Source organism: Zootoca vivipara, chromosome 16 (assembly GCF_965207765.1).
Source record: "Zootoca vivipara chromosome 16, rZooViv2.hap1.1, whole genome shotgun sequence".
Classification (NCBI taxonomy): domain Eukaryota; kingdom Metazoa; phylum Chordata; class Lepidosauria; order Squamata; family Lacertidae; genus Zootoca; species Zootoca vivipara.
In genome coordinates, this window is record NC_142599.1 from 33,876,619 (window position 1) to 34,005,276 (window position 128,658).

Consider the following 128,658-nt stretch of genomic DNA (forward strand, 5'->3'; position numbering starts at 1 on the left):
AATTCCAGGAGGTTGGATAGTTACAATGGAATGGTCTTGGAGTGGGGTGCACATTTTTATTCCTATTTCTTTCTTATTATTACTTAGTCCAAAAAATAAATAAACATACAGTACCTTCAAATAGAGGACTATCCTCTGTAAAGGACATACAACACATACATATAAGAACATGAGCCAATGGTCCATCTAGAATCATAGATTTGTAGCGTTGGAAGGGACACCAAGGGTCATCTAGTCCAACCCCCTGCAATGCAGGAATATCAGCTAAACATCCAGTCTAGCATCCTGTTCTCAGAGCTGGCCACCCAGATGCTTGTGGGAAACCCTCGCCCATCCCTCAGCTTCCAGCAACTGTTAATCAGAAGCATATCTGCCTCCAACGGCAGAGGCAGAACATCGCCATCATGGCTAGTAAGCAATACTAGACCTGTCCTCCATGAATTTGTCTGATCCTCTTTTAAAGCCACCCACATTGTTGGCCGTTCTGCAGGTGCGAGTTCCACAGGTTTAACAGGGCACTTCCTTTTATCTGTCCTGAATCGTCCAGCGATCTCTTCATTGGATGTCCCCAAGTTATAGGGTCATGAGAGAGAGAAAACAGTTTTCTCAATCCACTTTCTCGATGGCATGCATAATTTCATAAATTGCTTTCGTGTCACCTCTCACCTTTTCTCTCTAAACGAGAGCCAGTGTGGTGTAGTGGTTAAGAGCGGCAGACTCGTAATCTGGTGAACCGGGTTTGCGTCTCCGCTCCTCCACATGCAGCTGCTGGGTGACCTTGGGCTAGTCACACTTCTCTGAAGTCTCTAAGCCCCACTCACCTCACAGAGTGTTTGTTGTGGGGGAGGAAGGGAAAGGAGAATGTTAGCCGCTTTGAGACTCCTTCGGGTAGTGATAATAAAGTGGGATATCAAATCCAAACTCTTCTTCTTCTTCTTCTAAACTCCAAATGCTGCAATCTTTCCTCATAAAAAGTTGATTAATCTCAATGATCATTTTGCTGCCCTTTTCTGAACTGTAAAATACCCATCTAATTGTTGTAACCTGCCCAGGGACCTTAGGCTGAAGGGCAGGGAAGAAGAAGAAGAAGAAGAAGAAGAAGAAGAAGAAGAAGAAGAAGAAGAAGAAGAAGAAGAAGAAGAAGAAGAAGAAGAAGAAGAAGAAGAAGAAGAGGAAGAAGAAGAAGGAGAAGGAGAAGGAGAAGGAGAAGAAGAAGAAGAAGAAGAAGAAGAAGAAGAAGAAGAAGAAGAAGAAGAAGAAGAAGAAGAAGAAGAAGAAGAAGACAGGGCCTGAGTGGATATTTTTGTGGGGAGGGGATGTTTTTGCAAACTTCATCTTTCCTTAGTCTAAGCATACAGAAACCTCCCCAATTACTCCCTTTTGGAAATATTTGTGTTGGCACTCACCACCACCCGATGTCACTTATAGAAGGAACAAAGGAAATTTACACACACACACCATAAATCTATTCCATTTTCAAAGTCATTCAAAAGACACAAAACCGTGATTGAAACAGAAGGAACAAAAATATGCACCAGCCACTTTACACAGCTGTTGTTTGAGCCAGAGCGAAAGGTGAGGGAGCAAGCAGGTTGTGGGAGGGGCCTTAGCTCAGTGGGCGGAGCATCAGACATAGGTGAACCAATGATACGATTCAGATGTCTACACTTTTATTTAAATCAGCCCTTTATTAAGAATGATGAGGGCTATAATATTTTTTTTGGTGGGGGGTAAGCGCCATAACTCAGTGGGTAGCACATCTGCTTTGCTGGCTGGAGGTCCCAGATGCAATCCTTGGTGTCTCCAGATGGGACTGGGAGTCACTGCAGACACAACTAAGCTGAGTAGACCAGTTGTCTTAGTTGACAGGCAGCATCTGACATTCCTATTTAAACCAGCCCTTCATTTAGACTTGGTTAGAGTGAGGCGCTGATAACGCCAAGCTTTCAGGTTCAATCCCTGTATGGGACAGCTGCATATTCCTGCATTGCAGGGGGTTGGACTAGATGATTATTAGGGTCCCTCCCAACTCTAAGGCTCTATGACTGACGAAGACTAGATCCTTGCTTTGCTTTGAGGGAGAGTGTATTGACTCAGCAGCTTCTCATGCAAAAGAGCCCTAGGTTCCTTCCCCAGCATCTCCATGCGGGGCTGGGAAAAAATCCCCCGCCTGAAACCCTGGAGAGCTGCTGCCAGTTAGTGTGGACAGGACTGAGCCAGGGGGACCAATGTTTTGACTGAGTATAAAGCCACTTCTTAGGGGAGGGCCAGGAGGCTCTTAGAACTGGGCCCCAGCCAGTGCGCAGACCCATTCCCAAACACCCAGCTGGGCCAATCTCTCTCCAACCGCAGAATCTTGTTGCAGAGCTCAGATTTCTTTCTTTTCCGGCTTCGATATTTTCCAAAGACCATTCCGAGACAGACGGGTCTGTTGGTTTTCCAAGTAACCCTTCACTAACGGGCCATTTCGAGTCGGCACCCTGCAGTTCCTTCGGGAAGTGTCCAATGCAGATCTTTGCATGCCGGCCGGAGGCAACTTTTGCATTTCATGCAAAGTGCAAAACGCCTCACTCCCGAGAGTTTGGAGGCGAAGGGAACCCCGCTGCTCCTTCTGCATTTGATGTCGTTGTCTAACGGGATGTGAAATTAAAAGCAATATTTCTTAAACGAACCCGTCCCGCTGCCTAGGGCAAGCAGGACGCGGGCAGAGAGGTGTAAAGCGTATGGCACCAACCGTCATTCTTGCTTCAGAAATAGCATTAATGTGCTCCATTTGGTGGCTAACGCCCAGGAACCTTTAAGTGTACCATCTAAGCGCACTTTTCACAAACTGCACAGTTGGTGCCCTGTGCCATTTTACTCTTTGGTAGGCCAGCTATCAAGCAGGTTTACTGCCTTTCGTCTTCAGGGGGCTTTCCGCATCCTGCTGCCCAAATGGTTTAACCTCCAGTGTTACACAACAGTCCCCCCTTTTAATAATCTAATTAAATAATCGTCCTCCAACAGCCAGCAGTCTGTGGCTACAGAGCAGGCTCAGGGGGCCGCATCTGAGACTTTTTCACTTTAGAGAAGAGTAAGAGGTATATAAAGGGATGCAGGTGGCGCTGTGGGTTAAACCACAGAGCCTAGGGCTTCCTGATCAGAAGGTCGGAGGTTCGAATCCCTGCAAGGGGGTAAGCTCCCATTGCTTGGTCCCAGCTCCTGCCAACCTAGCAGTTCAAAAGCACATTAAAGTGCAAGTAGATAAATTGGTACCGCTCTGGCGGGAAGGTAAACGGCATTTCTGTGTGCTGCTCTGGTTCACCAGAAGCGGCTTACTCATGCTGGCCACATGACCTGGAAGCTGTATGCTGGCTCCCTCGGCCAATAACGCGAGATGAGTGCCGCAACCCCAGAGTCGGTCACGACTGGACCTAATGGTCAGGGGTCCCTTTACCTTTACCTTTTTAAGAGGTATATAAAAATATCCATAGCACAGAGGGGAGTTTTTCCTCCCTTGTTAACATTCAAACTGGTGGGCATCCAATGAAGGTGAATGTTGGAAGAGGAAAGAAAGTACTTCTTCACATTGCACATTGTTAAACTGTGGAACTCAGTCCCACAGGAGGCAATGATGGCCAACAAATTGGGTGGCTTTAAAAGAGGAATGGGCAAATTCATGGAGGAGAGGGTTATGTGATTGGCTGCTAGCTGCTATGGCTATGCTCTTTTTCCACAGCTGGGGACAGCAATGCTTCTGCTTTTGTGCGCAAGGGGGTTTCCTATAAAAGGCATCTGGCTGGCCACTGTGAGACCAGGATGCTGGACTAGATGGACCAGTGGCCTGATCTAGCAGGTCTATTCTGTTCTTAGTCCTCACTGGTCTGGTTTTGAGCTTCCTTCATCTCTCCTAGTCCCCTCCACCCCCACTTTTGGTACTGTACTTCTGCTAAATACGGGTGCTCCCTGCATTTGGTTGGTATGTTTTTTTGGCTTCCCCTCCATTCGCAGCCCCAACACTGGAAACAGAGAGAGAATCTTAATTCATAGAGCCTGGTTTTTAGAGAGGGGCGACAGCTCAGTAGTGCACCCACTTTGCACCCAAAAGGTCTCAGGTTCAATTCCTCCCATCTCCGGTTATAATGACCGGGAGACTATGGAAGATACCGCTGTCTGCCTTGGGGGGCTTCTGCCAGTCGTAACTGGTGGTACTGGGCTTGATGGGCAAACAATCTGACATGGAGTGAGGCAGCTTTACAGAGCAAGCCTAAAGGCAAGTCCCAAGGAGGTTACAATTCGGAGAGGGAGGAACAGGTAAATAGCAGTGATGGCTAGGCCCCATTGGGGCTGGGAAGGTAGGGAGCCCAACAGTAGGTGGCGCCAGAGCCAATGAGAGGCCAGGCCAACAGATTCTAGATTTGCCCCTGAGGGAGCTGAGCCTCTTGGTCAGAGAAGAGCAGGCATCCCCAAACTGCGGCCCTCCAGATGTTTTGGCCTACAACTCCCATGATCCCTAGCTAACAGGACCAGTGGTCAGGGATGATGGGAATTGTAGTCCAAAACATCTGGAGGGCCGAAGTTTGGGGATGCCTGGAGAAGAGCCTTTTGCAAACACTGCTTTTTGTGTTAATGGATGAAAAATGCATCAAGATTGATACTCATTTTATTCCTGGCCTGAATCTTCCAACCTTCCAAGCTTCATAGGATGACCTCATGTCCTAGCAAGAGGAGACGGCGAAAAACTTATCCCATCCACTTTCTCTCCTCCCTCTAAGGTGGGAATACATACTCTCCAACATTTCTCCAATGGAAATAGGGACGTCCTGTTCCATCATCATCATTTTATTATTTATACTCTGCCCATCTGACTGGGTTGTCCCAGCCACTCTGGGCAGCTTCCAACAGATATAAGAACATAATAAAACCAACACAAAGCTGCCTTCAGATGTCTTCTAAAGGTTGCATAGTTACTTGTCTCCTTGTCTCGGGGAGTCACATAACTCCATACACTCCAAATGCGAACAGGGGACAGAGAAAGGGCAGAACTCCTCAATACCTTCTTTGCCTCAGGCTTCTCCAAAAAAGAAAACAATGCCCAACCTGAAGAATATGGAGCAGATGATTCAGCAGGGGAAACACAGCCCAGAATAAGTAAGGAGGTAATACAAGAATACTTGGCTAATTTAGATGTATTCAAGTCTCCAGGGCCAGATGAACTACATCCAAGAGTATTAAAAGAACTGGCAGAGGTGATTTCAGAACCACTGGCAATAATCTTTGAGAATTCCTGGAGAACAGGCGAAGTCCCAGCAGACTGGAGGAGGGCAAATGTTGTCCCTATTTTCAAAAAAGGGGAAAAGGGAGGACCCAAACAATTACCGCCCAGTCAGCCTGATTCTAGAGAATATCATTAAGCAAATGGTCTGTGAGCACCTAGAAAGGAACGCTGTGATCACTAAAAGTCAGCATGGGTTTCTGAAAAATAAGTCATGTCAGACTAATCAGATCTCATTTTTTGACAGAATTTCAAGCCTGGTAGATGAAGGGAATGCAGTGGATTTAGCCTATCTTGATTTCAGCAAGGCCTTTGACAAGGTGCCCCATGATATTCTTGTAAAGAAGCTGGTAAAATGCAGGCTAGACAACGCTACCATTCAGTGGATTTGTAACTGGCTGACTGACCGAACCCAGAGGGTGCTAATCAATGGCTCATCTTCATCCTGGAGAGAAGTGACTAGTGGGGTGCCACAGGGTTCTGTCTTGGGCCCGGTCTTATTCAACATCTTCATCAATGACTTGGATGATGGGCTTGAGGGCATCCTGATCAAGTTTGCAGATGACACTAAATTGGGAGGGGTGGCTAATACCCCAGAGGACAGAATCACACTTCAGAATGACCTTAACAGATTAGACAACTGGGCCAAAGCAAACAAGATGAATTTTAACAAGGAGAAATGTAAAGTACTACACTTGGGCAAAATAAAATAAAATGAAAGGCACAAATACAGGATGGGAGACACCTGGCTTGAGAGCAGTACATGTGAAAAGGATCTAGGAGTCCTGGTAGACCACAAACTTGACATGAGTCAACAGTGTGATGCAGCAGCTAAAAAAGCCAATGCAATTCTGGGCTGCATCAATAGGAGTATAGCGTCTAGATCAAGGGAAGTAATAGTACCACTGTATTCTGCTCTGGTCAGACCTCACCTGGAGTACTGTGTCTAGTTCTGGGCACCACAGTTCAAGAAGGATACTGACAAGCTGGAACGTGTCCAGAAGTGGGCAACCAAAATGGTCAAAGGCCTGGAAACGATGCCTTATGAGGAACGGCTTAGGGAGCTGGGTATGTTTAGCCTGGAGAAGAGAAGGTTAAGGGGTGATATGATAGCCATATTCAAATATATAAAAGGATGTCATATAGAGGAGGGAGAACGGTTGTTTTCTGCTGCTCCAGAGAAGCGGACACGGAGCAATGGATTCAAACTACAAGAAATAAGATTCCACCTAAACATTAGAAAGAACTTCCTGACAGTAAGAGCTGTTCGACAGTGGAATTTGCTGCCAAGAAGTGTGGTGGAGTCTCCTTCTTTGGAGGTCTTTAAGCAGAGGCTTGACAGCCATATGTCAAGAATGCTTTGATGGTGTTTCCTGCTTGGCAGGGGGTTGGACTGGATGGCCCTTGTGGTCTCTTCCAACTCTATGATTCTATGATTTCTCTGATGAAAATGGTGTTGTAAGCAAAAGCAGGACATTCGTGGATCAAATCAGAAACCAGAATGGCTTCTGTAAATCTGGGACTGTCCCTGGAAAATAGGGACACTTGGAGAGTGGGAATAAGGAAACCAGTGGCCTTTCCAGTTTTTCTACCATCCTTCATTGTCATCCATGCTGGCAGGCTGGCTGGGGTTGCTGGGAGTTGCGAGTGCAACAATATCTGGAGGGCTATATCCATCCCTGTTAAGGGTGTGTCATCTTAAGGCAGGGGTTTTCAACCTGTGTGCCGTGACACCCTGGGTTGCCCTGAATGATGGTTAGGGGTGCCGTGGGCAACACTGGCCTCTGTCCCTCTTTCCTTCCCTCCCTCCTCTGATGCCCCTGACCATTAGGTCCATGATGGACCCCTGACCATTAGGTCCAGTCGTGACCGACTCTGGGGTTGTGATTGGCTGAGGGAGCCGGCGGACAGCTTCCAGGTCATGTGGCCAGCATAACAAAGCTGCTTCTGGCGAACCAGAACAGCACACAGAAACACCGTTTACCTTCCCGCTGGAGCGGTACCTATTTATCTACTTGCACTTTGACGTGCTTTCGAACTGCTAGGTTGGCAGGAGCTGGGACCGAGCAACAGGAGCTCACCCTGTCACAGGGATTCGAACCGCCGACCTTCTGATCAGTACGCCCTAGGCTCTGTGATTTAACCCAGAGTGCCACCTGTGTCCCTTTATTATGGGTCTACTCTGTGTAAAACTTAGTTGAATACCACCCCATGATTTCAAATACTGGTGTGGTTCAAATGTGGCATTCTCAGCATCATCATTTTTCTTTTTAAAATGCTTCTTTTTCAGAGAAGAGGCCATCCTTGTTGCCCAAGCAGCACAGCTGAACCACTACCAACAAAATAACAGGGGCTTCACACACAATTAGCTGCACATGGGCAAACCTAGACAGCATCTTAAAAAGCAGAGACATCACCTTGCCTACAAAGGTCCGTATAGTTAAAGCTATGGTTTTCCCAGTAGTGATGTATGGAAGTGAGAGCTGGACCATAAAGAAGGCTGATCGCCGAAGAATTGATGCTTTTGAATTATGGTGCTGGAGGAGACTCTTGAGAGTCCCATGGACTGCAAGAAGATCAAATCTATCCATTCTTAAGGAAATCAGCCCTGAGGGCTCACTGGAAGGACAGATCCTGAAGCTGAGGCTCCAATACTTTAGCCACCTCATGAGAAGAGAAGAATCCTTGGAAAAGACCCTGATGTTGGGAAAGATGGAGGGCACAAGGAGAAGGGGACGGCAGGGGACGAGATGGTTGGACAGTGTTCTCGAAGCTACGAACATGAGTTTGACCAAACTGCGGGAGGCAGTGGAAGACAGGAGTGCCTGGTGTGCTCTGGTCCATGGGGTCACGAAGAGTCGGACACGACTAAGCGACTAAACAAACAACAACATGCCCATGTGCGTGAAACCCCTGTTTTTTGTTGGTGGTGGTTCAACTGCAGCGTTTTGCTTCCAGAAAAGAGAGAAACGGCCACCATGTGGTACCCTGTCCATCTCTGATATGGAGTATCAGAGGTTGGATGGCCATCTATCATGTATGATCTCACTGATATTCCTGCATTGCAGGGGGTTGGACTAGATGACCTTGGGGTCCGAACGCTAGAATTCTATGGAAGTCATCCAGATTGGTGGCCATTTCTCTCTTTCCTGGAAGCAAAATTCATATACACCAGGCATAGGCAAACTCGGCCTTCCAGATGTTTGGGGACTACAATTCCCATCATCCCTGGCCACTGGCCCTGTTAGCTAGGGATGATGGGAGGTGTAGCCCCAAATCATATGGAGGGCCGAGTTTGCCTATTGCCATGTCCCTATTCACTCCGGGGATCAACTCTCATTTCACTGTATGTTATATGTCGCTATATGCGGCTTTATTCAGTCAGATCTGTCTGCACTGACCGGCAGCAGCTTTCCAGGGTTTCATATAGGAATCTATCCCAGCCTTACGTGGAGATGCTGCCACGGAATGAACCTGGGACTTATGTAAATCAGATGACCTACCCCTAAACTACGGTCACATCCTCCTACTACCGTAGGCTCCCAGGAGGCCTCCAGTTGGTCATTTGGGGAACAGAATGTTGGACTAGACGGAACCACAGAGCTGGAAGGGTACACGATGGTCATCTAGTCCAGCCCCCTGCAATGCAACAATCTTTTGCCCACCGTTGGTCTCAAACTACCGGCTGAGCCATAGCTGCCAAGTTCTCCCTTTTTTTAAGGGAAATTCCCTTATGCTGAATAGGCTTCCTCATGAGAAAAGGGAAAACTTGGCAGCTATGGGCTGAGCTATCCCAAACCCGGCCTGATCCAGCAAGGCTCTTGTTATGTACGCGAACAAACATACATAGATTAAAAAGAGGCATATTTATTTGGTTTGGAGTTGTTTTACTCCATCCTTCTGCGTGCTCTCAGGAGGGATAGAACTGACTGGCAGATAGACAGACAGGAATAGATTAGATCAGGGAAGGGAAGATAATAGTTCAGATGGAGAGAGCGAAGACAGACACACGTCGGCGGGTGAAAATCCCACCGGCAAAGCTTCACCTGTTGATCTTCCCACCTGCCTCACACGCCCCTCACACGACCGAGCCCTGTCGCGGACTCCTGCCTGGACTCGCGTGGCCGATCAGCCTCGCGCGGCGATCCCGAGGGGGCCAAACGCGCAGCCTAGCCGTACGCCCAGTCGAGGGCGAAGGCGCGGCGGACTCCAATTCCCGTGGTGCCGCGGGGCGCGCACAGGCGCACTGGCCGCCTGTGCCTTTGGGGAGGGGGCGGCGGGCGGGGGAGGGGTGATGTCAGCCCGGCGGCTGCTCTCGGGCAGCCAATGAGCGGCCTCCGACGGCAGGTGGGCTTGGCTGGCGGCGCGCGCGAGAGGCAGCGCTCGCTGGCTGTCCATTCAAGCCCCGCTCGCGGCTCGGCTGCAGCAGCTGGCGCTGGCAGCTCTGGGCCGTCGTTTCTCCGCCGCCGCCGCCTCGCCACCCCGCCCCGCAGGCTGGGCATCCGAGGGGGCCGCTTGGATGCCCCTGCCCTGGGGGAGGCAGCGCGCTGAGCCCGGGCAGGGGCAAGCCAGGGCCGGGAGATGGAGCCGTCGGGGCCCTTCCACGACTCCGGCGTGGGCGATCTGGACGCCGACGAGTCGCGCCCGCCTTGCCCGCCCTCGGGGGACGAGCCGCGCCCGTCCGCCGCGCCCCCCAGCTTGGCTCCAGCGGCGGCGGCGGCGACGGCGGCGGCGGCGGCGGGTCCCCTGCGGGCTCCTCCCCCGGTGGCCGCCCTCCGCCCTTCCTCCCGCCAAGGGAGCCAGCCCAATGTAAGCGGCGAGCACTGGGCGGCCCCGGGCCACTCGCCCAGCTCCAGCGGCGGCGGCGGCGCGGGCACGGGCGGCAAGCACCGGCAGGCCAGCCCGCTGGCGCACCGGCGGGACAGCAACCCCTTCACCGAGATCGCCATGAGCTCGTGCAAGTACAGCGGCGGCGTCATGAAACCGCTCAGCCGCCTCAGCGCCTCCCGTCGGAACCTGCTGGACGCCGAGGCCGCCGCCGAAGCGCAGCCGCTGCAACTTCTGGGCACCGGGGCTCACCCGCCGGAGATCGTCATCTCCCGGGAGGACAACCACTCCCCGCAAGGGCTGCACCCAAACACGGCCGGGATGTCGGGGACCGGCGGAGCCCCCCACAAGCACCCGCCCGTCGGGGGCCCCTCCTTCGCCAAAGCGCCAAAGCGCAAGAACCAAAACATCGGCTACCGCCTGGGCCACCGGCGCGCCCTCTTCGAGAAGCGGAAAAGGCTCAGCGATTACGCGCTCATCTTCGGCATGTTCGGCATCGTCGTGATGGTCATCGAGACAGAGCTGTCGTGGGGCTTGTACTCCAAGGTAGGCGCACCCCCTCCCCCCAGCCTCGGAAGGCGTGTGTGTGGTTTGATGGGGGGGTGTCCTGGAAGGCGGCTTCCAACCTCTCCAAAAAGCGCGCACCAGCGCTTTCCAAACCAAGAAGGCAATTTCTGAATCGCGACGTGTGACTTTGTTGGGGAGGGAGGGTGGGAGGAAAAAGGGGAACCACGTCTAAAAACTGGTGAGGGTATCTAGCATCTTTTGGGTCGGTGGGAGGTGGCGTTAACATATCTGAATCGTAGAGAGGGTGGGATGGAAAACTGCTCCCCCTCTCCTGCCAATAGCAACCGAAGTTGCGCGCATGAATGTGCTCCCCATGGTAACGTTAGCGCCAATTGAAGTTTGCCTGGGTTTTCCCCTCCCTCCATTCACAGTTGCGGTTGATTCTTTTTTTTGGGGGGGGGGCGGCGGAAGGGATGGCATGCTTAGGCGAGAGGGAACACTCTCTGGTGGCTTCTTCCGCCCAAATTGCTCCCTTACCTCCCCAGAAAGAAGGTTTGATGGACCCCCCAACCCCTTATCCAGTAAGAGAGGGATACAGGTGGTATAGAGAAGTGGGGGGAGGGGAGAGGCGGTAGATAGAGGAAGAGAGAGAAGGGCGGGGTCACAGTGCTTTTTTTCCTGCTGTGTAATCCTAACCGTGCCTATTCGAAATTAAATCCCATTAAACCCGGCGGGGCTTACTCGCATGTAAATGGGATCGGGCATGCAGGCTGGAGTGCATTTTCCTCACCTAGCCAGCTTCCATCTGTAATCGCTATTGGAAGATGCTTGGGGGTGAGGAGCAGGAAAAAATGGTCAGTGGGTTTCTGCTCACAGCATTCTCTTATTTTTCACCCACCCCACTTGACTCTTTGGCATGCACACCCTACCGCTGTCTCCATAGGAGAATATTCCTGGATGGGGTGGCGACATTGGTGGCTGCCGTTTAAGGTTTGTAGTACATCATAGCGGAGGGGTGATGGGTTGCATTTTGAGAGCTCCCCCACCCCCTGACTAGGAGCCAAGGTTGTCCTCCATGTTCCCCCTCTTTCCTCAATCGGGGTTTTCTATGGGGTAATCCGGCTGTTGATTTCTGTAGGGAGTTAGTGGGGGTTGCAGCTGCTTTTCAGCTTGCAATCATGTGATTTTGACTAGTGTGTGTGTGTGTGAGAGAGAGAGGGAGGAAGATGATGGACAGGAAACCCCTTAATCATTTGAGACATGAGGCACCCCCTTTCTGGGCCCTGATGCTGCTGGGTTTGTGCCCCCCCCATTTGAAATGCACAGTGGCTCTTCTTCCCTCCTCGCTGCTGCTGCTGCTGCTGTAGCTCAGCGGCAGAGCATCTGCTTTTGCATCAGAAGGTACCTGGTTCGATCCCCAATGGCATCTCCAGGTAGGGAGGTCCCCATCCTGCAATGCTGGAGAGCTGCTGCCGGCCTGTGTAGACAATATTGAGATCGGTGGTTCGAATTCAGGCAGCTCCCCATGTTCCCTTTGCATTTGTTTCCTTTTTGCTGGCCCTTTTTAATAAAAAAGCACCTAAGAAAAGCCTGGCTGGATCCGGCCAAAGGCCATCTAACATGTTGCTCTCAGTATAGGGCACCACCTTTTCCTCCACTAGATTTATGCAGGAATTAAAGGGCTTTGGGGCTGAAATAACTCCTCAGACCCTTGTTTAGGGGTCCCTCTAACCTGACATTCGAGCTTCATGGGTACCAGAACTGTGGGAGGCAGAATTAAGGGTGTTGCTCTGGCTCAGTATCTGCTGTGAGATTTTATTGCTTGGTAGCTGCCTTCCCCTTGGGGTCTATCGGCTCCCTATCTGAGCCCAGTTAGCCTTGTGCTGCAATGTGGCATGGAGTTCCAGAGGTGAACTCTGTGCCTAAAATTCCCCTGTTTCAGCTCATTGATTGTGGAGATGGGGAAACTCAAAGCACTAGATGTTGCCGGACTCCCGATGGATTGGTCATGAGTGATGGGAGCGGAATTCCGCCACAGGTTTTCCATCCATTGTTAAAGGAGTGGTGCTGGAGGAACGAATGTTTAAAGAATGACGGTCCTCAGTTGCGTGGACAGCTGGATACTGCTACCAATAATTGACATAAAACGTGTTTTTTTTTATCGCTAATTTAATTTACAAATAATTTCCCAGCGGGCGTCCCAAAGAGTTTTGAAATATCTTGAAAGCATATATCAAACAGCTGCATGTGTTTAAAAACAGTCAAAATATTAGCATATTTTAAAGGCAATCTTAATTTTATATATAACACCCATCTTAAAACAGTAAGAACAATCGCTCATATGTCATATAGATACAAGTGAGCTTAGCCTGTCAGACTCAGGCCTGGGAGAGCAGGGTTCGAATCCGCACCCAGCCGTGTAGCTCAGTGGGTGACCTTGGGCCAATCGCTTACTCTCAGCCTAGTCTACCTCCCAGGGTTGTTCTGAGGATAAAATGGGGTGGAGGAGGGGAACAACATAAGCCGCCTTGGGCTCCTTGGGAGGAAAGGTGGGATACAGATGTAATTCATAATAATAATAATAATAATAAATTATAATATTCATGCATATGATCCTTTGGGAGGCCGGGATGTGTTCTGAATCCTCGCTGCCCATTAATGTAATTGGGTCATTCCCCAAGTTCCGATATTAGGGGGAAAGGGCAAAATATTTTTCTACCCACCCCCTTGATACCACACCCATTTTCATAAGTCCCTGTTATGCACCCCCCCAAAAAAATCAGTCACCTTATTTCCTAACCTGAGGGTGATGAATCCAGTGGACCTTTCCAATATTGCTGGCTTCTGACTCCCATCTCTGGGAGGGCAGAAAGTGGCTGCGGTGCTTTAGCTGGTGAGCATCTGACCAGCAGGGTTGATGGGCAGGGCTTGAGCTACATGGGTGCGCAGGGAGGCTGCAACTCTCCAGGTGTTGGTGGACTCCAACTCCCAGCAGCCCTAGCATGGCCACGGCAAGGAATGATCATGGGAGGTGTAGTCCAACCAATAATCTGCAGGGCTAAAGACTCTCATCCGTGGCCTCTTACTTTGTAAGGGAAGGGGCTGAAATTGTATGTGTTTTTAGGCGCAGGTGGACCGATTCACCTGCCCCAGATCCTATTCATTCTGAATTTCATTTAGATTCCCCCCCCACTCTATTGCCTTTCCATCAAGAGTAGGGCAGATAAGGGGAAGGTGCCCTTTAAGATTCTGACACCTGAGGAATCTGCATTTGCACGGCTATTGCTACCCCTTTGTGCCGCGGGACATTTAAGCTCAGAATCATAGAGGAATCATAATATTGTAGAATTGCAAGGGAGCAACAGGGTCATCTAGCCCAACCCCCTGCAATGCAGGAGGATTTTGCTGAATGTGGGGCTCAAACCCACAACCCTGAGATTTAAGAGTCTCATGCTCTACTGACTGAGCTGTCCAGCAGCTAGGGCATGGGTAGGCAACCTAAGGCCTGGGAGCCGGATCTGGCCCAATCACCTTCTCAATCCAGCCCAGCGTGTTTTTACATGAGTAGAATGTGTGCTTTTATTTAAAATGCATCTCTGTGTTATTTGTGGGGCATAGGAATTCATTCATTCCCCCCCCCCAAATATAGTCTGGCCCCCCACAAGGTCTGAGGGACAGTGGAGTGCCCCCCCCTGCTGAAAAGGTTTGCTGGCCCCTGAACTAGGGGCTTGCAAACTCCTTGGAGCTGAACTCAGCACTGGGGGAACTGAGGGTGGTGTGGCGGTTAGAGCGCCAGACTCGGACTGGTAGAGATGTGGGTTCAAATCCCCACCCAGCCAAATGATGCTCATGGGGGATGGGGATCTGTGCCAATAACAATCTCTTGGCCTAACCTACCTTGCAGGGTTGTTGTGAAGGTAAAGGGGTGGGGAGTGGGGTGTGCGTAGCAGAGCGGAAGGCAGCCCGTCCAACAGTGGGTGGAGCCAGAGCCAATGGGAGGCTGAGCCATCCCCTGATTGGTTGTAGTTAAAAAGGCAGGTAGGTGGGGCTGGTTGAGGACAGGCTGAGGCTGGCGAGGCAGTGCCTCATTTGCCAGAATGAATCTGTCTCAACCTTGGGCTAATTGCTCTTGCTTGCCTACCTCGCAGGGTGGTTGTTGGGTGGCAATAAAATATGGCAGGTGGGGACCGGTTGCTCTTTCTGCACATAACCTTCCCTTACAGAGATGTGGCAATAAGATGCAGGGCCGGGGGAAGCAAGGGCACCAGTTTTGAGCTCTTTGGAGGAAGAGGTGGAGAGAAATGCAAGGAATAAAACAAACAAATAAACCTTCCTGGCTGGGTGTGAGACGGTTTGTCAGCTTTGTGGCTGCTGTGCACATGTGCAAGATGCTTTCTCCTCCCTTAATTAATCTGCTTGTTCCTGTACTGAATCCTAGCCTAGGGAAGGAGCAAGCACACCACGTAGGACTTGCAAAATTGTGGGCGAGATTGCGAATCCTTTTTTTTTTTTTAAATTTTAAAAACCTTTATTGAATATTAAAATTACAAAAGAAAATACCAAGACAAGAAAGCAAATGAAAAATTAACAACCAAAGAATACAAAGAAATACATGAAACAAATACAGGTTATTCAACAATTCAAAAATCGAAACCTTATTAAATAAACTTCCAAGTCTCAGTATCCCCGGACTGATTCTTTACAATCCTATACCAAAAATCCAAAACTATGAAGAAATTGGGGAAAAAAAACGGATAAACAGAAAAGAGGAAACGAGACATACAAGGTAAGTCAATAGGGGGGGAAGGGACAGAAATGAAAAGGGGTGGGAAGGGAGGGAAGAAATAGAAAAGGATAGACGAAAGGTAAGTAAGGCTAAAAGGGATAGTTAAGAGAGGTAGCTGAAATTCCGACTTCCAAACACTTATAGTCGGTTCCCTTACATAATTAAGTTCTACCAGGCTACTCCTTATCTTGACCTTAGAATACATTTATTTCCTTTCCATTTCCTTATTTCTTATTATCTTGTGCTTCTTAGTCTAAACATATCACCATCTTAGTGCTTATCTGTTGTTTATAGAAGTGATCCTCCACATATTTCCATTCTTCTTTAATTTTTTGTTTTGGTATTCCTCTAATCAAGGCGGTTAATTTTGCTAGGGTCATGTATTCGGCTAATTTTATATACCACTCCTGAATTGTTGGGATCTTATCTCCTTTCCAATTTTGGGCAATCAGCTGCCGCGCAGGCATAAAGTAATATATTCTTCCTATCCTTCGGTATGTCCCCAGGTATTATGCTCAACAGCAGGATCTCAGGCTTTTTTTCAAAGGTAAATTTGAGCATTTTTTTCAGTTCTTCATATAGAGATTGCGAATCCTGAAGGTGAGCATGTGGCCCCCTGGACCTCTCTGCCTGGCTCTCCACGCCACAACTTTCGCTGGTTCTGCATTGCACCCTGATTATTTTCACCTGTGTCCTTGGACTCCCGATTGTGGCCGCCTGGATTCCCCACCCCTTCCTTAAGCTCTCTGCCTCGATGCCCTATCTGCATTATGGCTATAATAACAGTCATACTGCCCTGCCTTGCAGGGTTGTTGTGAGGATTCTGTGGAGTGATACATAAATGAGGGTTAGGGAAAACTGTGATCCCTCCCCCCCCCCCCCGCCGCCATTGATTGCATTTATATCCCAGCATTTTCTCCAAGGAGCTCAGGGCAGTATACATGGCTCTCTTCATCTCCTGTGAGGTAGGTTAGACTAAGAGGGAGCGACTGGCCCAAGGCCACCCCATGATCTTCTTGGTCAGGTGGGGATTTGAACCTTGGTCACCCAGGCTCTAGTACAGGCATCCCCAAACTGCGGCCCTCCAGATGTTTTGGCCTACAACTCCCATGATCCCTAGGTAACAGGACCAGTGGTCAGGGATGATGGGGATTGTAGTCCAAAACATCTGGAGGGCCGGAGTTTGGGGATGCCTGCTCTAGTCCAACACTCGAACTACCACACTATTAAGGCCCTCCCAGATGCTGCAGGTCTCATAATCCCTGATCATTTATTTAAAATGATCAGGCTGGGGGCTGATGGGGGTTGGAGTTCAGGAGACATCGCTGCACCCTTCTGTGAGTGCATTTAATATGTGGTCCCTGATTGGTTGGGACATGTGTTTAGGATGCTGCCGAAGCCCTCCAGGTGTTGCTGGACTACAACACCCACCACCCCTGTGCTATCTGGGGGCTGCTGGGGGCTGGAGTCCAACCGCCTCCCCCCCCCAGGGCACTGGGTCCCCCCCCCTTAATCCCTGGGATGAATGCTAAGCTATTCTCCCTTGCCCTGATTGCTTCTGATTTCGACACCGCCTTCCCCGCTCTCCTGCCAGGCTCACTTGGGTACCTGCGTGTCTGCATTTAGAAGGCTGGGGGAAGGAGTGAAGTTCTCTGCAGGGAAGGGAACGTTGGCATGGGAACTCTTTACAGGGCCTGAGAAGCCTGGCGGGGAGGCAGGGCTGCTCTTTGGGGACTTGCCAAGGAAAATCACACACCCTCACACTCTTCTCTACCCCCCCCACCCCCCCAAAACAAAACAAAACCCCGCAAAGAATGTGTGACGCTGGCACATTGCCACTTTTGGGGTTGGTGTGAACTGGAGCCTGCCCCTTGTTGCAACACAATAGCAGGTCCCAAGGTTAGGCTGGGGGAAGCGATTCTTTGCTTTCTTCTCATGCCAGTTGGTAGCTAAATATATCCCTTGCCTTCTCTCCCCCCCCCCTTTGATTCTGCATTCACTCTTTTCCCAGCTCTGAGGAAGAGCAGCACTTGGTATCTATCTATCTATCTATCTATCTATCTATCTATCTATCTATCTATCTATCTATCTATATATATATATATTAAGGAGGTGATGGAGATCAAGCCAGCTAGGCAGTGTGAGCTCCCAGCCCCAAATCCCTGCTTCCTTGTGAGTTGAACTACTTTGTGCGGGGTAATCTGCGCATCCTCAGGGGCACCCTTGTTTTATGCAGATCTTTCCCTTCTTATTTTGCTTTTTTATTAAAACCCCCCCCCAGTTGAATTTTAATAGCAGCTTTCAGGGAAAGGAAATGAAATGAAAATAAAAGGAATTAGAACAATTAAGTTGCCAGAGTCCAGGGTCTGGAAACCAAGCCTTATGAGGAACGGTTGAAGGAGCTGGGTATGTTTTAGCCTGGAAAAGAGGAGATTGAGAGAAGATAGGATAGCCATCTTCAAATATCTCAAGGGCTGTCACGTGGAAGATGGAACAATATTGTTTTCTCCTGCTCTGGAGGGTAGGACCTGAACAAATGGATTCAGGTTACAAGAAAGGAGATTCCGACTAAACATCTTTCAGGAGGTTGTGGATCGTTGCATTAGCTGAGACTCCTTCATTTCAGGGGGTTGGACTATATGCCTCTTGGAACCCCTTCCAACTCTATAATTCCATGATTATTTACTGAGCTGACCATTCCCTTTGTTACTTAGAAAAGCATTAATCAGTGCATTTTTGTTTCGTTTTTATCAACGTATTTGTTAATCTTTAAAAACTTCATACAGAGGAAATTATGTAGTACCTGGATATTGCTCCAAATAGATGAAAATAGTCAGACCTCCCAGAAACGCATCTGCTTGCTTGTTTAGATGCTCAAGTTTGTCATCTGAATCAAAGCTACTACACACCAGATTTTATCAAATTGTCCTGCCACGGTTGGAGGGTTACTTTCCTTGGGGCCTGCAGGCTCTGTCTGTGAGGTTCTGGATATTCAAAATGAAACTGCAGAGATGCAACAGTCAGAGCTAGGTTTCCTCCTTCCCTTTCCCAAATCGACTTTTATTCTCTCTCCCCTGCTGATGTGTAAATAAATCTTGCCAGCCCAAGGTCTACTTGGAGCGTAGCTGTTGTGCCTGTTATGAGTTTGAGCTGAAATCTAGGAACTGTGAAATTTTTAGGAGGGGTGATGGGACAAGTGAGATCCTGGAAGGAAAAACTGAAGCACTCCTGAAAGCTGTCATCCTCACTTTGTTTTTGTTTTTTTACCTGGGAGTAAATCCCATTGAGCACAGTGGGACTTCCTTCTAAGTAGACTTGAAGACTGCACGGTTAATCTTGTTTGTTCAGTGAGAGAGGCCGTAGGCACTGTGTGAAATTTCTCAAATGAATTCGATAGAGCTTAAAGATCATAAAATTTAGAATCATAAAATTGTGGAGTTGGAAGGGGCCCCAAGAGCCATCTAGTCCAACCCCCTGCAATGCAGGAATCTCAGCTATAGCGTCCAGGACAACCAACCTCTGCTTAAAAACCTCCAAGGAAGGAGAGTCCACAACCTCCCGGGAGAAACCGTTCCACATCAAACACCTCTTATAGCCAGAAAGTTATTTCTGGTGTTCAGTCAGAATCTTCTTTCTAGTAACTTGAAGCCATTGGTTCGAGTCTTACCCTCTAGAGCAGTCTTGCTCTTCCATGTGGCGACCCTGTGGATACTTGAAGATGGCTCTCAGATTTCCTCAGTCTCCTCTTTTCCAGGCTAAACATACCCAGCTCCTTCAGCCGTTCCTCATAAGGCTTGGTTTCCAGACCCTAGATCAGGCATCCCCAAACTGCGGCCCTCCAGATGTTTGGGCCTACAACTCCCATGATCCCTAGCTAACAGGACCAGTGGTTGGGGAAGATGGGAATTGTAGTCCAAAACATCTGGAGGGCCAAAGTTTGGGGATGCCTGCCCTAGATCATCTTGGTTGCCCTTCTCTGCACACGTTCCAGCTTGTCATCAAGGCCACATTCACAACATACACCATAGTCCCAAGCAATTCTGGGAGTTGTAGTTTGTCAAGGGTGCTGAGAGTTGTTAGGAGGTTCCCCCCCTGTTCCCCTTAGAACTACAGTTCCCAGAGTGGTTTAACAATCGATTCTTCTTCCCAGGGAACTCTGGGAATTGTAACAAAAATAAGAACACATTATTGTTATGTTGAGTGTGTCTGGTGCTAGACAGAGTCCAAGAGGACAGGGCCCTGCCCCTATGAGCTTACAGTCTTGCAGATTTGACCACAGGTGAAACAATAGAAGAAGACTAGATGCCTAGGTAAACAAGGAAGTGATATGCAATGGTTAAACTCAGTTAACAGGCACATTTTGAATTTTGAGAGAGCACTGAGGGCACCTGTCACAAAATACAGTAGCTGCTTTTAGGGGAATGGACACGGCCTAACGCAGGCAACCCCAAACTGCAGCCCTCCAGATGTTATGGCCTACAACTCCCATGATCCCTAGCTAACTGGACCAGTGGTCGGGGAAGATGGGAATTGTAGTCCAAAACATCTGGAGGGCCGAAGTTTGGGGATGCCTGGCCTAACGCAAAATGGCTGCAGCATGACACAAAATTAGAGAGACAGCCACCCTGTGCAACTGTATTCTTACCACAGGAAATCAGTTATTTCCTGCTGATTCTGATTGTGGTGATTACACAATATTGATTTTTTTTACACACACAAACTGATGCTGTTGCTGTCTAACAGTTACAGGGGGCAGCATTCCTCAGTACTAGGAAAAATATGCAAGGTGGTCACAGTCACTCTCATTTTTGCAGAATTCGCTTAGGAAGTCCCTGCACATTTCCTTGTATTTATTAAGGGTGCTGAGAGTTGTTGGGGACTCATATTCCCCCTCACAGCGCTGCAATTCCCCGACTGGTTTAACAATTGATTCCTCTTCACGGGGAACGGTGGGAATTGTAGCTCTGTGAGGGGAATGTTGGCCTCCTCTGAAGAACTCTCAGCACCTTTAACGAACAACACTTCCCAGAATCCTTTGGGGGGAAGCCATGACTGTGATACCATAGTGCAGGCATAGGCAAACTCGGCCCTCCAGATGTTTTGGGACTGCAACTCCCATCATCCCTGATCACTGGTCTTGTTAGCTAGGGATGATGGGAGTTGTCGTCCCAAAACATCTGGAGGGCCGAATTTGCCTATGCATGCCATAGTGCAGGGGTTCCCAAACTAAGGTATGGGGGCAGGATGCGGCCCGCGCGAGCCAATTGTGCGGCCCTCGACAACCCCCGCCGCCTGCTCTTATCGGAGCGTCGCGGTGCGGTTGCCCATCTCCGGGTTGGCGCGGCGCCAGAAATAGCTTGTGCGTACGCGCAGGCCGGAGGGCGGGGGAGCACGCTCCCATACGAACAGGGCAGTCTCAAGCAGGTCGGGCGCCCTGGCGCTGAGGGGCGGAGATCGCTCCGGCACCCTCGCAGGACGCAGCATGGTTTCCGTGCGGCTTTGCCATGCAGCGCCACCGGGAGTCTACCTAGAGCCGGCCCTGCATACCAGCGTGCACAATCCATTTCTGGTGCCGCGCCGACCCGGAAGTGCACCGCAAATGATGTCTGCACATGCGCAGAAGCCATTTCCGGCGCTACGCCATGCAATGGGTGCCGGAGGAAGCGGCCCGAAGCCAGGTAAGTTTGGGGACCCCTGCCATAGTGCTTTAAACGAGGGTGTGAATATGGCTTAACAGAGGCAATTTTAAGTATAGGACCCAGCCAAACAGATGTGGTGGTAATAATGGTCACATACACCTTCCATTCAAAGCAATGAGAGGCTGAAACCAGTCATGGCTTTCCCCAAGGAATTATGGGAACTGTAGTTTGTTAAGGGTGCTGGGTGTAGTTTGTTAAGGCCCCTTCCCCTCGCAGAGCTACAGTTTCCAGAGTGGTTTAAGGAACAGTCCCTTCTCCTCTGGGAATTATAGCTCCGTGAGGGGAAGTGGGGTCTTCTAACCACCCTTAACAAATGTCATTTCCCAGAATCCTTTGCATGGGAAGCCGTGGCTGTTCAAAGCGGTATGATGTTGGTTCACATGCAGACTGCAGATGGGACCAATCTCTTTCTGCCCTGCCAGGGCAGAGGTCGTGGGGGGCAGCACCCACCGCTGAGGGGAGAGCTTGGCAGCTTTCTCCTCTCGATTCCATGCCGTTTGGCTAAAAGGAGAGGGTGGCACGCTGCTCCCCTTGCTTCCCGCTTTTTGCGGCGGAGCTGGAGATTCCTGGGAGCTATAAATAATGCTCCGCAACCGCGCCTTCCCACCCCACCCCACCCCAAAAGCACCAGTTCCTTCCCCCTGCTCTTCCCCGGCCAATCCTATTGTGTTCAGGAAATTGGAGCTGAGTTGGCAAGGGGCACCCTTTGCGTGGGCGGGTGGGGAAGAGGGGAACTAACAGCTGTGAGCAGAGGCGGGCAGAGAATTCCCTTCCACCAGGGCTGGGCTCGGGTGGCGCCTTGCCATCAGTGCCCCTGCAGGGATGCCAATCAGCTTGCCTTTATCCTTAGAAATCTGCTTCTTTGAAATGGGCAACATTTTGTGCTGAAACCTTTGCCAGTTCCTCCCTCTCGCTGCTCTGCTTTGAGCCCCCATGGTCTCCCAACTGGGGTGTGCCTTTTTATTTTGTTTAGGAACAGAGTTTTTATTTCTGGAGGGGGGCTGAATGCAGAGGAGCGGCTTCAAGCTGTTTATTTATTGCATGTATATCCCATCTTTTCTCCCGTACAGAGCTCAAGGTGACTTACATGACTCTCCCCCTCCTCTGTTAATCCCCATAACAACTCTGTGAGGTAGGATAGGCCAAGAGGCCCTGACCCTAGTGAGCTTCATGGCTGAGTGGGGATTTGAACCCTGGTGTCCCAGGTTGTTGTCTGTCACCCTAACCAGTGCACCACACTGCCTGTTGTTACATTTCTATCCCACTTTCCTACAGGGACCTCCAGGCAGCATACAGGTGAAACTCGGAAAGTTAGAATATCGTCGAAAAGTGCATTTATTTCAGTAATGCAACTTATTATTATTTATTTTTCTTTTAATTTTTACAAATGCTTTCTTTTGGAAATTCCGCAGTAATAAAACAAATAGTTACAATAATACAAAAATAAAGATCACTATTACATTTCATTAATTACATTCAATTTATAATTGACCCGCCTAACGACAAATAATGACAATTACAGCAAATAAAGGCTTGACATATCTTGCTTTGCATGTCATGAATTTATCTCATATATTGGTTTCACCTTTTAAGTTGCGTTACTGAAATAAATGCACTTTTCGGCGATATTCTTATTTTCCGAGTTTCACCTGTACATGGTTCTCTCTCCCTCTCCATTTTAAACTCACAACAACCCTGGAAGGTTGGATAGGCTGAGAGATTGTGGCTATTTTGTTGCCTTAGAACCGGGCCCTTGGGATCCAGGGAATTATGGGAATTGTAGTCCAGCAACATTTAAAGTAATCCAGGTGAAAATAGATTTTACGCAAAACAACAACGACCCCAAACCTCCATAGTTACATGTGAGTGGTGGTATTTTCATGGGGTTGTTATCTTCCTCTTGCTTGAGTGAAAGGCCTGAAACTAGACATAAAACAAAAAAACGGGGAGGGGGAAAAGGTTAAACCTGTTTCCCTCACATCCTCAGGTGTGGAATAATGGCAAGGGGAGAGACTAGTTCACCCCAACAGCCTTGTGAGGTAGGCCCAAGAGATGGCGACCGGCCCAAGCTGACTTTGTGAGCTTTGTGGCTGAGTGTGGGTTTGCCTGTGTCCCTTTACTATCCCAGACTAACACTCTTGAACCACTAGGCCACATGGTTAGAGTGCTGGGGTAGGACTTGGGAGACGCCAGTTTGAATCCCAGCTCAGTCACGAGTAAGGCACTTGGCTGGAGTTGAATGGATGTGGCTAGATTCCCAACTCCTATCAAACCACAGCAGCCGTGGCCAATGGTCTGATTGCTCATGTTTAGTTGATTTGATCCAGGTAGCGTTTAAAAAAGAGAGTATCAAATTTTTTTCCGATCTCTCTCTCTCGTCTCTGCCATCTTCAAATACATAGCTTTCGACCACTTGCGACCAAGTGAAGATGCCTGGGCGCCTGACATCTCTGCCATTTTGAGGCGCGTGCCTGGGGATCATTGGATCTGGACTGTTTTCACATACAGTACTAACACCCCGATCATGTAAAATTATATCAATTATATTTTATCTGCACAATTGGAATGAATTTCTGGGACCAAAATGCTATTTCTGTGCAGCCTGAGCACAAGCAGTCGCCATTAAGAAAAAGAGGTTGGAATAGGCCTATATATATATATATATATATATATATATATATATATATATATATATATATATATGGACTGTCTCTGGATCAAGCGACTTTTCTTCTTTTAAGTTCTCAAAGCTCTTAACCTAGCTCAGGGTTGACATTGAGCTAGCCAGATGTTTAACTGAGAATCAATCACAGTCAGTCATTCATCTGAAAAATAAGACTTTAGAGCCGCCGTGGCCCCATATGGCAACTAGACGTTATGTTTTGGCGACTTCAGCCTTCGTTTTAGGGAGCCATTTGGCCCCTAGCTTACATATCTGAGTTCCTAACGCTGGCAGGCTTCATGGATTAGAGAAAAGGAGAAAGGATGGAGGTGTGGATAGGGGAGTTTCCCATAAAGCGGAATGTTGGAAGGTTCAGGGCAGGCGAAAGCAACTACACTTCTCAGTACATGGTTAAAATTTTGAATTAGCTGGGCAAAATCATGGTGGGCACAGCTGTGTTCTGCCTCCACTGTTGGAATCGCTAGTGCACCTGAATACAAGTGGCTGGGAATCGCAGGTGGGGGGGGAGTTGCTGGTGCGCTCAGGCCTTGCTTGTGGGCTCCCCACCCCCGGTGTGTGTGTGTGTGTATGTGTGTGTGTGTGTGTGTTTGGCCGGCCACTGTGAGAACAGGAGGCTGGACTTGATTGGGCTGTTGGCTTGATGCAGCAGGCTGCTGTTATGTTCAGTGGGGATTGGCTATGTTCTAGATTGCAGCCTGTGGATTTTGGGAGGAAAGCAGTTGTGGGGTGGGCAGGTGCGTGTGGGGTAACGGCCGCCATTTGCTCTTTCCCCGAGCGATTTGCAAGTGGCTAATTTCAGGTCGCTTCGATCCATCCAGAGACACTAATTGGGTTTTGCGCTCGGCTCGGATGAGAAATATCTAAAGCCTCGAGAGGGTCAGGGCAGGAGTGTGTGCTCCTTGCGGAAGGTACTAAGCATAATGAGGCTTTAATGCCTTTTTTGGTAAATGAAGGGGCTCTTTCCAACGGAGGGCTAACTCCTCTGTTCCTCAACAAGGGAGACAGAAATCGATGGACAGTAATGGAGAGGATCAGAAGGAAATCGTTCTGAGAAATAACTTTGGGTTCTCCGCTGCCTGGAGGGCCTCTCCTTTAAGCTCTCCTAGAAATTGCCAACAGTCCTTTGCTCTGTGGGGCTCCTGTGCCTTTCTTAACAGCTGCAAAAATCCACCGGGCATGTTTTACCTCTCCCCATCATCAGCCCTGTTGGATTTCTGCAGGAGGAAGGGAGATAACACAGGTTCACCAACGCTTTCTAAGACCCCCCCCACTGCCCAGTGGGTCGGGAAACAGCTGATTAAGCAATAAAGAGGGGTGTGGGTGTGGGGTGCATTGTGATCCCCACTTTCTTAGTCACACCCACTGCCAACATGAGGACCCTGCAGGATTTTGCTCTGAGCGGATGTGGCCCCCCAGAAAAGCTAGCTGCCTTTGTCTGAAACGTTTTCTTCCCACTTAGCGGAGCTCTCAGCTCTCTTCCCCTTTGACAGGGAGCTGCTTTTCGATGAATAAAAATAATAAACGGGGTGCTCCTGAGCACATGCCGAGTGCAGCCCTCATAAATGCATCTCACGGCAAGTAGAGCAGCAGCAGCAGCAGCAGCGAAATGCTGCTAGATGCTTATTCTGCTTTTGCACCCTGAAAAAGAATAAATCTTTATTTCTTTTTCAGTAAAATGAAAGAAGCCGGAGGGAGTGAGGGCAGGGAGAACGGAACACAACAGCCAATACAAGCACGGTGGAGAAATGGAAAGGACACAGTTATTACCCAAGTAATATCCTAAACTAATGAGTGTGTGTGCACAGGAAAGTGTACTGGGGCCACCAAGGACGCAATTACCATTAAAAAACAAAAATCAGTGAGGGATGTGTGCTCAGTAAATGAGGGCATGGATGAGAATGGTGATTATTTTCGTTCCAAGCTTTATTTTGCCCTCCAGAAACAGCAGGCAAGGGGGTTTACATCCTTTATGGACACTGCGTCCCTTGCAGAAGCAACTGATGGAACAAAATGCTTGTTAAGAAATCGAAATGCCTTTGCACTTCTTTGTGGCTTATTCTTTTTGGAGGGGGGAGATAAGGAGACACGACTGGATCGCTTTTATTTGACATTAAAGGACCCAAGGATGGGGAAGCGTGTAAAGCCCCACCCCACCCCCCGGGCCCGCTGCTGTTTCAGAATCATTCAAAATCATCTCCCCAGTTCAAGATGTCCTTAGTTGCTGAGAAATGAGGCTGCAATCCTCACCCCACTTACCGGGGAGTAAGCCCCATTGAATTCAGTAGAACTCCCTTCTGTGTAGATGTGGTTAGGTCTCTGGTGCAAGTTAATAAATAGTCCACATGGGATGAAGGAGCGTCTCCACCCCCATCGGTCAGCCCGGACACGGAGGTCCTCCTCCGAGGGTCTTCTGCTGGTTCCTTCCCTGCGAGAAGTGAGGTTACAGGAAACCAAGCAGAGGGCCTTCTCGGTGGTGGCGCCCGCCCTGTGGAACGCCCTCCCATCAGATGTCAAGGAAATAAACAACTATGTTTAGGGAAGTTTTTAATGTTTGATGTTTTGTCGTGTTTTTAATATTCTGTGGGGAGCCGCCCAGAGTGGCTGGGGAAACCCAGCCAGATGGGTGGGGTATTATTAATAATAATAATAAATAATAATAATAATAAAATGATCCATGGGGTCTCTTCCAACTCTATAGTTCTATGATTCTTTTTTTAAAGTGGTATGATACTGCTTTATATGTATGGTGCAGATAGCGGCCGCAGTTAATGTTGATTTCAATGAAGGTACCATGAGTTGGACTAGCATAGGTTGCAACCCTATTACAGTATTATGGCTACTATCCATGACCCTAAAATACCCTTCTGCCTCACACCCCCTGTGGGCCTGCTCTGCAGGGTTATTGTGTGTGTTGCTTTAATCTTTACAGCTAACCTCTCCCTTCCTTCTTGGTTTGACAGGGCTCCATGTTCTCTCTGGCTCTCAAATGCCTTATCAGCCTTTCCACCATCATCTTGCTGGGACTCATCATTGCCTATCACACCCGAGAAGTTCAGGTAATGCCCCTGCGGTCCTATGAGTTGATGTTAGATTGTAAAAGGTAAAGGGACCCCTGACCATTAGGTCCAGTCGTGACCGACTCTGGGGTTGCGCGCTCATCTCGCATTATTGGCCGAGGGAGCCGGCGTATAGCTTCCGGGTCATGTGGCCAGCATGATAAAGCCGCTTCTGGCAAACCAGAGCAGCACATGGAAACACCGTTTACCTTCCCGCTGTAGCAGTACCTATTTATCTACTTGCATTTTGACATGCTTTCGAACTGCTAGGTTGGCAGGAGCTGGGACCAAGCAACGGGAGCTCACCCCGTCACAGGGATTCGAACCGCCGACCTTCTGGTCAGCAAGCCCAAGGCTCAGTGGTTTAACCACAGCGCCACCTGGGTCCCATATGATGTTAGATTGAGGTCTCTATTATTATTATTATTATTATTATTATTATTATTATTATTATTATTATTATTTAGTATTGCCAATTGCTTGAAGTTAAAGGTTTCAGCGGAACAGCAGTCTTCTCCGGCTGGCAGTGCCTGATGGGATTTGTAGTCCAAAAACACCCAGAGGGCACCCGTGCTGGAGATGACTTTTTTGTGTATTTATTCATTTTTAATTTAACACAGTTTATTTATATACTGTTTTTTTTACCTTCAAGGGACCCCGAATGCAAGGAATGGCATATTAAAACGAAATACACACACAGCAGGGTGTGATAAAAGTGGCATAAGTCAAGCTCTTCTTAAGGACTAGAAACCCCGAATGCAAGGAATGGCATATTAAAACGAAATATACACACAGCAGGGTGTGATAAAAGTGGCATAAGTCAAGCTCTTCTTAAGGACTAGAAACCCCGAGTAGACTTTTGAAACCCCAAACAAGTCTATTAATATTTCTTCTTTATGCTTCAGTGAAGAGTTTCATTCGGGCTTTTCTGTACGCCACCTTGGAATCTTTGAGGAATGGCAGCTCAAAGATTTGAAGCTGCAAAAACTGTGGTCTTTTAGGGGTTGTCTGTGAATATTGGCCATTCTGGTTGGGGCGGATGAGAGTCGGGGACAGCAACATTGGGAGGGTCGCTGCCCACCCTTGCTTTAAATGAAGAGTTTTGTGGGTGCAACTTGAAGTAACCCCAAGGCATAGAAGGAAGGGGACTGGAATGAGGCCTGACAACATGGACCAGCCCGAAGGGGCAATTCTTATTTATTAAATTTATATACCGCCCTATACCCGCAGGTCTCAGGGCGGGCAATAAGTGTGGGGAGGGAGTTTGTCTTTGGGGTTTAGGCTTTGCTTTGCAGCTCCCCCTCTCGCCCCTTTGACGCCATCCTGCCAGTAAAACCAGATCCCTCCCTGCCTCTCCCTCAAAATTTGGGGTTTCTTTAGAGCAGGGGTCAGCAACCTTTTTCAGCCATGGGCCGGTCCACTGTCCCTCAGACCATGTGGTGGGCCGGACTATATTTTGGGGGGGAAAATGAACAAATTCCTATGCCCCACAAACAACCCAGAGATGCAGTTTAAATAAAAGCACACATTCTACTCATGTAAAAACACACTGATTCCTGAACCGTCCGCGGGCCGCATCCGGCCCCCGGGCCTTAAGTTGCCTATCCCTGCCTTAGAGAGCTGATTTTCGCATCTGTGCTAGTAAAAAAATATGTGTGGATGTGTTTGGGGAGGGCGCTTCCCCTTTCTCCTCTTCCCCAAAATGCTTTGTGATCAGTAGGAAATGTTCCATGGACCCAAATGGCTTGAGATCCCATCTTTTTTTGGGTGGGTGGGTGGGGGTAGCCCAATGGGTGACAGCTAGGCCTCCTCGTTGCCACTGTCTGGCTGTGGGTTGCCAAGGTTACCAGAGCAATTGACACTGCTGCCTTGCATTTTTGTTTTTGCTCATTGCATCTTCTCCTGCCCCCTTCTAGCAGCCTTAAATCTGGTGTCAGAATCAGGCTCTGGGTTTATTTGGTTTTTTTTAGTGGGGTGGTGGTATGGGCATTAAACTAAACCCACAACCTTTCATGCCAGCCTCATCTTTCCCATGAGGCATCTCCTCCTCCTCCTCCTTTTTTAAAAAAAGTTAGACACCACATGTGTAGATTAGGTCTTGCCTCTGAACATGTGCAGAGTGCCTCTCAAACGTTGCAGAAACCAAGTGGGCGAGAGGCATGGAAGTGGGTTGGGAGGGTTCCAACTTCAGCGCGTGGCGATACCTGACGTTTTTATGTATATACGAAGATAATTGGGTGGAAGAGGGGATTTTATTATTAATTACAGTGGTACCTCTACTTACGAATTTAATGCGTTCCGAACACACATTTGTAAGTTGAAAAAATTTGTAAGTCGAATCCCATAGGAATGCATTGGGAGAAAATATTCGTAAGTAGAAGCAACCCTATCTAAAAATTCGTAAGTAGAAAAAATCCTATCTCAGCCACATCCAAGATGGCGGACGGAGCTCCATTCGTAAGTAGAAACATTCGTAAGTAGAGTTATTCGTAAGTAGAGGTACCACTGTATTAGATTTCTTCCCTGGCCTTCACTGTTAGTAAGGCGACATCAGTAGACACCTTCAGACGGGCTCATTGACAGCACTGATCACCGAGCCCCTCTTTGAAAAGGAACATTCAGGAGCTCTCTTGAACCTTCCCAATGCTCCGTTGGAACGGTGCCTTCTCTTTTCTTTTTTGCAGAAAACAGTCTCACAGGCCAAATTAGGAGCCGTGTTGGGCTTACTAAGATCTGTAGGCTGAATGTTCCCTACCCCTTTCCTATTCCAGCCATGACTTGACTCTGGCTCATTTACATCTCCCCCCCCCCCCCCAGCTGCTGTTATTTAAAAGCAATGAAAGAGGACCCGGGGAACAATTTACACTGTTTTTTCTTTCATTCTGTATTCTGTTTGGCCTTGGCTTAGAAAACCCACTCCATTCCCCTCCACAAACGAGTCTACCCAGTGGTCCCCTCTGAATCCACCCTTGCTGGGGTCACCCTGACCCCATTGCTCATCTCCTCCTTCCCCACAGATTTTATTAGCACTGCAGCGTGCCAGGAAAGCAATGGGAGAAGGAATTACTCCTTCAGCTGTGTGTGTTTTCCTTGCTTGTTAAATGGGAACCGCTGCCAGATGGAACTGATTCTCGGTCTGAAGCATTCATGAGGGTCTTTGGGTCCAGGCTTGGTGTTTGTTGGGTGTAGGCAACTGGCATTTTTGAAGTCACACTCCCCATCGCAACCCCCACCTCACAGAGACTTCCCCTATTGCAAATTGCATTTGTCTCTGTGCATTTCAATCTTATTTTGTTGATTTATAGCAGGCACAGGCAAACCCAGCCCTCCAGATGCTTTGAGACTACAATTCCCATCATCCCTGACCACTGGTCCTGTTAGCTGGGATGATGGGAGTTGTAGTCCCAAAACATCTGGAGGGCTGAGTTTTCCTATGCCTGATTTATAGGCTTGCCAGACTCAATAGAGGACAGGACTGCTGTGCCTTGAATTGCCCTGCTCTCTTTTGAGTCTGGAAACCTTAAAGAGAAACCAGCGGTCACCCTTTGCTTGGAAATTAAACAAAGGGTCTGCTGGTTTCTCTTTAAGGTTTCCATTCTCAAAATAGAGCAGTGCAATTAAAGGCACAGAAGTCCTGTCCTCTATTGAGTCTGGCAATCCTACTGATTTATAGCATTTTCACCCCACCCTTTAGCCAAAAAGGCACTCCAAAAGGGGTGAAGTTTGTCCCTGTGCCTCCAGATATCAAGCACGAAGTTGGGGGTGATCTCCAGAACCCCCCACCCCTTTTCCCAGCTCTAGGCTTGGGGCCGGGGAGGTAGTTTTGGGGGACTGATCCTGTAATGTAACTGTCTCTCTGAACCACTGCAAGTGGACCCAAAGCAACTGGGGAAATCGGCTGCATTGTGATGTCATGGTAAACTGTGGTTTGTCATTTTGGGATTGAACCAAGCTTCTAATGGGCTTCTGATGCCCCGCCCCCTTTTCACCTCCATTTTTGAACAGTTTAACCAAAGTTTAGGGTGTGGGTGCAATCTTAACTGTGGTTTGTTTGGAACAAGCTGACTTTGTAAACTGTGGTTTGAAGTTGGCTTGTTTCAGACAAACCACAGTTTTTTCGGGTAACAAGGCACACTGTAGTTAATCAAAACTGGAGGAGGAAACCTTGAAACTTTTCCTGGTCAGACTAGCAGTGAGGTGGGGAATAGAAAGAGCATAAGCCCAGGGTGGAAATTGGGTTTGCTCCCATTTTGATAAAACCATGGTTTGTTGTGATGTCCAAAGGCAACTGCCCTCCAACAGAATTGTGGCCCTCTGTTTCTGTACTTATGCAATTGCTTAAGTAGGCATTCAACAAATGTAGCAACTCAGAATGCTGCTGCTCTTTACGAAGAGAAGCTTCAGATTTTGAGTTTCTGCCCGTCAGACACTAAAAATAAATTGTGTTTGAGAGATTTTGTTTGTGATGAGCCTGCACACTTGCCTACGTCTTTCGGGCTTCTCGGAGCTAATGATATTTTGTCCACTGAACTCCTTTTTGCTGTTGTCATTGCTGAGTTTTCTGTGTGCTTGTCTTGCTGAGTGTTTTATTTTTAGAATGCATTTTTACATAAGCCAACGAATCTGGGAAAGGTAGCATAGAAAGTTTTAAATAAATTAAGCACACCCACCCAACCCAAATTTGTATATCTAGTAAAAGCTGCCTTGATAAATAAAATAGATCCAAATTTGCATGTGCCCATTGGCATACATTATTTTACTTCTCTCGTGGCTCTCGCTTCTGAAATTTCAACTTTCGGCCCATGTATTTTTAAAACACCTATCTTGAGGTCTAGAACCATACTTTTAAGAAAAAGAAAGAAAGAAATTGGATATTTCTGGATGTGGAGTTACTCACCTGGTATAAAGCCTGCATTCTGCAATTATGGGGTCTCCAGAACCATCACCTCTCTAAGATTTTGGATTTCATCCTTCCCTAATCTGGGACCAGCCCACCCCCATAAGGCAGGGGGAGGCAACTGGAGGCAGGATCTGCAGGATGTTCCCTCGCCCCCTTCTTTCCTGGTGCCATTTTTCTGGGTGCTTGTCTTGCTGATTGTTCAAATATATGAAAGGATGTCATATGGAGGAGGGAGAAAGGTTGTTTTCTGCTGCTCCAGAGAAGCGGACACGGAGCAATGGATTCAAACTTCAAGAAAGAAGATTCCACCTAAACATTAGGAAGAACTTCCTGACAGTAAGAGCTGTTCGGCAGTGGAATTTGCTGCCAAGGAGTGTGGTGGAGTCTCCTTCTTTGGAGGTCTTTAAGCAGAGGCTTGACAGGCATATGTCAGGAATGCTTTGATGGTGTTTCCTGCTTGGCAGGGGGTTGGACTGGATGGCCCTTGTGGTCTCTTCCAACTCTATGATTCTATGATTTTGGAGTCTGCCTCAGGTGCCAAAATGTCTTGGCATGGCGCTGGGTTCTCCTGTTGGCCGTTCCCCAGCTGTGACAGTGGCTGTGTTCTACCTGCATGACCGCAGGCAGCAATGCTTCTGAATGGATACCAGTTGCTCTTGTGCCCTTCAAAACCTGTTTTTCCAATAAGAGTATGCTGGCTGCTGTTTCAGTGTTGGCCACCAGCTCTCCCTCGGGGCTAGACTGGTGCCTGTTAACGGATTGCAGCTCTTTAGAGGGTCGTGTTCTGTTTGGGAGTGGGCTGTTCCTATCAATTTGGAGCGAGTCTGCTCCCTCGCTTCAGTTGTTTGTAAATGTGTCGCTGGGGGGAATTGGGGGCACATTTGTCCGTTGTCAGGCAGCTGTCAGCGGTCCTAAGACCTAATGAAGAAGTGGAAGGCTGTAGGGGTGGGAGTGCAGAGTTAACCCTCGATGTCATGGACTGGCTGGGTGCAGAGGAGAGGTGGGAGGCACCAGCATAGCTGTCAAGTTCTCCCTTTTTTAAAGGGAAATTCCCTTATGCTGAATAGGCTTCCTCGCGAGAAAAGGGAGAACTTGACAGCTATGGGCACCAGCCGGGGAACCCCCAAGGGAAGAAGGCTTAGAGCTTGGGGGTGGGTGGTGGGACGACGAGAGGTGGCCAGAGGGAGAAGACTGGGAGGAGGTGGTGTCCGAAGCTGAAGAGGTAACAGGGTTTAGTGAGCTGGGAGAGTCTGTGGCAGAGAGAAGTCCAGAAACAGAAGCAGTAGCAGGAGGGAGGCCAAGAAAGCGTCTGGCTGGCAAGCGTCTGGCTGGCAAAGAAACAAGGGTGTCCCCCTCCTGCTGTGACCAGCTTCCTCTCCCACTCTCTTCCAGGACCAGGAGAGGTATGAAGTGGGAGGAGCAAAGGCAGGTGTGCTGGCATAGTCTCAGATTGCTTGTGAAGGATTGAGGCAGCTGTGGGAAGCCTCCACAACTGCCTCGTAGGGGCAAGACCTACTGAGAAGTTGCTGTGCTCATTAGGCCTGGCCCTCCTGAGCAGACCTTCTTTCTTCTAATAAAGAGTTGTCTTCACTTACTCCATGTGGCTTATTGCTGGCTCGCTTCTGACACTTAGGGTGGTCTTTCTCTCTCTACAGTGGTACCTTGGTTTTCGAACAGCTTAGTTCTCCAACATCTTGGATCCCGAACGCAGCAAACCCAGAAGTGACCGTTCCTGTTTGCAAACTTTTTTTCGGAAGCTGAACCTGCTCCGTTTTCAGTACAGTGGTACCTCTACTTACGAATTTAATGCGTTTCGAACGCACATTCGTAAGTCGAAAAAAAATGTAAGTCGAATCCCATAGGAATGCATTGGGATAAAAAAATTCATAAGTCGAAGCAACCCTATCTAAAAATTCGTAAGTACAAAAAATCCTATCTAAACCGCACCCAAGATGGCGGACGGAGCTCCGTTCGTAAGTAGAAACATTCGTAAGTAGAGTTATTTGTAAGTAGAGGTACCACTGTATTCCACATCCAATTAGAGTGTTCCTCTTCCTGTTTGAGTGTTGCATTTCTGATTTGAGTCCCCCACTTCAGATTAGATATTTGGAGCTTATATTTGGTAATTTTGTTTTTGTTTTCGCGTTTTGTTTGGCTTTTTCGGTTAATTTGTTTTTGTGACTGTGTAGAACCCAGTTCAGCTACTGATAGATTGATTGCGTGACTGTGGAAATGGATAAAAGCTGCAAAGCCAAGAGAACCATTAACAGAACAACAATAGAAGTAGTAAAACGCATGTTAAATTTCAGTTTTAGGGCTTGCTTTTGAAGTCTGGAACAGATCGATCCATTTTGCATTACTTTCTATGGGAAAGCGCTCCTTGGTTTTGGAACGCTTTGGTTTTGGAACAGATTTCCAGAACGGATTAATACCATAGCTCTGCATACAGAAAGTCTCAGTGGGGCAGCCCCCAGTCCCCTCAGCTTAAAGGATTTGGAAATTAGGGGTGGGGAGCCTCCACCCTGGGGCCAAATACAGACCGTGAGACCTCCCTGTCTGACCCTCAGGACTCTACCTGCGTTAGTTGCTCCGCCCACTTTTTGCCTCTGGCCCCACCCACTACTGTCATATGCCTCTCTGTTCCCGGAAGGCTGCCCAGGAGGGAATGCCGCCCTCATGCTCAAAAGGGTGTGTCATACAATCGTAGCATGGGGACAGCTTTGTTTAGCACTGCTGTTAATGGGGCTGCCTTGATTATTGAATGAGCTGTCAGAGCGACTCATAAAACAATGTTCCTTTGATGGACCCCCGTGGGCGATTTACCTGCAGGGATGGAAGTCGGATGTGCTCTAGGCGTGGGTGGCGAGGTATAAGAAACAGCAGTTTTGGAATAACATGCACCAAAATTCATTAAATCTGTCAAAAGAGCAGTTTCCTGCAAGGCACCCAAACCCTCATATAATGTGAAGGAGATAAATCATTAGTTTTATCATTCACGAAAGTGATAAAATTTCCAAAATTATACCATATTTTTTCTGTGTATAAGACTAGGTTTTTTCCCTTGAAAAAATATAAAAAATTAGGGGGCGTCTTATACTCTGGGCCATCACCCCCCATTTTCTTAGATCTGATTCCCCCAAAATAGGGGGGCGTCTTATGCATGGGGGCTTCTTATAGATGGCAAAATATGGTCTATATTGCTTGTCCCCTGATTACTTTCAGTTATGTCAGTTTTCCTTGAAGTTGTGTAGGAGACTTTAAATCCCTGGAACAGCTCAGTCGGTAAGAGCATGAGACTCTTAATCGCAGGGTCAGGGGTTCGAGCCTGATGTTGGGCAAAAAAGATTCCTGCATGGCCCGGGGTTGGACTAGATGACCCTTGGGGGTCCCTTCCAACTCTACGTTTCTGCGAGTGGTTCGGAGGGTGTACGACACAGCTGCATCTAGCAGAGCCTGGTGTGGACAGGAGCCTATGATCCAGCCTGAGGCTGGGGTGGCTTGCACGCTATTGCACAGATGGCCTCCTGCTGCTGCTGTGACAATACACAGCCGCTCCCAGCTGCCCTTTCACCTTGAGTACACAGAGAGAAATCAGCTTCGTGTAACTAAGCATGAACCCGGCAGCTGCGGAGGGTGCTAATCCCACCTACTCGCCCTGCGCGAAACATCTGCTTTCTTCCGCTCTGCAAGGCTGAGCTTCCCTTCCCGGTTTTTCTCAGGCCCCCGAAACCCAAGACACGGCTTGGCTTGGTGTTTTTGATACTGGTGGGAGCCAGGAAAAAGGAGGAGAATTCGCCTTGTTGGCAATTCCCCCCCTTTTAAGAAAAAGACGCCCAGAGATTGCAGCGCAGAATGCTATGCTGCCAGAGGGATGCATTTCAGAAGAAGAGCCCAGAACAGGGGTCAGAAAACGTTTTCAGCAGGGGGCCGGTCCACTGACCCTCAGACCTTGTGGGGGTCGGACTATATTTTTAATTTGCCTACCCATGGCCCAGAAGGATCAGGTCAAACTTTGACCGTCAAAGGCCCATCTTGTCAAGCATCCTGTTCTCCCAGTGGCCAACTTAATGCCTCAACAGGAAGCCCACAAGCAGGACCCGGGTTCGGGAGCTGCTCACCCCTACTGTGGGATTCAGAAACATTACTGCCTCTGACTGTGGAGGGAGAACATAGGGAGATCCTGGCCCTTGTGGTTAGCAGGCATGAATAGCCTTCTCTGCGTATTTGCCTCATTCCCTTTTAAAGCCGTCCAAATTGGTGGCCATCCCTGCCTCTTGTGGCTGGGAGTTCCAAAGTTCAACTATGCCTTGTGTGAAGAACTTCCTTTCATCTGTCCTGAATCTTCCAATGTTCATTGGATGCTCCCATGTTGTACGGTTATGAGAGAGGGAGAAATACTTTCCTCCATCCCCTTCCTCGACGCCATGCATATTTACAGGTGAAACTCGGAAAATTAGAATATCGTCGAAAAGTGCATATATTTCAGTAACGCAACTTATTTTTTATTTTTCTTTTAATTTTTACAAATGTTTTCTTCTGGAATTCCACAGTAATAAAACAAATAGTTACAATAATACAAAAATAAACATCGCTATTACATTTCATTAATTCCATTCCATTTATAATTGACCCGCCTAACGACAAATAATTACAATCACAACAAATAAAGGCTTGACATATCTTGCTTTGCATGTCATGCATCTATCTCATATATTGGTTTCACCTTTTAAGTTGCATTACTGAAATAAATGCACTTTCCGGCGATATTCTAATTTTCCGAGTTTCACCTGTACATAAATTGCTTTTGTGTCGCCTCTCGCTCAAATTTTCTCTCTAAAAAACTAAGCAATTCCAGGTGCTGCAATCTTTCCTTGGAGGGGAGTTGTTTCATCCCCTTGATCATTTTCTTGTCCTTTTTCTGAGCTATATAATATCCATATAATTGTTGTAATCTGCCCTGGGACATCAACAAGAACACCAACATCATCATCATCGACAACAACAATGGACAAGATCCGAGTGCAACAGCAACTCTAACTTCAGTTCCTCGGACAGTGGAGAGAGAAAATAGTCTCTTCTTCCATGAACTCATGTAATCTTCTGCTAAAGCTATCCAAGTTGTTCGCCATTATTTATCTTGCAGGGGTGAATTCCAGAGTGAATTCTGAATGGAGCCTCCCCTTTCAGAGGCAGTCTACCTCTGAATAGTGGATGCTGGGGGAAGAACTGTGGGCACTCAGAGGACATACAAAGATAAGAAGAGCCCTTTTAGATCAGGCTGGGGGTCAGAGACTAATGCAAAATGGCTACCCTCCCACCGAAAGAGCAGGAAAGAGAAAGAAACGTAAAGTGGTTGGGGGGAATTAATCTATTCATTTTGTTGTTGTTCATAAATGAACATGTTTGAAACCCTTTCTTCTTTTCTCAACACTGTTCCATCTTGGTTGTTATATCACCTGTCACTGGTGTGCTGCTGCTGCAGGTTAGAAAACATTTTTTCCTCCCTGAACCCAGGAATCATTTTGAATTACTGCAGCCAGCCACAATATGCATAGCCACAAATGAAAAGGCATAACTCAATGCTGCCTGGCAATTTTTTTTTAACCATCTTTATGGAATAGAAAGGAATACAAGGAAAATAAACAGCAAAACCACCAGAGCACTAAGCAGGAGGATCCTGGCTCGATTCCCCATAATTGTGCCAGAAGAGACTTAACCTGTTGAATTTCTGCCTGCTATATAGCACAAGAGCCCCATTTCCCCCGCAGTGCCAACCAAAGCCTCAGTTGTCATCCTGTACCTGCTTACCTGGGAGCACAAAGAGACTTCTGAGTAGACATGCCAGACCTTTGTAACACCACGTTTCTTAAAACAGTGCCTGGTGTTTAGCTCCTGCACAGAAAGAGCCTCTTTGTAAAGTTTTCACATTTCTTTTTGGTGAGCGAGGGGGATTTTTAAATAAAAAAATCATTTTACTACCTTTATTGTATAGTAGTATTTTCAGAAAGTAACTTCCTATTTCTATGGATTTACCTGATTCCAGATGACCCCCCCCCCTTACTGGAAAATGCTTCCTGGTTGCTAGGGAGAAAGGAGGGGCAAACAAGGACTAGTAAATAAGACAGAAGCAGGAAATGGGAAACCTAAGAGGAGGGGAAAGCAGCAGCTCTTTAGGATCCCCCAAAATTCTATTGCTCGGTCTCCAAACAGTCTCAAGGCAGTTCACAACATAAAATGGGAAGGGAGGGGTTGAACCCATGCTCCCCAGAGGAATGTTGGGATATAAATCAAGTAAATACATGGTTAGACCAGTATTTCACAAACTTGGGTTCCAAGCTGTTTTTGGACTACAACTCCCATCATCCCTAGCTAGCAAGACCAGTGGTCAGGGATGATGGGAATTGTAGTCTGAAAAAACAGCTGGAGACCCAAGTTTGGGAAGCACTGGGTTAGACGCTTGGAAGTTGGAAGAGCCTCTCGTTGAACTGGTGTAGATCACTTGAGCTTCTGTCTGCTGTAGTTAATGTGTGAACACTGGTGTGTGTGTGTGTGTGTGTGTGTGTGTGTTTTAATGTGTTTTTACGGCCATTGCACCAATGCTCTGTGCTATCTATCCAAAAAGGAACCTGCTTTGTAGACTGGTCCAGGCTTTGGTGGATGGTGTGGAGGTTGCCGAAATGCAGGTGGAATTTCTCCCCAGGGGCTCCTCCCTGCTTGGCTCCAGGTGATGCAGATGTTATTGATGTGTCTCAGGTAAAGGTCAAGCCTCTGGGGGAGAGGAGGCAAGAGAGCTTTGTTCCAATTCAGACATGTGATTGCATTCTGGCACTCTGCAAAAATGCCCATGGCGTAGCGATGCCGCTCGTGTTCCCGAACCTGAAATTATTGGTATAGAAAGTTGGTGGAGGAAATATGGGAAGGCCGGGAGGGGGGATGAATGGCTGTGTATTTACAAGTCAGCAACAAAATGTTGCCGCATTCTGTTCAGCAGCTCTGTTCCTCCTCTCTCTGGTTTTCCATTCTTGACCTCCCCAACATTTAGCATTCTGTGCTCATTGGTTTTCCCCCCTCCCCCGCAAACGATTTTTCCCACCTCCAGATCTTTTTATTGTTGCAGAATGGGTATAGCTCAGTGGTAGAGGATCTGCCTTGCATACAGAAGGCCCCAGGTTCAATCCCCAGCATCTCCAGGGACGTCTGGGAATGCCCCCTGCCTGAAATGATGAAGAACCTCTGCCTGTCAGTGTAGACAACACTAAGCTAGGTGGGTCAAGGGTCTGTGTCATTATAAGGCAGCTTCCTATGTATGAACTGTGCTGCTACCTTTTAAGATGTGTTAGTTTGCACTAGGGAAGTTTCTGGTGACAGATGTCCACTGCGAGAAGCAATTTCATCTTGGCTTCTTTGCCAACTTCTATGAATCCTGCTCAGACAGTTACTTTTATCTGTCTTCAAGGGCTGGGCTGGGAGGTTGTGTGTTTCCAGACTCTGGGCTTTGCACAAAGCCAAGGATTGGCTTTGGAAAGGAGGTGAGTCCTTAAAAGTCTGCAAGGTTGCCTAACCCCCTCTATGCTTGCTGGACCTCTCCAAACTGCAGAACTGGTGTTGTTGTTGTATGTAGCTGTTGATTAAATTTGTATACCGACAAGTCTCAGGGCAGTTCACAATGTAAAATAACAATACAAAATCGCAAAATACATAACAATACAAAGTTACCTCGTTGTTAGGTTGAGCTTAATCTCACCAAAGTTCAGTAGAATTAAATACAGCCTTTTGGGATTGAAAGGTATTTGATAGAACCAAAAAGGTTGTTTATATTGCAAAACAATGTGAATAACCATACTCCCAACTTCAGACACTATATCTTCTCCAAAGTCCCGTTTTGCTCGTGCAAGGAATGTGTTCCATGTTTGTAAGCAGTTGATCTTTCAGTGTGGCTACACCTGCACTTTGGAACTCCCTGCCTATTGACACCAGGCTGTACTCTTTCTGGCACCTACTAAAAGCGTTTTTTTAAAAAAGCAAAAGCCTATCCAGACGTGTAGAGCATGGAGATACAGGTTTTCATCTGCTCATTGTTGACTTTTAAAAAGGGTTTTCAACTGTTGTTTTTAAATGTTTACTGATAATTTCATTGTACAGCACTGATTGTAAACCACTTTGGGGTTGTTGTTGTTTTTTTTTTAAAAAAACCACACACAATCAAGTGGCATATTAATTTTATGAAATGAATGAATAAAAGTCAAGTGGGTTGTTTGGTGACTGGGTTCGTTTGAGAGAGGGTGGGGTTAGTCTGGGTTGAGTTTTGGCTCCCAGCAGAAGGGGGGGGGCACACATAGGAGCCCTGGGCCTCAGTCAGAGTATGCAGGATTTAATTGGGGCCAAAGCTGAAAATTGAAGTTAAACCTCGGAACTGTTTGTTGTTAGCGCTGCATGTAAAGTGTGTGGGATCGGGACCCTCTCCTCCCACCCAATTGATTTAGTATAAACATTAAGAACATCGAAAGAGCCCTGCTGGATCAGGTGTTAGGCAAAATATTCCTGTGTTGCAGAGGGTTGGACTAGATGACCCTCGTGGTCCCTTCCGACTCTACGATTCTATGATATTTCCTTGATAATCTCAGGCCAAAGGCCCGCCTAGTTCAGCATCCTCTTCTCCCAGTGGCCAAGCAGATGCTCCTGTGCGAAGCCCACAAACAGGACCCGAGTGCGATAGTGTTCTCTCTACTTGTCATTTTCAGTAACTGCTACTTAGCGGTATATATTTCTGGGGTGAGCTGTCCCTGGCAATGAGTGGCGGATTCTGGAGTTAACACCTGCCTGAGTTAAAGCTCCTTAATAGGCAAGGGAATCCTCGCTATGGTATGCACGATGGCACTCTCCCCCCTCCCTCCCCCCCTTTCACTCTTTCATTAATTAGCATTTCACTCTGGGCAATTCCAAATGGGTTTCCTCTCTGAATTGCAATGCAATCCTACCACAGCCCCAAGAGAGACTTAAAAAACGGAGTGTTTGTGGTTGGGAAAGCCAGGCAGTTGAGCTTCTGGCATGGAGTGTGGTGTGTATTTATTTATGCTGCTTGTTTTTATTTATGCAACGAGAGGGGGGGGGGAGGTTGCTGATGTGGGCATGAGGGTGCCCAATTGTCCTTGATTTGATTGGCTTCCATTATGCTGCATTCGGTAGTCCCTCCTCTGTATTATCTATCTATCTATCTATCTATCTATCTATCTATCTATCTATCTATCTATCTTTCTATCGATTGTCTTCCCCCCTTAATCAGATTTTCAAAAAAAAACCCCATACAATATAAAACCAAACTAATCTAAACAAATATGAAGTGGGGACAGGGCCGTCTTAAGAATGTCGGGCGCCCGGGCACCGTGGCGCGGAGATCGCTCTGGCGCCCCCGCCCTGCCCCGTTTCTAGCCGTGGCTGGTGGGCGGGCGCAGCCCCCCTGGCAGCCCCGCGCCACCCAGCCTCCCCCTAGAGCCGGCCCTGAGTGGGGAGGGGAGGGGAGGAGTAATACAAAGTCCTTTTTCACAGATCAATCTTAACTTGACCCACACAGAGAAAGGTGAATATATACATTACCCCCCCCCCCAAATGTTATCATACCGGTAGTTAAGCAGACCTTAACCTAATACGGTATTAATCGCTGAATTTGTCCGTGGAAAGTCTACGCTTGTCCGCAACTTGTTCATGTGTAGTGAGTTTGTACATACCTTCAATCCATTTGTTAAAGGGAGCTGCTTTTTTTTATTTTCCCTGTTCATCAATACCTATCTTTATCCCTGTGACATCTCCAGCAGCTAGATGTCTTAGATAATCTTTTCATAAACAAGCGTAAAGGAGTCCAGAAAGTTCTCAATATTTTTGTTGTTGTACGAGTCTGAATTTGAGGTCCTTGTTTAGTTTGAGCCAGTAGCGGCTGGTGGGGTGGAAGGCAGGGAGCCTAAGCAGCTCACAGCTCAGGAAGAAAGCCTTAGCGACCCTTGAGAGAGGGCCTAGAGCTCTACCTGGCCTTCCTGGAAGGCAACTTTTAACCTAACCAGAAAATATGTATGTGCATTATAGTTCAGCGTTTGCTCCAGACACTTTAAAAGCACTGTGATGCTCCTGTAAACAAGCTGCCTTTCGTTACGCTTGCAGAGAGCTGTTAGAAAAGCCCCGTTCCTCTCCCAGAACTACATTTCCCAGAGTTCTCTGTGAAGAGGGACTAATTGTTAAACCACTGTGGAAGTGATAGCTCTGTGATGGGGGCTATTGGGGCCTCCTGACAACTTTCGGCACCCTTAACAGCCATGGCTGCCCCCAGAGAATTCTGGGAGTTGGCGTTCATTCAGGTTAGGAGAGCCCTAATTCCCAGAAAAAGCGATGAAAAAAGAGAAAAGCGATGATATAGCCTCTCTGATGACTGTAGCTCTAGGAGAGGAACGGGGGGGGGGTGTTTCCTAAACATTTCTCAGCACCCTTAAACTACAGCTCCCAGAATCCTTTGGGGGAAGCCATGAGTGTTTAAAGAGGTATCATAGTGCTTTAAATGAATGTTGTGGATGTGTCCTTCCACTCTGCTCCTCCCTCCCCCTTTCTTCCCCTGCTGCCAACTTAGCATCAGGGAAGACTAATTAGGTACCTCTGGATTTAGGATGGGATTGCCATGGCAACCCGGTGGCAACGCTCACGTGTTATTGGGTGGGGTAGGAGAGAGCCCGTCTCCGAGAAATAGTTCTGTTGTTGTTTGGGCTAGAGGGAAGACGGATGTAAAGAGAAATCAACGGCATTCCCCCCCCCTCTGTGGGTTTCTGTGTGTATGTAATGGAGCCCCAGGCAGGAAGGGCCGAGTTGGTGGCTGGCGGTTGGCCCAAGGCCCCTGGCTCCCTTTAAATAGACTACAGCTGCCTTTCAGATAGGCAGGCATGAAAACTTTCCAAGCGGGGAGCCCAGACGCGCCTCTTGGTCACGATCGGGGCTGGATGATGGCGGAGGGTGGGAAATAATAGTCTGCGTTTCTCACACACAGTCCCATTACTACACCTGCAGGAAATCTTGACACTTCCCCCCCCCTTCCCCAATGGGGAATATTTCCTACAGGTGTATTAGCATGATGATTTGTGAGAAATGCAGGTTGTAAATAAGCATTGGTTTCCTATAACACACAATGGAAGATCTTCACCTTATCGGCCAGCGGGCATCCTCCCTGCTCTGTGGGGACAAAGGTTGCCTAAGAGCCCACTTGAATCGAGCCGCCTCCGCCTCTGGACCTGCATCCTGTTTTTCGCACTGGTCCCCTGGCCTGATGTCTCCAGGAAGTAGAGACTATTGAGCTGAAGAAGAAGGGGGCAGAGGCCGGAGAGAGAACTGTGAGTTTGGAAAGGGTGTCTTTCCTTTCCATCTTCTTCAGTATCCGCTAGGAAACACACCAAACTTTGGTACTTGGAACTGGGTGTGGGCTGTGCTGAATGGCCTGCTGAATGGGACACAGCTATGGGCAGTCTTGAAGATGCTCCAAACCTTGGGCCTGCCTACAAAAAGCAAGCCTAGAGTGAGAGACAGTGACGTCAGCCCTCCTTCTCTCTGTGAGACTTCTGTAGGGGGGGGGGGACTATGAGTGACAGCCAGGAGGTTGAGAGGGAAGGTGCGTCCAAAGTCGTCAACTGAATATTGGTTTATTTGTTGTTGTTGTTTAGTCGTATCCGACTCTTTGTGACCCCATGGACCAGAGCACGCCAGGCACTCCTGTCTTCCACTGCCTCCCGCAGTTTGGTCAGACTCATGTTCGTAGCTTCGAGAACACTGTCCAACCAGCTCGTCCTCTGTCGTCCCCATCTCCCTGTGCCCTCCATCTTTCCCAACATCAGGGTCTTTTCCAGGGAGTCTTCTCTTCTCATGAGGTGACCAAAGTATTGGAGCCTCAGCTTCAGGATCTGTCCTCCCAGGGAGCACTCAGGGCTGATTTCCTTCAGAATAGATAGGTTTGATCTTATTGCAGTCCATGGGACTCTCAAGAGTCTCCTCCAGCACCATAAGTGTTATTAGTAATTTTGTAGTAATGTAACATTTTTATAAGCTAACTATTTTTAATACTTGTTGTTTCAGTTGTCTGTTGTTGCTTGGTACATTGCTTAGATTTACACACACACACACACACAAAGTGCTTTTTTCTGGGGGTACACGGGGGTATGCATGCCCCTAAACATTTTGTGAATCTAAGTTTGGCCTCATTGAGGGGCAGTATTTCAATATGAGTAGGAAATGAGAGTACTCCTAAACATTTTTTAAGAAAAAAGCAGTGTGTGTATGTGTATGTACATGTATATGTATATGTGGCAGTATAGAAATGGTGTAAATAACAATAACAATAACAATAATTGGTATCTGAAGAAGTGTGCATGCACACGAAAGCTCATACCTATGACAAACTTAGTTGGTCTCTAAGGTGCTACTGGAAGGATTTTTTAAATTTTGTTTTGACTCCGTCAGACCAACACGGCTACCTACCTGTAACTAATAACAATAATTATTCAGTAAGTTAAGGTCACTTATGCTTGACCCCAGTGCTTTTTTTCTTAAAAAATGTTTAGGGGTACTCTCATTTTGACTCAAGAAAATCACCATTTTATAGTTCAAATCGGGAGAAATAAACACAGCAAATGGACAAAAGTACAAAGATTCACAAAATGTTTAGGCGAGAATGCTTACCTCTGCGTTCCCCTGAGAAAAAAAGCACTGCTTGAACCTATCCAATCACAAAAGGAAGGAATTGGCACATCTTGAGGGAATCCCCCCGAAGAACCAAAAAAGAAAAAAGAGATGAAAAAAACATTTCGAGAAATAAAATCCTAAACTCAGCGAGGATTCATCATGCTCAATGTCCATTCAATGTTAAGCATCTGCTGGGGAGAAACTGGGGCAGGACGGAATGGAGTATCGTGGAGGGGGGCACGGTTGGGTGACTGGCAGACATCCTTTTACAGGAATTCCCCACACTGCGACGACATTCTGCTGCCAGCCCTGCCCACCCATCTCTTCTAACCCTTGCCGTTTTCTCCCTTCCCTCCCCGCCCTGCCAGCTCTTCGTGATCGACAATGGTGCCGACGACTGGCGGATCGCCATGACCTACGAACGTATCCTCTACATCAGCCTGGAGATGCTGGTGTGCGCCATTCACCCCATCCCCGGGGAGTACAAGTTTTTTTGGACGGCCCGGCTGGCCTTCTCGTACACGCCTTCGCGGGCGGAGGCGGACGTGGACATAATCCTCTCCATCCCCATGTTCCTGCGTCTCTACTTGATCGCCCGGGTCATGCTCTTGCACAGCAAACTCTTCACGGACGCTTCGTCCCGCAGCATCGGGGCCCTCAACAAGATCAACTTCAACACCCGCTTTGTTATGAAGACCCTCATGACCATCTGCCCCGGGACTGTCCTCCTGGTCTTCAGCATCTCCTTGTGGATCATTGCTGCCTGGACGGTGCGTGTGTGTGAGAGGTGAGCTCGCGAGTCGCGCACAGATATGTAGGGGAGGTGCCTCAGGGAGGTGCCTCGTGTGTGTCCGGCTGGGGGCTGATGGGAGTTGGGATCCAGGAATATTCGATGAACTACAACTCCCATCATCCCTGTCTGTTGGCTATGCTGTCTGGGGCTAATGGGAGTTGGGATCCAGGAATATTCATTTAACTACAACTCCCATCATCCCTGTCTATTGGCTGTGCCGTCTGGGGCTGATGGGAGTTGGGACTCTGATTATACCTGACTCTTCTCAGTGCTGGCTGACATTTGTGTTTATCCAGATTTAGCCCCTCTTCTCCGACAACCACTCATGGCCCATCGGTTCCCTAGCCCCAATTGGGTAGCGTTCATTGGTCAGACCTTCCTGTCACAAAACCTCTGCCACAAAGAGAGGTGGCATTGCCCGGCGACAGATGACTCAGGACGAGTCTGCCTCCGATTGGCAGGAGAGGCCTCTGGCGAGCGGAGCACGAGGCAGGCGACCTCCGCCTGCTGCCCTCAGCCCATTTCCGTTTTGACAGGGGACTGTGTTTCTGCTCTTTTCACCCGTCCCCTAAAAACCTCCCCCACCCACCCACCAAAAAAAAGACCTGTTGCCACAGGCAAAAGTTAACCTTCAGTTGAAGAAGACAAAAAAGAAAACACCCCTAAGATGCGAGATCGTGTGTGCCAGTCTCCGAACCGTTTGCGATGCTGGGTGCCAGGGAAGAGTCACCACTGGTGGGCATTCCTGCGAAAATAATAATTAAGGGAAAGGACTGACTAAGCCTTGCCCCCACCCCAAACGCCCACGACCTCATTACTGCCTGGCAAGTGATGGGAGCGGCTTAGAGGGTGGAATATACCCCTGTTGCCAGGCTCTCTAGCAGCCAAGCTCCCTGGGAAGTGGACGGGGAAGGGAGAGAAGAATGAAAGACTCGGCAAGCGGCGGATCTTTGCCAAGGTGGGGGAGGTTGGCAGGATGCCAGTGGGTGCCCTGCAGAACGCCAGATGCCAACAATTCTCTAGCTGCCAGCTTCTTTTTCTCCCCCTTCGCCTTCCACACTGAGTAATGCTAATTCCACCCTAATTCCACGTGTGTGCGTTTAAGAAGAAGAAGAAAGATTCATTCTCCACATCTATCTATCTGTCTATCTTATCTATCTAATCTGTATCCTGCCTCTCTCTTCATTTAATCTCCATGACAACCCTTTGAGGTAGGTTAGGCTGCGAGGACACAGAGACTGTCCTAAAGTAACACCCAGTGAACTTTGTGGATGAAATGAAGGTTTGAACCCTGGTCTCCCAGGTCCTAGTCAGGTTGGATAGCTCAGCTGGTTTGATCATGGTGCTGATAACATCAAGGTTGCAGGTTCAATCCCCATAGGAGACAGCTGCATATTCCTGCATTGCAGGGGGTTGGATGAGATGATTCTTAGGGTCCCTTCCAACTCTATCCTGACTCCCCAGTGGATAATGTCTACCTGTGCTGTAAGAGGCAGTGGTATGCTGGGCATTGCAGGTGAGGAGGGTGTTGTGCTCAGGTCCTGCTTGCAGGCTTTCCAAGAGGCAACTGGTTCGCCACTGGGAGAACTGAATGCTGGGACTAGATGGGCCATTGGCCTGATCCAGCAGAGCCGATCTAGGTTCTTATGAAGCCCTTTAAGGGTCAACACCAACACAACAGTCATTTCGCAGATGCAATTCATGGGCACATGTTGTTGTTGTTGTTGCTGTTGGGACGTCCATTTAGGCTTCATTCCTGATGGTGAACAAACAGCAATCTTTAATCAGGACTACACCTGGTAGGGGGATGCGGGTGGTGCTGTGGGTTAAACCACAGAGCCTAGGGCTTGCCGATCAGAAGGTCGGCGGTTTGACGGGGTGAGCTCCCGTTGCTCGGTCCCAGCTCTTGCTAACCTCGCAGTTCGAAAGCACGTCAAAGTGCAAGTAGATAAATAGGTACCGCTCCAGCAGGAAGGTACATGCCGTTTCCGTGTGCTGCTCTGGTTCGCCAGAAGCGGCTTAGTCATGCTGGCCACATGACCCGGAAACTGTACACCGGCTCCCTCGGCCAATAACGCGAGATGAGCGCCGCAACCCCAGAGTCAGTCATGACTGACCTAATGGTCAGGGGTCCCTTTACCTTTCCCTTCACACCTGGTAGGAAGCAGATGCTCCACCACTGAGCTGCATCCCTTCCGAGGAACATCTGCCTTCTTCTTAGTCCACCCAACTCAATATTGTCCACACTGACTGGCAGCGTCTCTCCAGGGTTTCAGGCAGGGACACTTCCCAGCCCTACCTGATGATTGATTCTGGGACCTTCCGCGTGCAAGGCAGATGTACCACAGGTAGAGATGCAGGGAAAGGGTCAAGTTAAACACAGACACCCCTTTCTGCCTCTGTTTCTCTGCTTGCAAGGGGTCGATCTGTTCAGTGGTAGGGGAGGGGTGGTGTTTAACTTGACCCTCATCTCTTCCTCTTTGCAAAGGGGTGTGAGGACAGCCTAGCTCCAGGAGGCTAGCATGCAGAAGCCTTCCTCTTTTTCCTTCGAAAGGAACCCCCAACCACTCGACACGCACCGAACGCAGTGCTTGGGAGCTGGGTGGAGAGAAACCATTTGTTGGGGGCCGACAGTGAGAAAGTGTGCGTGAGAATATACATGCGCACGCCAAGGGTCCAGATGTTTTCACCGAAAGCAGGAACAGCTCACATGAGAGCAACAACTGGCCTCCAACCAGACACCCCCCAAATAACCCCCCCCCCAAAAGGGACAGAACAGAAATTTGGCTGCTGGTGCCAAGTGCAGATATCATCTGCTCTCCGTGGACATCCAGCCTTGTTTCTTTCCTTGGTTGTCCTCCCCTCTTCCTCCCCACACCCAGCAAGAGGGAGGAGTAGCGAGGGAGGGAGTTTCTTTCCATGGCTGTGGTACCCCAAATTAAATGAATCTGCTAAGTGCTGCTAAACAGGGCAAGGCTGGCTCAGTTGAGGAGGCCTCTGTTCCGATTGTCACTGTCTGTTGTTCTGTGTTTAAAAAAAGGAAAGCAGAGGGGTGGAGGGCATAGAAAACAATTGGGGAAGGGGTTAAGGTAAACACCACTCGGATGGGTTGGGTGGGGAGAAAGGGTTAAGTCAACCACTACCCAAAGAGGTGTATGTGAGGGAAGGGGGTTAAGTCAGGGTTCAGCAAACTTTTTCAGCAGGGGGCCGGTCCACTGTCCCTCAGACCTTGTGGGGGGCGGACGGCGGACTATATTTTGAAAAGAAAAAAAGGAACGAATTCCTATGCCCCACAAATAACCCAGAGATGCATTTTTAATAAAAGGACCACATTCTACTCATGTAAAAACACGCTGATTCCCGGACCGTCCGCAGGCTGGATTTAGAAAGGGCCAGATCCTTTAGTTTGCCTACCCATGGGTTAAGTTAACCACCACTCGAACAGGTGAGGGAGGAGGGAGAGGGTTTAGTTAGCCACCCCCCCCCCTTCCTGCATGCGGTTTTTCCTCTACTAAAAATACCCTTCCGCTGTGCTATGGCATTATTCAGCAGATACAGAGCTGGGAACCAGCACCCCTTGCTTGGAATAAATGTGCAGTTAGAGAGAGAGAGAGAGAGAGATATGCACACACACACTCTCACACTTTCTTTCTCTCTCACACACATGGAGCCTTGGTGTTCACAAACAGCCTTGTACAGGAGTTGCATGGGGAAGAATCGGGGGGGGGGGGCAGATAGAACGCACATGGGGTGCAGGCGGGACTCCCTGGCAACCAGGGAAGAGAGCCAGGAGAAGCCACCTGCCTGGCAGAGTAGCTTTAATTTAGAAAATGAGAAATGAGCACGGTTGCAGCGGAAAGGAAGCGGGGACAAAAAGGCATGTGCTGATCGGTTTTTAAAAAACCCGTCCTGCTCAAGGGATCTCTCTTTTGAGTTGCTGGAGGCGACTGTGCACTGGCCGGTACTCTGGCACCACATTTCCTTATGCCCCCCCCTCCAGGCATGTACACCCCCCCTGTTCATTGCCCCACCCACCCACTCGCTAGAGGAAGAATCATGGCTCAGCAGCAGACGGTCTTCTTTTCTTGCAGAAGGTCCCAGCTTCAATCCCCAATGGCCTCTCCAGGTAGGGCTAGGAAACCCTGCTTGCAACCCCGGGGAGCTGCTGCCAGTCAGTGCGGAGCATGCTGAGCTGGATGGACCACTCCTCCGACACAGTGTATTGCGTGACTGTAGCTCAGCGGTAGAGCGTCAGTTGGTTGCAGGTCCAGCATCTCTAGGTAGGGCTGGGAATGCCCTTCGTCTGAAACTTTGGAGAGCTCCTGCTGGTCAGTGTAGAACAGGCATAGGCAACCTTGGCTCTCCAGATGTTTTGGAACTACAACTCCCATGATCCCTAGCTAACAGGGCCAGTGGTCAGGGATCATGGGAGTTGTAGTTCCAAAACATCTGGAGAGCCAAGGTTGCCTATGCCTGGTGTAGAGAGAGTATGGAGCTGAATGGACTCAGTATAAAGCATCTTCCGGTTCTCTTTAAAATCAGGTGTTTGTGCAAAAACATGAGGACTGGTATCTTTATAGGGAAGGGGCTTGTGAATAGGGTGCACTGGGGGGGGGGGAAAGTGGCTTGGATCCTGACCAGCTTTCTGGTTGCCCCTCATTTTTAAAGGGTAGAAAGGCAGTGGGTGCTGCAACAAAATGTTTCACCAGGAAATGTTCCTGCCCAGGGTCCCAGCCACTTATCGCTGCCATTTTATTCTCTTCTCTTTTCCCTATGAATCCATCAGTTTTCTGTGCTTGTTGGGCATGCTCAGTCCTCACTGGTTTGCTTTGGGGGGCGGGCCTTCTTGTAGAATTCCTTCCAATTTCATTTTTGTACTGTTGCAAAATTTGGGGTTTCCCTCAAACCGCTGCTGTTTCTCTTGTACCTAGTGCTGTTTTGGCTACATGAGGCTACAGCTGGCGGAATGAATTTGCTTATTAATATATAGCAGCGGGGGTGGGGTGGGACCTTTTCCAAAGCCCGAGGGCTGCATTCCCCCCTTTTTAAAAAAATGGATTTTCAATTTTTCTATTTACAAATCATACTTTACTGTCCACCCCCATCGTTCTGCCCAGACACTGAGGTCCAGTGCCGAGGGCCTTCTGCTGGTTCCCCCACTGCGAGAAGCCAAGTTACAGGGAACCAGGCAGAGGGCCTCCTTGGTAGTGGCATCCGCCCTGTGGAATGCCCTCCCACCAGATGTCAAAGAGAAAAACAACTACTGTACCAGACTTTTAGAAGACATCTGAAGGCAGCTCTGTTTAGGGAAGCTTTTAATGTTTAATAGATTATTGCATTTTAATGTTCTGTTCTGTTGGAAGCCGCCCAGAGTGGCTGGGGAAACTCAGCCAGATGGGCGGGGCATAAATAATATTTTTTTTATTTATTATTATTATTATTTCTATTTGTAATAGATCCACTATTGCTGCATATCCATATATTAATCCACCCTACTTTCCCCCTTCTTTGTATTTGTTGTTCAGAGGATTATCCCTATTTGTCATTTCGCTTTAGCATCAACTCCCCAAAAGTTTCCCCATTCGCCCTTCATTGGTTTCCCACCCTGATTCCTTATTTTGGCTGTCATGCTCGCGAGTTCGGCGTCTTCTGTCAATTTATACCGCCATTGTTCTTTTGTTGATTTTCCCTTTTCCTTTCCAACTTTTAGCAGGCACTATTCTGGCCGCTGCTGTAGCATAAAGAAATAAATTGAGTACCCTCGAGGGGAGCTCATCACCAATTATCGCTAATAGAAAGGTTTCTGGTTTCTTTGGAAATGCATTTTTTAAAATAATAATAAAAAGCTCACCATCTTTGGGGGCATAGTATTTGCCACCAACTATGTATGAAAGATCCCTCAATCTCTTCACATTTCCAACACAGTTTGGACCCTCTCTTGTAAATTTTAACCAATTGACTGGGCGTCAGGTACCAACCTATAGAGCATTTTTTGTATGCTTTCCTTTCTCAGATAGCAGGCTGAAAAGTTTATGGTTTTGTTCCAGAGCTTTTCCCAGGCTATGATTTCGATGTTATGCCCGGTACCTGTAGCCCAGTGTACCATTGTGACAGAAGGCCACATTCCCATCTGGTCAACATTCTGGGGGCCACATCCCACTGACGGTCAGGACCAGGGCAAAAATGGGGGGTTCAATGAATATAAATAAAACAAGAATAGATTGTAGCCAGCGCCAGTCACAACAGTTTTATAATCTCCACACCCACCCACCCGCCTTTGAAGTCATATCTGTGATCTATTTCCCAGCTTTGTGAAGGGCTCGCGAGTGTCTCTTGAGGATGTGCAGAGCACACAGCTGAGCAGCCACACGAGACCTCCTTGTGTCTGTGCTTGGTTACATTCCCATGCACACTTGAAACCAAGAATGGCTTCCCTGCGGGATCAGAATATTTGAGAGAGAGGGTGGTTGTATCCTGTGCTAGCCCTCCTCAGAGTTAGACCCATTGAAATGAACAAGCAAACTGAGGCCCTTGTGTCTCCTTGTGTGTAGGATTACACCCCCGGGCCTCTTTCAGATGGGGAGGCAAGCAATCCTTCCTTCTCTGCTTCTACAGATGCTGTGGGTTGGTTTGAAATGGATAAAGGGAGTTTATTTGACGCATGGGCGCCACCTGCTGAGTCCTAGCTTCTTTCCTCTGCTTAGCCAGAGTCTATCAGCCACAGAGGATTGCTTTTGGAGAGGGGGGCACACTGCTTTCGGAAGGGACTCCTTGTAAGCTTGTTGGGTTTTAAGCCGGGAGAGCACTTCTGATGCCAGGCGGGGCTGTGACTTGAAAAGCGAGCTGTACAGAAACAGCAAGCTCCTGAGCATGCGCAGGGTGCTAACGAAACTGCTACCCCACCCCACCCCTTAGAGCTGGGGTGCTTGGATTTCCATGTTTTTCCAGGTGTAGAATGTTGTTCTCATAGGGCGTCTGCTTGTATGCATGCCTTTGATTACCAGGTGTAGGGAGAAGAGCTGGTGTGCTCAGGTCCTGTTGGGGCATCTGATCGCTTATTGTGGGGTCAGGATGCTGCGGTAGACAGATCCCTTTATTTAGCCTTTTCTTACCATAGAGAATACAGCTACCGGTGATGCAGCAGCTAAAAAAGGATCTGCAATGCAATTCTGGGCTGCATCAATAGGAGTATAGCATCTAGATCAAGGGAAGTAATAGTACCACTGTATTCTGCTCTGGTCAGACCTCACCTGGAGTACTGTGTCCAGTTCTGGGCACCACAGTTCAAGAAGGATACTGACAAGCTGGAACGTGTCCAGAAGAGGGCAACCAAAATGGTCAAAGGCCTGGAAACGATGCCTTATGAGGAACGGCTTAGGGAGCTGGGTATGTTTAGCCTGGAGAAGAGAAGGTCAAGGGGTGATATGATAGCCATGTTCAAATATATAAAAGGTTGTCATATGGAGGAGGGTGAAAGGTTGTTTTCTGCTGCTCCAGAGAAGCGGACACGGAGCAATGGATTCAAGCTACAAGAAAGAAGATTCCACCTAAACATTAGGAAGAACTTCCTGACAGTAAGAGCTGTTCGACAGTGGAATTTGTTGCCAAGGAGTGTGGTGGAGTCTCCTTCTTTGGAGGTCTTTAAGCAGAGGCTTGACAGGCATATGTCAGGAATGCTTTGATGGTCTTTCCTGCTTGGCAGGGGGTTGGACTGGATGGCCTTTGTGGTCTCTTCCAACTCTATGATTCTATGACTATTAGCTGTGATGATTCAGTAGTGCTTCAGGAGAGGAGAGCTCTCTTGCGCTCAGGTTCTGCTTCCATTGGGTTGGCTGCTGTTAGGATAGGATGCAGGACTAGGTGGGCCGTTGGCCAGATCCAGCAGAACCCTTCATGGGCCCTTCTGCAAACACTCTTACAATTGAGCTACTTCTCTTCCCTTCCAGCGCCATTGGAGAGTGAACCTGGGGCCTTCTGCCCTGCAGGTGCCCTGCCACCAAGTTGTGGTGCTTTCCTTAAATATACCAGCAAGACTGCGGTTCTCATGGTTCTGAAGAAAGGGGTGCTTTAAATAGGGATTTGAATAGCTGCCTCGTAGCAAATTGCCCCATCTAGTTCAATGCAATCTACACTGACTGGCAGTGGCTCTCCAGGGTTTCAAACGGGTCTCTCTCCCAGCCTTGCCTGGAAGGATGCTATCGGGGATTGAACCCGGGACCTTCCGCATGCAAATGAGATGCTCTGCCACTGACCCGTTGAACTCCGCTGCTGTCAGAAGTCTTTTTAACTGGAGATGTGGGGAATTGAAGCCGAATAATGCCATGTGCTGGGGATCACCACCAGGGAGAGAGCTGCCATTGCCCTCTGGTCCTGCTGCCGGCCTTCCTGGAAGACTAAATAAATTGGAGTCCTTGAAGAGTTGGGAAAATCAAATGAAAAGATTCCAAGAGCTCTGGGCAGGTAGTAGATTAATTTTTAGAAAGTTTTAAATTGAGAATAATAAGACAAATTCCAGTAGCAATCCAGTTTTTAGAAATCCAGGACAAGGCCCTGTTTTGGTTTATTCTTCATCAGCTCTAGTTTCATAGTTTCAGGGTCAAAGCGTACCATTCATGATGGATTGCTACTGGAATTTGTCTTATTATTCTCAACTTTAAACTTTCTAAAAATTAATCTACTACCTGGCCAGAGCTCTTGGAATCTTTTCATTTGGCCTTCTTGGAAAAGAGGCATCTGCTTGACCGCTGGGAGAAGAGACTGCTGGCCTAGATTAGGCATCCTCAAACTGCGGCCCTCCAGATGTTTTGGCCTACAACTCCCATGATCCCTAGCTAACAGGACCAGTGGTCGGGGAAGATGGGAACTGTAGTCCAAAACATCTGGAGGGCCGAAGTTTGGGGATGCCTGAGCTAGATGGACCTTTAGCCTGATCCAGCAGCCAGGCCCTTATTGCATCCTTGGGCCGTGAAGCCTTACTCCAGCATCAAAGGCTTGTGTCAGTTTTTCTGCCTTCTTGACAAAGGAAATGCAGGCTTTTCTCATTACAGTACTGGGAGCTGTTCTCCTCCTCCTCCTCCTCCTCCTCCATGTAAACCTCTGTTTGTTTGCTTGCTTGCACACACCTGCCTGCCTCTAATTCCCTTAAGGAACACAGTCAGAGATCTGCAATATTCCTGTCTGTCTTCTTCGGAGAGGAGACGTTTCCTCTATCTTATAATGAGTGGTGGGCTCTTGTGCTTTGCCAGTGTGTTCCACATGGCCCATAATAGCAACCTTTTCCCTAGCGAGTCTTCTCACCCTGACCTTGTTGCTTGCCTCGCCATCTCCCAGTGCTGGGAATCACAGCAAAGTTTTATTTTTAAAACCCTTTTTTAAAGGCTTGGATAAGTCATCCACATCACATTAGGGTGGATGCGGCTTTCTGACTTGTCAGGTCCTGTTCTGTTTTAATAATGTGAAAACTTAAATCGCTGAGCTAAGAACATCAGAAGCTGCCCTGTTGGAGGGAGCTTCCTAAGACCCTGTTTTAATCAGCCCTTGGTTCGGAACCATGAGGACTAGAATCTTACTGTCATATTTAAGGAAAGGGACACACAGTGACCTCAGCCTAAACATGAGTGGCACCTCCCAGGAGTGGCACCCCACAAGCCCATGAGCAAACCCAGAAAAACTAAAGATTCCTACAGGCTACTGAAAAATGCTAAAAGGCGGAGGCTTATATGATATATGGGGGAGAACCCAGGTGACACCAGCCACAGGTACTAGTCTGGCCGCCATGGTCCGGACTAGGTAGGATCCTGCTCGCAGCAGGCCTGATCCCCTTGGTCAGAACAACAAATACCAGCAACGTTAAGATCACAGGCCATGCTCCAGTAGAAGCTACCCTCAAACTAGGAAAGGAAATACAAACCAGCCCATCATGGTCCTTCAGAAACCCCATACTGACCACAGACCAAACAACAAGAGCCAGTCTCTTGAAGACCCTCCAAAACGACTTTAAAAAACACACGATGTGGACAGCGTAACCACCCACCTGCTCTGGGATGCAACAAAAGCAGTTTCCTGGGGAGCTTGTATATATATAAAAAGGAAAGGGACACTGCTTGGTGTCTCCCTTGCAGTGTCCTGGGTTCAAGTCCTAATGACATTTCCAGCTATGGTTGGACAGCCTTGCAAAGCCCTGTCTAGTGCAGCATCCTGTTCTCACAGTGGCCAACTGGATTCCTTCAGGAAGCCAAAAGGCAGAGCATAAAGGAAAGACCCTTTGTCTCACTGTTATTCCTAAGAATATAATTAGAGCCCCACTGGACCAGGCCAGTGGCCCATCTATTCCGGCATCCTCTTCTCACAGTGACCAGCCAGATGCATCTTGGGGAGCCTATAATGAGGACCTGAGAGTAACAGCAGCTCTCCCTGCTTGTGATTCCCAGCAACGGATAATTCAGAGGCACGCTGCCTCCAACAGGGGAGGCAGCACACGACTTTCTGGTTCCTCTCACCCCTTTTTGCATGAGCCTTGTCATAAGTCATTTCTGACCTTTCGATTCCCTTCCCTATTTAGCTCCGACCTTTAACATGGGACCTCGTTTGTCGCTGTGTGCACAGTTGATCATCAGCTAACGTTTTATTTGCAGGAGGGATCACTTTGAAGTCGGGTGATGGGCAAATTCTCCCTCCCTCCCTGTAGGATAGCTGGCAAATTCCCATTGCCAAACCAGCCACCCCTTAACTGCCAAAGACCTGTGCGTAGAGGTCTTTAGCATAAAGCAAATGTTCAAGCAACAAAGATGTTCAACACAGCTCTCTGGGGTGGGAGTTCCACAATTTAGTGCTGTTGACATGAGTCACCTTAAGCTGGGGCAAGAGTCCTGACGTCCTAGTCAAAGGCGTTAGCTTTATTCATCCTGATGCAGAGCTCTGTGTAACTTCAAACCTTGTGTATTCTAAGAGTTCTGTGTAACATGGAAGATGACTTAAAAAACAAACAAATACTACCCCCCACCCTTCAACCTGGACAAAGTCCTAGACTTAATCTGAAAACACTGAGAGATTTTCAAGTGTTCTTTAATCCTTCAAATTCCCAGGGTTGAGCCTTAGCTTAGTTAGTAAATGGGGGTCTGAGCTTTTGGTTGAATTGCCCCTGCCCAAACTTCATACACTTTCTGCAAAATAGAATTCGAGGGAAGGCAAGTGTTTCAGGCGAACATCGGATGGGCCTGTTTGTCTCTGTATAAGTACACCATATTTCACTTTTATGCTCCCATACTTCATGAGCCTCTTCGCATCCAGGAGATGTTGGGAATTAGATTTCCTCTCCCCACCCCCACCCCTTCTCCTTCTTTGGGAAGAAGAAAAAAAAATTGCATGCCAAAACCCCCATAATTCTGAGAGTGATGGGTTGAGAAACTTGGACCCAACTGATCACTCAGAAACCAAGCCAAAATAACCCCATCTGGCTTTTGCCTGTTTTACGATCTGGTAGAGAGGCTGCGAAAGAGGAGGGTGGGGGATCCTGTTGCTGACAGCTGGGCCCACTGTCCTCCTCCAAAATCAAGACGAATCCCATCTTTAAGATGAGAATGTCCAGTGTCCGGCCGTGGCACCAGGGTATTGATAGGGGTGGGCGTGTGGGGCCCCCCTTTCTTTTCCTGCCTGGTTCAAGTGCTTCTAGGTAGGTAATGATTTCCTCTGTGTGTGTGTGTTGAATTAGAGCGGGAAGGAGTGGGGAACTCAAGGCATTTGGGCTGAATGTGGCCCTCCAGACCTCTCTGCCTGGCCCTTGGAATTCTCTCCAGAGGCCACCCCCCACCCCAGTGTTTTCTTCCTTGGTTGCCAAAATGTGCCTTTCTAACCAATCACCTTCCCGGTTGCAATTTTAACCTGTTGGTTCTCTAATCCTGCCTTCTGGAGCATTGGAGTACAAGTCTATTGTTTCTCCTGCATGCATTGTAACAGGATGCATTGCAAATGATTTTCGGCAGTGCTTTCTTGTAAAAAATAAAAATGTTTAGGGGTACTCTCATTTTGACTCAAGAAAATCACCAGTTTATAGTTCAAATCAGGAAAAATAAATACAGCAAATGGACAAAAGTACAAAAAGCCACAGAATTTTTAGGGGTATGCGTACCCCTACGTCCGTGTCGTCCCCCCCCAAAGGAATTTTTGCTATCTTCCAATGGAATAAGAGTGAACAGGGTTGCAGCATTAGTATTTTGGCCAAACCCCTTTTCCTGGCCACACCCACTCTCTGGCCTTGCTCTGCACTGTTTTTGCCAGGCAGGCATTTGTCCTTGAACTCTGATCACGGCCAGATGAAGGATAGAGAGACACTAAAGCATGTGCAGAAACCAGCCAACGGCCCTGATTGGTTTGCAAGGAGATCAGGCAATGTTGTACAAATAAACGGATAGCTCAGTTAGTAGAGCACAAGACTCTTAATCTCAGGGTTGTGGGTTCGAGCTTCACATTGGGGAAAATATTCCTGCATTCCAGGGGGTTGGACTAGATGACCCTCGTGCTCCCCTCCAGCTCTAGAATCCTATGACTTTCTGCTTTTTCACTGTATCTCCTCCCCTCCATGACTTTCCTTATTGTAATTTGTCCAGTTTCTTTTTTGTGTGTATGTGGGGAGGGGGGGGGGTGTAGAGCAGGTTTGTTGTGCAAGACTTTCCCCATCGACTATAATTGCTCACCCTGTCTTTTCCAGTCCAAGATTGGAGCCCACCACCCCAAAAAGGAATAACCTGGTTAAAGATGTAAGGACATAAGAAGAGTTCTGCTGGATCAGGCCCTCTGAGCACAAGAGCCCTCTCCCCCTCTGCCGTTTCCAGCAGCTGATAATTCAGGAAAAAATTGCTGCTTCTGACTGTGGAGGCAGAGCGTAGCCATGGTGGTTAGCAGCCATCGAGAGCCTTATTCCCCTCCATGAGTTTGCCCAATCCTCTTTAAAACCCACCCCTTTGGGGGCTTAGTTTCAATCCCGCTGCAAGGCAAAGCCGGCTTCTCAGCTGCCTGTCCAAGGGTGCTTGTGCAAATGTGAGCGTTAAAGAGTGTTGGCGGCATTGGCAGCCCGGCGCCTAGGTTGGCCCGACAGCAGTTTTGCTGTCCTCACGGGTCATCATCACCTGTCGGACTCTGAAGCCCGTCTTCAACTCAGCTCCCTCCCACTGCTTTCCTGCTCAGACACTTCCAGACGGTGGAGGCCAGTCTGTTAGGGCAAACTCTCCACCAACACCTGCCTACGTTTTTATACTTAAAACCAGTCCAATGGGTTGCACTTGACCTCCTTAGTTGCTGCGTTGCACTTAAAGCAGGGAGAAGGAGGAGAATGGGGGACAAAGCTGGAGTTGGCCCTGGCGCCCCCTGCTGTTGGTCTCCTTGCCTTGCCTTCTGCCCTACCAGCCCCGACAGGCACTGGTCACAATTGCCTCTAGCTTAGGCATCCCCAAACTGCGGCCCTCCAGATGTTTTGGCCTACAACTCCCATGATCCCTAGCTAACAGGACCAGTGGTCGGGGAAGATTGGAATTGTAGTCCAAAACATCTGGAGGGCTGAAGTTTGGGGATGCCTGCTCTCAGGGCCGTCTTAAGCATGTCGGGCACCCTGGCGCCGTGGTGCGATGATCACTCCGGCGCGCCCCCCCGCCCTGTTTGTCACTGCGGCGGGTGGGCGCAGCCGCGCGACGCCACCCTGGCGGTCCTGCTCCCTGCGCCACCCGGGCTTGCCTTAGAGCCGGCCCTGCCTGCTCTAGCTCTTCACTGCAGTAGCAAAGCACGGAAGGCTCTGATCCTTCGGTGAAACTTCCTTGAACAAGCCCTGTAAGGAAAAGCTGCAGGATATCAGTATATTCCGTTCCAGAGAAGAGAGGTGCCACATCAGTGTGGTGTGTAGTGGTTAGAGTGCTGGACCCAGGACCCAAGAGATGCATGTTCAAATCCCCACTCAGCCATAGTGCAAATTGCAAATTGCCTCGAGGCAGTGATTCATAAATAGGGGATTCATGAACTGTTTTTGGCCTACAACTCCCATCACCCCTAGCTAGCGAGGCCAGGGGTCAGGGATGATGGGAATTGTAGTCTGAAAATAACAGTAGGGGACCCAAGTTTGGGAAACCCTGATCTAAATCTGTATCTTTGGGGGGGGTATAAAAGTTGGGATATAGATTTACAGTGGTACCTTGGTTCTCAAATGCCTTCGTACTCAAACACTGCAAACCCGGAAGTAAGTGTTCCAGTTTGCAAACTTTTTTTGGAAGCCAAACATGCTCCGTTTTGGGTGTTACGCTTCCGATTTGAGTACCACACTTCCATTTTGCGTGTTACGCTGAGGTTTGTTTGTTTTCACTATTTATTTTGCATTTTTGTTTTTGTGGCTCTTTTGTTTTTATGGCTGTGTGGAACCCAGTTCAGCTACTGATTGATGGATTGTGTGACTGCAGTACATTGTTTATTGCTTTCAATTTATGGGTCAATGGTCTCGTTAGATAGTAAAATTCATGCTAAATTGCTGTTTTAGGGGTTGTTTTTAAAAGTATGGAACAAATTAATCCATTTTGCATTACTTTCTATGGGAAAGCATGCCTTGGTTTTGGAATGCTTTGGTTTTGGAACAGATTTCCAGAACGGATTAAGTTTGAGAACCAAGGTACTACTGTAGTTAAAAATAAAACGATTGAACGCACCACTCTTCAGAAAATAAGCACACCCCCTCCCTTTTAGTGCAGTCAGACACAAAGTGTGCCATTTGGGGTGGGGAACAGTGGATATGCACCACCACAAGAACATTTAGGCAGTTCCCAGATTCTTGGCAGGGGCATTTCTGAGGACGTGGGTTTCTTTGATTCACAGAAATGTCCTTTTCCAGCTGCACATTTTCTTGCTGCCCCAGAATGGTACGTTTGATGTTTGGTTGGCGTTGTAGGAAACAAAAAGTCCTGGGCTGCTTCCTCTTGAGAATATTTTGAGAACGCAGTACCCGTTTTTCAGTTTGAAATGTTTTATTGTCCCCGTCTAACATGCAGCGATACTTTTTGCACAATGGCAAGAGTTGATTACGGCTCCAGGATGTCGCTCTGCACAAATCTGAAACTGTCTCACCATTCCTGTTCATTCTCACCACAGATATATTTTATTTTATTTTATTTTATTTAAAAAACCCTCTGAACGGGTTTACATAAAATGTAATAATACAGATTCAAATTGCCAATGAAAGCCAGAAGCTAAAAGCTGATGGTTGCATTCAGTGCTAATCCTAGACACATTGGAAGTTAATAGACATGGTTAACTTAGATTCATTCATTTTGATGGGTTTACTCTGAGTAGGGCTACCATTGGCTACAATCCAAGTTGGCCTTATTCCCCCCCACACACACCTCCAATTATAATTAAAATTGGATAAAAATATATAAAAATGCACATCAGCTTTACATAGCTGGGCAGGCTTGCCTAAGCAAAAAAATGTGGTTTTTTGCAGGCACCGAAAACTAAAGCGAAGGCACCAGCCTAATCTCAATGGGCAGGTTGTTCCAGAGAATAAGAGATTGATTCTGTACACGCTAAACAATTATACGACACCTGAAGGCAACCCTGTATCTGGAAGATTTTAATGCCTGTGATGTTTTGCTGTGTTCTGTTATATTCTGTTGGGTGCCGCCCAGAGTGGCTGGGGCAACCCAGTCAGATGGGCAGGGTACAAGATGATAATAATAATAATAATAATAATAATAATAATAATAATAATAATAATTCTCTTTCTCTTCTCTCTTTGGCGATCACTTGTAGCCGAGTAAGATTGTCTTCCATAAACACGGTTTTAACAGTGGGTCCATAAGTGACTGTGGAGGCCAGTTCTGGATCCACACTTCCTTCCACAGTGGGGACATTGGTTTCCAGGCGGGAGTTGATCACGGTGTGGATTTGCCAAGCGTGCCTTCCTCTTAGCACGTTTCTCCCTTGCGTCCTGAGATCGAGTTTCTTCAAAGCCCATGACACCTTTGGTAAAGGCTGTTCTCCAACTGGAGCGCTCGCAGGCCAGGGTTTCCCACTTGTCAGTGTTTATGCTACACTTTTTAAGATTTGCCTTGAGACAGTTTTTAAACCTCTTTTGTTGACCACCAGCATTATGCTTTCCATTTTTAAGTTCGGAATAGAGTAGTTGCTTTGGAAGACAATCATCAGGCATCCGCATAACATGACCAGTCCAACGAAGTTGATGTTGAAGAATCATTGCTTCAACACTGGTGATCTTTGCTTCTTCCAGTACACTGATATTAGTTTGCCTGTCTTCCCAAGTGATAATAATAATACACCAGGGATAGCTTCTCTGTTTGGCCCATGGGACTCTCTGTAGGCCCCACCCCTTCTCCCCAAGCCACCCCTTTCCCTGCCCCTGTTTTGACTCCTCCTTGAGTGTTTCTGCATCTTTGAACTCTGATATAATGCCTCTTGCTTCCCTGGATGTAGTATAGCGAGAATTGTGTGTAGAAACCAGCCTACTGTAGGAAGGTGAAGTTTGCATTTCTTGCTCCGCCCACTTTTGCTGCTGGCCCCTCCCCTGCTGCCACATGGCCCCTAGAAGATTGCCCCAAAGGCAATGTGGCCCTTGGCCTGAAAAAGGTTATTTATGTGTGGAGCTTAGGCTCCTATACTTTGGCCACCTCATGAGAAGAGAAGACTCCCTGGAAAAGACCCTGATGTTGGGAAAGATTGAAGGCACTAGGAGAAGGGGACGACAGAGGACGAGATGGTTGGACAGTGTCCTCGAAGCTACGAACATGAGTCTGACCAAACTGCGGGAGGCAGTGGAAAACAGGAATGCCTGGTGTGCTCTGGTCCATGGGGTCATGAAGAGTCGGACACGACTGAACAACAATAACTACTACTGCGGCCCGTGTTTTGTTAGCCCAAAAAAATGGAAAACGAGCGAGGTCCCAACTAAAGAAGAATGGCAACTTAAGTTGACAGAATATGCACAGCTTGCAGATTTAACATATAGAATTAGAGAACAAGAAGAACATACATTTAGAGAAGATTGGGAAACGTTTATTGAATATCTGGGGGCGGGGAAATTGTGCACACCCGAAAATGTTGGCAGCATTAACCGTGTTTCTCATATTTTAAGGCATACCTACAAAATAAGCCATGGCAGGGTTTCCAAGGGTTGGTGAAATATAAGGCATACCCCGAAAATAAGCCGTACCGGGTTGTGGTGGGAGGAAAAGGAAGATGCTGCTGCCACGAAGAGGAGCCACGAAGCCTCCAACACGAGGCAGCCGCTTCTCAGGGCTGCCTCAGACGGACGCCCCGCCACGTTCCCCCGCCACCGCGTCTTGCCTGCCTCCCTCGGCAGTGAACAGAACTTCGGAGACCTCTGAAGTTGCGTTCAGTGCCGGGGGAGGCAGGCAAGACGTGGCGACAGGGAAAAGTCTTCCCCCGCCGCTGCGTCTTGCTGCGAAAAGCCGGCACTGAACGCAACTTCGGAGGTCTCCGAAGTTCTGTTCAGTGCCGAGGGAGGCAGGCAAGATGCGGTGGCGGGGGAACGTCTTCCCCGCCGCCGCTTGTCGCCGGCATGGGGCTTGGCAGCGGTGGGGGAAAGGAGCAGGATCGTTCCTTCGCCTTTCCCCCACCCCGCCCGACAGAGCCGGATCCGACGAAGCTTCTTGCTGTACCATACGTAATAAAAATAAGACATCCCCTGAAAATAAGCCATGCTGTGTTTTTTTGAGGAAAAATAAATATAAGACGGTGTCTTATAATATGAGAAACACAGAAGATAAATTCAGAAGTGTAAATGAGGTTTGATGGGTGCAATAATGGAATACTATATTGAATGGTTTCGTTTTTGAAAAATATGCAGGAATCTATGATATGCAAAACGAACAATGGAAGGAGAAGAAGGGAAGTCGTTGATATTTTAAGGATGTTAAAATGAGTATTTTAAACTGTGTACAGTGGTACCTTGACATCCGAACAACTCGACTTCCGAAGGTTTCGACTTCTGAAGTCGACAAACCCGGAAGTCTTTTCGCCACTGGCGCATGCGCAGAAGCGCAAAATTGCGCTTTGCGCATGCGCAAAATGAGCGCTTCGACAACTGAAGACTTCGACTTATGAAGAGCTCCGCGGAATGGATCGCCTTCGTAAGTCAAGGTACCACTGTAACAGAAAATTTAATGCAAAATAAAAAAATTCCTTCAGTAGCACCTTAAAGACCAACTAAGTTTATATTTTGGTATGAGCTTTCGTGTGCATGCACACTTCTTCAGATACCTGAAGTGTGCATGCACACGAAAGCTCATACCAAAATATAAACTTAGTTGGTCTTTAAGGTGCTACTGAAGGAATTTTTTTATTTTGCTTCGACTCAGACCAACACGGCTACCTACCTGTAACTAGAAAATTTAATGAACATTTTATTTTTTAAAAAAAGTTCCTTAACTGTGCCTGTATTTCCTCGGCAGGTACCATGACCAGCAGGACGTTACCAGCAACTTCCTGGGTGCCATGTGGCTCATCTCCATCACGTTCCTGTCCATCGGCTACGGCGACATGGTTCCACACACATACTGCGGCAAAGGCGTCTGCTTGCTCACAGGCATTATGGTAAGAGCGAACCTCGTGGAGGAAGTCCTGGGGGAAGATTAAACATTCTGTGTCTCGTCTGAAGTGCTGTTTCAGGGCTGGCAGCCTCCCGATGCTGTTGGACTCCAACTCCCATCAGCCCCAGCAGGCACTGGCCAATCCTTTCGTTCCCCTCGGAGAGCTACAATTCCTAGAGTGGTTTAACAATTGGTCCCCTCTTCCCATGGAACTCTGGGAACTGTAGTTCTAGTAGGGGGAATAGGGCATCTCCTAACTGCTCGCAGCTCCCTTAACAAACTACAGCTCCCAGAATCCTTTGGGGGAAGCCACAACTTTTAGAAAGTAGCGCTTTAATAATAAGAATTGTTTTATTATTTGTACCCCACCCATCTGATTGAGTTGCCCCAGCCACTCTGGGCAACTTCCAGCATATACAAAAACACTTCTTTTTAAACATAAGGTGTGGCCTAGCGGCATGGCAGAGAGGGTGGGGGAGAGCAGGGAGAGAGGAGCATGACGGGGAAGGTTGCGCCCAAAATTTGGTGGGTTTTTAAATTTAAAATCTGTCCCCCAAGACAAGACACTTCCTTCCATGTTGACTGCACTTAGGGGTGGGGGCTTAAACTGAAAATATTCCCCTTGGGACTCTCCGCTGCTCTCCATTCATCGTCCTTGTGTGTAGTCACAATCCTTGTGGTTCCTTTTAATATTTTAATATATTTATTAAAGTTCTATTCCTCCCAAAGGATCCCAGGGCAGCAAACCACAAAAGCAGCACCATTAAAAGTAATTTCTAAAATAATAATAATAATAATAATAATAATAATAATAATAATATTTAAACCGTCTAGAAAGAACCTCTTAAAAACGTGGTTGTTCTCGCTTGCCATGGCGCAAAGATGCGAAGAAGGAGTTATGCGGTCCTAGGCTGCTACCAGGGACCCAGGTGGCGCTGTGGTTAAACCACTGAGCCTAGGGCTTGCTGATCAGAAGGTCGGCGGTTCAAATCCCTGTGACGGGGTGAGCTCCCGTTGCTCGGTCCCAGCTCCTGCCAACCTAGCAGTTCGAAAGCACGTCAAAAGGCAAGTAGATAAATAGGAACCACTACAGTGGGAAGGTAAACGGCGTTTCCATGTGCTGCTCTGGTTTGCCAGAAGCAGCTTTGTCATGCTGGCCACATGACCTGGAAGCTGTACGCCGGCTCCCTCAGCCAATAATGTGAGATGAGCGCGCAACCCCAGAGTCGGTCACGACTGGACCTAATGGTCAGGGGTCCCTTTACCTAGGCTTCTACCATACCATACTTTTAAAGCATTTTAATACCACTTTAGCAATCGTGGGAGAAGTGAGGAACCTCACATAAGGTGGAGCCAGGGCCCCAAAGTCAACTAAAATTGCAGTTTTATTCCCATCCTCCTCCTGCCTGCTGAGATCTGCACAACGGCACTATACATTTATACCACTTTAAACAGTCATGGTTTCCCTCAGAGTATCCTGGAAACTATAGTTTGTTACAGGTACCAAGAGCTGTTGACCCACCCCAACCCCAATTTCCCTCATGGAACTACAGTTCGCAAAGGTCCCTAGAGAAAGGTTGTTAAGCCGCTCTGAGAATTTTAGCTCCATGAGAGGAATACACCCTTGGCATACTACAGTTCCCAGGATTCCCCCCCCCCCCAGGGGAAGCCATAGCTACTAAAGTGTTATGATACTGCTTTAAATATACAGCGTGGATGTATGGCTTGGAGATCTCTGTAAGGAAGGGAAGGAAAACATTCCGGAATCCTTCAGGACTCCCTCATGTCAGGGATGATAGGAGCTGTAGTCAAAACTTGTTACAGGCACTGAGGGTTGTTCTTCCCCTCGCAGAGCTATAGTTTCCAGAGAGGTTTAACAGCCATTCACTCTGGGGAATTGTAACTCTACGAGAGGAACAGGCGTATCTGAACAACTCTCAGCGCCTGCAGCAAACCAGTTTCCCAGGGTTCTTTGGGGGAAGCCAAGGCAATTTGAAATGGGATTGCATAGGACAGGTGGGGCCTAAGGCTAAGGAGGAAGAGGTTGATGGTTGTTGCGGCCCTCTGGGCTGCTTGTAAATATGAGGCTCAGGACTGCAATTACCTCAAGGACTGCCTCACTCCATATGAACCTACCTGGCCCCTGAGATCATCTTCTGAGACCCTTCTTTGCGTGCCTCCTCCATGTGAGGAGGGTGGCAACACGCGAACGGGGCCTTTCCTACAGTGGCTCCCTGTTTGCGAAATGCTCTCCCCAGGGAGGTTTGGCTGGCACCTCCATTATACGCCTTTAGGCCCCAGGCAAAAACATTCCCCTTTAACCAGACCTTGGGCTGATTGACATCCAGCACCCTTTTAAAAATGCTTTGGGGAGGGGGCATTATTGCCCTGTTCTTGTTTCTATTTTTATTATCTACCTTGTGTTTTCCGGTTGTGATTTTATGTGGTGAACCGCCCTAGGACCTGTGGGCATTGTGCGATATACATAATTAATTAATTAATTAATTAATTAATAAAGGTAAAGGTAAAGGGACCCCTGACCATTAGGTCCAGTCGTGACCGACTCTGGGGTTGCGCGCTCATCTCGCATTATGGGCCGAGGGAGCCGGCGTATAGCTTCCAGGTCATGTGGCCAGCATGGCAAAGCCACTTCTGGCAAACCAGAGCAGCACATGGAAACGCCGTTTACCTTCCCGCTGTAGCGGTTCCTATTTATCTACTTGTATTTTGATGTGCTTTCAAACTGCTAGGTTGGCAGGAGCTGGGACCGAGCAACAGGAGCTCACCCCGTCACAGGGATCCGAACCACCGACCTTCTGATCAGCAAGCCCTAGGCTCAGTGGTTTAACCACAGTGCCACCTGTGGTTAAACATTAATAAATGCAGGCAAGTGGGGTCTGCCTGGCAGCAGCCTCCACCGCTTGCCGCTGTGTGTGGAAACGAGGGTGCTGAATGAAGATGGCCGTTCTCACCTGAACTGGCAGAGCCTCTTTGGTAAGCTCTGCTGGTTAGGAATGGAACCTCCATGTCCAGTGGCAGTCTGCCTCTAAATACCCAGCTGCTACCAGCTGTAGAGGATAAAGCACAGGAAGGGCTGTTGCCCCCGCGCCCTGCGGGGTGTGATTTCTCAAGAGCATCTGGCCCACGACTGTGGGAAACAGGATATTGGGCTGCTGGACGCTTCTTTACTTGTCCCATCCAGCAAGTCTCTTCCTGAGCACGTTCTGCCGTGGTTCCAACCTCTCCAGAGTTGTCCCAGATGTCTTCCGGAGCCAGCTGTGGAGCGTTCTCGCCTGCCCGCCCCCAGCCCACTCCATTAATCCAAGCTACTTACAGACAGCGCCATTTCTTGTTTGTTTATCTCTCTTTTAATTAATGAGCTAGATTGGGCTGCCCTAGCCCACCCAGGGGAAATATGCAGCGGCGGCAGCAAGTTCTCCCTCTCCCCTTTCGAATGTTGCTGAAGGTTTGCAACTGGGTGGAGATATTCCTTTGCCAGATTAATTTCTCGGAAGCCGGATCCACGGCCTGGTGAGAATCCCAGAGCTTTATGAGTCAACGAGCGACGGCCCGAAACTTGTGCGCATGCAAACGGCTTCGGGAAAGGAGCACAGGCTCTGCGGCAATATCCAGCTTTCCGAAAGGCATGGCTTTAATTTAAAAACCATGCCTCTAGGCCTCATGGTGGTCTTGAATTGCCTGCTTTGGATACCATTCCTCTAGGTGTCTACCAGGAACTGAGGATCAACTCGTAACATACATTTAAAGCGCAGTGTTACATGGCTTCTCCCAAAGGAGGAGCAGTTGCTTGTTAAGGGTGCTGAGAGAAGACCCCCGTGCGCCCCCCCCCCCACAGAGCTACAACTCCCAGAGTGAGCTGTAAAGAGGGTTTGATGATTAAACCCCTCACTGTAGCTCTGTGGAGGAAACAGGGCTCTCCATATAACTCTTAGCCCAGGGATCCCCAAACTTCGGCCCTCCAGATGTTTTGGACTACAATTCCCATCATCCCTGACCACTGGTCCTGTTAGCTAGGGATCATGGGAGTTGTAGGCCAAAACATCTGGAGGGCCGCAGTTTGGGGATGCCTGTCTTAGCCCCTTTAACAAACCAAAGCTCTTCTTTAGGGGAAACCGTGGCTGTTTAAAGTGGTATCGTGAGGTGTTAAATGAACGGTGTAAATTAGGCCTAAATCCTGTGGAGTTCAGCGGGTCTTACTCCCAGGTCAGTAGAGGATTGCAGCCTATATGTATCTCAGAAAAGGCAGCTGAATAAAGATTTCCAAGCTGTTGCTGGGTTGCTTGAAAACTATTTTTCCCTTGCTGGAAAAGGTTTGGAAAAGGCCAACCAGAATCTTACAACATTTGGGTGCTGACACGATAGAGGTTTCTAAAAGTAAGCACGCCATGGAGAAAAAAATGCATGGAGAGAAGCTTCTCTCTTTCATGACACTTGGAGCTATCCGATGTTGCTGAATGTTGGAAGATTGGGGACGGATTAAAAGAAGGCACTTCTCCACACAGCACATAGTTACTCTGTGGACCTCTCTCCCGCAAGGTGTATTGACGGCCGCCAGCTTAGGTAGCTTCAAGAGAGGATTAGACAAAATTTGTGGAGGGAAAGGTTATCGGTGGCTACCAGCCGCAGTGGCTATTTTCTGCTTCCACTGTCATAGTCTGCATTGTTGGGAATCGGAGGTGGCGAGAATTGCTGTTGCTCTTGGGGTCCTGCTTGGCCTTTGGGACATCTGTTTGGCCACTGTGAGAACAGGATGTGCTAGGTCGGATGGGCTGTTGGCCTGATCCAGGAGTCGGGCTCTCTTCTTAAGAGCAAAACCCAGGAAAACGATTTGTGCAAATGGGTAAGCACTGGCCTTTCCCCTCCTTTTGCAAGGAAATGTTCCTGTTTATTTATTTCACTATTCAGAAGCCTGCCACCGCGATGTTTAAGAACACCATTTCACCGACTCCCCAGAGGTCAGTTCTCTGGGATGTGCCGCGGTGCCTTGACAATTCTTCGCCATCAATCAACCGTCAATAAATAAATACCACGTGCTTTATTTGGAAGGGCTTGGCCAGCCTAGAACCTTTCCTTCTGCCCTGACCTCTTTTCTTCTTTGTCTTGGGAGCTCTCTTTTTTTTAAAGACTCATCATTAATCTGAGACTAGGGAGGTTTCTACACAATTTATCAGTGCTCTGGCACGGCAGCCTTCAAGGATCATCTCCATTGCAGCTGGAGAGGGTTCATTAATTCAAGCGACACCCAAATAATCCTGGTGTGACCTCTTGATGCATGTTGGGATGGATTCTGGGAAGACATACACACACACACACCGGCTTCTTTAAAGTTTCCAGGGTTCAACCTGGCTTCCTTTTGAACTTTAGCAGAGCTGGGGAACAATTTGCAGCCTGGGGGGGGCACATTCACTTCTATGAGCTGGTGAGGGTCTTTGGCAGAGTTGCCAACTTGAATAAAGCAAAGTATTGAGATGTGTGTGTTTTGTTAACACTTTTCACAGTACAATAAAAGACAACCTAGTCTACATAAAAAATAAGAGGAAGAAATTAAATGAAAAGAAACAGAAGAGACAGAAGAACGCAAGGTCCTCTCTCACAAATATTTCTTAAACTTTGCCCCATACAGAAAAAGGTGCGTATCCCCAACTCTCACCTGGGAGCATCTCTCTCTTCTCCCACCGCTCACCCTGAGAGATCTCGCAGGGGGTTGGACTCGATGACCCTTTGGATAAACTCTCCTATGATTCTGTGGACCCAACAGTTGGAGCCCAGTGGTGCCGGGTAGACCAAGTGTCTTTCAGCTTTGGGTTCCCCAGCCAGCTTAGCCCGATGATGATGGATGATGGGTATTGCGGTCCAGCAATGTGTGCTTGGATCCTGCACGCTTGCGGGTTTCCTGGTTGGCCGCCGTGAGAACAGGATGCTAGGTTAGGCGGGCCATCGCCCTGACCCAGCAGCGCTTTTACGTTCTTAACATCCGGGGACCCAAGATGAGGAATGACGCCGTAAATACTGCGCTAGATGTCTCTGGTTTCAGTATAAGAGGACTTTCTACGTTCCTGAGAGGAGCAATTGGTGGGCCATCTCACTGAACCAGTGGGTCCCTCCCTCTCTGATCTAGCTCTTTCTGACTGATGGCTGCCTCTTGCTACTTTCTGACCCGTACTAAGCAGAGGTGAGAGACAAAACATTTGCTTCTCTTCCTCCTGCCCCGCTGGAAACCTTGGAAGCTCAATTCCACCCCACCTCAAGACCTGCCGTTTTGTTCTCTGAGGTTCCCATCCCTCTGAGCTTGGCACCTTGCTCTTGTTTATTGTCACTAACCCTCCTTTGAACAGCCACCGCTGGAAAGGGTTGATCAGCCGTGTGCTTTTCCTGGGGGCACATAATCGGGATCTCTTAACGCAGATCGATTTTCCCTTAGTGCTGGTTAACAGCCCTGTTGTCCGCAGCCATGTAGGTTTATATGTGTGTGTGTGTGCGCGCACACACGCTTTTAACTCAAAGGAGTGGCCTTTACTGAGTCAGCTCAGCTGTTTCTCTCTCTCACACACACAGCCTTTTTTTCTTCCTCTCCGTGATCCATTTACTGGTGATTCCAGGGATTGAACCTGCAGCCCTTCTGTATGCAAGGCGGTCGCTTTGTCAGTGAGCTACAGCTCCTCCCCAGGATCGCCAGTCTCTTTCCAGTCCTCATCTGCACATGGAGCAGAATGATGAAATGGATTGAACCACTTTAGACTGCAAGGGAAGAGGAAATGTTAACCCCCTTTTTTCCTTTTCCTTTTTTAAAAATAATTTTTATTAAATTTTCCAAATAAGCGAAAAATAAAAATATTTTTTTTTACATTCCATCTTATATTCCCCTCTCATTTCAATTTCGCTCTGCCGAGCTGTGACTTCCCTCCCTCCCTTCATTCGGCTTTCTTGTTCCCTCTTATCTCGCAGTTACTTTATACAAGCATAAATAAATTAAGTTCGTAGGATTTATTTCAGTCCTGCAAGTGTCTTTAAACTTCTACAGTTATTCTCTATATAGTCAATAAATTTACTCAATTCCCCTTGGAACTTTGTCTCTCCCTGGTTTCGGATCCCACAGGTCAACTTTGCTAATTCTGCATAGTCAAACATTTTCGTTCGCCACTCCTCAATTGTTGGTATCTCATGTAATTTCCATTTTGGAGCTAATAATGTCCTCGCTGCGGTTGTAGCATCCCGCCTTTTTTTCTTAAAAAAAAAAGATGCTCTCTTGCCTTTAAAAAGCTCCCTACAAATAGTGAGCCAGCATACATGTCCTCGCTCAGGCATAGACAAACTCCGGCCCTCCTGATGTTTGGGACTACAATTCCCATCATCCCTAGCTAACAGGACCACTGGTCAGGGATGATGGGAATTGTAGCCCCCAAACATCTGGAGGGGCGGAGTTTGCCTTTGCCTGTCCTAGCTATTCCCCCCCCCCTACTTGTAAGGCTTTTAAAACAACAGCAACCTAACAACATTTATTAAGTTTTACTTATGTACACAAAAAGCAAATCATGGAATAATTTTATAGAAAGGAAATGATAAATACTATAACCAGCAACATTAACTCATGGTTCTCGGGCTTAATGCAATAAGGTATATTATTTATATACAGTGATTTCTTCTATGGCTAGAGCAGATTTCTGCTTTTCCTTCTCCTTCTATATTTGCTGGGTATCCCATGTGGCTAGGAACCACATGCACAACAAAATTTCCAATTACCGTACATTGCAGGAATATATGGAGTTTTTAAATCTGGAAGAGCACTCTGAAGTGGTGCAGTCTGAAATGGTGCCATTCGTTTTATTTACTTGTTCTGCTACATATGTTGATGGAGAATGACGGCCGACCAACAGTGATATCAGCTGATTGGCATATAGGCCAATTACTGTTACATTGCTTCAAATTTCAAGCTGAAATCTGCTTCCCCGCTATTTTCAGTCATTGGTTCCAATCCTGCCCAGCTAAGTTCTACTCAAAGTAGAACTATTGATTTATTAAAAACAACAACACCTAAAGTTAGTCATGCCCATTAATTTCAAGAGGTCTATTCTGAGAATGCAATAGATACAAAAACCAAAGAGGCACACATTTTAAACATGCAGTTTAAAAAGTAATGGGCACACCACATTAATGTGGGTATGTGTGCGCAAACACACACACGAGTACACAGTACACCTCATGAACACAGACACACCCAGCTGTCAGGCTTGAAATGAGCTATTGTTAAGTCAAATTTTGTGTGTGTGTGTGAGAGAGAGAGAGAATGAATGAATGAATGAATGAATGAATGAATGAATTTTCCTGCAGGTTGCAGCTGGGGAGAGATGGGTTAACCTTTCCAGGAAGATCACAAGCCTCTTGTCCTGCAGTTAGGCTGGGGGGCGGGGGGGGGGAGCCTTCTATTGGAGCTGATGTGAAAGCTTTTTTAAAACCTAATTGCATCGGGAGGGAAAGGAAGCCCTCCAGGGGCTGCATTTGGCCTGCAGGTTACCAGTTCCTCATACCTACCTCTTTATTTTTTTGTTCTTAGAAGAAAGCCGAGTTTTTTCCAAGACGCCAGATTGTTGCACTCTACACCATATTCCGCTCTTACACGGTAACACTTGTGGGATTGTGCGGAACACAGCCAGGGATAAGCAGGAGCAAGGCAGGGCAGTAATGGAGACACAGCCGAGCGGCACATTGGCTGCTTGGAGAGCTCAAGCTGAGCTAGAGAGGAAATCCCCCCAGACCTGGCAAGAGTGACCTTACTGTGCCAGTCATCCAGAAAATGAGTCTTTTAGCACCTGAGGCTTCTTCCCTGCCATGGCTGGCAGATCTCAGAGCACAGAGGTATTAAAAAACAACAAGGAAATCTCCTGCTAAGTAGGATCCTGCTGGTTCAGGGCCGAGTGGGCAGGAGGGAGGGAGGGAGGGGATAACTGCAGAGTTCCTCCAGAGCGGCAGGGCTCTGCTTAATATTTAAAACCAGGGCTCGGTTGGCAAGTTACTTTTTATGTGAATGCTTAAATGAAGAATGATAAATCTTAGGAGTGCATTTCTGGGAGTAATGAGTGGGTCTCACGAGCTCGTCCTTTAGTAGGGGTGGCCAAGTTTGTCATTTTGTTTTCTCTCTGTTCCCCATTTCCACAAGCCTTTTTGGTGTGTGTGTATCGGCTTGCATTTTGGGGTGTATTTCTTCAAATCCCCATGACCTGTTGTCCACATTTTTGCAAGCGCTTTCCCAGCGGTGGTGTAGCAGTCAGACCAGAGTTTCCCAAACTTTTGGGGGCCGTCACACTCCCCCCCTTCATGTCATATACTCACCCCTACCGTGTAAAAAAAAAAAACATTCGGAATTATTCAGAATTAAAAAGCATTATTCCAAGCAACGTTCAAAATTCGCTGGGTGCAAGGTGCATTCCGCACATGGCTATCGGCCTTTTGCAACCTAGTGAAGATTCCCAAGTGCCAGGATGGCCTCTGAAGTCTCCACCATCTGAAGGTGTATGTCTGGGGATTCTTGGATCTTGACTGCAGAAATTCCACCAGTTATATTTTATCTGCACAATCTGAATGAATTTCAGGAACCAAAAAGGCGTACTGAAGAATACGACTTTTGATCCGTCTGGCCCCAAAATGGCAACTAGGCATTCCATTTCGGCGACTGTAACCTTGGTTTAAGGAGCCGTTCGGCACCTAGCTTTATAGATCTCAATTTCTAACACTGGTTCTGAGTTGCTGTGGAGCAGGCTTCTGAAATCTTTGGCGCTTGGCAGAGAATCTCTCCCGCAGATTCCAATTAGCCGATGATGCACCATTGAACATTCTTTTCACGGATATGTGTATTTTTGGCTGGAGAATTGCATTTCAAAATTCAGGGCAGCTTCTCAGAGGATAAGTGTGTTTCGGTTCATGCGTTGGTTTCGAGGAGGACACCGCTGGTAGGTTTGCAAGGTGAATTAATCCCCCCACTTTACAGAGAGCTGGGATAGCTTTCACATCCTTGCTGAGTGTGCAGCTGGTAGCAAACCCAGGTATGCTTCCTGTAGGGAGTGTTGGGATGCAACTGGGCTTGTATTAATGCTAATGGGATTTGCCTTGGAAGGAAGGTGATAGAGAGGATAACCTCCCAACTTCCTAGACTGTGTTTCTGACCTAACCTGTGCTGGCCTTCCTTCTGCTTGTTGGACGGATGCTCTCGGGGTTGCTGAGCTCACTTCCTCCCTCTCAGCACCACCTTGGGAGAGAAGACCCTCCATCCTTTGTTTCTCCCTCCTGCAGATATCAACGAGCAAGCCTGGTTCTTTGCATCTCCAACTGGCAGCATTTGATAACTTTTAAGTTGAGAGAAAAGGTGAAGGCGACATGATAGAAGTTTATAAAATTATGCATGGCATGAGAACTCTGGAGGACTCATGGACATCCAACAGTGGAAGCAGAGCGGAGTCACCATGGCTAGTAGACTTTGTTGGGGCCACCAATGTTTCTGAATACCAGTTTCTGGAAACCACCAGAGAGGAGAGAGCTCTTGTGCTCGGGTCCTGCTTGTGGGTTCCTCACAGGCATCTGATTGGCCACAGTGAGAACAGGATGCTGGACTAGAGAGGCCATTGGCTTGATCTAGCACAGGCATCCCCAAACTGTGGTCCTCCAGATGTTTTGGCCTACAACTCCCATGATCCCTAGATAACAGGACCAGTGGTCAGGGAAGATGGGAATTGTAGTCTAAAACATCTGGAGGGCCGAAGTTTGGGGATGCCTGATCTAGCAGGTCCTTATTCTCTCTCTTTTATATATATATAATTTTTTATTGAATTTTATATAAAAAAAATTGACAAAACATCCATCTTACATATAATATATATAAAGACCACTTGGTCATCTTGTCCCGAGACTTCCCTCCTCCTCAACTAATGGTTTTCCTAATTATGCTCTGATATTGCGTTTTGTTATTCTGATTACCCTTAAACCCAAATCTTAAATACAACATTTAAACATCATATTGATAATAATTGATATCTCTAACCTTACAGAACTTCTTGTGGCCCTACTAAGGATGTCAGTTGTTTACAATTGTCTCTCAAATACATTTTAAATTTATTCCAGTCTTTCAAAAAGCCCTGGTCCTGCTGGTTCCGAATCTTCGCGGTTAGTTTCCCCAACTCGGCACAGTCCATTAACTTCATCTGCCACTCTTATTTTGTTGGGATCTCTTCCTGTAGCAGGTCCTTATTCTCTTCCTCCCTTGGATAGAACTAGAATCTTTTCTATCAAGCCTGTGTTTCCTTTAGCAAGCTTAGCTTTCTCATTTTCATACTCAGAAGTCTCAGTGGGGCTGCATATCACAGGGAACTGAAGTCTATTGTGCAACAGCATGTGTGAAGGTCACGTACTTAACAGCTCTTGGACCACATCAGTCTACCCACACATGGCAGTGGCCATCTACAACTCACTGCTGAGTCTCCTGGCAATAGAAGAGATGCCTTTTTTTTTAAAGCGCCCCCCTGGCCCTGGGTTCAGACTCCAACATCATCCTTGACCAATGGCATTGCTGGATAGGACTGGTGGGAGTTGGAAGTCCCACAATATCTGGACGGCCCCAGGTTTTTTTGAGGGCTTCTCCGGTATCACTCAAAAGCAGCAGGCTCACCATTTTCCACATCGTTTGGGTTTTTGGGTTTCTTTCTTTTGCCGCAATAGGATTTTGCCTTAAAAGAGCGGCCTTTTTTTAAAAAAAAAACACCTTTGCATATTCAGGGAGGGAGAGTGGTGTGAATGTGTGTGTGTTTGGAGATAACAAAATCCCTAAACCCCACAAGGCCAGGGCTTATGGGAATGCTTCAGAATTGAGATCGGACCAGGCTTGTTAATTAAAGACTGAGATGGGCTTACTGGAGTGTCTATTCTCCAGGGTGGTGGCAGCGTGGGGGGAAGCAGAGAGAGAGGGGGGGGGGGCAAAAATAGATGTGTGGTTCTGTCAAGTTCGACATGCGTTCATATGCCGAACACCTGCTGTGGACATGCACAGAGACACACGCCATGACACCTAAAAAACACCGCTTCTACCTAAACTGTTTGGAGGACTGACAGCTGCCTGCGTTTAGCAGAGGAAGCGACTCCTCTGCCCACCGTCCCTCTGCCAGATGCGCCGTTCTGCAACCCCAGCAGGTCCTGATTGGGATGTAATCACTCGGATAAAGAGAAAAGACACAGCCCAGCTGTCATTCTTCTGGGCTGGCAAGGGGGGGAAGGCGGGTGGCGGGCAGGGAGGCACATGCTACAATCTCTCCCCCCCCTCCCCGGCCTCTGTTTTGTAACCCGTCGCCCGGAGCTTAAGAACCACTTCACTCTTTACAAGGCAATTTGCGTTTCTGGCAGCTTTGGTGCTCCCTCCCCCTTGACCAGTGGGCCCAAGGGTGAAGGGGAGGGGTCAGGGAGCCTTTGAGGGGCTGAGGGCCTCATTCTCTTCTGGCCCACCTTCTGGGGGCTTCTGGATAATAGCAGGCAAAAGGAGGCAGAGCAAAATGCACGCACGGTTTCACCTTTGCACAACAGTGTTCACTCACACATTCTCTCCATTCTTGCCAAGGGAAGCAAGGTCCACAAACAGAGCTCAAGGGCAACTTCCAGCCAGGCAGGAACACTCAAGGAGGGTGAGAAAAGCAGGGCTGGTCTGGGGAGAGACTGGAGGGCCGGATGGGGAGGCCTGGAGGCCACATTCAGACCCCAGGTCTGAAGTCCCCCACCCCACCCCGTGTTGGTGGCTGTGATAAGCTTATGGCGGCAAAGGGTGTTGGAGCCTGTGGTCCTCCCAATGTTGTTGGACCACAACTCCCATCATCACTGACCATTGACCCTACTGGCTGGGGGCTGATGGGGGGGTTGGAGTCCTAAGCACTTCTGGAATGCCCTTGATCAGGGAAGGCTGCCTTAGGTTGTCAGCCTGCAGTCTAGCCCAACTGTTTTGGTTTACAGCTCCTAGGTGCTTATTGTTGCTTGTAACAATACCAGTAATAGGCATTTGTCCTTAATGTTCTCATTAAGAAGCAAATTCATAAAAAAAAGAACCCAGTTCTTTTAAGGCAATTTCTTGCTTAATGGAGCTCGTGGGTGAACAGCAGGCACTGCTGTCCATTTTTGGAGCAAGTGGCAGCGGGTGGAGGGGGCAGGCAGGATCTGTTTCAGCACCATGGATAGTGGCTCAGATGCAGGTCTTTAGGGCAGAGGCTGTTGCATGGATAGGCAACCTAAGGCCCCGGGGCCGGATCCGGCCCAATCACCTTCTCAATCCAGGCCGCGGACAGTCCGGGAATCAGCGTGTTTTTACATGAGTAGAATGTGTCCTTTTATTTAAAATGCATCTCTGGGTTATTTGTGGGGCATAGGAATTCGTTGATTTTTTTTTTTCGAATATAGTCCAGTCCCCCACAAGGTCTGAGGGACAGTGGACTGGCTCTCTGCTGAAAAAGTTTGCTGACCCCTGGGCTGTTGTATATCCGTGTCTTTTTCTCCTCACCAAGTGACTTTGGGGGGTCTTGGAGTTGAGGTCCCAGGACAACTGTGAGTGGCATATTCCATCTGACACCCGCCCTTGATCATTCACCTCCCAAATGGTGGGGCTGGAGGGAACCAGGACATTGCAGCTGCCTTGGATACTGATGACAATAATAATATCAACAACAACAACAACAACAACAACAACAACAACAACAACAACTGTACTGTGCCCATCTGACTGGGTTACTGCAGCCACTCTGGGCAGCTTCTAACAGAATATAAAAGAACACACAATACATAAAAAAACTTTCCAATATAGGGCTGCCGTCAGATTTCTATGGAAGGTTGTATAATAGTTTCTGTCTTTGATATCTGACGGGAGGGCATTTCACATGGCAGGCGCCCTGTGCTGTCTATTATTACGCTTTGTATTATGTTATTATTATGCTTCGTCAAATGTATTCTTAATGTTGTACACTGCCCTGGGATCTTTTGATAAAGGGGGATATATCAATCAAATCAATCAATCAATCAATCAATCAATCGGGGCTGAATGATCTTTTATGTCTGTGATGGGTGGGGACAGAGAGGCGAGAGAGGGCAGAGATAGGTTTGTTTCTACATGTCCGTTCCCCTCTATCCTCCACTCAAGACAAGCCAGAGGCAGTATCAGAGTTTAAGGACATGTCCAAGCAAGAGAAAACACTCAAGGAGGGTGCAGAGCAAGGCCAGCAGGAGTGTGTGGCCTTGGGGATAGAGGTGGGGTTGAGGAAGGGGCTGTGGCCTAGGGAGAGTTTCGAGGGCTAGATTTAGAGCAAGGGTCCCCAAACTAAGGCCCGGGGGCCGGATGTGGCCCAATCACCTTCTAAATCTGGCCCGCGGAAGGTCCAGGAATCAGCATGTTTTTACATGAGTAGAATGTGTCCTTTTATTTAAAATGCATCTCTGGGTTATTTGTGGGGCCTGCCTGGTGTTTTTACATGAGTAGAATGTGTGTTTTTTATTTAAAATGCATCTCTGGGTTATTTGTGGGGCATAGGAATTCGTTCATATTTTTTTTTCCAACATATAGTCCGGCCCCCCACAAGGTCTGAGGGACAGTGGACCGGCCCCCTGCCGAAAAAGTTGGCTGACCCCTGATTTAGAGGGTCACCTTGGTCCCCCTGGCCTGAGGTTCCTCACTATACAAAATGGTTGAGAGTGTCAGCCAGAAACAAAAGCATGGGCCAGAAAACAGAAATACTAATGGCAGTAGCCGCAAGGGCAAGGATTTCTGTCCTTGGGGGAATTCAAAATAGCAGCCATGGGGATTTCAAGCAGGCTGTGGCAGCAGTGCAAAGAGGAAGGCGAGTTAATTATTAGGGTTGGATTCCTGGCTAACTCTCAGTGTTGTGTTTTGTTTTTGGTTCTCCCCTTCACCTGCCAGGGGGCTGGATGCACAGCCCTGGTAGTGGCTGTCGTGGCACGGAAGCTGGAGCTCACCAAAGCCGAGAAGCACGTCCACAACTTCATGATGGACACGCAGCTCACCAAGCGGGTAAGCGGCCTGCGAGCGGGTGGCAGGAGACCCTCCTGCAAGTGGTTCAGTGGCTGAGCACCTGCCTTGCATGCGCAAGGTCCCAGGTTCAGGCCCCAGCATCTCCAGGTCAGGCCAGGGATGCCTCTTGCCTGAAACCCCGGAGAGCTGCTGTCGGTCAGTGTAGACAATATTGAGCTGGGTGGACAGTGATCCCAGGTTCACTTCCGAAAAAGCTGGTATTCAGGGGTAGACTGCCTCTGATGCTGGAGGTTCATAAGAAATCACGGCTAATAGCTGCCAATAGACATACCCTCCACAAAGTTGTCCAGTCTGGGATTTGAGTTCCTGATATTACAGCAATGTTAATTGGCAACGGAACGGGTCCACTGTAGACATTAAAATATTCTGATTTCGTTCATCCTTATGCTTGGATTTGGCATCCCTTGAACCAGGGGTAGGCAACCTAAGGCCCAGGGGCCGGATGCGGCCCAATTGCCTTCTACATCTGGCTCGCGGACGGTCCAGGAATCAGCGTGTTTTTACATGAGTAGAATGTGTCCTTTTATTTAAAGTGCATCTCTTATTTGTGGGGCATAGGAATTAGTTCATTAAAAAAAAATCTATAGTCCAGCCCACCACATAGTCTGAGGGATGGTGGACTGGCCCACTGATGGAAAAGGTTGCTGACCCCTGCCTTGAACGGACAAGGCTGCATCAGAACCTTCTTTTTTTAGGCTGTTGCTTTTGCCTAGCAACTTCCTCGCACTCCCCCTCTGGTCCTCCGGGGCCACCTCTCCCCGCCCTCCTTCCGCCAGATTCATTATCTAAATTGCTTTCCTTCGCTGGCTTGTGGAAGGCTTTTTTTAGATGAGGCGGAGAACAGGAGCTCTTCGTCCCTAGGGGCAGGTTTTGCAAGATCCCTGAGCTGCCTGAGGTTGGAGTCCGGAGAAATGTCAGAGGTATTCTCTTTGAAGGGGAGTGAGGAAAAGAGGAGCATGGCCTGAATAAAGAGGCTGAAAGGCTTGTTCGGAGCAGGCGGGGGCTGTGTGCGTGTCCATCAGGGGAGCACAAGAGCAAATTAATGATTCGAGAAGCTGTTTCTTCAGAGGCCGCGTATCATGACAACTTCCCCAACACTTCCAGGCCTGCGTGAAGCTCTCCCGGATCTCGTGCACGTCAGACAAGTGGAGGGAGAGAGAGGTTTATCTGACAAGGCAGCATCAAGGTGTTAATAAGGGGGTTTTTTTCCTCCAGATGTCTGCCACATACTCTGCCAATGTATTTTATTTATGTACTAGTGTAATTCAGCCTGTTGAATAAACGGGCGCTAGAACATCCCGGGGTTCGGAGAAGCGCTTGCGCAGTGCTTCTCCGAACCCTGGGACCTGTCCTTGTTGTCAGCGGCAGGGGGACAGGTATGAAGGAGGAGAAAGCAGCCCTTTCTCCTCCTTCCTTCCTCTCCCCCAGCCGCCGACAGGAAGGAGACATCCCAGGGTTCGGAGAAGGGACCTGTCCTTGCTGGACGCACACACGCACGCTCTCCCCCCCCCCCCCACCGCTAACGCTCAGTCCGGCTGGGAGCAGCGGTTGGCGGCCGCAGGGAAACAGTAGGTGGGGGGGTGGGGAGAGTGTGTGTGTGTGTGTGTGTGTGTGTGTGTGTGCAGTCTCTGCATCCAATCCCTGTGTCCGTGGGGCACATGCGCAGTAGCACGGACACAGGGACACAGGGAATCTGGACGCAGAGACACTTGCATTTTATTATATAGGATTTGTTTCTTCTGGGTTTTTTTTTTTATCAGATCAGTTCCCAGAGCAGGATACATTTTTCAAAGTATTCAACATTTGGTGGGCAAAGGGGTGTCATCAAGCAACTCATTTTCCTTGGCGGTAATCCTTCTGGGGCTGCATGATGATTGTGGGTAGGGCCAAAGTCGGATATGCAAAATTACGTTTTCCTTAATGCAAAATTAGTGTTTCCTTACTCTTTATTTTTGAGTGATGTTTATTGAAAATACCATTCTGAAGGAAATCAGCCCGGAGTGCTCACTGGAAGGACAGATCCTGAAGCTGAGGCTCCAATTCTTTGGCCGCCTCATGAGAAGAGAAGACTCCCTGGAAAAAGACCCTGATGTTGGGAAAGATTGAGGGCACAAGGAGAAGGGGACGACAGAGGATGAGATGGTTGGACAGTGTTCTCGAAGCTACGAACATGAGTTTGACCAAACTGCGGGAGGCAGTGGAAGACAGGAGTGCCTGGCGTGCTCTGGTCCATGGGGTCACGAAGAGTCGGACACGACTAAACGACTAAACAACAACAATTGAAAATACAGTTCTTTCAATTTTCTTCTGAGGAAACTGTTAATCGCAGTGAAACGAGGTTGTACCCGGCATCTCGTTAAGGCTTTGATTATTTTCGTTAATTATTTCTATATCAGTCGTTACTATTAGTTTTCTGATATCCTTAGCTCCTTAAATATTTTTATTTTATCCGATTACCTCTTGTTTCGGAGGAGAAAGAACTGGCTGTTTTCCGAAGGAACCTGAACTGATTGCTTGCAGAAAGCTTTTAAGATTGGGCCAGTGGCCACCTGAGGCAGCCAGAAGTGGAGAACCTTATATATATAAAAACACCCACAAACACACATAATCTATAAGCAAGAAGTCAGTATAGAAATAAATTATGCGGAAACTGTTCCATCAAGAAAATGATTAACTCTCATGACAGCAACTTCAAGTGGGTTTTGAGGGTTTTAAAATGACAGAAATGCTGTCATTTTTATGCTAAACAATATTTTCTTGCAGAATGTTACGACCTGGTGTATTCCCCCCCCCCCCCGGGAGCGGCTTTGGTAATAATTGTCAAATGATTTATTTGTTTTATTTAAAAGAGGGTTGTGCCAGCAACAATAAGGAAATAAACTATAAAAAAGGATCTCCCCAGAAGATCTGAACAATCTGAGAGATCTGTAAAAGGGCAGACAGCTTTCCAGGTAATAAGGAAAGAAAGCTTCTCCCTTAAACCCCAGTACCAAATCTACAGAAGATCATCTCAGGAGAGTTCTTAGTGAGAGGAAGCTCATCCTCATTTTTACACTCACTGGGATGCAATATGCAATCAACCAGCCTCTTCCTTCTCCAGCTCCACCTAGGCACGGACACAAGTTTAACAGGTGATGAGCAAAGCACAGCTCCCAATCTATCAGTTTTCTATTACACATGCATGGTGGGTTTGCTGCCCTCCCGGGTTGCTAATTCCAAGAATCCATTTTCTCCGAGAGTTTTTCCAAAGGAGCCCTTGTGCGTAGCAAGAATGATTCATGGGCAGAACCGGCCTTCCCCGTCTCGAAGCTTCTTTTGAGCTCCTTGAAAAGGAAAAGGGAAAAAAAGACGAAGTGTGAAGGGGGAGTCGAGAGAGCAAGGCTTGCTTTTTCACATCTCCCCAGACGTGGGGGTGGCAAGGGAGCCTTTCCCTCTGAAAGACCAGGTACATAGCTTGGGGGTACATCTGGATCCTTTGCTGTCATTTGAGGTTCAGGTGGCCTCAGTGGCTCCGATTGCCTTCCATCGGCTTCAGTGGTAGAGAATCTGCCTTGCATGCAGAGGGTCCCAGCTTCAATCTCTAGCATCTCCAGGTAAGGTTGGCAGAGACCTCAAACCCTGGAGAGCTGCTGCCAGCCTGTGTAGGCCACAAGTGGGTAACCTTTGCCCTCTGACGTACAACTCCCATCAGTCCTAGCGAGCATGGCCAAAGACCAGGCATGACAATTGTAAGGGGGTGGGCTTACAGGGAACAGCCACCCCTCATCAAATCCAGTTCTTCGAACAGCTCTGACAACAGCGGAGGGGCAGGAGACAGGAAGGAGGAAGTGAGCAGAGCGAGGCAGGGCTCAGGCAGCATCCAAGAGCACTACCTGCAGCCTGTGATACCAGCAAGGAAGGAGGGGCCAGCAGAAAGTTCTAGCGGGGAAACAGCAGAGGGGCGTCCTTTCAAATTCACCCCGGAACCTTACCTTTCAAGTCCCGGACTGCAGAATCCGGGACCGGCAGCCCTGTGACACCGGAAGTTGCGTCGACGTAACTTCCGGTGTCGCTTTGCCCTTCTGTGGGCACCAAAAATGGCCGCCGCCGGCTTCGAAAGTCGCTTCTAAGCATGTCAGGAAGTGCGTCGCCGCACCTTCTGGTGTCGCTCTGCCCATCTATGGGCACCAAAAATGGCCGCCGCCGACACCGGAAGTCGCGTCCATGCACTTCCGGGCATGCGTAGATGCAACTTTTGAAGCCGCCGGCGGCCACTTTTGGTGCCCATAGAAGGGCAAATCAGAAAGGAAAAAAATGGCCACCGGCAGGAGAAAATAACGGAGAAAAACGGGAGACGAAGTGATACGGGGGGCCACCGGGAAAAGGTAAATAAAAACGGGGGTTTCCCGGGGGAAACGGGGTACTTGGCAGCTATGCCCGGAACTGAGGCGATCAGCGGCTCGCAAACACAGGGGGCGGAGATTTGGGGTCCCCAAACTACTCTGCTGGGGAAGGAGCCGAAAAGCGCTATTGGGAGAATCTGATGATACCGAGTAGACATGTTTTCATGAAGCTCTTGCACTGTAAATAATATTCACAATAAAAGTATTAAAGGACAAGATGGTTTGGAGTGTCGTTGCTTGAGGGTAGCCAGCAACCTCCCTGACAATAATGATGATTTATTACTTATACCCAGTGCTTTCCCCCCCTAAAAATGTTTAAGCATACCCTCGCAAATGGTGCAAACAGGTGCAAACAGGAACGGTTTGGATTCCTAGATCACGGTCTGCAGTTTCTTGAAGATGGACTTCTGGCAAGTGATGGGCTGCACCTCACAAAAGTTGGGAGGAATGTTTTTGCCACAAAACTCAAAAACCTCATCAGGAGGGCTTTAAACTGACTTATGTGGGGGAGGGAGACAGTGGTCCTGAAGGTAGGAGTCTATCAAATGCTGAAGATGATCATCCGAATGTCAAGGACCAAATGGAGCAAGCAGCATGCAGACCTAGTGGTGGGATGAAAATATCCTTAAATAAGAGACATGGGGGAATGATCAACGGTCTTCAATGTCTGTATACTAATGCACAGAGCATGGGAAATAAACAAGATGAACTTGAGCTCTTGGTACAGCAAACTAAATATGACATAATAGGCATCACTGAAACCTGGTGGGATGAGTCTCATGACTGGAATGTAGTAATAGAGGGATACAATCTATTTAAGAGAAATAGACCAAACAGGAAAGGAGGAGGAGTAGCTTTATATGTTAGGGATATGTATACCTGTGAAGAGATCCAGGATTTAAAACTTCAAAGCCAAATTGAGAGTATCTGGGTCAAAATTAAGGGAGAGAAAAACAACAGTGATCTCATTGTGGGAGTTTACTATAGATCCCCAAGCCAAACTGAGGACACAGATGATGCCTTCCTGGAACAGATGGCCAAGCATTCCAAAGGAAGTGAGATAGTAGTAATGGGGGATTTCAACTATCCTGATATTTGTTGGATGTCAAACTCAGCCAAGAGCATAAGGTCGAACAGAGTCCTCACTGGCCTTGCAGACAACTTCATTGTCCAGAAAGTGGGAGAAGCAACAAGAGGATCAGCCATTTTAGATCTGGTCCTAACCAATAGTGATGACTTGGTTAGTGGGGTAGAAGTGGCAGGATCATTAGGTGGGAGTGACCATGCTCTTCTGGAGTTTATTATCCAGCGGAAAGGAGCAACCAAGCATACTAAGGTCCAAATTCTAGACTTTAAGAAAGCCGACTTCAGAAAACTTAGGGAAGCGCTGGGTGAAATCCCATGGACAGTAATACTAAAAGGGAAGGGAGTTCATGATGGTTGGGAGTTTGTTAAAAGGGAGAGATTAAAAGCACAACTTCAGGCAATACCAATGAGACGGAAACATGGAAGGTGCCTAAAGAAGCCAGGCTGGCTATCTAAAGAACTTTTGACTGAGTTAAGATTTAAAAGGGATATGTACAAAAAATGGAAAAGGGGGGAAATCTCCAGAGAGGAATTCAAACATATAGCCAGCACGTGTAGAGACAAAGTCAGAAAAGCTAAAGCACAGAATGAACTCAGGCTCGCCAGAGAGGTTAAAAGCAACAAAAAGGGCTTTTATGGGTATGTCCGTAGCAAAAGGAAAAACAAGGAAACAGTGGGGTCACTCAGAGGAGAAGATGGTGAAATGCAAACAGGGGACAGAGAAAGGGCAGAACTCCTCAATGCCTTCTTTGCCTCAGTCTTCTCCAAGAAAGAAAAAAACGCCCGACCTGAAGAATATGGAGCAGATGATTCAGCAGGGGAAACACAGCCCAGGATAAGTAAGGAGGTAGTACAAGAATACTTGGCTAGTTTAGATGTATTCAAGTCTCCAGGGCCAGATGAACTACATCCAAGAGTATTAAAAGAACTGGCAGAGGTGATTTCAGAACCACTGGCAATAATCTTTGAAAATTCCTGGAGAACAGGCGAAGTTCCAGCAGACTGGAGGAGGGCAAATGTTGTCCCTATTTTCAAAAAGGGGAAAAGAGAGGACCCAAACAATTACCGCCCAGTCAGCCTGACATCAATACCAGGAAAGATTCTAGAGCAGATCATTAAGCAAACAGTCTGTGAGCACCTAGAAAGAAACTCTGTGATCACTAAAAGTCAGCATGGGTTCCTGAAAAATAAGTCATGTCAGACTAATCTGATCTCATTTTTTGACAGAATTACAAGCCTGGTAGATGAAGGGAACGCTGTGGATGTAGCCTATCTTGATTTCAGCAAGGCCTTTGACAAGGTGCCCCATGATATTCTTGTAAAGAAGCTGGTAAAATGTGGGCTAGACAATGCTACCATTCAGTGGATTTGTAGCTGGCTTACTGACCGAACCCAAAGGGTGCTCATCAATGGCTCCTCCTCATCCTGGAGAGTAGTGACTAGTGGGGTGCCACAGGGTTCTGTCTTGGGCCCAGTCTTGTTCAACATCTTTATCAATGACTTGGATGATGGGCTTGAGGGAATCCTGAGCAAGTTTGCAGATGACACCAAATTGGGAGGGGTGGCTAACACCCCAGAGGACAGGATCACACTTCAGAATGACCTTAACAGATTAGACAACTGGGCCAAAGCAAACAAGATGAATTTTAACAAGGAGAAATGTAAAGTACTACACTTGGGCAAAAAAAATGAAAGGCACAAATACAGGATGGGAGACACCTGGCTTGAGAGCAGTACATGTGAAAAGGATCTAGGAGTTTTGGTTGACCACAAACTTGACATGAGTCAGCAGTGTGATGCAGCAGCTAAAAAAGCCAATGCAATTCTGGGCTGCATCAATAGGAGTATAGCATCTAGATCAAGGGAAGTAATAGTACCACTGTATTCTGCTCTGGTCAGACCTCACCTGGAGTATTGTGTCCAGTTCTGGGCACCACAGTTCAAGAAGGATACTGATAAGCTGGAACGTGTCCAGAAGAGGACAACCAAAATGGTCAAAGGCCTGGAAACGATGCCTTATGAGGAACGGCTTAGGGAGCTGGGTATGTTTAGCCTGGAGAAGAGAAGGTTAAGGGGTGATATGATAACCATGTTCAAATATATAAAAGGATGTCATATAGAGGAGGGAGAAAGGTTGTTTTCTGCTGCTCCAGAGAAGCGGACACGGAGCAACGGATTCAAACTACAAGAAAGAAAATTCCACCTAAACATTAGGAAGAACTTCCTGACAGTAAGAGCTGTTCGGCAGTGGAATTTGCTGCCAAGGAGTGTGGTGGAGTCTCCTTCTTTGGAGGTCTTTAAGCAGAGGCTTGACAGCCATCTGTCAGGAATGCTTTGATGGTGTTTCCTGCTTGGCAGGGGGTTGGACTGGATGGCCCTTGTGGTCTCTTCCAACTCTATGATTCTATGATTCTATGATTCTATGATTCATTTTTTAAGCATACCCTCATTTTCCTACTCATATTGAAATACTGCCCCTCAATGAGGCAAAACTTAGAATTACAAAATGTTTAGTGGTATGTGTACCCACAGGGGGGAAAAGCACTGCTTATACCTACCCATCTGACTAGGTTGCCCCAGCCACTCTGGGTGGCTTCCAACAGAATACAGAAAACATAACGAAACGCCAAACATTAAGAACTTCCCAGTAGAGGGCTGCCTTCAGATGTCTTCAGAAAGCTGTATAATAATTGACTGAGTCAGACCACCGGCGCAATACTGTCTATACCAGGCATAGTCAAACTCTGGCCCTTCAGATTATGGGACTACAATTCCCATCATCCCTAGCTAACAGGACCAGTGGTCAGGGATGATGGGAATTGTAGTCCCAAACATCTGGAGGGTTGGAGTTTGCCTACGCCTGGTCTGCGCTGACTGGCAGCGGTCTTCCCGGGTTCCAGGCAGGATTTTCTTTGGGGCAGGAAACTGCATTGCTGCTGCTGTGAGCTGCCGCCTGCCCCGCTCCCTCCCGCCCGTTGCCAGCCCCACCCCCGCACCCCCTTTGCAAATGTCTCCATAGCCCTGTAAATTAAAAAGGTATTAGCTGCTCCGTGTGGCATCTCCAGGGCTGGGGAATCAAAGTGGAAATTGAGTTGTTATTGGCATTAGCTTAACCACACATTGCAGATAATTTAATTGGATTCAGAAGGAAGCTCCTTTCCTCGAGAGGGAGGAGCTCTGCCGCTTAGCCGGTAGGTCACATGCTTTGCATGTAGAAGGTCACAGCTTGAGTCCTCAGCGTCCTCTGTTAGAACAGGGGCAGGGGCCCTGTGGTACTCTGGATGTTGCCACTCCCTGCATCAGACCTTGCCAGCGAGGCCCAGGCTTCAGGGACAGACAGGAGCCATCATCTCCTGGAGGGCCAAATGTTCCCCACACCCACTCTAGAGGAAAGGGGGGATATAAATGTGAATGAATGAATCATTACTATGATAATAATTTTAATTAATAATACTACTGTATTTTTCGCTCCATAAGACACTTTTTTCCTCCTAAAAAAGTAAGAGGAGATGTCTGTGCGCCTTATGGAGCAAATGCGTGGTCCCTGGAGCCGAATTGCCCAGTGGCTAAAGGCAGGTCGTGCTTTAAAAAAAAAAAAATTAAGAAAGAGCTAAAGGCTAACAAGAGGGAAAGAGAATGTTGAACGGACCCGCTCAGCAGCTGATTGCAAGAGATCGGGGAGGGAGATAAGGGAGCTAGCTCCCTTCCCGGCCCCACCCAAGCCCCTTGCCCAGGCCTCAATTGTTGTCTGCAGAGAGAGGCTGCTTTTCCCCCCAGCGACATGTGACTGGCTGATTAGATTATTTGTCTGGAAACTGTAGAAATGGGTCCCTTTCCTTTCCTAGAGAAGCTGCAGAACTGTGAGTTGAACCCCATAAAAACAGGATTTTTTCCCCTTTGCAAGGTAAGCTCAACAACTTTGAGCTGATCCTCAAAAATGGAGCTTTCCCCCTTTGCAAAAAGATGCACAGCTGTGAGTTGACCCCCCCCCCACAAAAAACGGGGCTTTTCCCATTTGCAAAAAAAGCTGCACAACTTTGAGCTGATCCCCCTTTGCAAAGGAAGCTTCCTCAAATATTTAATGGGCAAAGGCACCTAGGCCTCTCGGAGTTGGCTGCTATGCCTAGGACAATTCAAGAAAGCAAAATATATATTTTTTTCTTGTTTTCCTACTCTTTAAAACTAGGTGCGCCCCATGGTCAGGTGCGTCCTATGGAGCGAAAAATATGGTAATAGACAGGGGTAGGCTGCGTGTAACTGCCCTGGTGGTAACTCGAAGGTTGGACTATTGCAATGCGCTTTCAAAATGCCTCAGAAGCCTCAGTTAGGACCGGATGCGGCTGCCCGACTTGTTGGCAGCTTCGAGGCAAACCAGATTGCATGACACCAATTCTGTTAACAACTACATTGGCTCCCTGTACAATTCAGAGTGCTGGTTTTGACCCAGAAAGCTCTTTACAGCTCAGGACCCCAATACCTCCTGGAATGCCTCTCCTGATTCCAACAAACCCAGGCCCTTAGAGTTTCTTCGAGATCCTTCTCTGGGCTGAGGGGGTGGGTGACAAGGGTGTTGTTGTTGTTGTTGTTGTTGTTTTAACTTGCCTTCACCCTAAGGTCCCAGGGCAGGTTACAGCATTAAAACACAGTATTAAAAATACAATTAAACTGGATCCAAAATTTAGCACAGCAACTCATTACCAGAGGGTTGGGGCATCTCTGGATATCCCTGTCTGTGGGATATGCCCCTCGGCAGCAAGGCCACGCTGGTGCCTTGTGTTGGCGTATTTTTTGGGTCATTAGTCCATCTAGACACGTGCAGAGTGCAGCTCCTTCTGTGTATCTTGGGCCGGCTCCTTTTCAGATCCCAGGATGCTGTTCAACACGTGCAGAGTGCAGTTCCTTCTGTGCTAGTAATTGTCACCCATTCCGGGATTGAAAGGGAAGCCTTCGTGGAGAGAGGGGTGGCATGGATTCTGGATCTCAGGCCTGGCCTGCCCCAGAGCCTCTCTCTTTACTAATTAAACCCACGAAAATGGCATATGCAATAATCGGGGATGTTGGGAGTTATAATTCAGCTTCATTTGGAGGGCACCACCTCGGAGGGCTAGCCTTGCAGAGCGTCACAAAAGCCGGTTGCACTTGGTATCACCTTCCCCATCCTTTTGCCCTCCCAACACAGTTGTGCATCTAGGATTATTGATCGGTTGGCCTGGAGCCAAGGCGGTAGCGTTGCTTTAACCCTACGCGTGCAGAAGAAGCTGCTTTGCCGTCTGCTGGCCATTTCCATTGTGGGGCTTCCGTAGCTGTGAACTTCTACCTCAGGCCCATGGGAAGAGAAAGCGTTCCTCTGAGCATTTGCAGAATGCCGTCTCTTCACACCATATATTGGTGCTATGATACTCTTTAAACCGCCATGGCTTCCCCCAAAGAATTCTGGGAGCTGTAGCTTGTTAAGAGCGCCGAGAGCGGTTAGGAGAGCCCCCTACCCCCGTGCCGCCATTCCCCTCACAGACCTGATTTCTCAGAGAGGTTTAAACAGCCAGTTCTTCTTCCCATGTGGCTCAGGGAATTTTAGTTCCCGAAGGGAATTGGGTTCTCCAAAGGACCCTCAGGACCCTTTACAGTTCCAGTAATTCTTTGGGGGAAGCCACAATGGTTAAAAGTGATATCATAGCTCTTTGAATGCAAGGTGTGAATGTTTTTCTGGGTTAACCACAGCCAGCCTCTGTACCTCTTAACACTTATTTGCGGTTGTGAAAATTTACGGCAGGCGCCGCTAGCTCAGGGTGGCTTTTGGGAAGGGGCCGACCTGACAAATGGAGAAATGGAGAAATGGACAAATGGCTTGCCGGTGGCTCTGAGCTGTGGTTTTCAAAATGGAACCTCTTTGGGCAGAGGCAGTCTACCTCTGCCAGGGACTGCTCGTGTGTGTGTGTGTGTGTGTGTGTGTGTGTGTGTGTGTGTGTGTGTGATGAGTAAGAGGGCCTGCTCAGCCCTCATTGGACTGTTTTGGGGTCGTCGTCCCCAACTTTTAGGATTTTTTTTGCAAATAAAGATCTGATGTTCTTATACAAATGTTGAACTTTATCCCAAACTGCTGTTCCTGGAAGGAACAAAATGTCAGCTGCAAAAGAATTGTCACGTTTTACCTGAAGATGGAAAAATAAAGGGCTTGGTGAGAGCCCTCTGCTCTGTGAGCCTGCCTATTCCTTCATAGAGCATAAGATCAGTTGTTGGCTATGTGCTGTTTTGGGGGAGGAAGAGAGGGAAGAGGGAAGGAAAAGGTGCACTTCACCTGGGCAGGTGAGCTAACCCCGGGGCCTGGCTTTTTCTCCTCTCCCCTTGCAGATCAAAAACGCCGCTGCCAACGTCTTGCGGGAGACCTGGCTCATCTACAAACACACCAAACTGCTGAAGAAAATCGACCACGCCAAGGTCCGGAAGCACCAGAGAAAGTTCCTCCAAGCCATTCACCAGTAAGCCATTCACCATTCTTTCTCCTCTGTTCTGCCACGCTGGCATCTCCCAATTAAGGGATTGCAGGTTGCAGAGCCTGCGGAGAGCTGCTCCTGGGACGTCGGGAGTCGCTGTAGCCATTTGGAGCAGGGATTTTCTGCGCTAGGTGCAGCAAAGGGCTGCTTCTGTCCTAAGGCAGCTGAGGAAGGGCTGTGGGTCCGGGGAACAGCAGCCACCTCACACACAGAATGCTGTGAGTTGAATCCACAGCATCTCCAGGTTACTGATCTGGGAAAGAAAAGTAAAAAAAAAGAGGTCAGTTAACAATGGAGATGCTGGGGATTGAACCCGAGGCCTTGTGTATGCAAGGCAGATGCTCTGCCACTGAGCTACAGCCATTCTCTTTCTGCCTGGAGAGCCTCTGCCAGCCAGTGCAAACACTACTGGTTTGCAGGGGTGAATTGTCTGATTCAGTCAAAGACAGCTCTTCGTAGTTCTGGCCTTCAGGCACCCTGGGGTAGTGCTGTTCTGGCTTCGTACTGAGCGGCACGCTCTCTCTCCTCGAAGACGGATGAAATTATCCAGGCCAATTCCAGTCTGTTTAGTTTAGTTCAGTCATGGCTTAGGAATGACTGGCTTTGGGCCTGGTAGATAAACCGTCCTGGTGCGGGTGCAGATTTAGCCAGCAGATTAATCCAGGATGGCGTACAGGTGAATGGGAAGGGGCTCATCTATGGGTCTTCCTCCGGTAGCGCTGTTGGCAGTGTTTGACCTCCAGGCAAAGGCTCGGCTTGCCAAGGTTCTAGTCCTCATTGGGAACCCAGCAAAGCAGCAGGGCTGGTGGAATCAGAGCTCTGGGCTTTGGATTGGGTGGGGCAGGCGGGATGCACCTTTTGATGCCCGCAAGCTGATTGGTTGCTCTTTCCCCCCTTTTCCAGGCTAAGGGGTGTGAAGATGGAACAGAGGAAACTGAGTGACCAAGCCAACACCCTGGTCGATCTTTCTAAGGTAACCGTCTCTCTCCCTCCCAGGATTTGAGACAGGAGTGGGGAACCTCTTCCCCAAACCTGAGAGCCGTATTCCCTTCTGGGCAACTTTCCAGGGGCCATGTGCCTGGGGTGGGCGGGGCCAGAGGCAAAAGTGGGTGGAGCAACTAATGCAGATTTTACCTTTATACAGTGGGCTAGTTTCTGCAAATGCACTCACCCTAAGAGGCATTATCTAGCGCTGAAGAATGGCAGAAACGTTAAAGGAGTCAGGTCCAGGGAATGGTGTGGCCTGGCGAAGAGAAGTGCTTTGGGGAGAGTCCGGGGAGCCAGACAGAGGCTTGGAGGGCCACATTTATTATTATTATTATTATTATTATTATTATTATTATTATTATTATTATTATTGATTTATTACTCACCTTCTAAAGCACCGTCTCCAGGCTGTTTACACACAAGACAAATAGAACAGTTAAAGACCCATTGAACTTGGCCTGGTTGCAGATTGCCAGCCGGTGCAAATTCCTCCTGCACCTAGGGTGTCCATACGCTAGCAGGAGTTTGCCCCCGCAAGCAGCATAGCCACTGTGTTCTGCAACGGCAGCCACCAGACCAACCCCCAAGGGCAGCCCCACAGAGAGCTCCTAGCAGTAATCTAGCTGTCAGGTTACCAGTGCATGGACCCCTGTGGTCCAGGCCGGAGGGTCCCCCATGCCTGATTTAGGAGATGGGGATGGGATGAGGCGATTTGAGTCCTGCAGGATGTATCTGTGGACTGGCTTGGACTACACCATCCCCGACGTCAGGATGGTGCCAAAATTGCATTTGCGGCTGCTTGGGTGTGATCATTCTGCCCGGACACTGAGGTCCAGCACTGAGGGCCTTCTGGCGGTTCCCTCGTTGCGAGAAGCCAAGTTGCAGGGAACTAGGCAGAGGGCCTTTTCAGTGGTGGCGCCTGTCCTGTGGAACGCCTCCCAACAGATGTCAAAGAGGAAAACAACTACCAGACTTTTAGAAGACATCTGAAGGCAGCCCTGTTCGGGGAGGCTTTCAATGTTTAATAGATTACTGTGTTTTATTTTTCTGTTGGAAGCCGCCCAGAGTGGCTGGGGAAACCCAGCCAGATGGGCGGGGTATAAATATATTATTATTATTATTATTATTATTATTATTATTATTATTATTATTATCTGAAGTACCTCACAATGCAGCCATGATCTTTCTTCCGAGCCAGCTCAGGTCCTTGACAAGGCTGTGTCCTCCCCCTTGCCCAAAATCCATTCCCTCCAGCCTCTCTCGACTGCATGGGGATTCTGAGTCAGGGAGTGGTGGCAGAGGTGGGAGGCAGCAGCGATCTGGCACCTTCCATGCGGGGCTTCCCCGAACGTTTGGTTGCCAGGCAACCCTGTGGAAGGAAGTAATAACACACAGTCTTCTCGGCTCAGACCTGCGACGGGTGGCGGTGCGTGGAGCAGGGAAAGAAATGTGCTTACCTAATGGTGCTCACTGCTTGCTTGTTGCTTGCTTGCTTGCTTAAGAACATCGAGAAGAGCCTGGCCGGCCAGCCAGGTTCCTCCATGGGAAGCCCACAAGCAGCGCCTGAGCCCGAGAGCTCTCTCCCCTCCTGTGTTTTCCAACAGCTGGTATTCAGAAGCATGGCTGCCTCCCACTAGCCTTTGTGGCTAGTAGTTGTTGTTGCTAGCCCTATTCTCCATGAATTTGCTGGGCCTCTTTTTAAACCATCCAGGTTGCTGGCCATCCCTGTGGAACTGAAGCCCACACACTTATCCCCCTCTGCCCTCCCATCCAAGCAAGCAAAGAGGCCTTGCTGGTTTTAATAACACGTTCCAGCTGGACACGAACACTTGTTGTTGTTTAGTCGTTTAGTTGTGTCCGACTTCGTGACCCCATGGACCAGAGCACACCAGGCACTCCTGTCTTCCACTGCCTCCCACAGTTGTTGGTAGCTTCGAGGAGACTGTCCAACCATCTGGTCCTCTGTCGTCCCCTTCTCCTTGTGCCCTCCATCTTTCCCAACATCAGGGTCTTCTCCAGGGAGTCTTCTCTTCTCATGAGGTGGCCAAAGTCTTGGAGCCTCAGCTTCACGATCTGTCCTTCCAGTGAGCACTCAGGGCTGATTTCCTTAAGAATGGATAGGTTTGATCTTCTTGCGGTCCATGGGACTCTCAAGAGTCTCCTCCAGCACCATAATTCAAAAGCATCAATTCTTCGGCGACCAGCCTTCTTTATGGTCCAGCTCTCACTTCCATACATCACTACTGGGAAAACCGTAGCTTTAACTATATGGACCTTTGTTGGCAAGGTCAAACACTTGAGGAGGGTACAAAGCAGGGCTGGTGAAGGGGCGTGGCCTGGAGAGACAGGGGTGGCTTGAGGAGAGAGGGTATCCCCAGGGTTAGTTAGAGAGGGCTGGAGGGCCAAACTACAGTTCTCAGGATTCTTCCGACACCCTTTTGGCCCCTATGAGTTGGTTCCTAGGCCCTCATCCCCCTCGCAGAGCTTCAGTTTCCACCAAAGCTATTTTTCTAGAAAAAGAGGTGCCGGGCCTCACCGTGAACTTGTTCACCCTTGTTCTCTTGTAATGGCAATGCCGCCCGCCTAAGAGGTGCCGGAACTGAGCTCCGCTGAGTTCCAACTCAATAAAAGCCCTTATTTCCACAAGGGTTTAACATTTAATCCCTCTTCGTAGGGAGCTCTGGAATTTGTAGCTCTCCAGGGGTAATGCGGGGGGTAATGCTAACAACTCTTTCTTTTCCTTAAAAAAAATTATTTATGATTTTCAGTTTTATACATTTCAATAATTTTACAGTCATTTTAACATTTCAAAACTTGACTTCCTTCCCTCTCTTTCTGCGGTTCCTTAAATTTATTTTTAATACCTTCTGTGTATCCAAATTAACTTGTTCATTTATTCTTCTACTTCAAACATATACTGCAGGTTATTACAATAATTCCACCTCTCCTAACAACTCTCTGTACCCTTAACAAACAACGGCTCCCAGAATCCTTTGCAAACCACTGCTGTTTGAAGTGGTATCATATGCTTTAAATGGATGTTGCATTCGTGGTATACAACCCTAAGTGACCCGAATGTAGCCTGCTACCGTGTTTTCCCGAAAATAAGACACTGTCTTATATTTATTTTTCCTCAAGAAGACACACTATGGCTTATTTTCAAGGGATGTCTTCTTTTTATTATCTAAAGGCAGCCCTGTTTAGGGAAGTTTTTAATCTGTGATATTTGATGTATTTTAATGTTTGTTGGAAGCCGCCCAGAGTGGCAGCGGAAGTCAAGCCAGATGGGCGGGGTATAAATGATAAATTATTATTATTATTATTATTATTATTATTAATTACGCGTCCAGCCTTGCCTGTTCCTTAGCGCCCTCCAGAACTGCGCCTATCACCATGTCTTAGTTTTGGGGTATGGCTTATATTGCGCAAATGCTTAGAAATCCTGCTACGGCTTATTTTATGGGTATGTCTTATTTTCGGGGAAACAGGGTAATTTGCCTCTTCTTAATTTTTTTTTTTTTTAAAAAAAAACAACCCACAGATGCAGAACGTCATGTACGACCTCATCACGGAACTGAACGACCGGAGCGAAGACCTGGAGAAGCAGATTGGCGGGCTGGAGTCCAAACTGGAACAGCTGAACAGCAACTTCCACTCCTTGCCCTTGCTCATCACGGACGCTCTGTGCCAGCAGCAGCAGCAGCTCCTGGCCACCATCCTCGAGGCCCGGGGGGTGAGCAAGGGCATGGGCGCCCCCCAGACGCCGCTCTCGGACAGCCCCTTGGGGGTCAGCTCAACCTCTTTCCCCACCCCTTATACCAGCTCCAGTAGTTGCTGAGCCCCGTCGGACGTGAGGGAAACGACAACGACAATGACAACACCACACACACACATGGGTCTTTGTTATCCATGTGGGGGTGTCAATCCTGGCCCTGGATGGGGGGGTGGAGAGCAGAGGGCCCCAGCCGCCGCCTTGTGGGGTCGCCTGGAAACAATGCGGGCTCAGCTCGGTGGTAGCGCCCCCTGTTGTCGGGGTGGGTTGGGGTGGGGTGAAATGGGCGTTTTCGGCAGAGCCCCTCGCAGTGGCGTTCGGTGGACCGTAGGAATCCACGTTCAATCTCAGGTCTTCAAAAATCGAAAAACAAGCCAACTCCAAGGGCATCGATGCAACGGCGCAAGGTAGGGGGACCATTCCACTGTGTTGGACCCCAAGCCACTGGCAATGGGGTTGTTCATCTCCTTCTCTCTTCCCTGGTTATTTTTATTTTTTTAAACCATTATTATTCCTTCTTCCCCTCTGCGCATTAAGTGTCTTGCCGAAGAAAGTCAAAAGGCGACCGGGGAGGTGGCGAATTGGCCCCTCTGCTGAATCTCAGCAAAGGTCTCGAGGTATCATCCCAGCTCCCTCAGAATTGGTTTTGCCAAAGAGACCACCGTAAAGGTACCCTTCGTGGCCTCTTCCGCGTTGGGTCCTTTTTGTTTTTGTTTTTTTTAAAAGCAAAAGGGAAAATGACAGGTGTCTTAGGCTGAGGCCTAAGAAGAGTTCCCTTGACTTGGAGAGATCAGAAGTTTTCCACCACTAAAGCTGTTCTTGGTGTGTCCTTGCGGAGACGAAGCAGCGATTTCGACGCATCCAGATGATCTGGCGTTTGCCCTCCCCTCTCCATGGGCCAAGGAGATTGCCACCGAGGAATTGGGTTTGCTCAGATTCCGAGCACTCCAAGAAACGCAAAGCAAAAGAGAAGTTGTGTTCTCCATCGTCCTCCTGAGAGAATCACCCCGAGCCCGTTTGGCTCGCCAGTGGTGCTTTGAAAAACCACATCCCTGTGGGCCACATCGCCACAACCCTTCTTTAAACGTTGCGGTTACCAGCCTGAACTGCGTTGCTGCTGCAGTTTCCAAGGGCCTATCCACACTACAAACCTCTCATCTGGGCTTCCCAGATTCATCAACCTTTATTATTAGTAGGGCTTCCCTCCCCGCAAAGCATCCTGGGAATTGTAGGTTTGTTTCTTTTTTTATGGGGGTGGGTAGTTCTGCACTTTCAAAGGCTCCGCGGCCGACAGCCATTGGCGATTGAACTGGTTTGAACCCGGTTTAAATGTAATTCGCTATTGGCACTTAAATAGGTTTGCTCCCGCTTTGAATTGCCACATAGACAATTAGGCTGCACACTGGTTAATGAAACTGCAGTCAAAGTGGTTGAACTGAATTGCCACTGGCAATCAAATCAGTTCCAAGCCTGGTTTGAAATGCCACTGGCTTGCATTTGAAGGGTGTACAAGCCCTGGGATTTTTCCACACCGGTACAGAGGTGTGGAGTACACAGCTTATTTAAAAAGAAAAATTACTAGGAATCATTAGGAAGCTGCCTAATGCAGAGTCAGACCCTTGGTCCATCTAACTGTGTGTTGTCTACACTGACTGGCAGCGGCTGTTCAGAGTTTCAGTCAAGGGGGAATTTCCAGGCTCTGTTGGAGACACCAGGGATTGAACAGGTTCCCTGCCACCGCTGCCTACCGGTAAGTCATGTCTGAATCCTACCATTGATTCATTGAGCCCAGGATGAGCTCTTCCGATTCAGCTACAGCCCATTCGGAAATGCGTAAAATGCCACCATTCGCATTTGCGGTTAGCGTATCCCAGCCTAACCCTACCTCGCAGGGGTGTTGTGAGGATAAAGTAGAGAGGGGCAGAGAAGTGGGCATGCCCCCTTGATCTCCCTTGGAGAAATGGCAGGATACCATTTTGCAGTGTGCGAAATGTAAGGCCTCCCAAATAATTCATTTCTGGATATTAAAATTCCTCCGTGCACCACTGGCTCAGATCTGGAGACGACCTGAAGGCTGGAGACGAGAATGTAGCCCCAAGGGCGCACACATTTTCAGGGCAGACTATTAGATTATCCCCCTCCTTCCCCGAGTAACTATGTGGCCTTGAGAACAATCTAGAGAAATGACCCACTGCCCACATGGGGGTGGCAATGGCCTCGACCCAGCTTTGCTGTGTATGAAGCCTTAATGCTTAGCCCAGCTGCCTCGTGCTTAGAGTCATAGTGCAGAGTTAGAAGGCACCCCAAGGGTCATCTATTCCAGCCCCCTGTAATTCAGGAATCGCAGCCAAAGAATCTCTGACAGATGCCTGCCCAACCTCTGTTTAAAAACCTCCAAGAAAGGGGAATCCACCACCTTCTGTGTAGAACGGCTCTTCCCGTCGGGAAGCTCTTCCTAATGTTTAGCCAGAATCTCCCTTCTTGTAATTTGAAGCCATTGGTTCGAGTCCTACCCTCCGGAGCAGGAGAAAACTAGCTTGTTCCCTCTTCCATGTGGCAACCTTGAGATATTTGAAGAAGGCTGTCATATCTCCCCTAAGTCTTCTCTTTTCCAAGCTAAGCATACCCAACTCCCTTAACCGTTTCTTATAAGGCTTGGTTTCCAGGCCCTTGGTCATCTTGGCCACTCTCCTCTGCAAACCTTCTGGCTTCTCAATCTTCCTAAACTGTGGTGCCAGAACTGGACACAGGATTCCAGGTGTGGTCTGACCAAGGCAGAAAACAGTGGTACTATTACTTCCCTTGATCGGGGCACTGTACTTCTGTTGATGTAGCCTAGAATAACATTAGCTTTTTTTGCTGCTGCATCATGCTGTTGACTCATATTCAGCTTGTAGTGTACCAAGACTCCTAGACCCTTTTCACATATGCTACTGGCAGGGAACCCCCATTTTATGTTTATGCAGCTGGTTCTTCCTGCCTAAGTGCAGAATCTTAACATTTGTCCCTGTTGAAATCCATTTTTTTGCTTGAGCCCAGTTCTCCAATCTGTCAAGGCCATCTTGCAACCCTGTCTTCTGCAGCATTAGCTATCCCTCCCAGTCTGATGTCTCCTGCTGCTGGTCAAAAGGGGTTTGTCCATTCCTCCCGAAGGGGGCCAGACCCACTCTTTACCTCGCCTGCTTTTCACACCCTCCCTCGCTCCCTCTGGGAGCATGGAGCAAAACAGCCACAGCCCTCTGCTCTGAACCCTCCCTTCCCTTTTGTCAAGGCGATGGTTGCCATCACCCCTCCACTACCACCTGTTTTTTTGTCAGGCAAATGCCTCCCTCTAGCACAGCTCCGCATTCAGGCTGTTTGGGGTAGGGTGGGGAGGCCTTGGCTCGGCTTCTCAGCCCCACGAGGAGGCTGCTGGCTCGTTCCAGCGAGAGCCGAGCAGGTGACTCTTCATGTTCCCTTTGAACAGGCAAAGCAAGCGTGTAATTGCTCAGCGATATTAATTACGCGCCGCCCTGCGGCTCCAGTTAATTGCGAGCAAAGAAAGGGAGGGAGAGAACACCCCAGGTAGATCTAAGTGCTTTCAGCAATTTTTCGGCATGTGGGGTTTTATTTCGGGGAGTGGGGGGGAGATGCATGGTCTTTTGTCAAAACTCCCCTTCAGCAGCTGTGTGTGGCTTTTCCGAACATCACAAAAAGCATTAAACGGGGAAGAGGGAGGGAGGGAACCTGCCACTTAGCGAGGATGGTAGGTGGCCCGTATTCCTTGCAATTGAAGTTGCTTAGGAAACGGAGCAGAGCTTCAGGGGCAGGATCCTTAAAACGCCCACTGGAATCTCCCCCCCATGCCAGTTTGGGGCTTTTGAGAGGCCCTGTTTCACCAGGAAATATTTGGAGGAGGGTTATATATGGTGCGAGCCACTCTGAGTCTTCTTGGTGAGTCCCCGGGGCTCCCAGAAAAGCTGGGATTTGTCTGAAGCGATCAGAACGAGGACATTTTGCCTGCCAGCCGGGGTACACTTAGCTAGGTGGGCCGAATGGTGCGACTCAATATAAGGCAGCTTCCCCTGTTGGGAATGGAGCTGTGGCTCAGCAGTAGAGCATCTGCTTTGCATGCAAAAGGTCCCAGGTTCCGTTCCTGGCATTTCCAGTTGGAGATGTTAATGTCCCCCGCCTGGAGAGCAGCTGCCAGTCAATGAGTTAGATGGGCCATTGGCCTGGCTCTGTATAAGGCAGCCCTTCCCTGCATTCCTTTAGCTACATAAAAGCGAGTTAGGGCACTTCCACCACGAGGAAAGGAAGACGGAGACTGGCTTGAAGCTGCGTCCATCTCTAGCATCTATGAGGACTAGAATCTTTATTTTGAAGGGAAGGGCCGCCCCTCATTGTTAAAGCATCTGTTTTGCAAGCAGAAGGCACCAGATTCAACCCCTGGCGTCTCCAGGTTGTTGTTTAGTCGTTTAGTCGTGTCCGACTCTTTGTGACCCCCATGGACCAGAGCACACCAGGCACTCCTGTCTTCCACTGCCTCCCGCAGTTTAGTCAGACTCATGTTCGTAGCTTTGAGAACACTGTCCAACCATCTCGTCCTCTGTCGTCCCCTTCTCCTTGTGCCCTCAATCTTCAATCTTCGTCTCCAGGTAGGGAGGGAATTTCCCTTGCCTGAAACCCAGGACAGCCGCTGCTGCCAGCCAGTGTCTACATACCTGAGCTAGTTGGGGAAGCAGTCTGACTCTGTATGAAGCAGCTTCCTGTCTCTTTATGCCCAACACTTCCACTCATCTGCATGCTTCTTTTTGCTGTAAATCCTCATTTGGCAGCCCTGTGAGACAGGCAAGAGTCTTCTGGCCTCCCATGTGGCAGATGTGAAGACGGAGGCTCAGGGAGAGAAGGTCGGCTCCTCAAAGACTCCACGCAGAGGGCAGAGGTGCAGTTCGAAGCAGGCACACCCACCCCTCCCAATTCCTCTTAGCCACCCTGGTAGGGGGTAGCACGGTGGGCAAGGGGCTTATGGGGAAATTCCAAGAAGAGAAGCAGCGGCAGCCCACACAGTTGGCATGGAAAGAGCCTCATTCCATTTCAGCACCCAGGACAGCTCTACTCTCCATTTCTCAAGGCAAGCCTGTCTCTACCTCAAGTTACTCAGAATGCAGACTCAGTTCCACATTGCAGGACTCCTAGCAGCTGGTTTCAATCATGGGAGAATAGCACAGGAGGAAAGGGTTAATTGATCACTCCCTTGAGCCATTTCAGATCCCCAATGGCTGCTAGTCTGGAAAAGTTACTAGCCTCTTCCCCTCCCCCCCCCGTTGATCATTTCTGGCTATATCAGTCTCTTGGGGACAAGAACAGGTTTTTGGGGGGTCCATTCTAGAGAGAGAAAATTGCTGTCTGCTCGGCTGGAGGGCCTCTTTGCTCACCCTGGCGACCAGGCAAACCCCTGTTCCCAAAGCCACCTCATTCTTCTTACCCCATCCCTTCTGACAGGGATCCAGAGATGGGAGCATCACACCCTATCTGTTTGGCTGGCAGGATCTCAGCCCCCCGTCTGCCCCTCCTCGTCTCTCTGGGTCAGGCCCCCCCCTTTTTTTTGTGGCATCGCCCGCCATCGCTCAAAGCACCTGTGTTTCACCGGAAATGAGAAGAGCCCGTCATAACTGCACTGGGACCGGAAGCTAGAAAGAAGATACGGGCTGCAATGAACGTTTAAATGAATTTCATTGAGCAGCCTGTTCCAAGGCAGCTGATAGGCAATTAACTACAAATTGAAGGTTCTTTTTGGGAGGCAATGATTACAGACTGCAGGCTCAGATTTAACACCCATCCTAGTAACTACTTCACTCACCAGAGAGCACCCCCCCCTTTTTTTTTACTAAACAGAAATGAGCCCGAGACACACTGTACAGCTGGAGGTGCCAATCTTGCAATTCCTTATAGGGTTGCCAGACTCAACAGAGGACAGGATTTCTGTGCCTTTAATTGCCCTGCTCTCTTTTGAGTCTGGAAACCTTAAAGAGAAACCAGCAGACCCTTGTTTAATTTCCAAGCAAAGGGTCTGCTGGTTTCTCTTTAAGGTTTCCAGACTCAAAAGAGAGCAGGGCAATTAAAGGCACAGAAGTCCTGTCCACTATTGAGTCTGGCAACCCTAATTCCTTACCAGTTTTGAGGGGCTTGGTTTAGAAAGAGCATGTGAAATTCTGAGGTCTGGGGTTTTTCTTACACCACTTTGGGCAAGGGGAGAAGATTGCAGGATTGAGGGCCCCCCCTTCAGTTAGAACCCCTTTTTCAGAAAGTCACCATCTTCACGAGAGAGAGAGATTGCAGCTTACCTTAGGGAGGGAGTGCCATGGCTCCGTGGAAGAGCCCAACCCCTGCTTTGCATGCCAATTATCCCAGGTTCAATCCCCACCATCTCCAGGTGTAGGGCAGAGGATAGACACCTGGAGACATCTGCCAACCCGGGAGAACTGCTGCCAGTCAGTGTGGACAAGCCTGAGCTCATCTGACTCAGTACAAGATCGCTTCCTAGGTTCTAGTGTTCTGGTCATTTATGGCATGAGGAGAAAGTGCTGAAGCATTCAGTTCGGTGGCGCATCCTGACATTCCAGAGTGGTACAGTCTCAGCAGAGCCGTATCAGGTGCTTTGTTTTTACTTACTGAATGTGTCCATCAGCTCTGGAGTGTATTCCTGACACCAAGACACCTTGCAGCAGCTCCCACCCCCGGGGACCTTAAAAAAAAAGTAAACAAGCCATCTCTGCCACTGAGGCGACACACCCAGGTATACAAACCTGGTTTTGGGTGGGGTGGGAAAATGGGACAAGAGAGACGTCCCCTTCAGCTAACCATTTGGCAAAACAATGAGATGCCAGGCACAAGATAAATGTCATATCTGCACCGTTGAAAGCACTATGGTACCTCTTCAACAGCTACGACTCCCCACCCCCACCCCAAAGAATTTTGGGAGCTGTGGCTTGTTAAATGCAACGGCAGTTGTTAGGAAACACCACTGTTCCTCTCTCAGGGCTACAATTTCCAGAGTCTCCCGGGAAGAGGGATTGATTGTCAAACCACTCTGTGAATTGTTGCTCCGTGGGGGGAATAGCACGGTCTGCCAACAAATCTCAGCATCCTTAAACTGCAGGATTCTTTGGGGGAAGCCGTGACTCCTGAAATGGGCATACTGCTTTTGAATTAGGGTGTGGATGTGCCCAAACTCCATTCTGCTGTTTCCTTTCTGCCCCACGACCCCTTCCTTGCTCCCCAGGAGGCAGCGTTGGCCCCTCACCTAAATGGTTTTGAAAGAGGATTAGGCAAATTCATAGGAGAGAGGGCTACCAATGGCTTCTAGCCAGGCATGGCTTTGAAGGCTGCTATGCTTCTGAAGACCAGCCGCTGGAAACCTCAGGAGGGGAGACTCCTCTTGTGCTCGGATCCTGCTTGCCGGTTTCCCACAAGCTTCTGGTTGGCTACTGGGAGGACGGGATGCCTGCCCAAGATGCGCCACTGGTCCAGGGCAGCAGGCTCTTCCCTATCTATGCTCATTCTCTGGACTTCGCCATTGTGGGCTCAGGTTCCAGCCACCTTCCCACAACTTCTCTCTGCTAAGAGTGGGGTGCTAATAATCGCCCATTATCTAGAAATGCCGGCGGAGGCGGAGGAATAGGGGACGCTGGTACCACCGAGAAGGTGTTGGCAACAACGGTCCTAATTGCCACCCCAGCAAAGCCACTATGGTCTGACCCACAAATGTCTACCTGCCCCCCCCCATCAGAAAGGAGCCAAATAGCCGGAGCAACTGCACACCTTTCCAAAACAGCTGCATCTGACCTAGCCTGGCGCTTGATGCGTTTCTCGAGACAATAGAGCTTCGATGTGGAAGCTGCACTTAAAAGCTCGCTTTTTTCTTTTTTTCTTTTTTTATTAAAAAAAAGATTATTAGGGGAAAGCATAACCATAGTTTTATTTTACCTATGAAATATATTGCTATATTATAAAGGATAATATTGTAACTTTCAAGTACTCCTTTTGTATCTGACGAGCTAGTTTATAGACGGGCAGTTTGGCGAGGGTGGTCCTGCCTGCCCTTGCTTGCTCCCGTGTGATTGTTTCTGGGGTTACGGGTCGCTTGGCAGACAAAGGGGACGTGGCGTGGTGCCTCGAGACACGGCGGAAGGTTTTCAACTGGTTCCAGGCTGGTTTGAAGTCTTCTGTCGCCGTCCCACCACCCAAGGAGAGGAAGCCTGAAAGTGGGATTAGAGAGATCTCTGCTGGAAATTCTCTGCACCTGAAGGTAAGGCTTGAAAGGTCTGTAGCTCAGTGGGAGAGCATCTGCATTGCATGCGAGAGCTCCCAGGTTTAGTCCCCGATGGCCTCTCCGGATAGGGCTGGGAGAAACCCCCATGTCTGAAATCATAGGAAGCCGCTGCCAGTCAGCAGAGATAAAACTGAGCTGAATCGACCGGTGGTCTGACTCACCATAAGTCATCTTCCTGTGTTTATGTCCCTAAGCCCCACAAAACAAAACATTCTCCACCAACAACCTGGAAACTAGTTCTGCAAATCAGTAGCCTTCAGGTTTGGTGGAGAATGCGGGCAGAGGCGATTGTTTTCTCTCCCAGTAGAGTTTTGGAGTCATCAAAGCAAAAATGGACAGGACTCTGATTCTGGCAAAGCGAACAAGCATTTTATTTGCAGAGCTGCAGAATTGACCCCTGGGCTTCCTAAGACTCTTAAGAAGAGCCTCGCAGATCGATCGGGCCAAGGATCCATCCAGCCTTGCATCCTCACAAGGGCTGAGCAAGATGCTGCTTTGGGGGAGCTTGAAGGCAGGGCCTGGGCGCAAGAGCAACTCTTCCCCCACTTGCGATTCCCAGCGGCTGGCATTCAGAGGCACATTCATGCCTCTTGACCACCCCACTCCCATGAAAATGGCAATGATGCACTGACATTTGAGGGGGAGCGAGGGCATACACAAATGCTGGCTGTTAGGTGTGATGCTTAAATGGAACCCCTACCTTTCCGTTTCCTTGCTTTCTCCCCACACCTTCCAAACACGCTTGCTCTGCGTCCCTATAGCATAAGGAGGATTTCATTGCAACAGTGAAACCAGAAAGGGCAGGCAGGAAGAAGGGGTTCTTTCCGATGGCTTGTGCTTTGCCCAAACCATTCACTCCCCTGAAGGTCTTTTAGAAGCAGGGAGTGGGCACAAAAGCAGATTATAGCTACCCCCCTGCCTCGCGAACTGAATAGGAACCTCATTAGCTGCCACATGGTCTTTTCTCTCCCAGCCTCCACCTTTTAGCGAGGGCTGGGGAGGGCTTCCGCTGCCACCCTGAACTCTGCCAGCGCTTTGTTTTTCATTAAATATGGGATGGCTGTTGGGAAAGGCCAGGCACAGCTGGACGCCCACTTTGCTGTATTGTGGGTTTAAAACCTTCCGTGGCTAATTGCCAGTTTGGCCTTCTTCCCCGCGTTGGACCTGTACCAAGCTGGCTCTTGTTTTCTGAAGTGTGACTTGACTCAGATTTCATTGCCATCAAATGTTTTTAAAACCCTCTTGCCCAGCCACCCACTCTCCACTCTTGCCCTCCTTCCCTTATGTACACACACTTTCTCTCTGCTTCTCTCGCTTTCTCTCTCTCTCTCTCTCCTTTCCTTCTTTCCTTCTCTCTCTCTCTCTCCGCACCATACAGTTAAAGCATTGTGATACAACTTCAACCAGTCATGGCTTCCCCCAAAGGATTCTGGGAGCTCTTGCTTGTTAAGGGTACTGAGAGTTGTTAAGAGACCCCCCCCTTTCCTCCCTCCGGGACTGCAGTTCCCAGAGTGCTTTAACAAACCCTCTTCAAAGAGAACTCTGGGAATTGTAGCTCTTTGAGGGGAATAGGGGTCTCCTAACAGCTCTCAGCGATCATAACAAACCACAGCTTCCAGAATTCTTTGGGGGAAGCCATGAGGGTCAAGATTTGGCACCCTAGTGCTTCAAATGTAGACTGTGCATGTGTCCACACACCCACGCCCAGGCTCAGTCAGTAGAGCACGAGACTCTTAATCTCAGAGTCATGTGTTCGAGTCCCATGTTGGGCAAAAGATTCCTGCACTGCAGGGGGTTGGACTAGATGAGGCTTGTGGTCTCTCCCAACTCTGTAATTCTGCGAACATGTTTATATCCCACCTTTCTCCCAAGTTGGGATTCAAGGTGGCTTCCAACATACAAAAACATGAAGCGCAAACTAGTTAAAATACACTGAGAAGCAGCAATTAAAATACAGTCTGCCCTGACAGCAGCCCAGTAACTAGCCTCGTCTGCAGCTTAGTTTTCAAAGTCCTGTCTGAATAGGCAGGTCTTAGCCTGCCTGTGGAAGGAAAGCACAGAAGGAGCCGGTCTGACCTCTCCGGAGGGGATTCCGCAATATGGGAGCAGCCACAGAAAAGGCTGTGTCTCATGTCGCCCCCAACCATGCTTCTGGGAGAATGTGTGTTCTTGGACTTGTAGAAGAGTTTGGATTTGATATCCTGCTTTATCACTACCCGAAGGAGTCTCAAAGCGGCTAACATTCTCCTTTCCCTTCCTCCCCCACAACAAACACTCTGTGAGGCGAGTGAGGCTGAGAGACTTCAGAGAAGTGTGACTAGCCCAAGGTCACCCAGCAGCTGTATGTGGAGGAGTGAGGAAGTGAACCCGGTTCCCCAGATTACGAGTCCACCGCTCTTAACCACTACACCACACTATAGCTCTCATCACCCCACAGCATGGCCTGCGGTCTGGGTTAATAGGCGACAACATCTTGAGGGCCATAGTTTCCCCCTTCTGCTTGCAGAGCAGCTGGTCTACTCAATGAGCAACTGTCCTGCCTTCAGAACACAGGAAGCTGCCTTTGTTATACCAGGTCAGGCTACTTGTCAATCTAGCTCAGTTCTGCTTTCTCTGACTGGCAGCGCTGGGGGTGCGAGTGAGTACGTCTTGCATGGAGATCCCACCTGACTTCCCTGCCTTGTCCAGCTGCTCTGCCTTGAAGAGGTGCTCCACTTGCCGTTGTCACCTTTGAACATCTCCGGGGAATGCTGCTGTTAAAGGCAGAAAATCAGGTGGCCGCTTGAGAAGCTGGCAACCCTAGTGTTGATGTCTCTTAGACACTGGCACTGCGACAACCATGCAGTGTGCCTCATTCAGCTTGGTCACCTGCGTACAACCTTCCGAGCAGTTCCTGGAAGGGCCTCTACAGAAGCTCGAGAGGGACAAAATAGGTCGGCAAAGCGGCAACAGAGTCTAGTGCAGGGATGAGGGAACTTGTGGCCCTCGAGACATGGGACTCCCAACTCCCATCAGCCCCAGCCATTATGATCAATGTTCAGGAGTGATGGGAGTTGCAGTCTAAGAGCATCTGGGGGAACACAGGCTCCCCCACCCTCCCTGCACTAGTGATTAGGGCCAGGCGATACCTAGTTTCCAACTTCATGATGTATCACCAGCTAAACATCGCGATATACCATGAGGCCTGAAATAAGGATGGAGCTAGGTAGAGGCGTTGGCTGGCTTCACGGTTTCCCCCCACATTGTGATTTTTGCATAGCACCCACCTACGATTTGCATTATATTGCCAGGTCAAAAACGATAAAACCAATATCATGAAGCCCGTTTGGGGCAGTATATCACCCAGCCCTAACATGCATCATGATTCACAATCTGTTGCCAGGTCAAAAACTAGGAAATTGATATCACAATATGCACTTCAAAGTGGTTTTGGACCTTATGTTGATATATCGCCCAGCCCTACTTGTGATGCCTTTCACCCATTTCAAGTCTCAGAAGACTGATGCAGGAGGCCAAGGGCTGGATTTTAGTGGCTGGATGGGGCTTGCAGACCGTCAGTTGCAGACCTCGGGAGCTAGCTTGAAGGAGATCAAGGAATAGAAACTATTAGCATCATGAGTATGTCCCCCCTGCCCCCCCCGCCTCTGGGCTTGTTAGTAAGGTTGCCAGCTGACCCAATCACCAGCCTGCTCCTGTGCCTTTTAAGAGTAAACGGCAGGTGTGGCTATTTCCACACACACACACACACACACAGTGTGCTTGCAGGCCGTGCTGCTGCTTTGTGGTGGAGGAGCTGGCACAAGCAGGAAAAGTTGGCAACCTTAAGCAGCCATGCTTTATTGTGCCCGAGTTGAGGAAGACAATTTTTTTGGGGGGGGGGTTGTTGTCTTTAACCAGAGGGGATGGCACAGGAGGGGGAAAGGAGGAGGTGGGGGGGAGCAATTGGCAATCTCCAACAACCGTGTCCCGTCCCCCCACCACTCGAAAAATAATAATCAGCTCTGTACCCAGAAACAATCATGTCTGAATCCAAACTAATGGCTTTAACCTGTTCACTGTAAAGAATCAAAAAAGTAAAACTAAAAAAAAGTGCCTTGGACTTGAATCTCAAGAGGTCGTTCTCTATGTCTTCACCTATGCGGGTATATAATTTATGTAGATACCTACATAGAGAGACACGGAAACAGCATATACGTGTTAGACAGTCCTGATATAAAAGGCTTTGAAACCCTTGTGTTTTATCACTCTTTCTGTTCTCTGTCCTTTCATTCCTTTCCCAGATCAGAAGATTACTCGGGCCCATTCTCTCCTCTAATTTTTATTAAGTATTCCCTCAATCCATTATCTATTTGCAATTTCAAGCCTCGGCTTTGAGATAATCTTTCCGCAGTCTTGCTGAGCTGGTGGGGAGACATGTCAAATTATAGGAGCATGCAGCAGCGTTGCACAGAAAAGCAGCTGAATAGCTCTCTCCACCCACCCCCCTTTTTCTTTTTCTTGCTAATTTTACCTGGAGAAAAAAATCAGATAAGCCTGACACAAGGGAAGTCAAAAGGGAGGCTGAGGGTGTTTGAAAGCTGCAGATCTGGGAGAGCTCTGCCTCTCAGCTGATTGGAAAAGAGGTGTTGGTGGTTGTCAGGGGGGGGGGCTATAGAGTGTTTGCAAACATTCCAGTTGCTCAAAAAGTTGTTTTTTTTAAACCATGTCATGCAACATCAACGCTGCCTTTGGATGTGTCATTGAGAAATGAGGGAAGGATCAAATTTAATTGCAAATTTAAACCGCCATAGCTTGGCCACAAGACCTGTGCCTTCAGCTGATTTCAAATGAACCTACCTTAGCGGCTGGCTTGTTCACTGAGAAGTCACGGAACGTTGGCGCACATTCCAACTTCTGAAGTGTTGCGGAAATGAAGAAGTGTCCCTAGATACTCGGTAAACATGTCAGACTCCCCACCTCCTGCACACTTGTAACACCTGGCTTAATAACATTGGTGTACTCAGCATAAAGTATTTTCATACGAAGCCCCGGTTCTCTCCCCTCCCCCCCATTTAATCTTGAATCTCTCCAAGAACTGGCTCTGCGAAAAACCTCCCCCAAGATCCTGTGCTCAAATCCTGGTTCTGCAGATGAAAAAAAGAGATTTCCCATGCTGCAAATAATGGTTGGCATGTGTGGGATGGAGAAAAAGGAGTAATGGTCCCCCCGGGGACTCTGAAATAACCACTGCCTGTGCCTCCTCGAGGCTCGAGCTACACCTACTGCAGAGTAAAACATTCGCCAGTCTCTTTGTTCTGACACTGCTGCTTAAATCTTAACAAGCTGAGACTTTGTGGAGTGGTTGAAGGGCTGGGGATCCTCAGGTCTGGGAGTCCGATACGGCCCTTTAGGCCTCTCAACCTGGCCCTCCAGAGCTTTCGCCTGGCTGAAATGTGTCCTTGAAGTGCCATACTGCCTCTTGATTGCCTGGGTTGAGAAGCAGGGGGAGAGCTATTGAAACCTCTGGCATTTGCCTGGTTTAACTGATGCCTCTCTTGCTTGGCCTGCTTTTTGCTGCTGGCCCCTGGAAGGCTGAGTCTGCGAGGATGCGGCCTTTGGACTGGGAAAGATCCCTCCCTCTGTTACTTATTCCCTCTTGGTCCAAGCCCCTGCTCAGGAAGACCAGAGCATCCTCGATAGATGAATGGCATCCCTGAAAGGGAACATAGCAAGCAGGTAGACCAGGCAGCCCTAGCAAAATGAGCCAGACCAAATATCTCCCTGCTCCCCTCCCTTCCGGATGACCAGCTTTATTGATTTGTTTGCAAGGAGATTAGATGATGTTTGCTACTTAAGCAGCACCCGTTCAGATGAGATTGTGGGGAGCTTAGACGACGTTGCATCGAGGCAAGTCTCGCACTTTTGAGTGTATATTCCCTCTCATTGCAGAAAGTTTGCCTTAGCTGTCAATCAATGGAGGGGGAGTCACGGAATGCTGATGAACAGTCCAACTGCTGATGTGTTGCAGAAACAAGGGTGCCTAGATATTGGACGGAGATGCCAAACTATCTCCCTACTTTGCTGTAGTCCTGGTTTGATCCGAGTTAATAACATTGGTATAGTTGGCATGAAGTGTTTTCATTTGGGGTGGGGTAGCAGGTGTGACGGACGTGCAAGACCTCCCAGCCGACTTCAGTTGCACAGGACCCGATATTCCTGGCCCACAACTGAATCCCACCTGAAAAACAGCAAGAGTTTGGGGGTGCCCATTGTCTCTCCAAAACCAAAGGAACGCCTCCGCTCGGGAAGAACTGCATTTAAAATTAAAACAGGCAGCAGGCAGGCAGGGAGGGAGAGCGAGGGAGGGAGACGCCGTGAATGTTTAAGACTCTGTAATAAATTTAGAACCGGAATATTACCGCTGCGGTGAGCCGATTCGCCTGGGAAGGCTGAATGGAGATGTCGGATTATGGGAAGCTCATTCATCGCACTGGTTTGCCCTCGGGGGGACCTCTGCACCAGGAATGGAAGTCAGGAGGAGAGACTAATCCGCTTTTGACAGTATCAACCGACCCTCCCTCCCCAACACACGCACACAGCCCCAACCACACACATCAGAGCAAAGTACATTATGTCTCCTCAGATGTAAGTCCCGTTGGATTCAGTGGGGCCTATTCCCAGCTAGCATGTTAGGATTGCAGCCTTGGATTGACAATTTGCTGCCCATTCATGCTATCCAAAATCATCTGCTTGAGACAATGATCTCACGCTGTCTAACGTTGCAGATGTAGGACTTTGGCTGTGACAAGAGTGTCTGGACAAGAGTCACAGGTTCCGCAGCCCAGGTCTAACAGCAGGGCCAACTGCAGTGGAAAGGGGGCGGCTATTTTTGCTCCCATGCACTGGGTGTACACCGAGCAGAACCTCGTCGCTTGGCTTCAGTACTTGGGCATGTTAATAAAACTACACGCCTCTTGAGAATATGCAGAGTGCCTTTCCCAACCACCACAAGTACTTGTGACCCCTCTGGTAATATTCTCTAGTCAGAGTCATCTCCTGTCATGGACTGTCTGGGTGCAGAGGAGCGAAGTGATGGGATGAGCCAGCTGGGGAATCCCCAAGGGAAGAAGACTCAGAGCCAGGGGGTTGGTGGTGGGACGACGATAAGTGGTCAGAGGGAGCAGGCAACAGGGTATAGTGAGCAGGAAGAGGCTGTGGCAGAGAGCAGTCCAGAATCGGAGGCAGAAGTGGAGGCTGGAGAAGGGCCAAGAGGCAGAGTGGAGGCAGGCTGTTGAAGAAGCCAGGGAGTCTCCCTCTCCTGCTACGACCAGTCCCGTCCCCTCTGTCCATCTCCTAGAACCTGCAGAGGTATTATAAAGGGGGCAAAGCAAAGACAGACAAGGCGAAGTAGTCCCGGGTTGCAAGGGAAGGACCTGGGGGAGGAGGAGACTTAGGGAGCTATTGGAAGGCAGGGACCATCGGTCCTCGCAAGTGCCTCATTGGGGCAAGACTTTCTGGGAAGAGTTGCTGTGATCGCTAGGCCTGAGCTGTTCTGTTTCTTTGAATAAAGAGTTAACTTCACTGGCACCTTGTGAGTTATTGCTGACCTGTGCCCAACTCCCACCTTGACATCTCCTCTCTCAATAGACGTAGAAAGAGGGTTCCCCACAGACCAAGAGTGGGGAAACCTATTGACTCCCCAGCTCCCATCCGTTCCAAACAGGAATGGTAAGAGATGACCCCTTGCCATAAATCTTTGTGGAAGAGAGCTGTTACGGTAGGAAGTAGGCATAAATAGGAAGTAGGCATTTTAAGAAAGGACACAGAATCGTTCCACCCATCACTCAAGGGCTTCTTGCTGACCAAAGGCCCAAAAGCTGCAACTCAAGGTGTACAGCTGTCAGAGCCCCTCCCCGTTTAATCAGCTTTATTTGAAGGGTAGAGCTCTGGTCATCATTGGATCCTGATTGGTGATCTAAGAAGCTGATCAAAGTACAGTATAACCTTGGCTGCAGCAACATCTGCACCCCTAGGGAGCTGTCCCTGGTACTGAAATAGTTGCTGCGTGTAACCAAAGCTCTTGTTTTTATCTGCTTGCTACTACAAGCATCTGCTTGCTGCTGGTTGTCTTCTCTTCCAGGCCTGTTCCCTGCCCCCACCCCCTTACACCTCGCCTTGGAAAGGATATTGTAGAGCTGTAAAAGATTCACAAAAGGGTAACCAAAGTGATCTAGGGGATGAAATGACTGCCCTATGAGGGAAGGTTTCAACGGTCAGGACTTCAGAGAAAAGGTGGCAAGAAGGGGGTGGTATGTTATAAGTTTATAGAATTAGGCATTGCAAGGAGGAAGAGGGTAGAGAAAATTTTTTCTCCCTCTGTTGTAGCACTAGAACTCATGGACATCCAATGAAGCTGAATGTTGGAAGGTTTGAGCCCCACGTTGAGCAAAAGATTCCTGCATTGCAGGGGGTTGGACTAGATGACCCTTGTGGCCCCTTCTGACTCATACAATTCTATGATTCTATAAAACACTTTCCGATGGCACAGATCAGCCAAGTCCTTTCTGCTTTCTCCATTGCTGTTGAAAGGAATGAGTGATGGATACTGGGCTTTGAAAATGAAAAGGGAGAGGGGGGAAACCCTCAAGCAGGTGTTGAATCTATTCTTGGTTGAAATGTCAGCAGCAATTACTGGTCTCTGGAGGTGAGCGGAGAGAGAAGGAAGCAAAAAGGCAGCCGGCCTCTTTCCCCAGCACACATACACAAACCGCCTTTGCTTGGCTGAAAAGTGCTGTGGCATTTTTCATATGAAAGACAAATGGGTTTGGGGGCCATTGTCGGGCTGGCAACCAGCATCAGCAGATGGGAGCCAGCAACCGTGATTGGACAGCCGAGGCCCCAAGAGTCGGCTTCTCTTCATCAAAGGGCGATCAATGGCTACTAGCCATAATGGCTCAGCTCTGCTTCCATGTTTAGAGGCAGCAATCTTTCTGAATACTGGAAGCCCCAGGAGGGGAGAAGACTTGGGTCCCACTTGCAGATTTTCTGTTGAGACATCTGGCTGATCACTGCGACAACAGGACGCTGGACAAATAGCTCAGTTGATTAGAGCATGGTGCCAAGCTTGCAAGTTTGACAAATGCATATTCCAGCATTGCAGGGGGTAGACTAGAGGACCCTCGGGGTCCCTTCCAACTCTGCAACCCTTTGATTCCATGACTAGATGGGTCATTGGCGTGATCCAGCAGGCTCTGCATGTTCAACCACACCCATGTCCAGCAACATCAGGAGAGACATGGATTCCTGTACACACAGAGAGAAAATAGTTGTGACTCCCTGTTTCCCACAAACCAGAGCTCAGCTTGCCCACACTCGTGTTATATTAGAAGGGGTTGCTAATGTGCTGCCCTTCAGATGCTGTTGTGGGAAGCTGGGTGAGTTGGGGCCTTGGATACACTGCCCTACAAACCTCACTCGGCCCCTCAGCCACCCCGCTCACACTTGCCTGCCTGCTTCCTTAATAACAACCCATCCAGGGAGGCCCTGCCTGTCAGCTTCCAGCTCCTCCCTCTCTGCGTAGCTCCTGTGGAACTCAGCAGGGACAAAACTTGAATGAGTCGCTTCTGCTGGTCAGTGGCTCTGGCGCCACCTACTGCCGGGCTCCCTTCCTTGCGCCCAACCCATTCCAATGCACACCAGTCTCTGTATTTGCCCCTTATAGAACAGGGCTGGATTAAGACCTTTGGAAGCCCTAAGCGCTTAAAAGATTCTGGTGCCCCCATATGCGGTATATCTAATTCAGAATATAAGCAATAATAACCCGTAAAAATACATCTTTATTTTTTTTGAAATGAAACGGAACAATCAGTAAGATGGAAAATAATGTTTATTTTTGTATAACTTTATTTATATTTGAAATCCCTCCCCCCCCCTTTTCCTAAGTGCAAAGTCCATGGTAAATCCAGCGATGGAACATTTATTTATGTGGTGGCCCCCCTTTCCTGGATGCCCTACGCACATGCTTGTTTTGCTTAATGGTTAATCTTGCCCCATTGTAGAGCTCATCGGGGAGGAAGAAGATGGGGGCAAAAACAAACAAACGAGAATTGAATTGGCTCTGGCGCCACCTACTGCCGGGTACCATTTTTGCATTTCGGTCCACTTCCTGCTTTGGAAGGTGTCAATCATGCTTGCCTTTAAATGCCTACCACTAAATCAAATTCCTCCTTCATCCCTGCTTCAGAGAGGCTGGAGCATGTCGCTCCCTACCAAAGGAGGCACAGACCACATTCGCACCATGCATTTAAAAGCAAAGCGACAATTCCTTGGGAAGCTGGATCGACTGTTTTTAACCTCTCTAGGAACTGTCGCTCTGCGAGGAAAATGGAAGGGGGCTTCCCCTAATAACATCTCTCAGCACCTTTAACAAACCACAGTTCCCATGTTTCTTTTTGAGTGAAGCCATGGTATCGCAGAGCTTTACACGTTTTGTGCGGATGTGGCCACAGTCCCGTAGCACATTTACAAAGTCTAAACGCAGTGGTGGGAAAGCGAGTCTATGAAGCAAGCGAACAGCCAGCGCTTGGTATTTAAAATGTCGCTGCCTGGATCTTGCCGCCGGCAAGAGATGATCAAAAGAAGCCACCATCTGCACCTGGGGCTGTCTGAAGTCAGCTAATGGGTCTGGAGCCCAGCAAAGGCCTGCGATTCTTTTGTAGGGTGGCAGGGGATTGTGGGTAAGAAAGAGCTTGCCTGGGCATGCTGCAGAAAGACCACAGCTAACCACCAGGAGAATTCAGGTCTTTGAGGGTGTCTCATTCATAAGAACTGAAGATCAAAGAACTCTCTCATGTAACTGCTCACAGGCTCTGCGTTGAAAACGAGACAGAATTGGAAGCTGAACTCATTCCCAGCCTGATGACAAGAGCTGGCTTCTTGGCAGCCTCATCTTTGGCTTCCAGAAGGCAAGCTTCTAGCCCTCGTGGAGGCTGAAGAGGACAAGCCTGAGCTGCGTGGATTTTTCCAGGGAGGGGAGGGAACAAAACGAAACACAGGCAGTGCGGTTCAACATGCTATTTTCTCTCTCACACACACAACTGAGAATACTGTCTGTACATTTTGTCTCATAGCTGAGGTTCTAGAAATGCTGGGAAATGACCTTTTTTAAAAAAAGAAAGAAAGAAAGATGAGATTTGGGGATTCTGGTTCATCCAATGAGGGGAGCAGGGACTCACCTAGGAAGAAAGGGGGTGGGCAGTGAGATTCGGCTGGAAACAGTGACTCAGTTCTCAAAGAGAGGAGTCCCAATCAAGGCTTTTAACCCCGGTCGAAAACAAATGGAGGATGTCTGAAGTGCATATGAATAAGAGGTTGCCTCTGGGCATGCAGTCTGCATTTGTGCCTCACTCCAACGCTTAGAGCTGGAAGGAGGAGAGGCTTCAAATTATGCACACAGGACCCCTCTCTTTGAGAAACAGCCCGCTGCTTCCAGCTGAGCCTCGCTCCCCACCCCTCTTCTGAGCTGAGTCACGAGCCCATAAAATGTTCCATTCTGTTTGCTCAGAAGATTTAAGATGCAATAAATGGGGGATCATGAGATTTGTCAGTTACATAGTTGGTTAAAATCCTAGTTCCTGTCTGAGTTAAAGGGTGAGGGGCAGGGGAGAGAGCTAGGGTACAGAGGTTTTTTTCCAGCATCCTTTTTAAAAAAAAAAAAATTATTGCTTTTCATTGATGAAGCAATACTAAATTACGGCCGAAAAACCATTAACAGAAGCGAACAGAACACAAAAGAATGTAACCCACCATGATGAGATTTCAAATTAAATTTCAAACGTACTTAAATCATTGCACCTGTTGGGTTCGATTCCTGTGATCCCCCGTTTTGAAAAATAATAATAAAATGAATTAAAGATGAGAGAGACCGGAGTCTGCTTCAAACCTTGGAGAGACGCTGCTTGTCAGAGCTGACAATACTGGACTAGATGAGGGGATGCTCTGATCTTCGGATATTCATTGAGATGCATTATGTTGGAGAGGAGCTGTAGTTTGGTTGTAGAGCAACTGCTTTGCATGCAGAAGGTCCAGGTTCCATTCCAAGCATCTTCAGGTAAAGATGGGAATGTCCCCTGTCTGATATCCTGGCAGAGGCAGATGGGGCTTGTCCACCTGGGAAGGGAGCCCATCTAGGAGAAGGAAAACATGGGTGCTAAATCTCTGCTGCCTTGCGAGATATTTCCAGGAGAAGAAAGGGCTCAGGAGTAAACCCTGCACAAATCTGGAGTGGAGTCCCTAAGACGGTTGGGTGGCGTCTTGTATGCCTCCTTTCGGCAACTCCTGCAGCCAAGTTGGTGCCAAACGTCTTGCTCTGCTTTCCTTTGGACCACATCTGCCAGGCTGAGAGGTGGGTCTTGTCATCTGGGCAGCCCAGGACCTCCATCAACACTCTCCAGGCTTGCACGCTGAGGAATAATAATAATAATAATAATAATAATAATAATAATACAGTAATAATAATAATTTATTATTTGTACCCTGCCCATCTGGCTGGGTTTCCCCAGCCACTCTGGGCGGCTTCTAAAAAGATTAAAATACAGTGGTACCTCGGTTTAAGTACACAATTGGTTCCAGAAGTCTGTACTTAACCTGAAGCGAACGTTCCCATTGAAAGTAATGGAAAGTGGATTAATCCGTTCCAGACGGGTCCGCAGAGTACTTAAACTGAAAGTACTCAAACCGAAGCGTACTCAAACCGAGGTACGACTGTACATTAAAATGTCACACATTAAAAGCTTCCCTAAACAGGACTGCCTTCAGATATCTTCTAAAAGTCAGATAGATGTTTATTTCCTTGACATCTTGATGGGAGGGCGTTCCACAGGGCGGGCGCCACCACCGAGAAGGCCCTCTGCCTGATTCCCTGTAGCTTCACTTCTCACAGGGAGGGAACTGCCAGAAGGCCCTCGGCGCTGGACCTCAGTGTCTGGGCAGAACAATGGGGGTGGAGACGCTCCTTCAGGTATACTGGGCCGAGGCCGTTTAGGGCTTTTTAAGGTCAGCACCAACACTTTGAATTGTGCTCAGAAACGTACTGGGAGCCAATGTAGGTCTTTCAGGACCGGGAAGACGCTTGGGTGGTGCCCACCCCCAACTTAGGGCTTCAGGCGTCAAGTTCAATCTATCGAGTGGCACAATGGGTCTGTGCATCTGACTGTTAACCAGAAAGCTGGTGGTTCAAGGCCACCCAGCAATGGCTGCAGGTAGGACTCCTGCCTTGCAGGGGGTTGGACTAGATGGCCCTCGAAGCCCCTTCTAGCTCTACAATTCTATGACTTTAAATGGAGATATGAAACAAACAGGTAAGCAATGAATCCTCAGGTGATAAAAAAGAATGGGATTGCTTTAAAAACTACCTGACAAAATATGGTTCCAAGAAATAACACTTGGTTGGGCCTAGATTAAGTTCACAGATATAAGGGAATTTTTATTATTATTTAAAAACAATTGAATACAGATTATATAATTGTAATCATTGTGATGAAGCCACAAAGAGATAGAAGTCAACAAACATTTAAGGGACACAAACCAGAAAAGAAAAAAGAAGAAAAGAAGAAATATGAAGATAATTCCTTTTTAGGAATTTTGTGTCAAATTAAGGTTTGTACTCCTTAAATAATGTTGTGTATTTGATAAATATCTTCTCTCTCCTCTCTCTCTCTCTCTCTCTCTCTCTCTCTCTCTCTCTCTCTCTCTCTCTCTCTCTGTTTTTCTTCTTTTTAAATAATTTATTTAATTTAAATTTCTAAAAATTTCTTTTATGTATTTTTTATTTCTCTCTCTTAGTATATGTGGTTTAGCATCAATCTATTCCCTTTTTTCTGTAATTTTTTAAAAAATGCAAAAAAGATTGGGGGGGGGCGGAAGCAATAAATCCTTAGGAAGAGGATCAAGTTGTAGGGAAAAGTCGCTGGCCTGATCCTCAAGGCCTGCCCAATGCTGCCCCCTGATGGCCATGTGAGGTATGTGCAGCTCTGGTCTTTGGCGGGTGGGGGGGGGAGATGGACCAGGCCATTCCATCGCACCTCTATGAGATGGTACCTAAGAGGGAGCAAGGTGAGATGGGCCCCTTTAAAGCAGAGGTGGGTGGGAACCCAGATGTTGTTGTACTCCAACTCCCATCAGCCTCAGCCAATGGCCAGGGACGATGGGAGTTGTAGTCCAGCAGCATCTGAAGAATAGTAGTGGAGAATCTGTTTTGCGTGCAAAAGGTCCCAAGTTCAGTCTTCCTTATCTCCAGGTAGGACTCCCTGGCTGAAACCCTGAAGAGCTGCTGATACCAGCCAGTGCAGGCAATACCAAGATAGATGGACCGAAGGGTCTGCCTCAGTAGAAAGTGGCTTCCTTTGTTTCTGTTCAAACCATCCCTTTTCTCAGAAACTTGAGCTCCCGTTGCTCGGTCCCAGCTCCTGCCAACCTAGCAGTTTGAAAGCACGTCAAAGTGCAAGTAGATAAATAGGTACCGCTCCGGCGGGAAGGTAAACGGCGTTTCCGTGCACTGCTCTGGTTCGCCAGAAGCAGCTTAGTCTTACTGGCCACATGGACCGGAAGCTCCCTCGGCCAGTAAAGCGAGATGAGCGCCGCAACCCCAGAGTCGTTCGTGACTGGACTTAGCTGTCAGGGGTCCTTTACCTTTACCTTTACCCCTTTCATAGAGCTACAGTTCCCAGTGTGGTTTAACTATCAATCTCTCTTCGCAGGGGATTCTGTGATCCTAACATATGGTTACCAGATGTACCCGTTTCCTGGGGACAGTCCCTGGATTTACATACCTGTCCCCGGACAAAATCCGTCCCCGGAATGTCCCCGGATTTCATTTAATGTCCCCGGATTTATATTTAAAGTGTTGTAGATTAGTAGGGAATGAATGTTGTGTGATTGGTTCAGCGGCACAAGACACATCCTATGGGGACTTCCGGCGAGGCAAAATGGCGGGCGCCACGGCAGCGGGCAGCTCCTGAAGCCAGCCAGAGCCAACTGCGCTACCAGGCTGGCTCCGGGCTGCTGAGACTGCCGCTGCCGAGGGGGAACAGGGGACGCCCAGCGTGTCAACTGGGGAAACCACTGACCCCCCCCCCTGTTACCCAAATTGAACCGGGAGCGAGAGCGCCTGGCCACCCAGCCGACTGCCCAGCGGCGCTCCAGGACCAGTAAAACCCCCAGAGCTGACACAGGGAGAAAGAGGAGAGGAGAAGGAGAAGGAAGAGAGAGAAAGAGGAAGGCGAAAAAAAGAGGGGAGCCCCGAACTTGCCGCGCCACCGCCGCCGCTGAGGAGAGGTAGGAGAGCACCTGGAGGGCAAGGACACGCGGCCAAGCCCAGGCCCGACCTGAGCCTACTTCACAGCGGCTAGCGCTCCAAGAGAGCGGGCTGGGGCCCAGAGGAAGGCCGCATGACAGAGGAGACCACAGAAGAGAAGATATTACTTTTAAAAAACAAAAACATTTTTAATAACTTTTTTTCTCTTTAATTTGAGAATTTGAGAAAAAAATCTGGTACCTTATCCTAACAACTCTCAGCATCCTTAACAAATTAAAGCTCCCATAATTCTTGGGGGGGAAACCAGTGCTTTCCCCCCCTCCCCCGGCGGTATGCAACCTTTTGTGAAATAATTTTTATTAGGTTTTATAAAAAGAAAGAATAACATCCATATAATTACACATTGTTATAACATCCATATTTAAAAATAAAAAAAATTAAAAAGAACAAAAGAACAAAAAAATAACTAAACATTAACATATCCATATCATTTTTTCTCATTTTAATAGAGGACTTCCCCGGGTCCCCCTTCTAACGGTTCATTGCTTATCATTTTTGGCAGATTCTATATCTTATTGTCCAAATCCAATCACAATATCCTTTTCCTAATTTTACATCTCATTATCATATCTAACCTATATTCAATTATATCTCACTTGTTTCCTTTATCTGCAACTCCACAGTGGTATGCAACCTTTTTTGGGGGGGAGAAGGAGGTGCAGTTGCCCAGGGCAACCGTCCAGAGTACCAGCACCCTTTCCCCTAGAAACAAAGCATCGGGGGGGGGGGGAGCCATATGGCTTTTTAATGGGGGATGATACTGCTTTAAGGATGAAGCCTTGGTCGTACTCAGTGCCCGATGACCTGGAGCCAAACCCCAGAAGTGCCAGTTAGGGGATGGGATAGAAGAAGACCTAGGGAGAGCTACTGTCAAGTCACAGAACTAGTTTAGAGGCAGGAAAATGTTTGTCATCTCAAGAACCCTCCTAAGCCATGGGGACGGGGAGTGTGCATGCCAGTGTTGGGAGAGTCGAGGCAAAAGTGAGTGTAGCAAGGAGTCTAAAGGTTGCATTTGTACTGTAGGCTTAGTTTTGGCAGACACACTTTCTATCCTCCATCAGGACAAGCCAGAGACATTATCAGAGCTGAAGGACAAAGTCCAGCCAGGCAAAAACACTCGAGGAGGTAGTGAAGCCAGGCCAAGTGAGGGGGCGTGGCCTGTGGAGATGGGGTGTGGTCTGTGGAGCATTCCAAGAACCAGATGAACTTGGAGGAGTCCATTTGGCCCTCGGGGCTGAGATCTTGTAGTTGATTGGACAAATCTGATTTGCCATAAAACATAATTTCTCGAGTGGAGTGGTGGGGGGAGGAGCTCGGATATATGAGAGTGTGTGGGAAAATATTTTTTTAATCTAACCGAGTCCTATCATTTCAGTTATTGAGTCATCATCCCCCTTTCTAATTATGGTCTAAACCAGGCATCCCCAGACTTCGGCCCTCCAGATGTTTTGGACTACAATTCCCATCTTCCCCAACCACTGGTCCTGTTAGCTAGGGATCATGGGAGTTGTAGGCCAAAACATCTGGAGGGCTGCAGTTTGGGGGTGCCTGGTCTAAACCATGGGTAGGCAAACTAAGGCCCGGGGGCTGGATCCGGTCCAATCGCCGCCTAAATCTGGCCCGTGGACGGCCCAGGAATCAGCGTGTTTTTACATGAGTAGAATGTGTGGTTTTATTTAAAATGCATCTCTGGGTTATTTGTGGGGCATAGGAATTTGTTCATTCCCCCTCCCCCAAATCTAGTCCAGCCCCCCCCCCCAGGTCTGAGGGACAGTGGACCAGCCCACGGCTGAAAAAGTTTGCTGACCCCTGATCTAAACCACCATAGGTGCCGGTGAAGGTGGAACTATCTATAACTCTACATGCAAATAGATGAGTTTGAATTGCGCTGGCAATAGCTCTGTCCGTCAGATATATTAACAAGCGTCTTGCCAATTTCAGTCCCAGGGAATGAGCGCCGACGCTATTAATGCCTGGCAGCACCGAGAGGATATTAAAGTTGTTGTTTCTTTTGTGGCAGTTCCCTGTTTAATGAAACAGATAGTGTCGGGGGTGGCTCCGGGCTCGGTGTTGTTCGCTTCGTATTGACGGGCGCTGGAGAGCAGCCCCGGGTTCCCATAAATCAGGAGACTTGTAAGATGGCCTTAATTACTTGGTTCCCCGCACGAAGTAGCATTGTATGTAGTGCAAGGATGAAATACAGCCTCATAAAGGGCCCCGTACAGATAATTTCGGAGAGATACACAACTCAGCCAGGAAGAGCCTCTTGGGAACAGTAAGGAAATTAATATCCAACCCCAGGCGTCTTTGCTCAGTGATGATCAGTGATCAAAAGGACAGCCATTTCCGACAGGTGGTTTTACACGCGCATGTAGCATAGACAGTACAATACATTCACATCTTGCGTGGGGGGTACATTCTGGGGAAACTGCGCATACGCGAAAGTTCGTATACCCGAACCACACCTTGGAACCGCCCCCATCAGGGGTGCCAACTTGGAGAAAATATTGTGGGGGCCCAGGTAAGCCCCGCCCCACAAAATCAATCACATGATGCAGTGCACACACGCCATTTGAGTGACGGTGCCCATCAACTTGGGGCCTTTTACACATCACTTTGGAAGACAGGCAGGGCCGTCTTAAGCCCACCCAGTGCCCTGGCGCTAGGCCCCTCCAGCGCCTCTCCAAGGGCCCGGGAGTGCCAAGTGGACCGCGGCAGCAGCGGGAGGCCACCTCCGAGGACTCCGCGCTGCGCCTCCTTCTCGTTTCCCCAGCGCTGGGTTCCGCTCAGTCAAGCTTCGCCACCAGCGCGTGCAGCGCGGGACCAACAAGAGCTGCTTGGGCGCTGTATGCGCGCTGGTGGCAAAGCTCGACTGAGCGGAACCCAGCGCTGGGGAAACAAGAAGGAGGTGCAGCGTGGTGTTCTCGGAGAAGGAGCACAGTCCTGGCCAGATCGCCGGAAGCCTGTGCTCACTTGGCGCCCTTCCAGCGCCCGGCGCCGTGGTTCTCCGCGCCACTAGCCTCTATGGCTAGGACGGGCCTGAAGACAGGCAAACTAAAGCCAGTGTACTGGAAGAAGCAAAGATCATCAGTATTGAAGCAATTATTCTTCAACATCAACTTCATTGGACTGGTCATGTTGTGCGGATGCCTGATTATTGTCTTCCAAAGCAACTACTCTGTTCCGAACTTAAAAATGGAAAGTGCAATGCTGGTGGTCAACAAAAGAGGTTTAAAGACTGTCTCAAGGCAAATCTTTTAAAATGTAGTATAAACACTGACAACTGGGAAACACTGGCCTGCGAGTGCTCAAGTTGGAGAACAGCCTTTACCAAAGATGTCATGGGCTTTGAAGAAACTCAATCTCCGGACGCTAAGAGGAAGGCATGCTTGGCAAATCCACACTGTAATCGAACTCCTGCCTGGAAACCAATGTCCCCACTGTGGAAGGACGTGGGGATCCAGAATTGGCCTCCACAGTCACTTACGGACCCATTGTTAAAATCGTGTTTATGGAAGACAATCTTACTTGGCTACGAGTGATCGCCAAAGAAGAAGAAGAAGAAATATTTTATTGCAGGGGCCGGAAACTCCCCCCCCCGCAGCCCCTAGGACTTGGCTCCCACGACCATCACCTCGCCACCTTTATCTTCCAAGCAAGGTGGAGAGCTTTTAAGCTCTTTGCCTTGCCTACCTGGTTTCTGAGATGCTCTCACGAGATCTTGCGGGGCCATCTGAGATCTCATGAGTGTATACCTTCCAACATTTCTCTAATGAAAATAGGGGTGTCCTATTTAATATTATAATAATAATAATAATAATAATAATAATAATAATAATACCCCGCCTATTTGACTGGGTTGCCCCAGCCACACTGGGCAGCTTCCAACATATAGAAAAATATAGTAAAACATTTAACTGTAAAAAAAAAAAACACCTCCCTATACACGCCTTCAGGTGTCTTCTAAAGGTTCCATAGTTACTTACAGTATCTCCTTGTCTTGGGGGTCACATAACTCCATACTCTCCCACGTTTCTCTGATGATAATAGGGACGTCCTAAGGAAAAGTGGGACATTCTGCGATCAAATCAGAAACCGTGACGGCTTCTGTAAATCTGGGGCCGCCCCTGGAAAATAGGGGGAGTTGGAGGGTCTGTGAGTTCGTCCCAAAGCCCGCTAAGCCAGGCAGAGAGCCGAAAAGCTATTTTGGTGCTGGGAAAACCCAGCGCAGAGAGAGCTTTTAAGTCCTCTGTCTCTTGCGTGCATTTAATTTGTGTCATTCCAATTGTCCGTCCATCAACCGCGCAAAGTCACAACCGCGCAAGTTAAGTGTGCGCGACTTCGGAGTCGACTGTATATTTTGGAAAAGATTTTTCATCCATTTTCTATGCAGCTTGACACCTCTTTAGATCTCCAAATTTGGCATGACGGTTCCCGAGATCAAAGAGCAGGCGTTTTCTCAACATTTCAATACAACTGGACGTCATTTTTAATCAAGATGGCTAACCGAACCTTTCAAAATGGCCTTGGTTTTAACTAAATTTTGCATGGTGGACAGAGAGGTCAGCCATGACTTTGGCCATTTTCCCCAATGGCCCTGCCTGCCACTGGAATGTGGCCCCCAGATGATCATCCATGAAGTTATGTGGCCCTTGGGCTGTAGAAAAAGGTCCCCACCCATGCTGTAAAGGAAGCCCATCCCATTACAAGGTCCACCACGCCAGAAAAGATGCTGTCGCAAGGCATCTTGTTCTCCCTTGCCAGCAGTGGGCTGCCTCAATGCATTTTGATCTCCTAGCCAGATGGTAAATTACATTCCCTTAGTTACAGGGGGGGAAAGCAGCAGAGCAGCTGACAAGCTCAATCTGCTTAGTGCCATGAATTTTTGTCCTAATCAAATTAAAAGGGATTTACCTCGGAGGAGGGAGGGGGAGACAAGACAGACAGACAGAATGGCGAATCCAATTTAATTGGAGACGAAGCCCTTTCTGTCCATCTCCCCCCACCCCCTCCCTTCCCTGCCACCACTCAAGCTCCCATTTTAAAATTAAAATAGATGGATCCACCTTCACATTCCTGGAAAGCAGCACGAGGAGAATTTAAATCGGGAACGAGCTGAAATAAACAGCAGCTCATCTCGGCACTGAAAGCAATTAGGAGGATGTGCTTGCAAGCTCCGGGGGGAAACCCAGCAGCTTCGGAGGAGTGCAGCAGGAAACTCCCAAGTCAGATCACGGGCCCATCTAGATCAGTGTTGTCTACACTGACTGGCAGCACACAATTCCAGGCGGTGTTGTCTCCAGAAGGGGGGGGGGAACGGGCAGCCCCGTAGGTGTCATGGACTGGTTGGATGCAGAGAAATGGTGGGAGGAACCAGCTGGGGAACCCCCAAGGGAAGAAGGCTCGGAGCGTGGGGATGTGTAGTAGGACGATGATGAGAGATCAGAGGAGGAAGAGGGAGAAGACTGGGAAGAGGAGGTGTAAAATGAAGAAGTAAAAGGGTTAAGTGTGTGTGTGGGGGGGGGGGAGTTGGTGGCAGAGAGGAGTCCAGAATCAGAGGCAGAAGGTGAAGTAGGAGAGTGGGATGAGGGAGGCCAAGAGGCAGAGATGAGTCTGGCTGGTGAACAGACATGGGTGTCTCCTGTGACAAGCTCCCCCACCCCTTGTCTCCCAGAACCAGAAGAGGCATGAAGAGGGCAGAGGAAAGGTTGGCTGCATGCAGGCGCAGTCTCTGGTTGTTTGGGAAAAGCTGTGACGAGGCAGGGGCTTTCGGTCTTGCCAACTGATTTTCATGGAGGAAGACCCCCGGGAATGAGCCGCTCTGCTCAATCCAGTCTGTGGAGATTGTGGTCTTCTAATCATGAAGAATATTCGTGGGCAGCAGCTGTCACAGGAGCCTGTTGGTCAGCAATCACACAGTTCAAAGATGGAGTTATCTTTGAACTGTGTGATTACTGACCGAAGAAGTGCAAAAGGAGGCTCAGTCTTGGAGAACTTGTCCTGTATTGTCGTAATCATTTTATTCCCCACCAGTTGCATCGTTTTGAAAATTTAAGTGTTGGCCACTTAAATCTGGAGAAAAAACATATCCTACCATATTGTGTTTTGTATTTGCATAAGTAATAAACTGGAACCATGTTTCTGAAAATTTCTCTGTGCAAATTTCTTCTGCACTGCTGAGTTACCATAATTTCTCATCAAGAGCCAGCTACCAGATCCTGGCATACCAGGAGAGGAAATCCTTCTTTGAGGACGGCATTGCCTGCTGCAAATTTAATAAGGCATTCTACTAAAAAACAATATTGTTGCACGCCACTCCAATCTCTGAGCCGTGTAAGGTTTCAGGGATTCTGGGCGCTTACCCAGGGTTTGGTTTCGTTGGAATGAGGCGCAGCAGAGACTGTGGTATAAATATACGGTTTATTTACACATATATATAACCTGAGCCTACAATGGAGGAGCTCACAGCAACAACATTTCTCCTATAGTTCATAGTTCACAGAACTGTAAAGTTGGAAGGGACCCTGAGGATCATCTAGTCTAGGGGTTATCAACCTGGTCCCTACCGCCCACTAGTGGGCGTTTCAGGATTCTAGGTGGGCAGTAGGGGGTTCTATGGCACAAGCTGAATCCTCCTTCCATCGAGCACTGGTGGGCGGTAAGGAAATTTTACCATCAAGTAAGATGCATTAGTGGGCGGTAGGTATAAAAAGGTTGACTACCCCTGAGCTGGTCTAAGCTCCTGCAATGCAGGAATATGCAGCTGTCGCATATGGGGATTGAACCTGCAACCTTGCCATTATCAGCACCAAGGTCTAACCAACTGAGCTATCCAGGTTGTCAAGCCTAGGATTCCAGCAGATGTCAAGTGTGCCTCAGACTCCCAGATTCTGCCTGCTTCTAGCCTGCTCTCGGTTCACACACACTCTGGCTTTTTACTTTTTCAGTACCAGCCAGGAAAGGGAGGGGAGCCCCCCCCCCCTGCTGCCACCGCCCACACTTTCTTGACTAGTTCAGAAATGGAATCCTCCATTAGATTTTAACCCTGACTGGATCTAGGACCCCAGGGATTAGAAGAGACTCAAGCATACAGAATAAGTCCCCAAACTAACATTTTTTTTCTTTTTAAAAAAATCTGCTCCAATTAATTAGGTAGGCTGCCTTCCCCACCCTTCCATCTCAGGCTTTTAAAGGCTTCTAAGTTCAGGGCATTTTGAAATCTTGCCAATGGTTCCATTTTATTATTCTTAAAAGATTGTTAACCCTGAGGTCTTGTTTTAATTGATTTTACATAATCTGCTCCGTGAGCTTTTTAGAGTGAAGAACAAAGGTATAAATGCTCTAAATTTATAGAGGTAAAGGCCAGTGCCCCAAAGAAGGCAAGTTTTGATGATATTGCTTTGAGCACAGTGTGGCATAGTGGTTGGAAGGGAAGACTTGAGACCTGGGAGAGACTGGGCAGTCATTTGTGAACATAATGATGGACTAAATGGGCCATTGGCCTGACCCAACGGCTTTTCTATGTTCTTAAACAAATGTTCAAATCCACCCCTCAGCCATGTAGCTCACTGGGTTAGGCCAGTCACTGCCTCTCAGCCAGAGGGTTGCTGTGAGGATAACATCAGGGAGGAGAACAGTCAGCTCCTTGGGAGGGAAAGTAAATGTACAAATGAACAAGCAGACAATTTTAATTGTGTGAACTCTTCTGAAATCCATTTGGGCGAAGGTGAAAGCTTTTAGATAAATGGATATTTTTTTTATAAAAACAAAGGAAAAAATCCAACCAATAAATCAATTAAACACGCTGCAGCCTAGTAACAATGATTTTATATATTACTATCATTAGTTAAAGCTATGGTTTTCCCAGTAGTGATGTATGGAAGTGAGACCTGGACCATAAAGAAGGCTGATCGCCAAAGAATTGATGCTTTTGAATTATGGTGCTGGAGGAGACTCTTGAGAGTCCCATGGACTGCAAGATCAAACCTATCCAGGGTGGATAAAAATCAATGATTTTTTTTAAAAAAATCAAAAAATCGGATGCTTTTTGAGGAAAATATATTACCATCCAAAGGTTATTCCATCATGAAATAAAGATTAGTTTTTTAATTATGTAGAATAAGGTTGCATATGTTTAATTTTTTGGGTAAATAAATTCCATTAATCCATTCACAATGTCATGCTCTTCCAGAGGTTTTTGTAAGATTATTGGGCAGTTTCTCTGCCTACAATATATTATCACAGATGCTTGGTTTACTTTTGCAGTTCTCAAAACTGAATTTGACTCAACAGAGATCACATGCCTCTTCTTCACAGCAAAAATGTTATAACATGAACAGAGTTGAGAAAAAGACCTTAATCCTATTGTTCTACAAACCTATGAATACAGAAACAACCCCTTCAGTGCTAAGTTTTAAGAAGTTAATAGAATAGAAACAATATTTTTCTGATTGTTTGGAGTGGGCAGTATTTAAGTTTATCATGTGTAGGCTGGGCTGACAGTCTAAGTTTCTTTATATATATATATATATATATATATATATATATATATATAGTTTTTGTTTAGCCAAATTAGTTAACAAACATGGATGTTTGTTTAAGCAAATAACATATGCTGTAATGTTATTGTTTCAGTTGAATAAATCTATTTAAATTGTTATTATTAAGGTAATGATTATTTTTCTCCTTCCTAAGTACAACAGTAAAGTTGTCCAAATATGAATGATTAATCTATTAAACGGGATAAAAAACTAATATGAAAAGTTGTTATTCCAAAAATCTTCATCTACTTGCATATTGAAGTTATACCAGCAAGAATTAGTCTTTATGTAGAAAACTATGATTTAAATCAAGCCTTACTGACTAGTGATTTAAATCGTAATTTAAATCAGTTTTATTTAAATCAAATCCACACTGAACCTATCCATTCTGAAGGAAATCAGCCCTGAGTGCTCACTGGAAGGACAGATCCTGAAGCTGAGGCTCCAATACTTTGGCCACCTCATGAGAAGAGAAGACTCCCTGGAAAAGACCCGGATGTTGGGAAAGATGGAGGGCACAAGGAGAAGGGGACGACAGAGGACGAGATGGTTGGACAGTGTTCTCAAACCCACCAACATGAGTCTGACCAAACTGCGGGAGGCAGTGCAAGACAGGAGTGCCTGGCGTGCTCTGGTCCATGGGGTCACAAAGAGTCAGACACGACTAAATGACTAAACAACAACAACAACCAACAACAACATCATTATTGGCTTGGGATGTACTAGCTAAATCATAATCAAGAGTAGACCCACTGAAATTACTGTGCCTAAATTAATCCTGTTCATTGCTTTCAAAGATGCTAAAGTACGACTACAGTTAAGATACAATGGCATGTGAGCCCTCTTGAG

General features: G+C 48.2%; 1 protein-coding gene across 2 annotated transcripts; it reads left to right on the plus strand.

The window, feature by feature from the left end:
- The first annotated feature begins 9,648 nt into the window (after positions 1–9,648).
- Positions 9,649–108,151, plus strand: KCNN3 (potassium calcium-activated channel subfamily N member 3). Of its 2 annotated transcripts, none has more exons than XM_060269989.2 (8): positions 9,649–10,627; positions 26,717–26,812; positions 44,786–45,204; positions 63,669–63,810; positions 78,754–78,864; positions 90,702–90,829; positions 91,748–91,817; positions 95,373–108,151. In XM_060269989.2, exons 1-8 carry the CDS (start codon positions 9,836–9,838, stop codon positions 95,667–95,669), a joined length of 2,055 nt encoding a protein of 684 aa, XP_060125972.2. In that variant the 5' UTR covers positions 9,649–9,835; the 3' UTR covers positions 95,670–108,151. The 2 variants fall into 2 exon arrangements, with proteins under 2 accessions (XP_060125972.2, XP_060125973.1); XM_060269990.2 differs by lacking the exon at positions 9,649–10,627 and adding an exon at positions 25,437–25,527.
- Positions 108,152–128,658: the final 20,507 nt, after the last annotated feature.

Excerpts from the sequence above, each read along its gene's own strand:
- KCNN3 (XM_060269989.2), top strand. The coding sequence starts at position 9,836 with ATGGAGCCGTCGGGGCCCTTCCACGACTCCGGCGTGGGCGATCTGGAC. Across the intron at positions 26,813-44,785 it reads ATCACACCCGAGAAGTTCAG|CTCTTCGTGATCGACAATGG; the intron begins GTAATGCCCCTG and ends CCGCCCTGCCAG. Across the intron at positions 63,811-78,753 it reads GCTTGCTCACAGGCATTATG|GGGGCTGGATGCACAGCCCT; the intron begins GTAAGAGCGAAC and ends TTCACCTGCCAG.